The 144,179-nt window shown below is 34.3% G+C and overlaps 1 long non-coding RNA gene across 1 annotated transcript; it reads left to right on the forward strand.

Annotated features, from left to right (window-relative positions):
- The first annotated feature begins 26,246 nt into the window (after positions 1-26,246).
- Positions 26,247-102,105, forward strand: LOC145694032 (uncharacterized). Its single transcript, XR_014132894.1, has 3 exons — positions 26,247-26,372; positions 84,322-84,559; positions 100,804-102,105. It is a non-coding gene; the product is annotated as an uncharacterized LOC145694032 (long non-coding RNA).
- Positions 102,106-144,179: the final 42,074 nt, after the last annotated feature.

Genomic DNA, 144,179 nt, shown 5'->3' on the forward strand with positions numbered 1-144,179 from the left:
TTACTAATATCATTGAGATCGAACAAATGTTCGTTTGCTCTGCACTAAACTTAAACATACGATATTGCTGCATTCTAATTTCTATGTAGCCTATCTTATTATACGTTGTCAACAGTTACTTTAGCTAAGTTTACTAAACTTTCAGCGTGATATTTTCTGTCCTGATTTTGGAAATTCGCTAGATTTCCACATTCTTATTTAGAATTCACTTTTCTCCGAAAAGATTTTTTTAAATTCAGTATTATGCTTCTATGTACAGTACTATTGAACTCACATTCAATTAGATGCTAATGATATTAATATAATACGTAAATAGGTTACTTTACATATGGAAAATTATAATCGAATTCCGAATATATGCATCTATAATGATAATGTAAATGAGAAGTTTGGATAAATAAATCCTAATATGAATCAGTAATATTATGCAAATACAGGAACATTGACTTGTATTCTATTCAACATGTTGTTAATATCTAAGGCACGTGTCCAGTTGTGACATGTCCTTTATGCTCTTTTTAAGTGTATTAACAAAGCTTCAGATATATGAGCCCTGTTTTATGCTGAAAACTTTAATGATTAGATATGACTGATTTTGAGGCCATCCAAACCGTATTTGTTTAAAAGTCGTCATAAAAAAAAAAAAACAGTGTTGCATTGTACAGAAGGAGATGGAATTTGGTTTGAATTTCGATAAACCAAACTTCTTAACAAGCTAAATTCTATCAAATCTACTATTTTAAATCAAATTAAATGAACTATATTTTAAGATGAATTAATCTTTGAAAATATGAGGCACGGGGGTTACAACTTATTGGACGATTTCAGAAGGTTATATTTTCAATAATACTGAACAGAAATACATTATCTTATTGCCACTGAAAAAAAGGCAATTGAAGTTATGCACCGACTTTAAATACGTAATCGATGTGGGAGGAAAGAGTAAAAACCCCGAGAAAACACATGGAGACGATGTTGTACACCACCAAGTTACTTGGCCGGGGATCGAATCATGGACTCCACACACTACAGGTAAGCTCCCCAATCAACGAGTAAGATAAATTATACTTGACGACTTGATTGATTAATAGTGAGGGTACAGTTCGATTTCCCGTGCATTCAAATGATACGTTAAATTGTAATCCGGAGTTACAAAAAAATAACAACTGTGATGAAATATGGCTTTATACTCAACCAAGCAGAGTTTAAATTATGAATAATTGTCATATGACGTATATGGACAAAATGGAATTAGGTCAGACAGGAATTCATTATGTTTCACAGTTGGCATTATGTCACTTTAACTTATTGAGTGCGTGCAATTTGTTTGGCACTAAAATGCAATGATGACATTCTCTAAAGAACTTGTGCAATTCCGTTACCATGGAGACGGAACGATTTCCTTTTTCTTTTATTTCAACTTCAGTGGATTTTTATTACTCTTTTAGGAAGTGTGAAGACAAACGCTACACTTGACGATCACCATCTTTCTCTGTAGCAACTTCAGTTTAGAGCATCGACTAGAGAAACATCATTAAATTATTGATTCTGTGCTGTTGCACTATTACAGTATAACCTGTCTTCAACGGACCCTTTATTAAACGGAAAACTGTCTTAAACGGAAATATTTCACGGTCCCATGAATTTTGGAGAAGAAAACGTGTGAAACTCCCTTCATTAAGCGAAAACTGTGTTACGCGGACAACGGAAAGAAAAATAAACATTTAACGGAAAATTCTGAATTCCGGACTACAGCGTTTAGATGTTCTGTTTAGACATTCTGTGAGACATATACATTACACTGTCTGCGATAAAATGTTCGTTCTTTTGTTAAATATTTCTGGACAGTGTTGACCTTCCCCAACCACTACTCATATTCACCCCCACAAATTGTCCTTAATCCCCGCAACTTAATCAAGAATCATACAGAATGTCGGAAAAAAGAAAACGAGATAGAGGAAGAAGAGGAATACGATACCGAGTTCCAAGAAGAGTGTAGAATAAATACATATCAAGATTCTCTCAGAAGTTTAAAGGAACTGCAAAAATTTGCCTTACGAAAAAATGATTCTGATTCACTTAGTATAATTTCTCAGGTTAAAGTGTATGCGGAAAGTCAAGCAGCCAAGCAGCAATGTACACAGAAAACCCTGCTTGGCTATTAGAAAAATAAAGAAAACGTGTGCATAGCATATTTTGTATTCATTTAAAATTTTTTGTATTTATTCGTAGAAGAAAGAAGTACTGTAATCGAACAATGTACGTACAGCAATATATTTTCTCAGTATGCCCCTTTATAAGCATGTATTTTTTTTTTTTTTTAAAGGAAAGGTCTACCTCTACTAAGCGGAAACCTGACTTTAACGGAAATTTTTGCAAGTCCCGCTCGATTCCGCTAAAAACAGGTTTCACTGTATTAATTTTTACAATATTGTAATTTTAATTTAACCAATATTAAAATATCATAACTTCTTTAACATACGAGTATTATACTAATTACAGGAATGCAAAAAACCACTCTCCCAGAGCGAGTGGCTCATCGGTACGGGCAGGTATTTAATATCATAGCGAGAGTAAGTAAATTATTTCTTTGTGGGCTAGTAGCTTTTTTCTTGGGCGAGTAAAATTTTGTTGCTTATTTGCATCGCTGTACTAATAATACTATTAACGTTTCGAAATAATTGTTTCAATAAGAGATTTTGGGTTGTCAGATTTTTAGCTCGCTTATGTCCGTGGCCATGAGTTCAATTTCTGGAATTGGCCAAGATCGAGTGATGAGGACAAAGAAATGATGGCTTATGTATTGAGACACACAGTACTACTGCAATTGAAGAGCCGATATATTTACCGCATTACCCAATTGAATGTTCACATGTTGATCTACCATTACTCTTCACGGTTTATTATTATTATTATTATTATTATTATTATTATTATTATTATTATTATTATTATTATTATTATTATTATTATTATTATTATTATTATTATCAATGCTTTAATTAGATAATTTTCTGTTTGTTTGCATTCCATACAACCAGGGCTTTGAAATGTTGTATAGATACTCAAATCCTATGACAGTACAATATTTTCGCACATTTTAGTAGGGGAGATATGTATGTTTTGCCCCACTTTGCCCCCTCTACCCCCTAACTGCCCCCAAACATATATGAAGCCGCCACTGACCATTGAACTTTAACACAGAAGGATACCCCCAAGTGAGACTGAATATGCTTTTATGACATTTAAAATCATAAAAACTTACATCTAAAAACTTATAACTAAAACTACACTACATATAATTACATCTACTCCTCTTCTATCTTATAATGTCCCCAAGCTAGCGTATTTACGCCATCTCGCGCTATATATCTTTTATCGTCCGAGGAATCTAGTGCCAGCTTATGAACGGTTATGCTATATATATCGTGCTTATAACTTCTAATGAGGTTTATATCCTTATACGTTTTAACATTAAATAAGCTTTCTTTATAATCATCAAACTGCAACTCCTTGGCAACTACGCATTTAGTTACTCCTTTAGCTTTTTTCTTTTCTTTTTTTTCTACTCTATAAGCATACATCTTTGATCTCAATCCAATAAACTCTGTCATTATCTTACCTTTATTCTCATCTTTCATCTTACCTAATACTTTTTTGTTTATTAGTGGTAGTCCATATATGTTATTTTCCTTGTATTCACTCGTGTCAAACTGGTCAATTATTTCTGCTATATCTTTGTAAAAGTCTTCAGTCTCAATCTCATATATAAAGCTATCGGTGTCCATATAACATAAATCTATATTGTTTCCATATTTCGGCTTCATCGTGTTATAATGAAAATCATACATTAGCAGTTTTGATAGTTCTAATACACTCATACCAACATATATTGGCTTATTAAACGTTAATCACTCTTTTTTCATATGTATAGCACACAAATTCTCACTAAATATTGTTCTGTAATCAAAGTTAGGTTTAGCAATTAATGCTTCTACCCTCTTAGGATCACATTCTAATTGTATGGGCTGTCTCTTTCTAATATTTTCCATTGTTTTTCCGAATACCGAGTTATTCATGAGCTTATAAAAATCTTTTTCGAACTCATTTTTAGCTTGTGTTCTCATCTCGGTATTTAAATCAATGTATTTCTTTAGCCAGTTTGATTGTTTAAACTCTAATACCCTATGCACTTTGTTCAACCTCATTCCGAGTGACATATAAAGTTTTAAGTTTCTATAGATAGATAGATAGAATAGGGGGGTTAATGGGGACGTCAGCAACGAGAAAGTTTCTATAGTGAATTACATATCTTTCTTTATTGTAAAGCGTTGTTAATAATTTCGATTGTTTTGAGCCGGGTGGACACATGTTCTCTGGAGCTAATGGTAAATCAGAATGCTTGTTATGTAAATGCTTTGGATATTCTAAATCTACTTCTAATATGTAGCCAGTTTCTGAGTCATCTGGAATGTTCTTTATATCTATGTATGGTTTAACCCACTTAAAGTCTTTATAAGGCATGTATTGACTCATCGCCCATCCATATAAGTTGTTTGCGTCTAGATACGCTAGGTATGTTGAACACTCATCTTTATTATAATCTTGCATATATTTGTTGTTAGCTTTTACATATCTTTTACTACACTGTGAGATTCCTCCTCTTATACCCTTTTCTAACATTAGTATTTTATCATAATCAGTTAACAATTCCAAATTAATCTTAGTCATCTTTAACATTGCATCCCACGATAGACCTGGTGCTGTATAATACCAAGCAGGATCTAATCCATATGCCTTTAAACACACATCTCTAAAGTTTTCAAATATATCTGTTAATTGAAGGACATCTGTTTTGTTATAATGTTCAGTTAAGTCCTCCAATAACTCTAGATTGAATTCTTTACAAACTCGCACATGAAGCTTATGACGTTCAGGGCTCATTTTTTCTCCTGTTAATCTGTTTGTAAATTTGTCTGGAGATAATGGAACAGGTTCTTTCAATTTTTCAAATGAATCAACATAATCAAATGGATAATCGCCCTTTGTGGTAACTAGATCAAGCTTATCAATTGGAAAAAACTTTAATGTTTCTCGAAATTGTTCTGGCTTTAAATTCTTTGTTAGCTCTGCTAAACTCTTTGACATAAATCTAAATGAATCAACAAATCTTAAATTTATTCCATCTTTTTCTGATCCTGCTTTTACATATTTTTCATATGTTATGTACCTTTCCTCATTATTAGCGATCAGTTTAATTTTCTGTGTATCATAAGCTAACTCCTTAACAAACAAATGCGTATCATAGCCAGTTAAGTTGTGAAGAAATACAGGAACAAAGTTGGGATTTTTATAGTTTAAATTGCAATAACTGTGAGCTGCACCTCTAAACTTTCCAGTTAAATGATCATGATCTCTCACCTTAGCTTTGTTTTTAGTTATCTTATATAGACATTTTCTTAACTCATGCTTCCATTCTTCTACTTTTTCACTCATATCATCTTTATCCTTGTAGAACTGTATTTTCTTCTTCAATATATTTATTTTTTTCTCAACAGCTGGTGGTAAGTCATTCAAGTTTTTCTCACATATATGACAAGTATCCGAACTGTTATAAACTTCTATTTCCTCCTCACTAAGCGGGATCATATTAACTACCCTTTTATATATTTTCATAATTTCTATTGCTTCTTTTTGTAACATTTCAATAAATACTTTCGCAGCATCTGGACCTATATAACTAACAGGGGCTTTGTAGTCTCCATTTGAATACTTGACATAGTAACAAAAACTCATTGGTTTATGCTTTTGATATTTTACTGTTTTACTACAATTGTGCTCTATTTTTAACTTACATAAGATACATTCAAAGTCAGCAATTATCGTAAATGGAACTCTTAATGATCGATTATAGTTTTGAAACTTTATTTGATTGTCATATGGTTTAGGAAGTTCTATTCTAACAGCCTCATGCTCTTTACAATACAGCTCATGGTTTTGCAACTGCTTCTCATTTCGAAAGTGTCTTGTTAAACATCTATCACAAAAGTATAACTTCTCAGTATGTTTTGTCACTTGACTTCTTATTAATCGCGATAAGTCTTTTATCCAGCAAAAATGACTGTTCTTTTCATCTTTTACATATAATAAATTGATATGAGTTTCCTGCTTATTTTTTGTGATTTGAAGTGGATATACATTATAGTTCTTGTCATAGCCGTAAACATTGATGGAGATATTACTTCTTCTTTCAAATTTTGGAATATCTTTTAACTGTACAGGAAACTCAATACCATCACAATATTTCTTTTGTAGTTCATTAACAAGTTGTTTATAATGAGAGGATCTTTGAGGATTTTTTGAAACGGTTCTATCAATAGGTTTTAAATAACTTGCAATAGAATATAAGAAACATTTATTATCTTTATTTTGAATATTTATTACTGCTTTCTTATCTTTAATTTGCTTTGGAAGTTCTATATAGGAAGAAGCTCTTAATGGCACATACTTGTTTAATCTGATTTGTAAGTATTTAATTTGGTGTAATGTCCAACCTGATCCTCTACCTTCAAACTCTTCCATTTCTCTACGAAGTTTTTGTTTTGCATGATGTATATATTCACTTAAGTCAGTTGATTCTAATATTCTCTCGTTTGATGTTTTGAAATTGTGCTCTTGTATTTCTTTATCTTTAATATAGTCACAAATGAAAACAAGGTTAACTTTAACAGGGTGAAATTTTAATTCCTCTTTGATTTTGTTAATAGCAACTCTTCCACTTGTATCTAAAAATTTTATTGGGTCTTTATATCCGCCTGTGTTTTCGACTTTAATGGTTTGTAAACGCTTCTTGAGTGCTGTTTCTTCTAATTCAACTTTGATGGGTATACGTGCTGGCTTCGGCTCTTCAATTACTTCTTGTTTAAATGGGAATATATCTCTAATCTGCCTTCTGCTTTGTTCATCGTCATGTTGTTTAAGAAGGTCTATCAATTCTGCTTTTCTTAATCGGGAATATCTTCTGATTCCCCGCTCTTTACATTGTCGTCTTAACTCTATTACAGTAAACTTATTGTAATTACTCATCCTATTTATTATATAGAAAATGTTCGTTAGTACTCTTCACCGGGTTATTTCAGTTCATTTTCATTTGTCCTAGCACAACGCTTAACATTGTACACCCCTGCTATTGTCTACATATTACGCGTTGTATTAGAACACGGCTTTTATGGGATTAACCCATCAAAGTCACATATACACATTTAAAACTGAATCATTTTTGTAAGCTTACTCATCATCATCATCATCATAATCATCACTACCATATTTGTATTCATCATCACTACTCAAATCAGATGTTTTTTGTTGCATTACTAATAACTCTTTTTCCTTTAACAGTATTTGCTCCTCTAGTAGTGTTGCTAAGAGTTTAAGATCTTGATGAATTAGTTCAAGTCTATCATGTAATAAGTCAAAATGTGCTTCCATATTTGTTATATAGAAAACCAACAAAAATGAAATAATATTAAAAATCTAAGAATAAAAACAAACATGACTAGTGCTAAGGAAATATTATCCTACAAACCTGTATTTGATTGTGTATGTAAATATTTAGATATTGGTGGTTATAACGATGAAGACAAAATAAATTTTAGCGTGTCCATAGGTATGTTAGATCATTTGTTCAAGAAAGCCACTAAAGAAAACAACTCATTTCTTACACAAAACATTCTCTATGCGAACGTTATGAACTTGTCAGATGAAATATTAGATTCACTGACTGATGAACAATGGCTATCTATAGGCCATGATGATTATGAGGAGGAATATAACTATGATCACATTACAGAAGACTTCATACGCAAATATCAGGAGAAAGTTAATTTGATTGAAATATGTTTATGGAAAAATTTATCGGAAGAGTTTATAAGAGAATTAGCTGATAAAGTTGATTGGGAGATTATTTCAGGAAGCCAAGACTTATCAGAAGACTTTATAAGAGAATTTGCAGATAGAGTTGATTGGAAAGAAGTATCGTATCACCAAAAGCTATCTGAAGAATTTATTAATGAGTTTATAGATAAAGTTGATTTTGATGCTATATCTTACAAAAACGAACTCTCTGAAGCCTTTATACGAGAACATGCAGATAGAGTTAATTGGTGGTACATATCTGGAACTCGTCAATTATCAGAAAACTTTATAAGAGATTACGCTGACAAAGTAGATTGGGAAATGATTTCAATGTCTCAAAATTTAACAGAAGAATTTATTGCAGAGTTCGAAGGTAGAGTTCATTGGCGTAACATTTCAACTTATCAAGACCTATCTATAGACTTTATATATTCGTTTAGACATTACGTAGATTGGAGAGCTATAATAAGAAAATATCATAATAATCCCAATTTAGGTGATATGTTGAATTTAGCATTCGATGTTACAACAGATGGTTTGTTTAACGCTTGAAATTGTACTTTGATGGATTAAACCATAAAAGCAATAGCATATTTAGTTTCTCGCATTTTTTATACTTAAATGTCTCTTAACTGAATAAACTTGTCAACAAGATCTATATCACTTAAATCTGTGTTCATATGCGAACCGTGCCAAGTTATTCTATCATCATATCTTTCTTTAGCTCTGTTGTATAAGTTGACAGAGTTTGGATCGTCGACGTTAAGCAGAATACTCATACTTGGATACTTAAGTTTGAGTTGTTTAATCCTACTTTCGTAATTGCATGTTTGTACTCTTCCAACCCAATACTTATATCGTTCTATTCTTTCTTTTTGATCTCGTTCTTCTTCGTCATAGTAAAAAAGTATATTTTCAAGTTGTTCTTTAGTAAGGTTTTTCTTGATAATGAATAGCCTATGTATCTTTCCTGGATCTTCTGTATATGGTGCTGCAACTGTTTTAAGATAATCAACTTTGCTTTCTAGTTCTTGATTGTGCAAACGTAATTCATCTATTTGCTGTTCTATCTCTTCTACTCTTCTTTGCAACTCTTCTTGGTCTTCTTGAATCTGTGTAAAACTAGAGACGAAATAGTCTTCGATGATTACAGAACATTTTTCGTAAAAGTCATGTGATACCCAAAAAGCAATAGCTAGGAAAATTCTTTTGTATACATATGTGCCGGAAATTAATAAATCTTTCTCGTTTGTGCCTTTTGGTTCTATATAATACGTTACATTTAGCTTCCTACAAAGAGAGGAAGCTAATTTTTCATTGTAGTATTCCAACAATTCTTTAGAATCTTTATTTTTCAGCCAGTTATCAAACCTCTTACCACCACTCTGACACAGTTTAGTAGCATTGAAGTATCCTGTACTCTTATCTATAATCAACTTGAAATCACCAAAAATACCATACCAATAATTGTCTTTAATCTGTTCGTAGCAAATATCGTTTAAACTAAGAGAACTATCCATAGTACTCATATTTATTATATAGAAAATGTTGATTTTTAACTTCATTTTCGTTACCAGCTAGTTTTACTGTATAACATGAGTTTCTGAAGTTCCTAGCTTCGGAGGAATTTTGAAGTGGTCTATATCTAGACCGCTTATCTCGTTAATGAAGATTGTATGTTGTTGTGGATTAACGCGGGTCCCCGTTTCCAGGACCTTGATTTGTTTGTATGTAACTTTGTTTTGGAGCGACCCCTCGTATATGAGGAGTCCGTTATTTTTTGATAATTTCCACAGCTGGAATACGAGCGCTGGAAATATATGCTATGAGTTTTTCAAAGGGGTCCACCAGCACTGGCTCCCTTTCAAACATACAAACTAGATCAACCCAACGACATGTTATGGGGGTATCGTTTCGTTACCCCTATCTCATTCAAACCAACCTTTTATGGAATAATAACCATAAAACACAAACATCTATATTTACACTACAACATTACTCTTATCTATCCAACTATTATGCGAATCATCAAACCCTAGCCATTTAACATATACTTTGTCACCTTTCTTTCTCAACACCTTTTCTACCAAGTATTCATCTTTGTGTTTCGTCTTTAATAGTTCTGGTTCGTAAAATCTACCTTGCACATCCTCTTCTTCTAAATCTTTAATTCTATATGTAGGTGGATTAGATGGAATAACTTCACTAATAACAAATACTTCTGTTGACCAATTAGGTGTATATCCTTTCTCAAATAACCCTTTCGACTTACTTATACGAACATGATCACCTAACTTGTATTTGGGCTTAACACGTCTATATTCTTTCTCATACACTTTCTCCAATATTGTTCGCTCATTCTTCTTATTAACTTCTATAGGTTTTAAACCAATTGTTCTATGAATTTGATGATTATACTCTTTAACTAGTGTTGGTAATATCTCTATCCATTTGTAGTTCCCTTGTGTCGTGAACCTTTTCCACATGTTCTGTTTAAGTGTTCGATTAAGTCTCTCAACAACAGAAGCTTTCTTACCACTATAGGTTGAGTAGTGATTAATCTTATTTTCCTCCATCAACTTCTTGAACTCTTTATTGTAAAACTCTTTACCTTGATCTGTTTGTAAGTTACTAGGTTTTCTCGTTCTTAATATGGATTCGAATGCTTCTGTAACTTTCTTACCACTCTTATCTTTAACAGGAACAGCAAACGCATATTTCGAGAACACATCTATAATCGTTAGCAAATACTTATAACCTTTATTGATTTTGGAAACACCTTTTAATACTCCGCTATCCATTTCTACAAGATCAGCTTGCCAAAGATCATCGATACCTTTTATAACCACACTTAATCTCTCAAAGTTTTTTCTAGATGGTTTGTGAATTTCTTCTATAATGTCTTCTCTAACACTTTTACCTTCTTCTAGTCAATCAGGCTTTTTAACGAATTGGGTTTTAGTAACACCACATACAGAACAAATACCTTTCTTTAGATATCTTCCATTCTTTGTTTGTTCAATTCTAATAGTATCTTTCTTCGTATCTGTCGATTTCTTGCACTTAACACAATACATCCTGTTTATTATATAGAAAATCAATAACTATCGCTGTTTAATATTATGCTATCAACATTCCCACCATCATCATCACTATCTTCGTCTTCTCTTTCTACATGCATAAGAAGCAATAGTAATTTGCCATGTTTCAGATCAGAACCTTTGGATGGCCTAACTGCTAGATTATCATTTGTATTAAAGTATTGGGGAAAACTTTCAACTAGAGAACCATTTAAATAGATATCTATATAATACGTATTGTAAGATGACTCCATATGCATTATCCTACCTTTATAAAGAAATTTGTATGTGATAGATAGATTATGTATTAAAAAGAACGGAGTTTCAACATTTTCTGATATCAATCGACTATGAAGCTCTATAACAGGACTCCGTTTGATAAAGTTAAGCTCTTCTTTCAACATAGCAATATCTTTTCTCACAACTGTATTATCTAACTCTGATGTCATTTTAACATTACCAAAGATATCCATATTTATTATATAGCAAACGTCCTTAGGAAAGCTCTCTTTCTATGTACATTACAACAAACAATAATTGCCCTTCTTCCATAGCTGAATTTTTAGTTGGTTTAATTGTAATTATATCACTCTTGTTAAAGTTAAAAGGTAAATTTTCAATCAAAGTATCACCCAAATATATCTCTAGAAAGTATTTATCCAAACTTAACTCCATGTGCATTATTTTCCCATTATAGAGAAATTTGTAACCATTAGAGAGATTAAATATTCTAAAGATTGGCTCCTTAACGTTTTTAGCTCTCAATCGACATAATAGAGGTATGGTTTCTTTCTGCAAAATCAATTTAGTAGTATCCATCTTAACCTTTTGAAAATCTTCTTTCTTGATGTATGTGTCTTGTAACGTTTCTAATGCATCTTCAAATCGTTTTCTATCGTTCTCTAATTGGGCTTCTATTGACCTAAGTTGACTTACGCTAACAATATCATTTAAATTCTCCAACAATTTTAATTTTTCCTCACTAATATCAACATCACCTTTTCTATCTTTAACATTACCAAATATATCCATTCTCATTTATTATATAGAAAATGCCCATCCTAGTTTTTCAAAACATTTCTCTAACATCTCTATTTGTCTAGGCGAGTGTTTAAAATCAATATCAACATGAACATCATGCTTTTTCAACAGATGGTACAATACGCATTTTAGGTTAATAAACAATGCTCTTTCCGGATACAGCTCCCTAAAGACCTCGTGTAAGTTTTCGAAGTCGTTTATAAGTGTTTCTTCCATATGTTGTAATTTTAATGGTTTTTGATCGGTAAGGTGATAGTGTATTAAATAGACATCATCATAATATTTTGTGTATTTGTTTTTCTTTAGTACTTCTAGAACATCTTTTGTTGATATTAAATGTTTTGGCATATCTCCAAATTCATCATTTAACACCTTGAACACCTCTTCGGGAAAAATTCTATCCTGTAAAGCTTGCAAACGAGATAACTGTAACTTAAATCTTTTTATAGTATCATACCATGGTTTTCGTATGCAAGCAGCTTTCGTTTCTTCACAAGTACTGTAAACCCAGCCACTCTCTACAGAACAATCGCCACAAATGTAACTACTCATACCTTTTGTTAATGACTTACTACCACAATTACTGCACTCTAATGGTCTAGAGCTATAATTCGACAACAAGTCCTTTAACGTAATTATTGAACGTAACTTTTCCAACTCTTCTTCCGTGTACAAAAATTTTGGTATTAGCATTTTCCATAGATGAATAACATTATATATGTTGTTTTTATCTTTTAAGTCTATCTCACTAACTTGCTCAAAATACTGATAAAAATTATAACTAACTAGTGGATCTAGTTCATCCTCATGCTTCTCAAAATAATCTAAAAATCTATTGTGTATAGCTTCCATATTTATCTCAAAACAAAACTTTTATGGATACAAACCATAAAAGCACTTATTCATTTTTAATCATATACATAACGTCGCTAAAAGAATACCCTTGATTTAAAAGATTTAAAACCTTAACACAAAGATGACCACATATAACTGAGTTAAAGTCTTGTATTCGTTCGTCATTGTAAAAGAAGTTTTCGGTACCAAGATATTGTACCAGTTGTTTAGGAGGAACACCACCATAAGAATCGAACACGTACTTTATGTTGTTATCTTTCCAATAGCATATCCAATGAGTACCAATGTTTTCTGATTTATCAAGGTTAACTACGCCACACTCATGTACATGGGGTTTTTGTGGAAGTTCATCACTCATAAATACACCTCTAAATCGTTTTATCTTTAGTTCTTTAGCCAACCTCTCTATATCGAAGTTGGTCAATGGTTTTAGTTTTTTGACTTCTTTGGTTTACCTGCCCCCTGCTTTTCTTCCATGGCCATATTGTGTCTCTTTTGTTCTTCAAGTTCTTGTTTATTCTTCTTAGCATCCAGTACAGTTTTAGTAATCGCTGCTGCACCACCTGCTAATGAGCCAACTGCTCCTAAAGCTGCTAGAATGGCTGGAATTGTAAAGATAAAACCGCCAATATGCTCTTTCTTAATCTTTTTCATTTGTGCAGTAGTTAAAGTTAAATCCATTCCTTTACCTTCTTTAATTTTCTTAGCTTTATCGTTAAGTTGTTTCTTTGTTAATACATGATCAATATTTAGATCCTTTAGCTCGTTATAAGGAACACTAAACATACAACCTTTAATAGAACACATCTTCCTATTTATCTAAGAGAAAATCTTGGTTTGTAAAAGTACAGTTGTTGTAGCTCCACCAAAATCAATTAAGGAATCATTCTCATCTGTTATCCTTATCTCAAAATTGTCAACCTTGTCTTTGGATATAGGGAAAAATAATGGATAAGTGGGCTCGTAAATAATACTATGTTTGAACTCAGCATTTGTTTTGAATGATGCTATAATTCCTGTTTCTCTATGTGTGTATTCTGTATCTTTAACAAACATGCCATCTGCTATATTACAGTGAACATTTATAGTATCAAACGGATGAAACTTTGGCAACTTACTTCCAATATGTGTTTTGTTCTTTTCTAAAACTTCAAAAACATTAAACCCGAGGACAGTGCCTATACTCCCAATTGTAACATCATTACTATCAGTTTCAATTTTGACTCTATTTCTTAAATGATCTTCTGATAATGTTATGTTGATGGATTGAGATTTTAAATATTCATTAAGACTGTTTAAGCTGTATTGCCCTTCTGGTATAAAAACTTGTCTATCACCATATGAGAAACTGTTTTTTTCTGTTGTTATGTTTGGAGTTAGATATGTACTATAAAACCCAACTAGTCCTATACTTAAATAGTTGCTCTTGTTGTCTAATTCGTAATGGAGTTTCTTCTTTAAAACAGAAGTATCACTCGTTAGCTTAAATACCTTAGCCATTTATTATATAATAAATGAATGAGTTTGATTTACCTAGAGATATTCCAAGAGAGAAAGTAATCAAGTTAATAGAAGATGTCATTCGAAAGTTAGAATACAGTTTAAAGAAGAAAAAGAGAAAACTACGAATTGTTAAATATGCATACTACACTTTGATCACGTTGTCGGTTATTCTTTCTGCAACAACTGGGTTTATTAATATTTTTATACCTGTAACAATTTACTCAATATTAACAACATCTCTTGCAACTGGAAGTGCTATAATAACAGGTTTGTCTTCGAAGTTAAACATAAGCAAAAGAAAAGACGAATATAAAACCATTGTCACTTGTATTAACTCATTTAAAGAACAGTTAGAGATGATAATAACATTGAATGGTGAAATGGATGGTGAATATATAAAAGATACGTTGCTTAAGATTAGAGAACAACTTAAAGATATAAGATCATAAGATTTGCCCCGCTGTATTCGGAGGTCCAAAATGTTCTTAAAGGGTGAGCAAAACGCTCACCCTACAGTTCATCCTCAAACTGTTTGAAAGGGGGCCAGTGCTGGTGGCCCCCTGATTTTCTCTATAATAAATGAGTAAGAAAACTATTAATTGGGATGTAAAAGAGATGATAAAAGAAACAACAGCTAAGAAAAGAAATGGAGAGCTTATACCTGATGATGTTCGTTGTCTTATCGTGGGTCCGTCGGCGTCTGGTAAAACGTTTTTGCTATTTAACTTCTTATTACAGCCAGGTTGGTTAAACAATAATTACTTCTACATATATTCTAAAAGCATGAATCAGCCAAAGTATGAGCAGTTAAAAGATCGATTTGAAAAGGCAGAACTAAAGTTTAAGAAGCAAATAGCAACGTTCTTAAGCGGTAATGATTCTATTGTACCTATTGATGAATGTGAAAAATACTCTGTTGTTGTGTTTGACGATTACATTTTGGAGAATCAAGATACTGTTAGAAATTACTTTACAAGAGGTAGGCATAGACATTTAGACTGTTTCTATCTTGCACAAACATATTCAAAAGTACCTAAACAGCTTATAAGAGATAACGTCAACTTCCTATGCATATTCAGACAAGATGATACTAATCTTAAACATGTGTATAATGAGTTTGTTGGGGGAGATATGTCTTATGATAAATTTAAAGAGATATGTTCAAAATGTTGGCAAGAAGATTATGGTTTCATAGTAATTGATATGACAAGGAAGGTAAACAATGGTAAGTATAGGAACAAGATAAAACACTTCTTAAACGTTTGATGTTTATTGACGTTTTACGTTTTAACGTTTGACGTTCTTTGACGTTTATTGACGTTTATTGACGTTCTTTGACGTTCATTGACGTTTGTTCTTTGACGTTCATTGACGTTTGTTCGTTTGCTATACAATAAATGGATGAGAAAGAAATTGATAAGAATATTAAGCTGAAGGAGTTCTTGATAAAGGGCTTCAAATCTTGGAAGAAAGAAAGAGCAGGTATATACGATAAATTTAAGACACAAGAACAGCCTGTAATTGATGCTATTCAAAACTTGGGAAGTGAGATCAAAGAAGTAGCAGAACAAAATAAAAATCTAATAACTGAACTTGTTCCAGTTGTACATAAGACGGCTTCAATAGATCCTAGTCTACTAGAAACACCTAAAAAGATACCTTATGATAGTTCTCCAAGCAGTAGTGATACACCTATAACGGGAGAAATAAAACAAATGAGAAAACAAATTAAAGACAAAGTGGAAGGAGTAGAACCTTTAACAACAGCACAGTCATTTGGTAAGATTGCAACGAAATATTATAGTAAAAGAAATGATACTGTGTTTGGAATAAGAACTGTAGAAGAAGATGGAAAAATAATAAATAAGATAGGAAATTTGGAAGTTAAAGTGAATGGTGATGATTTGATAATTAATGGTAAAACTTATAAAGGAACAGAAGGTCTATGGGAATTGTTAACGACGAATACTAATAAAACCATTGAAGATTATGATGATGATGATTTTGAACAGTACAAGGAAATAATAATAGACTCAGATGCAGCCTTCCAAAAATATAATCGAGATAAAAAGGTAGCATCTAGTAGAGGTTCAAAGTACATTAATATTATCAAGCCTATTTGGGATAATTATATTAAACCAACTTTACCCCAACTCCTAAAAAGAACACGACGCCTAAAAGGAGTGGTGAAGGAATTAAACAATATACAGAGATACCTAAAGAATATGTATGGATGGATGATGTGAGAAAGTTAATTGATCGGTTAATAGTTATAGATGGAGAAGAAAGGGCTGGTAATCATAACTTTTACAATGAGAAAGTAGGTATAGTGAGTATGATTAATAATAAGCTTTCACAGTTTATTCCTAATGATCCAAAAGGTATAGGTTATTTGATTAAGATCTTAAATACGTTACCACCACGATTCTGGAATGATGAGAAGCTTGGAAAAGGACTAATGAATAAGATCTTAAACATGAAGGGGATACCAGAGTTACATATACCTGGCTTCAGATTTTGTGGGCCTTTTACGAAGCTTCAAGAAAGGTTAGAAAGAGGTGATGAAGGTATTAACCCATTAGATGAGGCCTGTAAAGAACACGATATATACTACAGAGACAATAAAGATACAGAGTCGAGACATATTGCAGATAAGGAACTGGAAACTAAAGCATGGAAAAGAGCATTTAGTAGTGATGCGCCAATTGGTGAACGATTAGCTGCTTTTGGGGTTGGTACTGCTATGAATGCTAAGGTTAAGTTGGGATGGGGGTTATAAGTTTCAGAAAATTTTTCCTCGGTCGACTTTACGACAATGCTAATATTTATATAGCTTGATGGTGTTTACCATAAAGCGCTGTTTCAAGATTTTCTTTATAATAAATGGATATTGAGAGTTATGAGTTACAGAGTTTTAAAGCTAACACAAGAACATTTAATAATTTGAATGAAGCTAACAAAGATATTGAGTTCGATTTCAACGTGGGGGATGGTTTTATACACCCACACAAAGCAGATTGTCATATGACTTTTGAAGTTGTTGGTGCATCAGCTGGAGGAACATTTGGTGCAAACGATACTATAAAACTTGTAGATAACTTCTTCCCATTCTTCTTTTCTCAAATTGAGGTTAGAAAGCATGGAGTTGTTATAGATAAAATCGAGCTACCTGGAATTACATCTACAGCTGTCGGAACATTAAAGATTTCCAAGCCAGAAGTTGAATATTTAAAACAAGCAGGATTTGAAACCGATGATAAACTTGGTCTAAGAAAGAACTTTAGTATTTTGTATCCATTGAGATTAATTCCAGGCTTCTTAAGTGATTATAAAGAGGTTATGTGGAAAGGCGGATTGAGAATAACATTTACAAAAGCTAACAACAATAACGATGTCTTGTACAAATGGACTGGATCGGGAGCAGCTCCTCACGATGGAAAAATAACAATAAAAAGTATGGAGATAAGAATGCCTATTGTTGAATATGAGTCTAATTACGAAAACAAGTTAAAATTGAATATTCTTAAAGAACCCAAAATCATGTTTTCATTCCATACTTATCAATGTGTTCAGAAGACTGTTGTAGGTTCTTTCTTGGAGTTTGATGTCACTACTCAATTTAATTCTGGACAATTTGATATGCCTGATTTCGTAGTTGTAATGTTCCAAACTGATAGAAGTGGCAAACAAACAGCAGATGCAAGTAAGTTTGATCATTGTAAGGTGAAGAATATCTATCTTAAGAATGGGAGGAATGAGGTATTTCCAAAAGAATCAAGAAACTTAAATATTGCTAACAAGGATTACTTTAAGATGTACGAAGATTATACTGCGTTTAAGAGAATAACGTGTGGCAACACTGAAATGTACTATGACCCTAAAGAGTTTATAGACAACAGACCAATGTGTGATTAATTGTAGTAAGAGGAAGAATGTATCAGTAAATGAAAGAACAAACATTAAGATTGTTGTAGACTTTGCTGAAGTTGTGGCTGCTAATACTATTTGTTATGCGATTTTAATTGGGCGAAAGAACTTTACATATGATCCTAAGAATGAGAAAGTAGTAGAAGAGTTTTAGTTAGTTAGCAAAATATCAACGGGCATAAGGGTATCGAAAAGATACCCTCAAACTGTTTTCATTAACGATTGTTTTATGGAAGTTTTTCCATCAAACCAAATTGACGAAAATGATTAAATATTTTTGATTTTCTATATAATAAATACGATGGCGAGTCACATTGAACTTTTAAACAAGCTTGGAAGTCTTGAGCAAAAACAAGTTATTGGATTAAGAGAATTAGAATTAAATACAGAATATAAGATTGTGAAAATAGAAAAGATTAAAACTAAGTTTGGGAAGAGCATTTTAGTTGAATGTGAAGAGTTTAAGATATTTCTTCCACCTAGATTTACAAAACACTTAACAGATAAAATGATTGATGAGATCGTTAAAGATGGAATAAAAATCAAATACACCGGTCTAAAAGAAAACTATCCAACTGTTGAGTTCTGTATGTAAATCCAAAAATGAATGAAAATGAACAAAAATATGTTGTCAGAACCAAAAAATGGTGTGATTAGAATGGATCCTCAAAAGAAGTTTATACTGACTAACAATTTCAATGTAATTGTGAAAAATGTGCAAACCGAAGTTCAAGTTGTTTTTGATATTAACGGTTGTCTATTCAGCTTGAATTACGATCAGTGGACAGAGTTTAAGAAGTCATTGTTTCCTATAGAGAACGAGATTAACAGAAGATTCCATTATCAGTATCCGAACTTGTAATTTTAAGTATGTTCTAAGTGTTTTATGGTTATAAAGCCATAAAACTGAAATCTTTAAACATACACAATGCATAAGGAGAAGCAGTACTTTTGAATGTCATTCGAATTTTAAAGATACATGTATAAATAAGAGATTTATTTGAGTTTTTCTAATTATATCCTTAGAGTTATGCAACTTATAAGACATTCGATAGATAGGAAATTTATTTGTCTACTGATTGTCGTTTGAATTTTGAAAATCGGTTAATAAACAACGGAGATATAACAAATTCAGAATAGTATCCTTAGAGGTATGCAACCCACAATACAGTCAAAAGATGGCAAATTTATTTCTCTGTCGAATGTCGTTTGAATTTTGAAAATCGGTTAACATTCGGTGAAGTTACAGAGAATTTTAGAAAAAATCAAAATTTCGGGAATTTTTTACGGGTTTATTTTTGAGTTTTCGGAAAAATGTTATTCTTTAAAAAAGTCTTAGAATTTTATGTAGATTATGCTAGTATTTTTTATTTTTCAAATTTATGAATTTTATTTTTTGCAGTGTATACCAACTCATTTTTTTTTCAGAAATTTGCCAACTTTTTTATTTGATGAGTTAGCACATTATAACTATGGGGACGTAAGACTACCCTATTAAAAATATTTTGGGTAAACACTATAATATTGGACAAGTGAGTTGGCAACACTGACATTTTTTTCTTTTTTTGAACATTGATGCTTTAGCTATATTTACTAGCTAGGTGGACATTTTAAGAAGTTACTCAGTTACTCAGTAGATAGTGCTGTATATCATGTAGTTTATCACTTTGCTAATAGATGGCGTTGCTTGTAGAAGTATTTGTTCATATATAAGGACTAATTTTCACTTGATTTCTTGAGCGTAGTGTTAGCCGAGCTCTCGCTTGCAGTCTGGCCAGCTGTAAGTAGTTATCGGCGTGGATGTCGCAGGTTCGAGTCGCCTCCAAGCCAGAAGAAGGATTTTCACTCTCTCATCTATAAGCAGCAAATCAGATTGAGTTGACGTGAATGGAGACTAGCGCTAGTCGGGAAAAGAAAACGAAGGCACAAGAGAAGCAGCAGCAGAAAGAGAAACGGAGGCACAACAGAAGCAGCAGCAGAAGCAGCAGCAGAAAGAGAAACAAACAGAAAAAGGAGCCTGAGAGGCAGCCAAAAGCAAACCAAACAAACAAATAAGAGAAAGGCGTAAGTCCTCTCAGGTCCACCTGTGCACAGGTTTTGCTGCTTTTTACTTTGAAAATTTATTTATGATTTTTAAATGTCATAAAAGCCTATGCGACATACTAAACTTTATCTTCTTATAATTCAGCTATTTCTGAACCGATTTCGATCAAACAAAAACTATTTTTTCAATCAAAGACAGCCCTATAAGTTATAAGTTTTTAGATGTAAGTTTTTATGATTTTAAATGTCATAAAAGCATATTCAGTCTCACTTGGGGGTATCCTTCTGTGTTAAAGTTCAATGGTCAGTGGCGGCTTCATATATGTTTGGGGGCAGTTAGGGGGTAGAGGGGGCAAAGTGGGGCAAAACATACATATCTCTCCTACTCATTTTCGTTCTTGGTTAGCGTTTTACTGTGAAGTTCATTGAGTTATAACAAATGTGTTTAGATTACGTATACCGATAGGCAATGTCAGTTAATTAAGTTGTTACTTCAGTACATAGCAAAGTGGTTCCGCACGGATTCAAGTTGAATTTTAGTTTAGCGTCTCTGTCAGCAATAAGGCTATATGAGAAGTGGACCTACAGCTTAACATGGAATCCAAAACACTTGAGCTCCCGCCGGATCAGTGTTGATTCGACAGTCTTTATATTTGGTGCTGCTAACGAAAAAATTGGACACTATTGCCTTTCAACTTCACAGTGAAATAAACCTCTACTCAAGTTCCCGGATAGATTTGATATGAGTAGGATATATTTAAAAAATGTTTAGTGTGAAATAAAAATTTAAACTATTGCCTCCTGGACCTATAGCTACTAAGGTTCTGCTGAAAGTAAGAAATTTTTATATTTCACATTTGAAGAATTTCGCTATTCATTTTTCATATTTTGCGTTTTGTAGCATTTACAATAAATAATTTATTTTTTCTGCCTTTTACAGAATTGACATTAATTTCTACTATTTGTTCCTAAAAAAATAAAAGATTGTCTTGTGGAGTAACGAACGGACGGATGTACTAATATTGCAATCTTATAAAGCCCACTTGTGTGATATTAATAAAAAAAGAATTATCTCGAATACAATGCTGACACAAAAATATGAATAGTATTTTACATAATAGGCGTGTTATTTAACATTTATTATGAAAATCATAAATCAGCTAATTCCAAAGACTTCTGAATCAATAAGCAATCTGGTTTGTTATGCATAAATACACAGAGAGAAATCCGTTCTCCGGACAGCGGTATACTGTACAAATATACGGTATCCTCTTGCTTACTATAGAAATCAGTACGGAGCATACGTTATCCGTGTGCTACATAGGCACTGCCCTTAGGTGTTACATCATGCCGTTGCAGGATGTCTGACATCTAATAGTTTTCCGTATATCACATGCATATACTTATGTTACCTTCGTCAGCTATATGTTATATACGTCCATTTGCATGTGAGATCCAGACCTACATTGTTTCATACGGAAAGTTCGTATAGATGGAACACTTATACAGAAAGTATTATAAAACATGCGTTTTCAGTTATACGTCTGCTGTACGTTAAGTCCAAAAACTACAGGATTTACGCATGTAACTTATCTTTTTTAAGTACGCCACCTACAATTTTTTTCTCAGTGTAGGCCTACTTATAAACTACTAAGCACTAACTAATTAATTTTATTGTCTATGGAATCCGAATGTTCAATGTGGCATTCACAAAAGCTCTCAATTGACTTCCGTCTGAAGCTTAATGAAGTTTCTACTTTGTATCCTTATTTCTGCGAGATTTATCTTAATATTGTCCTCCCATCTGCATCTAGAATTTCTTAATGATCTTTTGAGTTTTCAGTTACAATTTTTGAAAGCTTTCCACCTTTTCCGCTTTAGTTACATGATCTGTCCACCTGAACCTCGTTTAGACTTAATGACATATTGTTGGAAGTCCAAACTTTGGGGAGAGAGATCCAATACAAGCCACAAAATCTATATATTATTGATTGGGTATTGTTCTGCACCAAAAAACACGATAAGTAATTGTAAAATACTTCTACTTATATCTATTTTTAAAAAGTGAGAGAACTAGATTGTTTTTATAAGAGAAAGAGTACAGATGAAGTGTAAGATCAAATTTATATGCTATATCTATCATTTTCCTGTTAAACAATTGTAGTTTTGTTAAGAAAGTGTGCAAATGTATGTTGATTTAAGAAGTTTTGGAATCGGGACTCGTGGACCCTAATCCGCGTATGTGCGCCCCTGTAACAAACTAATGTTTATTGGGGAGCAGGTCTTGCAGCACTATTGTACTACTCTTTAAAATATTACTTTTTTTTTAATGTATCTTAACTGTCTAAAATTCTAATTGTATATGATAATTTATAAGTATCAGCAGGGCCGTATCCAGGATTGTCTAAGCAGGGGTGCACCAATAACTACCAAAAATAACCAATCATACTGAAACTCTTTAAAGTGACATGTGACAATATTCATTATCCCTGACAACACTAAAACGTAACACGGTGGGGGGGGGGGAGTATTTTAAAGAGGGTCGCAAGTGAAATGCAAGAAAAAAAATGTTCTTCGCTCCTCCTAGCTTCTGTTTTCTTCACTACTTGACAAATGTTATATAGTTTTGCTTGGTGAATCCTTTTCCTTTAACCTTCAGAAAATCAAAACTATTGCTTTTGCAAAGCTCTGCTTTCTTTTAAGCCCCAAACTGAAACATGATGGCAGAAAGTGTCAGAATGTGTTGCTATTTTCACTGCTAGCTTCTCATTTTAGATATGTATATTTAAAACGAAGGGGGGTGCACGTGCACCTTTGCACTCCCCCCCTAAATCCGGCCTGAGTATCAGCACGCCTACTGGATTCTCAGTATTATATTGGTGTTCCGCGTTCGAAATACGTACGAATGCTGTATTAGATGCTTTGTTAAAAATAAATAATAACTTTTAAATTTTATGAAGTAGGACACAGACTAGTTTTGTATTTTTTCTTTGTTAGTTTTTCTTTCTTTATTCTTTAACTGATCTGACATTGTTTCCAAGACAAAACATAAACATCTTTTACTTCGTTTTACATGTGTAGCTGCTATTTCCGTCTGTAAATGTGAAAGACACACACACACATATATACATCTATACAAATAGATTCAAATGGTTGGTGATGTATAGTAGTGGGGACAAAACTCGTGTTTCCCTTGTGCCCCCCCCCCACCATTCCCCCAACCTCCTGTTGTAGAGAATACAATATGCCTTTTCTGTAACACAGACTAAATAGACAAGGTGAAATGGTTTTACCTCAGCGATTTAGCTTCCGAAATAGCGAATTACTTGGTTACAGCCAATGCCGAACGAGGTCAGACAATCGCTGCCGACAAATATCTCCAAAGCAGGAACGTCAAACGAGGTCGTGTGATCAGGGTTGCTAGGATCACGAATTTTAAAAGAGAAATGTATTCAGAATATATTTATATGGTATACATATAGAGAGAAAGAATTTCAGTGAGTGACAGAGGTACCTTATAACTAACCTTCTTTAAAATTGTTTATTGAATTTTACAACGTAGTCTTATAATTCTGAAAATATTATTAATAACAATCAATACTATTAACACTACCAATAGTAATCAATACTAATGTTCCCACAAACTTGTTTGCTGCCAAAATTAGCTATAATTCAATAGTTATAATAACATATATATATACGAATTTTACAACACAATTTTTAAAAGGGCTTACAAATAGCGATAGCTGAAATAGCCACAATGAAATACCAATACTTTGGAACGAAATCGTTTTAGTACTTACAAACATCATCATCTAATGTAGTCACAAGCACAAAAGCATTAAATGTCCGAATAAAATACTATATCAAAGTTTCGCAACTTAAATTTCTAGTACTTACAAATAGAATAATCTAAAACGCTCACAACAATAGCAGATCACTATATTGAAAAATACCATATAAATAAAAAATGAAAGTCTTACAACAAAATATTTTTGCTGTTTACAAGTAGCAATATCAAATATATTCACAATATCAAATAGCAGAGTAAAATATAACTAACTAACGCTATGGCCTATGAAGCCCGAAGGTTCAATGCCGCCTTAACAAAAGCTCTCCATTGGCTTCTATGATTAGCCAACTGGATCCAATTTCTATTTTGTATTCCTATTTCTGCGAAATTCATCTTAATGTTGTCCTTCTATCTAAGCTTAGGTCTTTCTAATGGTCGTTTTCCGATTGGTCTTCCAGTTAACATTTTGAAAGCGTTCCTACCTTTTTTCCATCCTGGCCCCATGACCTGCCCACCTAAGCTTCCTAGACTTGATGACCCTAACAATGTTTGATAAACCATATAAATTATGTAGTTCCTCGTTATGAAGTTTCTTCCATTCCTCATTCCCGTCCCTCTTGGGTCCGAATATTCATCTCAGGATCTTGTTCTCAAATAATTTTAGTCTACATGTTTCCCTCAGAGCAAGCGATCATATTTTGTTACCATACAGGACATCAGGCATGGTTATTGTTTTAATTTATATATTTTAAGCTTCGAATTCTTCGACAGAATTTGCGACAACAAAAGATTTGAACATAATAATAACATGAGTAAAATATAATAATATCAAAATTTCACAACATCTTTGTAGCATTTACAAATAATTGGCTAATATCTAAAATAGCAACATTAGTATCACATAAGCATAATGAAATATTATAATACCTAGTATAGACATGTAACATAAACAACGAAGTCTTTCTACGATAAAGCATAGGAATGGTATCTAGAAGAGACGAGACAAAACTTCATACACTCTCGATCCTGTCTCAATTAACAAATTTTAATCTGAATCTCTCTCATCTCGTCTCATTCTTGGTTTTACTTCGATCAACAGATAGTCTCGATCTTGGGGGCCAGGTCTCGATCTTGTCTTGATTGTCTCGAAATAAATTGTGTGACTGAAATTGTAGTGTCATCTTACAAGCTGTTGTTTCATCTTTTTATTTTTTTTTCTCACTTCATTTTTGATTGGAAACTTACTATGAGCCGCTTAACCCTTCATAACTTAGTGGCTAACGTTCGTGCTTTCTATGTGTATGTTCACGGATTTGTCCACAGTGAATATATCAAGACTTGGATAAAACCAGACTAATCAAACACATCACACTTTAATCAATAGATCTTGTCTTATATAGCCTCAGTACTAAAGTTTATTTCCTCTCTGTTGAATCATTATTATTCAATTTCACATAACAGATATCGCAAAAGTTTGCAGCAAGAGTGCACTTAACTGAACCGAAATTCAAATTTTACGATTTTTCATTTATTACCCGTTAGAACCACAGAAAATCAACTCGTTATCTTTACAAATATTGGTAGATGACTATTGCAGTATGTTTTGTTTCAAATGGATGAAATGCTTTATTATCATTACATGTCTATGAGTTTAGTTGAGACTTTATAACACATCTTACTGCAAATGTATGGTCTAACAGCAACAGAATTCATCTTTACTATTCATGGTCTCGGGCTGGGTCCCAAATGAGTTAAATGCAAACTCCGGTGTCTCGCACAGTTCGGACAGCTTGACCCAGAATGGCCTTTTGTCAAATCTCCCACCACTCCCTCCTTCCACACATACACACACATATATAAAGGAAAACAAGATTCGCAGAGTGAAGCCAGTGACAGAAGTTTTATCATCCTTCTTATCACTCTTGAGCTAAATTGCATAACAAACATCATAAACATCCACAAAAAAAGTGAATATAGTATCGGAATTTCCTTACGAGTCCGCTAAGGTTATCATTTTTTTTTTTTTCAAGTAAGGGAGACTGCCGACCTTAGGCTATTGTGAATGAATAAAACATTATTTGATTTCAAACATTTTATTACACAGAACAGTTGCACAAGTAACTTAGATAGTATGATTGCAGAGTACTCAGAGATTGCAGAAAATCTCAAGGTGTTTTGATGTCTCTAAAAGAGAAATATCTACGTAGGAAAAGAAAGTAAGTAGCAGTATCATGTGTACATCACCTGAAGAAGTTTGGTTTCTTTATCGTAATATTTTTTAAAGATTAATTTTGGAACCAGAAGGATACTAGATATCTACCACTTCTTGTTTCAGTAGAGATATGAAAAGTGGAGAGGGACGCTTAATCGATTGCAGAAAAACCGGTTCACGTTATCTATTACCGCTTTTACTCTATAGTGACCAACGTGAAAACCGGAAATGATTGATTTCTACTACTTCCGGTGAATAGATCGCGCCCATCAACGAGGTCGGTTCTTAAGGCCTGACCCTGTACAAACTGGCCAAAATTGATGGGGCTATCAACTAATTTCTGAGTTTCTATCTCCCGAACGTGCAGATACATGGACGGATTAAATACATAAAATAGTTTTGGTAAACCAAACTCTTTAAAAAGCAACATAAATTTCAAGAATTGAGATTTACCTGCATTTAGTGGGTTGAATTTGGCATTTGCTGCCATTTTTGTTTGTTTGTTTGTTTCTTTAATACGGGGACATGGGATCCAAAATTAATTCACCTCAAGAGATAGGATAAAGTTTAAAAATTGTGTCAAATATGGAAATTTTCAAATAATTCAGGAAAACGGGCAAACGTACGAGTCACTAGAAAATTAATATTTTGTGACGCCCTGTATAGTCCTTCAACGACTCCTAGTGAGGATTGCTAATCATTATTTGGATAACAATTTATTTTTCATCATGAAGAAGGAGTGGAGGGCAGCGCGAAGCTCCGTTATCCTTCCAGGATTGCAGAAAAATTCAGCACAGTACTATTAGCTCAACGTCTGACAAGTGAAAAGTTTAAGATTGTAGTAGAATTTTTCTAACAATGTTTTATCCGGTAACTTTCGGGATACAGTGTAATTTCAATTATCTGAACTCCATTTGTCAAATATCTGGATCGATGACAGAAAATAAAAATGCCATTTTCAAACAAAAAGAAAAAAAAAAGTATTGAAATGTGAACTGTATCTATTCGTTTGTAAAAATATAATTTCTATTTAAACCAACGTTAAAATTTATATTTAATTGAAATTTTCTTTATTTTCTCTCTAACCTTTCACAGTAAAAGTGAACTTATTGTCCACTGAGACTATCTTTTTATTAAACAATCGGATTTTAGAGAATTTCAAATCTCAGAATATAACTCTTACTATCATTATTTACCTAATTATACGAATAACGCACATAATTCATTAATCCGAATAATTGAAGTTTCAATGTATTGCTCCAAATAACGGTGCTAACTTTCCAAAATTTATGTGGATGCATATCAATGGCGGGATGTGTTAGCCCATATATTTTCAGGAAAGTCTCGATATTTGATTGATTTATTTTTAGTTTAAATCTTTTATGAACACTGTCATAAAGGGCTGTACGATGATAAAGTAAAAATATGCCGGTACTATAAGGATAAGTTGGGGCCGCCGTAGCTCAGTCGGTAACTAGTTAACGGCTGACTTAAATGCAAGAGAAACGGGTTCAAAACCCTGGTCCAAACTAAAAATCTTGTGGGTGCGGCGCACCCGTAAGATTGTTTGTGTGGGTACTGGAGTCCCTGAACACCCACGTAGTCGGTGGGCATGGCTTAAAATTCTCTAAGTTATGATAATTTTGCACTGTTTAATCATCTGATGATAAGTTATCTTTTAGAACATACTTAATTGGTTCATATTATGTTTGCTATCCTAAATAACCTAAACTAGGAATACAAATTACTGAAGAAGGCAATGTTTATTTATTTATTTAAAAAATAATAACTTTGTAAGTTTCGCCCACTACGTGAACATATTGGCTTTATCAGACACTGTCTTATCAATGCCATTTCAACAGTGCTTATGAAGCCAATATGTTCAGATAGTTGGCGAAACTGTTACACAGTTATTATTTTTTAATAAATAAATAAATAAATAAACGTTGCCTTGTTCAGTGATTTGTATTTTTAGTTTAAGAACATACTTCTCTTGGTATTAAAGCCTGTGACAAACATCTTAGCATTTCAACTAAACGAATAAAACGCAAGCTCTGGCGCGACGTTGCCAACTGGTAAAGGGGTGTGGCTATAGCTAAGTAGACAAACTACAGCGCGATTAGGTGGCAGGAATCGACGTGGATGTGTACAACATAAACGTGGCAATACCGCTGGCCTCTCATTTGCTAGCAGCATTTAAAGGAAACATGGAGCGCCGCCCTCAAATGCCAAGATGTTTGTCACGCCGTTTAAGTCCTAGTCACAACTATTAATGACATGCGTATACTGTACTGTTATCGACATGCGAAATATGACGAAATTTTTATGCACGTTCATTAAAACAAAAAGGTAAGATAATCAGGTTGAAATAGTATAGTAAAACCTGTCCTTCGCGAAATCGAACGTGATCTGCTAAAATTCCGTTAAGGGTAGTAGAAATGTATATAGGTATGTGTATATATATTATAATTTCCGGTTAATAAAGGTAGACATATGCAAATAAATATACATACACATACCCATACCTCTATATATAAATACAGTGGCGGATCCAGGATATGAGGAAGGGAGGGGCTAAATCATAGTTTGCAGCTTTATCCAGTGTAAAGCAGGATTCAAGCTCATTTTATCCAGTGTATACCTGAGCGTCAAGGAGGGCTATAGCCCCCTAGGATCCGCCACTATATATATATATATACAGGGTGACCCAAAAGTAGGTATACAGTCACGTACGGATCAACTCATTGCTTTTTATTTCATTTCTTATTGCTATTCATAAGGTAGACTTAGTTTCTTTATTATTTGTTCTTAATATCTTGGTACTTATATCTTAAGCTCGGAACAGCCGAAACAAATAAACCTATAAGCTAGAATGTTATACTTGATCAATGCAGGGGTGTACCTACTTTTGGGCCACCCTGTATGCTCTAAGTGTCTTATTCAATTTACAATGTAATATTACTAGTATGAATTAATACACGCAAAACATACAATGAACAGGGAAAAAATAGTGTACACATGTTAACTTTATTTTATAATAATGAAGGAGAAGTTTCTACATGCATCTCTGCTTGGTTGCTCGACTTTTCATGAACAGTTTAGCCTAAGAAACCACACTAAGAACATCAATGTCATTTCAACGAAAGACAAATTGTTGCAGTTGCATCAAACTGTTGCCAGCATCCTAATAAGTCTTTAGCCTATACTCTTCTTTCAACTCAATGTCATTTTCCTCTTCTTCAGCGCTTTGTTTTCTCTTTTCAGATTTTCTTTACTGCTTTGCACATCATGTCTGTTTCGCTGACAACGTCGTGTATTGTATATCCCTGCTCTCTAATAGACCGTCTAAAAACTCTCCTTTCTGAAACTTGAAATTTTCCGTTAAAAGGATCATTATGATTTCCGTTGTCTGCATAACATTGTTTCCGTTTCATGAAGAGAATTTAGCGCGAGTTTCAACCCTAATTCCATGGGATCGAAAAATAATTTCATTTAAGGCAAATTTCCATTTAATAAGAGATCCGTTGAAGGTATGTTTCACTGTAGTATGTAGCACTTTGAGCAAGAAATTGATTTTTATTCTGGACAAATTTGTCTCTGAATTACGCATCTGAGCAGGAAAGACATTAGTAGTCTTTCGTAACTTCCGTTCTATATTGATGTAGTTATTAAATTACTTCTTCCAAATAAAAAAAAAGAAACTAGGTTCTTACAGTCCATAGCGAGTATATATAATATTTTCAAAGTCTTCCCTTTGTAAGATGAACGTACAAGTCGTGAACTTCATGAATTCATGTTGGCTTCATTAGTTATTTCCGTTCTTCCTAAACTGGACCTCTTGTCTCTTTGGAACCTCTTTATTTTGTTTCCTTTGAGAACTTTAGTGCAAAAATTCATAGTTTTAACTCCGTACATATAGTAGTCATTTCCGTTCTTATAATAGAAAGATTCAGTAAACAGATTCTCTGGGAATTGGTGAAAATGCGATAAAAATTTTGAGAGAAATGGAAGTTATAAGTAGTTACGATGCCATAATTTGGCTAGTTCCTGTGAAGGCGATGAGGTGTGTCTCTCTGTTCCTCGCTTTTTTTTATTGTGGATTTTCCCCTACTCATTTTCTTCTTTCTTAACCACTGAGCCGCACACCCAAAGAGAAAATGTCACTTCTCCAATCGAATGTGTATATCCCCCTTAATAGTTTCAACTCCCCATGTCAGGGATGTACTTGCAACGAAAGTGATGATTTTGTAAAAATTAGAACTGTTATCTAAAACTCTGTTAGTCCTATTTCCCTCTTTACGCTTCTTCTTCTTCTTCTTCTTCTTCTTCTTCTTCTTCAAACTATCATGTTATCGTTGTCCAGTTTCTAAACATCAGAATAACTTAACTGAAATTAAACACTTATAGGCACGTTGATTGAGCTTTTCGCAAATAGTCCTTGGAACTACTCCATTGAGCTTCAATTTTATTATTCTCAATACGTCGTCGGCAATTCAAAACCTGCTATGTGCATTTTTATAAATTTTTCAGGAGAAACGAAAAACAGTAGCCTGGTTAGATTTATCGCTTTATAAAAATAATGTTATCAGTAATATTAGATGCTGCACGTAACTTGATACCTTCTCAAGTAACAATAAATTAGAGAGTCTAAAAGAGTCTAAAAACTGCACCAGATAGTACTATTATCTCGAAATGATCAAAAATGTCACATAGTAGGTTTTGAATTGCCGACGACGAATAGTGAGTTATTCATACACTATCTTGGACTAAAGACTTCTTTTAGTCATCTTCAATAAAATGCATGACAGATGGCGCTGATACAGTAGTAGGCCCTTTTTCAGAAATTGTAGGCCCTTATCAGATTATTCCTATTATTTTTTTTCAAGTAAAGATGTGGAAAATGGTAGAGTCTTCTGAAAAAAACAAACCACCATATCACTTGTAGAAAGTTCACACGCTTGGATAAATTCCTAATTGCGTTTTGTGCTTTTTAAAACTAATTTGAGGATTCGGAACCCAATGAAAGTAATTTTTGAATATATCCGTCTACGTGGTCACGGGAAAAATGACTTCAAATTTGGAATATTTAAAGAACCGCTTATGTCAATGGCAAAAGATCCCAAACTTGAATACATTACTGATGCACTTTGTTTAATACTAATTTGAGACAGGAGCGGATCCAGGGGGGGATCAGGGCGATCGCCCCCCCCCAGAAGAGGAAGCTTTCTTATTTTATATATATAAATAAAACCGATCCCAAAGTTTGGAGCCCTTAAAAGTAGCAGTAAGACAATCCACCGTCCCCCAGAAGTCGGTCCTGGATCCGCCCCTGGAATCCATATGAACTATTTTAAAACGTTCGCGTTCATGGAGTGCCTAGAAAATGATCTTAAATTTGGGATAAATATCAATGTCAAAATGGTTAGATTGTAATTTTCTTGGTAATGATGACAGGCAAATAAGAACTCCAATGAATTTGCAGATAACACTACTTCATAAGTCCAGCGCCATTTGTATTAGTGGTGGGTACAAAAACGGCTTTTTAGAAGACTCTAAGCCTGTTTTTGAAAACCTTCGAAAAGCTGTTTTTTCGAAACCGGTTCCACTTTCTATCAAAAACTAGGTTCAGTTTTAAAACCGGTTAGATTTTCTAAAAAAACAAAGCGTTTTTTCTTTCTCGTTAACTTGTTTGAAAGTGAATAGAACAAGAACAACAGAAATTACCGGATTCGACGAAAATCACCGACAGTGGTTTCATAAAAAAAATATTGGAGATAAATGAAATCTGTTTCGGTGAAAAACTTGAAAGTTTCATTTATTATTATTATTATTATTATTATTATTATTATTATTATTATTATTATTATTATTATTATTATTATTATTATTATTATTATTATTATTATTATTGCTATTAAATAAAATCTTAGCCAGCTTCGGTAAAAGATCGAACCGATTTTGGAGACAACTGAAATTTCGTTTTTTCTAGAATCCAGTTTTCGGTTTTTATAAGACAGGTTTTGCCAATCGCGCATATTGTCAACACTTCTTTAGTCCATTCTCCACATCGTCTCCTTTCCTACTTTTCTCTGCATGTTTCTCTTTGCCGTTTCTTCTGTCATAGAAGGGTGCTCCAGCGTGACATATTTCTAGCTGGATATTACTGATATTGAATGTTGTTACTATGACGCGATTGTTTGATGACTTTACCAGTGGAAATGTGTTAGAAAACTTTGTTTTACATTATACGTAGTACATCTATCGCAGTTCTATCGTAGTTTCAATACCATATTATTACAAACAGCAGAAAAATATGTGCGTTTTGTTTTGGTATCACTGTTAAAAGAACACAAACCGTAATACATAGAATCTGTTATTTAACGGCGTAATTTTTGTAAGTATAGAACATAAATATATAAATAAATAATATTTTCCAAGGACTTAAAAATTATCCTTCACTATTGTTAATAACGACATAATTCTAAGGGTCATAAAAATATATTTTTTCTCGAAAATTATGGATGAGAATTTACCATGAAACATGTCCTTTAATTCAGCTTGATGTTTCTTATCGATTGGTATGTACCTAATTATTTTGGATGATATTATAATTAACCTTTTTAGGACGAATAGGGATTTCAAGAAAATCGTAGACCTTTACGTTGCCGGCCCTAGTACCCCTTCCAATTGTCACAGGGACAAGAACAGTACCTCGTTGTAAAGCTTATCGAACACAGGTTTTAACGAGCTAATGGGACCCCTGTCAAATGCGTAAAAGAAGAAAAAGAAGAATATTTTTAAAAATGAGATTTTTTTGTTTTCGGAAATTTGTGAGAGGTTGGCAACATTGTTACTTGACGTACGCAGGAAAAAATATTTTCACGAGTACGCCAGATATTGGGTACAATCATGTAAAAAGAAGAACGGCGAAAGTTCAATACCAAGTACCGAACGTGTTTCTTACGAGAATCATCCTGTACAAATTTTTCGAAATATATTTTGTCCTACTCTGACGTTGGCACCCCTAGCGACGCCCCTAATTGCCACAGAAATATGAACCATACCTCGTTGGAAATCTTATGGGGCATATATTCCAACGATGTAATTTTTGTACCCTCCGTGCCCAAGCCGTGCCGAACCGGTCTAAAAGAAGAAGAGGAAGAAAATCATTTTAAAAAAATACATTTTTTCGAAGTTTGTGGGACTATAACAACACTGTTATTTGTCGTACGCAAGAAAAAAGTGCTCACATATACGCCAGACATTGGTGACCATCGTACAAAAAATGAAGGGCGTCTTACGACGGACTAAAAAATTCGGAACATCGTACCTACGTGAACCATCCTGTATATAGGGTGACCAGATTTTTTTTAAATCCAAAAGAGTATATAAAAAAAATTGACTAAGTATGAAGACAAGATGAATTACAGTGTTTTATCCAATGCGCATGCAAATGAGTCAAATACTTAAAACAGTTTTACTCGCCATCATTCATACTTCTGCGACGATCTTGCTTTCTTGAGTAAGTAATGTCATACTTTATTGCCAGTCTAAACTCTTCGCAGGTCATGCTTACATTGAACTTCACTTTCATAACTTGTTCCAGTGTCGACACTATGAGTTGACTTTTTTCCTCGCTCCAGTAAGTGTTAATAGCACTGAAGAACTTCTCACAATCAACATTAGTGCCCGGTAAAGTAAACATGAATTGCACGAGTGGCACAATCACTTTTAAATTTGACCCAGCCCGCACTAAATCTTTGTACACTATTTTCAATTTGCCCATCATTGTCTCTTTTCTCTCCCCATTCTTCAAGGTGTTCTTTAACACATCTGGATATTGCACAGTAAGTGTCAAAAATATCATTATCATTGAATTCCAACGAACTGTCTACACGTTTTGCCTGCTAATAGAAATATGCAAACGACTCCTGAAATTCTTCATAGGTAACTGATGTGTCAAGTAGTAAATGTTTCATCTTGTTTACTTCTCCGAAGAAACATTGTGACCACGTCTCTAAGTATGTTATCACTTCAAACTAAAACCTTCTTGACACTGAGTAGGCATATTCCTCTTTTATATTCCCTTCTTTTACAAGCCTCGTAAGTACATTTCTAGCAGAAAACGGAAAAAAAGTTTTGTTCAATTCTATCTTTGCATTTCCTCAGAAGTTCAAAATATGCATCAGAAACTTCAGTCGCTGTTATATCCTCCCTCTCAATTTTTGTAATTGTTTCAGTGAACAAGATTAGCTGAGTATGCAGGAAATACAACCACAACTCACTTGTTTCGTCTCGAAAGAAATTGACTATTGGAGCATTTTAATCACTCAAAAAGTCCCCCGTAAGTGGTTCATACTGACGTATATTTTTTTCTACACACGGAAGCAGAGACAAGAATCTCGTCTTTGAGCGATACAAAAGACCCTCATAATAACAGCCAATGACTCACAAAAGTTTTTCAAATTTTTGTCCTTACAGTAAAAATACTGAAATGGTACTATATTTTAAAAACCAAATTCTCAATATCGATCGGTATTACTCTCGAACACGCCACAGAAATTCCATTGTGAGCCCCACACCCGATAGGCAAAACATTTTTCTTCAACCTGCACTCTAATTCGCTATGCACATTTCCTGTTGTTTTATTTTTTATACTTCCAAAATTTACTGGTGCATTATCAGCTACAAAACCGATTACCTTATTTTCCAAACAAAACTGACGTAATGTACCCATTAATACGTTCGACACAGTTTCCGAGATTTCATTTGATATGCTATGAATTTTTAGAAGACATGTTTTTACATTAAAGTATTGTCATCGTCCAAGTTTTTACAGGAAAACAAATGCGATTTTCAATGGGAAAATGCATTAAACGTTAAATGAAATTGAAAATAGCACAAAAGAGTATAATTCGATATTTTTGGGAAGAAAAAAGAGTATAGAGTATATGAACCTCGAAAAGAGTATAATACTCTTAAAAAGAGTATGTCTGGTCACCCTACTGTATATTTTTCGTTGGACTGTCGTCTACCCTGACATTGGCAGCCCTTGCGAAGCCCCTAATTGTCACAGAGATATGAGCCATACCTCATTGCAAAGCTCAAGTAACACATGTTCCAAGGTAACTTTTGTTCCCCCTTGCCTACGACAAATAACAGTGTTGCCATAGCCCCACAAACTTCGAAAAAGTTTATTTTTTCAACTTTTTTTGACTTTCTTCTTCTTCTTTTTATAGAAGTTGGGTACAAAGAGCACAAAAATTACCTCGTTGGAATCTGTGTCCCATAAGCTTTACAACGAGGTATGGCTTACGTCTCTGAAACAATTAGGGACAAGTTTTCCTCTCCCAAATGCTGAGGAGTCTATCTAATCAAGTGAAAAAAGAACTTCAGGCACTTTTGGATATTGATATTTGTAATTGTAATAATTACAATAGGGCTTATACTACTACTTGGCTTTCGAGACCTGTGAGTTTTTAGAGGAGCTAGCTACTGAAAAAAAAATACATTTTTGAATCGCTCTAATACGTATATAAAGTATTATATAAAAAAATTGAATGTGACTATGTGTGCCTGATCATTACGGTCAAATTGCAAAGTCAAATGAAATTACTTTTGGTATATAGTTAGGCCTTAATCCAAACTGGGATGTTATATTGCTTTCATTGTAATACATAATATCCTAAGGCGGTAGTAAGGATCCGAATTTTTGCGAAAAATAAAATGAGTATCTTGCAAGCCGTTAAACTTAAGGAGCTGAAATTCAGTGTATTAACTCTTTATTGACAATAAACAGAATGTGTCTAGCATTTTTTTTTAATTCTCCTTTATGGAGTGGGTCACTTTCTATATATGGAAAATTGTAGTGAGTTGGTTTGTAAAAATGATCGAAAACGATCGATATTAGTTAAGAAAAAAATCAGAAACAAAAAATACAGTGCTTTGCTTCATATATACATTGCTTTCTACTATAATAATTGCTGAAGCTTATGTTTATTATATGGTGCGCTTACAGCACAGGGCAATCAACCCATAAAGTTGTGAGAAAAATAGACATCAAATTTGTACTGTAAGCATAATTACACGGAAATTTTAAGTTTGGACCGTACGCATAATTATATGGAAAATTTTACTCTTATTTTTTCCCCTTTACGTTGGTCTACTTACCTTGATTTGGGACTTTCAAATTTCATCCCTTTTTCCACTAAAAAGTATCGATATTTCATCAAGGAAATAATTATATATGTTATATGCGAATATATTGTATATATAATATTATGATAATTTAATTGAAATTTATCGTAATTTGGCCCATAGCAAACAGCAGTGTGGTATTTGAAGGGGGAGAAGGAGAGAAATTTCCATTCACCTCTGAACACTTTCCAGGAACCTCGTTCCTTTCGCTTTCTATAGGGGGGGAGGAAACTTGGTAATGGGATCAAATCTTCATGTGTAATTACAAAAATTAAATTTATAAACAAATAAGAAATCATCAGTTTATCACTCTTTAATTGATAATTTATGCACAAGATTCCCTATCGAAGGTGTGGTAGATGAAGTTTATGTTCTCCATGAGTCGACATTGCCAACTAACATGGTCGATATGGAAAAGATGTATGGTGATAGAGAGATGATACTTCTTGCTGAGTATTTCAAAACTGACCGAGAAAAATCGTTATCAGACTTAAGTCTAACAAGCAGTTTGTCGATCGGGTAGAAGTGTTATGAATTTCTACGACAGAGTGCGAACGGGGATTTCCCCTTATGAATTTACAGATGACTGATATTAGAAATAGACTAAATGCTCAAACATTGTCTAACTTGTTGTTCATCAATGTTAATGGCCCACCGCTAGACAAGCTCAAAGTAGACGAGCTAGTTATTTCTTGGCTGAAGGATGGACATCATTCCGCTGCAGATGATTTACCACGAAAAAGTTCTGGAGGCTAACAGGAAATAAACCCGATTTCAGATTTGTTTTAAGGTGGAAAATTACGAGTTATGGAAGATGTATACTTGTATTACTAATGGCTTATTTGTGTTATTTAACTTTGTACCTAATTTTTTAATAAGTCTCTTCTTTGCGTTAGGTAAACTACTTTGAATAACTATTCATGATAATTGCAATAATGAATATTTGTAACTTAAATTTAACGTGGTGTTTTAGTGATTACACAAATTACAATTATGAGCATACTTTATGGAGATGCTCTTACAGAGGGTACTCGAGCACCTTTATACACTATGAAAAACTGATTTTTCAAGTCTTTTGTGAGAAAAATACAGTGAACTGAGAAACCATAACCTTTTCCATATTGTACAGGGGTATTTTCCTGTGAATAAAAGTTTCTTGTTGAATGCGTTCAGAAATTAACACTTGCAAGAATACTCTCTTGGTACAAATATATTTTAGGCACACACTAATTTCCCCCCACCTCGAAGTGCTTCAATTTCCTCACTGACAAACACTTTACCATTTGATATTGTAAAGGTCAGATCCACCGTTATTGCAACAGAGTGGCGCTTGAGCGATTGACTAGAAATTCAAACTCCGATCAGTGACAATTTGACAGTCTTGTTTTATTACAAGTGTAAACTCTTTAGTCAGTACAGAAGAGGCCATGGATCGTGTTCAGAGTTGATGACGATGGATTTTGGTGAGTCAGAGTAGGTCACAGTGGATGAGAGTGATTTATGGTGGGTGGTGGGTCACGGTGGGTCAGAGTGGGTCACGGTGGGTGGTGGGTCAGAGTGGGTCATGGTGGGTTGTGGGTCAAGTTTTCATTGACCCACGCCAACTCTGTGCGGGACCCCCGATGTGAATGAAATTCACATCGTTGGAAGTTCCGTCCTTCCTAAAGAGATAGACACCTAAATCATCTCTCTAGTGTAACACTGGGGGTTCCGGTATTGGAAGCCAAGTTTTGTAATGATAATGTTATTGTCTCGGGCGCTAAGTTTTGCAACGATTGAAAATAACTAATAATTAAAGGAAAATTTCTGCTCGGGCTGCCAAATAGAATTACTGCGTGATATTACGAATAAGCAGATCTTACGTATTTGGGCGACGAAGAATATGAAACGTATTGTTTTCGGAATTCGATTCCTTATCTCTAATTTGCATATTTAATCTGAACTAGAATGAATAATTAAGGCACTCACGGATGAGCCTAATATGCATCAGAGAAATGAATACCTGACCTTGTACTTGAAAAGTGAATGGTATTGATGAGCGACAACTCATCTGCCTATTACACAAATAAAAAAAATGAATGAGAGTTTGGAGAATTGAAGTTGACTCCACGGGGCTCGAACTTCAGTTCTCCAAGGTAAAGATACAGTTTTGCTAAGATGGTTTGGAATAAAAAAAAAATGATATATATAACGAAAGATGACCTAAGTCTAATCGATCCTGTTTTCCCCATAACGGTGTCTCCAAGGCGCTAGGAAAACAGGTGCGTAGTTAATAGTTAAGTGATTTAAACATGCGGAGCAAAAATCTCACAAGCTGCAAAGCTGAAAGAAAGATTTTTCGCTAATGGCTTGTTCAGTTGGCTACACTGACTATCACCCTGTCACCGAAGTGTGTGGAGATAGCAAAAATAGTTAAAAAAGCAACAAACAAGGAAAGTTCAATTTAAAGTTTTAAAAAAAATGAGTTAATTTAGATAAAAAATTCTGATGGTCAATGTAACCGTGCTTCAACTTTTTCAGTTCTTCTAGGTATGCTAATACCGGTTAAAGAAATAGGCATATCTTTGAAATAATAACCACATAAATGCTTTGGTTCTAACGTCAAATAGACTTTTAATAAATTTAACGAGGAATAAGGTGATATCTACAAAAATCAACAAGAAAATTAATTTGGATTTACAAAAAAAATGAATTAATTGACTTTACTGAAAATGAATCAGACTTTTGACTGTTTTGACCAAATAATATGATTTCTGTTAACACATTCTTCACTGTACAACGTAATATTCAAATTATTTTATCTTGACTGTAAAATTTAGCAACAATTTATTTCTACTCAACTAAACTGACGATATTCGATTCTTTATAATTACCATGACGTAGTTATACAAACAAAAATTTCTATTAAACTGAATATTAATTAGCAAAATGATTTATTGTTTTCCTCCCAGACATAAACGACTATTAAGTAATTCGCCCACAGTTACTACCTCTTTTTATTAATAAAAGAAATGGAAATAAGTTTAAGAATCGGATTGCGGAATGAAAGAATTAATGATTTAGGTTGCTTGCAAGACTTACTGGAGAAATAGTTTAGAAGCGATAGTATGCTTTTGAGAAAATTTAGTGCACTGTTTCTAATGAACGCTAATGAATTTTCAATATTAAAAGATTTGCATAAACAAAACATAGCTTTGTACACATACTATATCAGTTGGTAAATAATACAATTCACAATAAAAATCGTTACACAACACTAACTACACAAATATTTCATATTCAAGTACACTACACAGAAATATATATATATATATATATATATATATATATATATATATATATATATATATATATATATATATATATAGTACTACCATTATTATAGTTTGGCCAATTGATCAAAATAATTATATTGTCGACGCTTGCTGATTTTCTCTCTGATTCCTTATTTTGCGAATACACGTTTCTCCATAGCTATGGACCCTATCTGCGTTCGTTGCTCAGATAGGTACCTCCGAAGGGATTTACTCGAGTATCTTAAATTTGTTTACCTTATTTACGAGACTCTAACGATATTACGGGATAAGAATGTTTACACTTATTTGTCTGAAACTTACTCAACATAGCACGTCTTTGGAAGCTTTATATTGATTGTTTCTTTTAAGAATGAGTATAATAAAAATTGACAAGTTACAATAAAATCATATTAAGCCTGTTTACCGCTCTGACACATATTTCCCTAACACAACCTATACAACTGTTAAAATTTGAAAAACTAGACTTTGACGCTAAATCATAGTTTACTCAAAACAGAAATTACATTACATTCACACATCTTAAACGCGATTTATGTTTAAAAGAGAAATAATTCATACTTGATATAAATAAATACTGGATTGCATATAAATGATTATAATGACGGCTTCAAGGATCTAAATATTGACACATTACGATTACAAATAAATGCATGATTGAAGATCAAATCAATGTATACAAATTTCACTAGTAAAATAATCAAAAATTTTATGGTACTTATTCAAGAATGAAATTAACAGTTCCTATATCAGTGAATTAATTTTGGAAATGCAACCAAGGCATTAGGCTATATGTTTACTTCTTTTAAAAAGAATTTTAAAAAAATGCTCTAAATGTTTACGGACAGTTCCGTATGAATAAACAATGTCCCGAAGTTTCTAGAAAAAGGTGAGTATGGAGATCACGAATCACGGAAATATTGGCCATAGTCCTTCTTCAAAAGCGAAAATAACAGAATACTTTGTCCTACCTTAATAAGTCCTTTCGCTTATATTTCCACACTTCAGAAGAAAACTGCACTGTACTTAACTGACCGTCACAATGCTTCCTAATGTCCCTTCTCAGACCCCGCTTTCCTCTGGATTCAACTCCCGGAGAAGAGGTCCTCGTTTGTCTGAAGCGTCTGGGTCTTCCTGTGGGAAGGCATCTGTCTCGAGTATCGGGGATCGAACCCGTGTCTCCGTCCTTCATCTCCATGTTGTTGAAATGCAACGATGCGTCACTTATCAAATCCATCTGCACTTAAATTTCACTCGCACAGTTTATATATATATCCGCCATACATCGCACTACTTTTCCTGTCTTTGCACTTTATGCGGGAAATCAACGTATATAGAATCACAGACTCACTTCAACATCACCATTTATGTAGCGTTACCGTAAGATGATAAGAATTATGTCTATCTGTCGATGTTTTAAATATTTGTATAAATAATCTTGTAACGACGAAGTTGCTGTGGATAACGCGTGATTTAAGTAGCTGGCTGCTAACGGGTGTTTAGCTAGCCATTTTTCTGAAATTTAAACACTTAAATATATATATATATATATATATGTATATATGAGTTGACGTATGCTTATGAATCGCGTGTTGGTGATGTTTTCACGATGAAGTGTCGACTTAGAGTAACCTCTCTTCCGTGTGGGAGTTCTCCCAGCTTTCTTTATTTTTTTTAAAAAAAAATAGACGCTTCATTCTTCTCTTTGTGAATTTTTAATTTCGGATTCTGATTCGCCGCTTTAAGTTCGTGACACCATTTCCCAAAAATCGGTTGATAATTTGGCTTGGGTTTCTAGCGTCTCTTCTGGGCTAGTACGTGATGTTAAAGAGTTTCATAAGCACTTGCGAAGATTGTAGATAAAAAATTTTGGTTCCTGTGTGTCTGTGACGTGATATTTTCGATATCGAGGTACTTAGGTAGTGCGACAGTATGGCTGGAGTAACAATAGCAAATTCCATTACCGTTTACTGGCGAGGTAGAAAACTGGGTGGTCTATTAGTGCGGTTACCGTCTTATGTTTTTTTTTCTTTCTGAAAAGCAGAGAAACTTCTTTACCTGGGACAAATGAAAGAGGTTGCTTGGTTGCTAAATGAAACAAAATAAAATTTTCCATGACTTTTTAAAATAAATTGAATTTACATATAAATATGTTTTAATTTGAATATAAGAACAATTAATTGAGTGTGTGAGCGTAATTGTCACAATACCCCCCTCCCAAGATGTAGCAAGTGCTGCAACAGAGTGAAGCACGGCTGCATCTAAGGAGAAGTAACATTTGATAAATATAAAAGTTCAAATTCTGACAAAAAGTACAAATACATGAAAATCCTAACCCTAATCTATGTTGAAGAAAATTTATAAATTCACCAAAAATCCGAACTTTAATGGTAAAATTTCGTTCAAGCTGAGAGAGATAATCTCAATCTAGATGAGAGGTCTCAGGTATTGAGTTGGTGGTCAGTTCAAGCTGCTGGACACAAGCTTATGAGGCATGTTTTAAATAATATGACCTTATTCTTAATTGTCTCTTGGAGTTCTTTATTTTCTCTGCGCGGGATACGACTTCTTATATTTCTTCCAAAGTGCTGGCTGCCCTAGGTAACGAAACAACAAAACAACAATATTATATAATTCTCAGCGTCTTGTATCATCGGGAAAGAGAGCATTGGTTACAGAGGGTGGCATGGAGCTTCAATTCCTCCATGTGCGAGGGCAAGGCCACTGCTCGCACTTTTGCTTTTATTCTTCGGCCATGATTCATCTTCAGTACCATAACTTTAAAATATAAGGAGAGTAAAATGATTAAGGCAAAGTTCCAAGTCGCGAACATCCACTTGTGGGAACTTGCAAACATCTTGGTGGATTTGTCATCTGCTCGCAGCTCGTAGCTCACTATTCTTTGGCTCGGCGCGTTTTCGCAGGTATCATCACCAAGGCGAAGGGGTGCGTTGAGTCTCTGCTCTAAACGCAAAACTCCACTTCAGAGAGCTCAAATCGGGAATCCATCTCTACCGATTGCTCCGTATACAGGCACTTCTTCGTGCATAACAAAAATTACATCTCCTGGGCCGGTTTCAATGTGGGTTGCGCACATTGGTGAACATCTTTTTCCAATCTTCCTCTGTAATTTTGATTGCCTCACATCCGATATCTGAAATAAGGTTAAAACAAATGCTGGTAAACAAATTCATTTCTGGGCATTATGCTTCCATATAGTACATATTCTTATTCTTTATGTTTAACTTCTAGGGTTAGCCGCTTGGATAAGAGATGCAGGTACATTCAACTGAGCTATGCCATAAAGAAAATTCTCTTATATTTCTTTCATCAGTTTCCTGCTAAGTTTTCTTTCTTCGCGCTACTACTTTATTCTTGACTTATACTTTTCTTGTAGTATCTTCTTGCAATTTTTCTTTACTTCTTGCCTACAATCATTGTATTTCTGTGCTTCCATTAGTTTTCATGCCATTGTGTATCTTAGTCTGTTTTCCAGTAAGCTGTCACGTAACCTCGACTCGAACCTGGACCGTTGAAGTCAGTTTTTAGTTTTCCTGCTGCTGCTCTGCCTGCAGGACCAGTGGGTTGGTAGCATTGATGCTGTCTGGGGTACTGCTACCTCTCCCTCGTGACCCACGATTGTTTCCGCTGATGTGACCTCTTCGCTCCGAGCTGTTCCCTCGATGCGTGGTCACTTGTCGGACTTGTCTCTCTTCATTTCTTGACCTGTCTCCTCTGTTTCTTTGATTGCGGCGGAAACGGTGCTGTGTGTGACCTCTTGTCGGTGCTCCTGTACTTCTCTCGCTGCCGGAACTGTCTTCATCAGTCCGCTGTGATGGCTGGTGAGTGTTGCGCAATCGATTGTCCTCTCTTCGATAAGGATGGTACCGTTGTCTTCTATTTCTGGAGTCCCTACATACGGTTTCCTCCGTTGACTGCCTACGCACATTCTGTACTCTCCGTTGGCCTGTCGTACCACTGTTATTCCTTTGGGCATTTCGGTCTCTCTGGAAACTCTCTATCCTGTCCAGCTCCTCGCTGTCCCAGAGGATCATTGACAGTTGCTCCGTATCCTCCAGCTGAACTCCGATGAGCTGCCTTTGGATACGTAAAGGTAACATGTTCTTCACGTTTGAGAGAACTTCCGCTTCTGACATAGAAGGACTTAGTTCCCGGAACGCCTTGACTTGCTCCCAAAAGAATTCACGCAGGGACTTACGTGAATCAGCCCTATAGCGTGTGTTTCTGAGGCGAGTGAGCTTTCGCTGAATAATGGCTTCGCTTTGGAAATTCCTCAGAAAGGCACGACGGAAGTCTTCAAAAGTTCTGAACTGTTGGATGTGATTGTCTATCCACATCTTTGCTGCTCCACGTAGGATACGTGGAATTATGTGGAGAAGTTCTTCCTGCGCTATTCCGTATAGCCTGCAGTCATCCAACAACCGCTCAAGGAAGGTTGATGGCAGTCCCACATCCGTATCTGGGTCAAACGATGGCAATTCATCTATTTTAGGAGCTCGAAGAAAACTTCTGCAGCTAGCGTGAGAGTCCACAGATCTTCCACTCTCCTGATTCCCTTGACTGAGGTCTTCTAAAATTGGATTTGAAACCGGAGGCGTCGGAGTCCTTCGAGGTGGTTCCATTCCTGAGAAAGCGGGTTGAGGTATGTTTCTTACTGCTTCCCCAACTCTCCTTTCTACCAACTCGGACATCTTCTCCGTTAGGGATGCTGTCAGTTGGTCCACCGTCTGCTGAATAGCTCCTGCTTTCTCCCGTTCGACATCTTGGATTTGCCGGAGTTCCTCAATCCTGGTGCTCTGATTAGTGAGGCTCTCTATTAGCTCCTCTTGTCGTACAGTCATGGAATGTTCAATATTCTCCATCCTTGTCTGCAGCTCTATCCTTTGTGCTTGGGTCTGCGTCTCCAAGTCCATCCGCATGCGCTGCATATCTTCTAGGACCTGTTCCTGCCTTTCCTCCATTTGCCTGACCATCCTCTCTTCCATTTGGCCAGCTTGTGCCGTGAGACGTTCTTCTGTCTCCTGCAACTGCCTGTGCTGCCGCTCTCTCTGTTCCTCCAGACTTTGGGAGATGGTGCGCTTGAAGTCCTCCAGCGCTTCCTTGTTTGACTTCTCGTGTTCGTCCAGCCTCCTGGCTTGCTCCTGTAGTTTCCTCGAGAGGTCTTCTGCCAAATGGTCTTGTTTTTCCATGAGCTTGTCAAGTTTTCTCTCTTGTTCTTCTCGGTCTTGTGCCAAATGGTCTTGTTTTTCCATGAGCTTGTCAAGTTTTCTATCTTGTTCTTCTCTGAATTCTTCGATTTTCTTCCTCTGTTCTTCTCTTAATTCTTCGTTTTTCTTGTTTTCTTCTTTTTGTTGTCTCATGAACTCATGTAACGCTGATAGAAGAGATTCCTGAAAATCGCCATTAGTGCTGTTCGGCCTGTGATGCTGTTGAATGTTGTCTCTACTTCCTTGAGTGACATCATTTTCCATAACTGGACTTGTATTCCTCTGGTCACCACATTCAGGACAATTTTGAGCCTCATCCGTGGGATCCAAATCCTGTTCCCATAGGTCACGTCCACACGTGCGACAACGTTGTGCTTCTTCCATTGCAGACATCCTGTTTCTTGGTCGTTGCCTCAAGGTAGATGGCCTCAACTGTGGCATCTGCAAGTAGACTTAAATAACTGGATTGTCAGGATAATTCTTATTAAAATTTGTCTAAAATTAATTCTAATTATCTGACCTATGCTGTCAATCACTCTAAATTTCGTACTCTAAGTTCACCTTAATACGCAAAAATATTACTATTTCATCAATGTAGCATGCCAAGCTACTTTATCACCACACGTTTTCCACAACAACTTAGTTCATTCTTTTTTTTTTTTTTTTTTTTGTTCACATGTATATTTATGTGTGTGTACAAATAGTGTATTAATTAACAGATAACATGTCTAAAACACAATAATATGTAAGTAATAAAATGCATGTGTAAATAAAAGTATTATATCTAACCTATTCTAAACATATATCTATATATGACTATATAATTATATTAATACTAATGTTATTCACTAGAAACACACTTAGCTAAATTTATGCATCAATATGCCAAGAATTTGCATGTTCACTTATATTAGTCGCTTACCTGGTGCATTACCTTTTTGTTTTCTTCTTTCCTTCTTTTCTTCTCTTTTTTTTTTTTTAAACAAACAAAATGGTGTATCTCCTTTCTCTTCCAATCAAACAAACCAATAAACAAACATGAGGTAAGAACAATTATTATTATTTACGCATGTGCTGAAATGAAATAAAATTGGTTGCGAGGGGGAGTAGAACGCTTAATCGTTCCCTACGGGTAATCTCGAAATAATGATTCTTTGAATACAAAGTTACCTAATTTCCTATCACGCTTCCCATTCTTAATTTTAGTATTACGGAATAGACTTGATTACTGTTTTCGTTCGCTGTTCGAAATTTACTATGTATGCTTCTCCAAACTAGATTTCCTACTTTTTTTTTTTTAACGCTTACTACGCTTTTCGGTCCTGAAATAAAATTAACTACGCATGTTGGTCCTTCAAATAAGATTAACTACGCATTCGGGTTCCTGTTCGGGAAGCCATTTCTTGTAACACTGGGGGTTCCGGTATTGGAAGCCAAGTTTTGTAATGATAATGTTATTGTCTCGGGCGCTAAGTTTTGCAACGATTGAAAATAACTAATAATTAAAGGAAAATTTCTGCTCGGGCTGCCAAATAGAATTACTGCGTGATATTACGAATAAGCAGATCTTACGTATTTGGGCGACGAAGAATATGAAACGTATTGTTTTCGGAATTCGATTCCTTATCTCTAATTTGCATATTTAATCTGAACTAGAATGAATAATTAAGGCACTCACGGATGAGCCTAATATGCATCAGAGAAATGAATACCTGACCTTGTACTTGAAAAGTGAATGGTATTGATGAGCGACAACTCATCTGCCTATTACACAAATAAAAAAAATGAATGAGAGTTTGGAGAATTGAAGTTGACTCCACGGGGCTCGAACTTCAGTTCTCCAAGGTAAAGATACAGTTTTGCTAAGATGGTTTGGAATAAAAAAAATGATATATATAACGAAAGATGACCTAAGTCTAATCGATCCTGTTTTCCCCATAACGGTGTCTCCAAGGCGCTAGGAAAACAGGTGCGTAGTTAATAGTTAAGTGATTTAAACATGCGGAGCAAAAATCTCACAAGCTGCAAAGCTGAAAGAAAGATTTTTCGCTAATGGCTTGTTCAGTTGGCTACACTGACTATCACCCTGTCACCGAAGTGTGTGGAGATAGCAAAAATAGTTAAAAAAGCAACAAACAAGGAAAGTTCAATTTAAAGTTTTAAAAAAAATGAGTTAATTTAGATAAAAAATTCTGATGGTCAATGTAACCGTGCTTCAACTTTTTCAGTTCTTCTAGGTATGCTAATACCGGTTAAAGAAATAGGCATATCTTTGAAATAATAACCACATAAATGCTTTGGTTCTAACGTCAAATAGACTTTTAATAAATTTAACGAGGAATAAGGTGATATCTACAAAAATCAACAAGAAAATTAATTTGGATTTACAAAAAAAAAATGAATTAATTGACTTTACTGAAAATGAATCAGACTTTTGACTGTTTTGACCAAATAATATGATTTCTGTTAACACATTCTTCACTGTACAACGTAATATTCAAATTATTTTATCTTGACTGTAAAATTTAGCAACAATTTATTTCTACTCAACTAAACTGACGATATTCGATTCTTTATAATTACCATGACGTAGTTATACAAACAAAAATTTCTATTAAACTGAATATTAATTAGCAAAATGATTTATTGTTTTCCTCCCAGACATAAACGACTATTAAGTAATTCGCCCACAGTTACTACCTCTTTTTATTAATAAAAGAAATGGAAATAAGTTTAAGAATCGGATTGCGGAATGAAAGAATTAATGATTTAGGTTGCTTGCAAGACTTACTGGAGAAATAGTTTAGAAGCGATAGTATGCTTTTGAGAAAATTTAGTGCACTGTTTCTAATGAACGCTAATGAATTTTCAATATTAAAAGATTTGCATAAACAAAACATAGCTTTGTACACATACTATATCAGTTGGTAAATAATACAATTCACAATAAAAATCGTTACACAACACTAACTACACAAATATTTCATATTCAAGTACACTACACAGAAATATATATATATATATATATATATATATATATATATATATATATATATATATATATATATATATATAGTACTACCATTATTATAGTTTGGCCAATTGATCAAAATAATTATATTGTCGACGCTTGCTGATTTTCTCACTGATTCCTTATTTTGCGAATACACGTTTCTCCATAGCTATGGACCCTATCTGCGTTCGTTGCTCAGATAGGTACCTCCGAAGGGATTTACTCGAGTATCTTAAATTTGTTTACCTTATTTACGAGACTCTAACGATATTACGGGATAAGAATGTTTACACTTATTTGTCTGAAACTTACTCAACATAGCACGTCTTTGGAAGCTTTATATTGATTGTTTCTTTTAAGAATGAGTATAATAAAAATTGACAAGTTACAATAAAATCATATTAAGCCTGTTTACCGCTCTGACACATATTTCCCTAACACAACCTATACAACTGTTAAAATTTGAAAAACTAGACTTTGACGCTAAATCATAGTTTACTCAAAACAGAAATTACATTACATTCACACATCTTAAACGCGATTTATGTTTAAAAGAGAAATAATTCATACTTGATATAAATAAATACTGGATTGCATATAAATGATTATAATGACGGCTTCAAGGATCTAAATATTGACACATTACGATTACAAATAAATGCATGATTGAAGATCAAATCAATGTATACAAATTTCACTAGTAAAATAATCAAAAATTTTATGGTACTTATTCAAGAATGAAATTAACAGTTCCTATATCAGTGAATTAATTTTGGAAATGCAACCAAGGCATTAGGCTATATGTTTACTTCTTTTAAAAAGAATTTTAAAAAAATGCTCTAAATGTTTACGGACAGTTCCGTATGAATAAACAATGTCCCGAAGTTTCTAGAAAAAGGTGAGTATGGAGATCACGAATCACGGAAATATTGACCATAGTCCTTCTTCAATAACGAAAATAACAGAATACTTTGTCCTACCTTAATAAGTCCTTTCGCTTATATTTCCACACTTCAGAAGAAAACTGCACTGTACTTAACTGACCGTCACAATGCTTCCTAATGTCCCTTCTCAGACCCCGCTTTCCTCTGGATTCAACTCCCGGAGAAGAGGTCCTCGTTTGTCTGAAGCGTCTGGGTCTTCCTGTGGCAAGGCATCTGTCTCGAGTATCGGGGATCGAACCCGTGTCTCCGTCCTTCATCTCCATGTTGTTGAAATGCAACGATGCGTCACTTATCAAATCCATCTGCACTTAAATTTCACTCGCACAGTTTATATATATATCCGCCATACATCGCACTACTTTTCCTGTCTTTGCACTTTATGCGGGAAATCAACGTATATAGAATCACAGACTCACTTCAACATCACCATTTATGTAGCGTTACCGTAAGATGATAAGAATTATGTCTATCTGTCGATGTTTTAAATATTTGTATAAATAATCTTGTAACGACGAAGTTGCTGTGGATAACGCGTGATTTAAGTAGCTGGCTGCTAACGGGTGTTTAGCTAGCCATTTTTCTGAAATTTAAACACTTAAATATATATATATATATATATATATATATGTATATATGAGTTGACGTATGCTTATGAATCGCGTGTTGGTGATGTTTTCACGATGAAGTGTCGACTTAGAGTAACCTCTCTTACGTGTGGGAGTTCTCCCAGCTTTCTTTATTTTTTTTTAAAAAAAATAGACGCTTCATTCTTCTCTTTGTGAATTTTGAATTTCGGATTCTGATTCGCCGCTTTAAGTTCGTGACACCATTTCCCAAAAATCGGTTGATAATTTGGCTTGGGTTTCTAGCGTCTCTTCTGGGCTAGTACGTGATGTTAAAGAGTTTCATAAGCACTTGCGAAGATTGTAGATAAAAAATTTTGGTTCCTGTGTGTCTGTGACGTGATATTTTCGATATCGAGGTACTTAGGTAGTGCGACAGTATGGCTGGAGTAACAATAGCAAATTCCATTACCGTTTACTGGCGAGGTAGAAAACTGGGTGGTCTATTAGTGCGGTTACCGTCTTATGTTTTTTTTTTCTTTCTGAAAAGCAGAGAAACTTCTTTACCTGGGACAAATGAAAGAGGTTGCTTGGTTGCTAAATGAAACAAAATAAAATTTTCCTTGACTTTTTAAAATAAATTGAATTTACATATAAATATGTTTTAATTTGAATATAAGAACAATTAATTGAGTGTGTGAGCGTAATTGTCACACTAGGTTAATTAGAAGCCCAGCTATGTTAGTTTAAACTGCTGGCTCAACCCTTGAGCCGTTCGTCCTGAAAAGGTTAAGCAAAAATTAATGGTTTTTAGAGTCAATCATGATTTTGAGCTATAGTTCATGAACCACGCCATGAACTATCATCCTGCTAATACACGGGGACCTCGATAACTCGAAGCTGAAGGAAATAGACAAAAAATCGAATTCTCGAGTTTTGCGAGCAATCAAGGTTCGAATTATCAAGATGTCCACAACAAAAATTCGAGAACCGAGGTTCTGTGTTTCTCATGAAAAGTTATTTTATATTTTCTCTAACTCGAAGTTGTGTTAATTCAACCTCTATAACTTGAAGTAGTAACAATTCCTTAAATTAAATAAGATGACTAGAATAAATAACTAGTAAAAATACTAGACATGAGTAAAACACAATTGCAGTACACATCAGCAACAATGACAGGACTGGCAACAATGATAATTATGTAAAAGTATAGAGCTATAGCTTCGAATTATCGAGGTCACATGAAGAGAAATTCGACTTATAGAAGTAAATTTCGACTTGTAGAGGTTCGCAGATACGAAAGTTCGAGCTATCGAGATTTTTAAATATGATTATGAAACCCTTAAAATTCGACGTATCGAGATTGTAATTTTTAAACATTCAACTTACAGAGAGGTTATTTAAAAATTGAGTGTTATGGAGAGTTCAAGGGAACGTGAAAAAAGTTCGAGTTATCGATGTCTGACTGAAAAATAAAGAGGAACTTGATAAAGGTGTACTTCAGCGTCAATTTTATTTTAATGGTTGCTATGGGTTCTGTACAGCATCAACTTTTAAGTTTACAAAGAAATTAGGTTTTTTCGATAACTACGCATGAGAATTTATCCGTGCTATTTTGTTCAGCATTACGAGATCTATCGATTGGTATATATATATCGTCTTTGGATTTTCTTTTTCCGTTAAACTTTAAAAATATTGTAGAATTAACAATGGAACTGGATATATACTTTATTTTGTCACAGCAACAAACTGAATACTAATTATATTTAAAAGAACCTTATTTTCTCAACTGTGTTGTTCTTGTTGCTCTTAATGTAAGCGGATGCATTGTGCAAAACATCAACAAAAATAACAACAAAAGTGTGGTGGCCTTGTGGTGGTATTTTCTGGAAAGCATACAACAAGAAAGATCTATTTGGGGCAGAAGGGCAAACTCAGGATTTGGCAAAACTCGTAAACAAACTCTTGAAACTGCAACAAGTACACCATGATTTCTAAAAAAAAGAAAAAAAAAAAGCTGGAAATAAATTACGAAAAAAAAAAACTATTCCTGACACACTTAGTCATCACTATGTACAGTATTTAAAATCTTATTGATTCCTATTAGATTGCAGTTTTTCTTCTTTCTCTCGTCTTCATATCACTCGAACGTTATAAAGAGCCATCACGTGAAGTTGTGTGTATTTTTGAAGTCCTTGGAGATTTTAAGTGGAGTTCGGTTTTTAGCTTGGAAATAAACTAAACAAAATGATTATTCTGTGCCACTTATGGATGAATGAGCAAATCTGTGCCACTAATGGATGGATGAACAAATCACGGTGTACTTTCACCAATACTTCGAGTAGTTTACTTGTGATTAGTTCAAAAACAAACTGTACTACAAATGGAAGTTAACAATAGTTAAGTTTTGTGCTAGCTTCATTTTACAATATTATTAGCGCTTAAGAGTCTTAATCCCGGCGAAATTAAAATACTGCTAATTTTACAGTAATTATGTGATATCTTCAAATAGATAAAAGATAATTGAAATATGGAACAAGAGCGCCCTAGACAATATTATTTTGCGTGAGGTACCGTTATCACAAGTCACCTAGCGGCTTTCCGTTTTCAGCTGTTTAGAAACGCGAAAATAAATGCCGATTTTCAAAATTGCTCGAAATCGAAAGCAGATAAGTGAATCGTGATAAGGGTTTCTCATGTAAAATAATATTGTCTAGGGTGCTCTTGTTCCACATTTCGATTATCTTTTATCTATTTGAAGATATCACATAATTACTGTAAAATTAGCGGTATTTTAATTTCGCCGGGATGAAGACTCTTAACGCATAAACTTTGTTCAAACATGAGACATATACAGCGCCAGGGGCAAACCCACGGGGGGGGGGGAAGCCCACAGGATCCGGATCATAAAGAAACTTCCTAACTCAACACACATTTGCACAATTCTAAAATAAAACTATACTTGTTTAACAAGGAAATGATTGATGCAAAATGAAAATTTCATCTTACACATCATCTATACTATTTCTTTTATATTTTACCTGTTACTTATTGTCTTTTCGAGTGCAGAATAATTCCCGTTCAATTATACATAGACGTAGTGACTTTGTGGGCGCCGGCTCATTTAATTAAAAGTATTATGAAGTAATATCCGGAATTGAATCATCCGGGGACCAACAAGCCCTCACAACAAGTGAAAATTTCACGCGTTGCCGGCCAAGGCAGTAAAACAGCAGGAATGCGCTACTCGTTGCTTCCTCAGAAAAACGGATAAACTACATGTAAGGAGAGTTAGCAACTAATGATATGCGACTATACACTAAATGGATGATTCAAACAACTGAATTAAAAACACAGTATTTATTAGACTGAGGGCCCAATAGTCATTACACAATTTTGTAAAGTATATTACAGTATAAAAATGACTTTAGTAAATATTCGTCCACTGTTTTTACCAATAATGATATTTATGATTATCATAAGTTCCAGAAAAGCACTGGCTACACAAGCATTCAATAGGAAAAGAGGACTACTAACATCAAGAAATGTGTCGCTGGATGTTCGTAAACGATTTATAAAGACACTGATACGGAGCATGGCGCATTGAGAAAAGCTGAAATATCCCAGCTGGAAGCATTTGAAATGTGCTATTGGCGCAGAATGCTGCGCGTATCATGGATCGAAAGGAAAAGGAATGGAGATGTACTGAAGGAAGTTAATGAAAGACGACATATCATGAAGATAATAGGAAAAACAAGAAATAGCATGCTTGGCCATCTTATTCGACACTCCGATTGGATCACTGTGCTGATAGAGGGAAAGGCAGAAGGGAAACTAGGAAGAGGTAGACCAAGGATAGAGTATCTAGATGCATTATCAAAGTATAAAACAGCTCTCCTAAGCGAGAGAAAAGTTTTAAAATTTCCATGTTGCCTACCAATATATGGTTGAGGTGAACAAGAAGAAGATGATGATTATCATGCAGTGAAGCACATTTCTCCTTCTTCTTCTGTTGAAGCCCACTAGTTGCAGCTTGCCGTGGGAACTCACTCCTTGCTCTATGCAGCGCCGAGTTCAAAATGACCATATGGCTCTGTTTTCAAACAAACATCAAGTGCTTATGTTTACAAACAGCACAATGTGCGTCTTACTACGAACTGCTGCAGTGGCAGACAATAGGGACACCAGCGATACCACTAGTCATGTGACGAGGCAGGACCATTAGCGACACCGCCACACTGGAGCGGCTACAAAATGAGGAGAACTTCTACATTTTCTATCAGTCTTTGGCTGGTAACTTTCATTCCTTTAGCTTGCTTGGAGCTCTAGGAGCTACCTAACCCAAAGCCTTTAGCTTGCTCGGAGTTCTAGGCCTTTTTTTTCCTGCCCACATAGTTTGCTCGGAACTCTGTGGGGGTTCCCAACGTCAGCCATCCAGCTTGCGTAGAGTTCTGTGACTTTCAAATCATCCTCTGCTTGCATGGAGCATTGAGGATCGTATATCCACTCCACCTAGCTTGCTTGGAGCTCTGTCAAGATTCTTACCAAGGTTGATCGGGCCTTGAGATATCTATCTTTACCTAGTATTAGTGAAATATTTATAATAGAGGGATTTTATATTATATCATTTATAATAAAGTGATTATTAGAATAAAACTCGGTAGTGGAAGAATCGTCTCGTCTATAATTGCGAATTTTTATTCTGCAACAAAATAAATTTTCAATCGTAGATTTGTCACGTATTGGGTAAGTTTCGTTTACAAAATCAGTAAGTAATGTATATCATAATTGGTACAAGTATTATTCACAGGTAATTCCATCACATGTAATAAAGTTGGATACATATTACGTAAATCAGATACATATATCATTATCATTATCACTAATTAGCCTATCTAATAACACCTGTTCTTTTCCACATTGTAGCTTATTTCTATTGCACACAAAGGAACATCACATTCTGGGCAGCAATATGCCGTCTCCTTTCTTATCTTCTTGCTAGAACATACCACACAGCGAAGTCTAGAATGCTTTGTATATCTACTGTATTCCAAGAAGTGTCTTCCCGTAACACGTAAAAGTGTTTCAGCGCTTGGTCGTCCCATACTTTTTCTTGATATTGCACTATTAGAGAACTTTTCGGAAAGAGAAGTAACAAGACAGAGCCTAAAGTTCAGTTTCGACATGTTTTTGCCACACTTTTTGAATATAACTTAAGCGTTCAAGACGGTCTTGCACTTCCGAAGTCTAACCACTGAATTGGTAACGGAGCATCACTAATAGTACAATTATCATCAAACTCATTTTTGCTGTCACATTTACTGGAATCATATTTTTCAGATTTATCAGAGCTTTCACTTGTTGCAGTCAAATCGCTCAGCAAATTTGCTACATCCTCGTCACGAACACCTTTCTTTAAAATAGCACCCCTGGCACAACTTGTGCTGGCGGTCAACATAGTACGCAAACGGAACGCCAATTGTACAGTAAAGAAGTAGAAATGTTGTCAATAGGTGGCAGGTTATTTTCACCCAACTTAACGCGTGTAAGCCGTCTACACAAGGTGAAAAAGGAAAATGAGCTTCTAAATCGCTTAAAAGCGGTTTACCCAACAAATGTTATATCGGCCGTGACGCTTATATGTTATGAACTGTACATCTATTGCTATTCGTGTTCTAACAGTGCCACATTCACATCCTTTACAATGACTCATATTGTCTCCTTCGTGGCTAAGCTTTTAGCGTACGCACCTTTGACCGTGGAAGACCCGGGTTCAATTCCTAGCAGGAACTCATGTGGTTCGGATTCCACATTAATCTGTACGTCCACGTCTCATATAGCCTCGTTGCTGAAAGGGACACTAAACTAAAAACCAAATCAAATCAAACATACCACTTGTAAATATTACAGTGAGAGAGAGAGAGAATTGTTAATTTCCCAATAGGGGAAATTTCAAAAACGAAAAATAAGTAAATCAAAGATAAGGAAGATAAGTAACACATTTGTATGAAAATAAAATAAAAATGTGAAACATATATCATGCAGTGTTTACCCAGCAGCAGTGTTTTTTGCTACCGAAGTAAGCGACTTATAGAACATTGAACTTTCATTGACAGCGGAAGTATAAATAGTGGTGCCCACGATACGAGGAATTTTTTGTCTCGTCTCGAAAACGAGACGAGAGTCGACACATAAAATAACTTTTTAAATTTGATATGAGACGAGAAACATGATAATTCTTGTCTCATTTTCGAGATGAGAAATTTCATGAATGCCGTGAGCAACACTAATTTACCAGAGTCTTAGGTCTCAAACATTGTTTTAACGTTACAGATTCATAGTATAAAAGCTAAAAAAGAATTAGAGCGATTGTACAGTCAGAAACAATATTAACTATAAGTTGGAGGCATAAGAAATTATAGATCCAACCTATACTTAATATTGTTTCTGACTGTACGAATAAACGTTTCAAGATATGCAATATATTCTTATAATAAATAGTTTAAATGTTGTTATATCGCACTGTTCGTGGACTTCTCGTGACGTGCAAGGATTCTGGTGTGATAACTTCTTGAAGAAAATTTTAAAAAATCAGTTTACAAATTTTGTATATACATAAATTCACAAAAAATGACTTGCCGAGAAACGTTTTTTTCAAGATTCGAGAAAGAATTCGAGAATTAAGACGAGCCGAAACATCTACAAAAAAAAAAAAAAAAAAAAAAAAAGGACGAGGAAATAATGTTTCTGATCTCGTGGCCAACAGATTATAAGTAAACAATAATTGAATGTAAGCAACAATCTTTCTATTATCGTAAAGATAACTTTCTCACATACAAATCCTAATGGTTCAGATCACCTATAAACAATAGGACCTGTCTTATGTAGCCCTAGTGCTGATACAGAAACTTATCCTGCAATGGATCAGCCAGTCAATAATAAAGTCACTAACAATAGCACAACGAGAATTCTTTGTTTTACTCGTCACTATAGAAAAACCACATAGTGCTGATCTTGTGAGGAAGTGCTTTAGTGTTGCCGAATTTGCAACTCCATATATTTCCAAGAAACTCCATATATTTCCAAGAGAAGACACGAGTGGTTAGAATCAGACGGGAAATTAGTCCACCTTGACTATAAAATAAGTATTTTTTTTAAAGTGTATTTTCCTTAAAGAAAAAGAAGAAAAAGCTGGAATAATTTCATTCAAAATGGATTACTTGAAAAATAAAATTTGTCACTTGGTTTGATTTAGTTTCGAACTGAATTTGTCAAGTTTTTTCGTCTTTTTTTTTTCTCTCTCCTTGCTTTATTATATTTCTGTAAGAACCTCTTTCTTCCAATTATGAGTGATTTAGGTAACTTTTTTCCCCTTATTTTTTTAAATGAGCCACTTTTACAAATCCCAAAAGCTGTTCCTGATTCCTATTTATCTTACCTTATTTGTCACAAGATGACTTCCAAATCCACATAAATTGCTCTGCAACTGTTGACACTACGTTTTAGAGAAGGTAATAAAAATGAATTAAGACATTATATAATTTCTCTTATACGTGTGTTCCCCTTTTTTTGCTTCGTTCTACTTTAGATAAATAATTTGAAGAGGGTGAGAAAAGACAGACATGTTTATGCCACATTACTTAAAGAGAACAAAGAGGAACAGATTTTTTTTTCCTTTGAACTATTCGGGATTGGAAGAGGACAAGGAGAGTGGGTAGAGTTTCTCTGCTCATCAATTGGAGCAGCAATTTTTCATCCCAAGTGTTCTTTCTCTCTCTCTCTCTCTGTCTCTTTCGACGTCGTTTTCTTGACGCTTCATTCTATCTGTCGTCCCTTATCTATCTTCATTAATTCGACTTTTATTTTCCGTTCTCTGCTAAAATGAGGAAGAGGAGGGATATGGTTGACTCTTAAAGTTCTTTCTTTTGTTTTGTTTCAAGGTCATTTGAACATCATACAATTGTCTTTCGCTTTTTCGTTTTTTTTCCCCACGCTTTTCATTATGTGCAAAAGTTAATTACAAGCAAAAAAGAGAAAAAATCGATTGTCATTTGTCAAAGTAGCTTTTCTTTTTTTCTTTCTAATGTTCTTTGGCTTCACTGGAACGCGCGGGTGGCTCAATTTTTACGAACGGATCGGCACACACGTAGAAAAAAAAAAGTGGGAAGACAGGAACGAAAGACGAAGTTGGAAAGTATTCTGATGACGTCAAGGAAGTGTGATGACGCAAATGAGTTACTTATCCCTCATTTGACATTGCTTCCCATAAGAGATCAAATAGGAGGAAGGGGAAAAAGAGAGCGAAAAATATTTGAAATCCTAAGAAGACTATTAGAAAGTTCAGTCAAGTTCTTCATATGAATTATGTTTAAAATATTTGAGATAGAAGCAGGGGGCAGTTGTACAAAATGAGCAATATAAAAGTAATCATTAGCCCATAAAAAGTTGCTATCTTCTGATGTGTAGATTTCCTTTCTAAACGGTGAATATACACTTTCATAGTAAAAGTTAGACTTCTAGTAGTAATATAAAATAATTATGTGGGTAGCAGAGATGGTAATAGGACGCTGAAGGAAGTGCAAGTATATTTGAAATGTCTTGGGAACTGCACGTAAGCTATAAAGAATTTATACTATGTGCAGGTTAAGATCCAGGATTTTGTTACGGGGGGTGCAACAATAACTACCAGTACATCTGTGGTGTGAATGAAGAATACTGTTTTGTTTGGCGACTCCTTTCCCTTCAAACCTTCAGAAAATCGACTTAAACTGTTACGGTACTTTTGCAAAGCTTAGCTTTCTTTTAAAACCCAAACGGAAACATGATATCAGAAAGTTTCAGAAAGTGTTGCTATTTTCGCTGCTAGCGTCTTATTTTAAATAGTACATATTTACAACGAAGATAGGGGAAGGGGTGCACGTGCATCGGCGCAGCCACTAAATCTGGTCCTGTGATTTTCTTCTCACGATGTCTTGCCTGGTAATGACGCCTATATTGTTTATTTAGTCTTATTTTACATGGCAAAGTTAAGGCTAATCATGCCTCGTCTCCCACTTGACCATGCAATACAATAGTATCATGATTAGTAATACAATAATAATAATAAAATATGTATTAAATATATAAAACGCTCCCAATCATACGCACACACACACACACACACACACACACACGCACGCATTACATCACATGCACACATAGATTATTTAGATTACTACAAATAACCACATAATATAGTCAAATACATTTAGTGAACAAAAGAAATAAAAGGTAGGAAGTATAGAAAAACGGATTTTTTTTTTCAGATATTAGTAAGCCTCTGCTTAGTAGACTTATGGAGGATCTGCTCAACCGACTTCTTAAATAGGTTGATTGACTGTGATTGTCTTGTGGTGGATGGAAGGTCATTCCACGCACGGATAGTGGATGCAAAGAACGCATTCGAGTAGAATTTTGACGAATGTAGGGAAAGAGAAAGGAGTTTATTCACACCTGATCTTGTATTGTGATCGTGGTGAGCATTTAGTGGTTGCAATCGTTGAAATAAGTAAGAAGGCTGCTGAAAGCGCAAAGTCTTAAAGAGAAGTGTGAGTCGATGCAAATCATGTCTACCGGCAAGTTTCAAAAGGCCCAGTTTTCTGTAGTATGGAGTTAAATGATTTCATCGTTTCAGATTATAAGCAAACCGTAAATAGACATTTTGAATACGTTGCAAACGGTACGCTAATTCTTCATTTAAGTCTGATAGAGCTACATCACAATATTCAAGGTGAGGGAATATAGGAGACTTTACAAGTAGTAGCTTTGTTTCAGTGGGTAGAATTTTCTTTAGTCTAGTGAGTGAATGCAAAGACCAAAACGCTTTCTTTCATACAGCGTTAATGTGAGGTTTCCACTCAAGGAATTAATCTATTATTACACCAAGATTTGTAACAGTTTCAGAAAATGGAATAATTGTTCCATTTATCTCTACTGTTGGTATATTCGAACGGTGCATTTGTATAAGTCGTTTAGAGGAGACACAAATGCACTTCGATTTAAGTGGGTTTATGGTTAGCCCATTTTCATTTGACCACAAGTAAATGCGGTGCAAATCGTCATTCATTTGTTGAATTGAATTGTCCAAGTTTTCGGATTGACCTGAGATATAGATTTGAAAATTATCTGCGTATAGGTTATACTTACAGTATTGTAAGACAGAAGGAAGGTCGTTAAAGTACAGACAGAATAAGAGAGGGCCAAGGACACTTCCTTGAGGGACGCCGTGAGTGAGATTCCGCAGTGCAGAAGAAGTATCCTTCTCCCACTTTATTATTTTATTTAGAAGCATGGCGCCTGCATTAATAAATTCTTTAAATGTTAATTTTTCTTTATCTGTTTTAGGGAAAGGGAATTATACTGCATTTTACCTGAATATTTCTTCCCCAAAATACTCATCGTATTTTTAATCTGTGCTCAAATCTCAATTCAAACACTCTGTATTGAGAATTGAAATCAAATAAAGGGTTCTGATAAAACATGATACGACAATACATTCGATATCTGATATTAAAATATTATCGTATAAAGTTTATTGAAATCTTCTTCGCGTTATACTTGCCCTGGTTTAAATCTACGTAATAATCCACCACATATATAAATCGAAGAGATGAAATGAAATCTTTGAGTTTTACGTCCCACGATTATGCCGGTGAGGCTAAAGGAGACGGTGATGACAAGAAATGAAATGGTGGAATGAAGAAATTGGGAGGAAACGGGAGAACCCCGAGGAAACCCACGCACACCGTGTTTGTCCACCATTAAGTTCACTTGGCTAGAGAAAGGTTTGAACCCGGGACCCCATGCACCAGAGTTGAACGCTCTACCACTGAGCCACCAAGTATAAATCAGGAACTACCTGCACTTGTAAATATACTTATTCTTCCTGACAAATAGCACATAACAAGATGTTTGTTTAAAATTAAATGAAATTTCTGGTTTAATATCTCACACGATTATGACCTTTCGGATGCTAAATACTTGGTGGAATGAGAATGTGGTAGAATCTCGAGGAAACCTAATACTGTAAAGGATCGGGAGAAAACCGGAAATTTAAAACGATCTGTTATCGTTTTTGCAAAGGCCAGACTGGGAAAAAAAGAAAAATCTAGTTTTTGTTATTATTATTATTATTATTATTATTATTATTATTATTATTATTATTATTATTATTATTATTATTATTATTATTATTATTATTATTATTATTATTGGCCGTTCTTTCTTACACAATCGTTGCTGTTGAACTTGAGACAGGAAGTATTAAATATTAAAGTTCGCTAATGATAATGTATATTGAGAGAAATGCCATACAAATAAAATGTTCATTTCTCAAATTTCCTATATTTCCGTGGATAAAAATAGGAAGAAACTTTTTTTCCGATAGTTAGAAATTTTCGAAATTTTAGAACACTAACTCCAACCATCACAAATTCACCTGGTCTGACCAGAAATGAGTATTAAAAAAAAAAAAAAAGTTCGTTTCATTTATAGTAATCGAGTAGCCCGACTGAATATAATGGTAAGCGCCAGTTCCGATTAAATTGAGTTATTAGGTGGAATGGGCTGGGATTGAACCACAGAACAGCATGTATTTAGTTTAATTTCGAAAATGTAGCTGCAGATGGCAGGGGAAGCGTGTTTGTAATGTGTCATTTCATTGAATTACGTGGGAATAGTCAACCTTCTTTTTCCAGTTTTCTCGAATGATAGAAAATGTGACATGTTTCCCCAAACCGCTCAATTATATTGATTCTCTTTATATTAGTATTTCTTTACAGTTTGCTTATAATTATATATTCTCCGGGCAACCAAAGAAAAACATAACGTTAAAGAATATTACATTTGTGGTCAATGAATATGATCTAAATGTGACTTATAATGATCGTTGCATAAATTGCCAACAGCATTTGTTATTGTTGTAGTCACTGATGTAAATGCCAGGGGATGAGGGAGATATGTCCCCCCCCCCCAATAATCCGATTTGAAATGTGTTTTTTTTGGGAAGAAATGTGATAATTTGTGTCCTACTGCCACAAAGGAAAGTAAGATGAAATTGATGTCCCTTCCTGTACAGTATACAACAGGTTCACCTCAGAAATCAGATGCATCTACCATAATTGAGTCTTTTCTCCCCCTTCCCTTCCCGAATAAGCCTCAAATCTGCCCTCCTCCCAATATTGAAGACAACTCTGCTCCCCTGGTACTCCACAGTATTGTTTTTCAACTTCATAAATATTCTTAACATCGCTTTAAAAAAAAAAGAAGAAAGAAAGAAAGAAAAGAAAAAAGAAACAGTCTTACCCGTCGCCCTCAATGTTGAAGACAAATTTACGACGATGGTTGTATCAGAAACTATAGTATACAGTATATGCGTACATACTGTTCAATTCAGCTCAATAAATACTGTGGATTTCATCTTTTGTTGATAATTGGAGCGGAGAGGTTTGTGAGGAATTAAGATATTCTAAAAGAACCTTGCGACGTCACTAATCTGCGCTCACTGTGTAGGCAATGACAATTAGATGATACAGCAGTTACAGTACATACATTAGTACTGCACATTTCTGACAGAAATAGCTTGCTTCCATATTAGAAACATCTAGGTTTATTTATTTTTATTATTGCTCTTGTAAAAGGCACTAATGAGGCTGTTGTTCTAAGGAAAAGTATTGGTTGTAAAATCAATCTACATTTTATTACCTTATTGTTGGTGTATCTAAAGGTTATCTTGCCTAATATCTGACATTTAAATCTTAAAAAAAAAAAAAGACTATATACAAATAAACAATACATACCATGACCATGGTTTTATTGCTGAGCAAATGTAATCATGTAGATGGTGTTTACAAAGCACATATGCTGAAGGTACTGTTGATCAAATCAAATGCGATAACCATATAGCTTGTAGGACATTATGTCTCTAAGAAAGTTAACCTGTTTGTAAAAATATATGCATGTATGTTCCAACATAACTCTAGAACGCCTGGAGCAATTCTAATCAAACTCTGTACACACATTATTTACAATCTGGAAAAGAATACTCTGGGAATAAATACACCTAACAAAGCTAGGAGAAGTGGAAGGGGGTGACAAAATTGACCGAAAACGACCAATATTAGTGTCGAATTCATAGTTTTAGGGATCACTAAAGTAAATTATGACACTTACGATGCTGTTTAAAACCAAATTCACCCCCCAATTAGCATGTCTGCGGGAAAAGGGTGATATGTAAAATACGTAATAATTTTAAAAAGACCGATATTAGTGTCAAATCAAAAGTTTTCCGGCCGCTAAGTTAATTGGTGGCATTCTCTATGCAGCTTAAGTTCAATTTCAGTCCCCAACCGGGATAAGACCCTCCTACCTACCCCTAGCGGTGTGTATGGGAAATACAGAACGTGTAAAAATAAAAAGAGATCGATATTAGTGTCAAATCCATTATTTTCAGGGTCGCTGAGATGAACAGTGACACTCTTGATACCATTTTAAGTCAACGTATGGCCGCCATTAGCACTCCTAGAAGGCGGAAAGGTGTGATATACACAAATAATCGAAAACGACGATAGGGTATATTAGTGTCGAATTCATAGTTTTCGGTGTCAATGTAAGAAGTCATATATAGAAGAAACTGAGTTAGCGAGTGGCTGACTGATCAAGCCAAACCGCTTAAGGCGGCAGACTACTAAATATTTTTCAAAAGCTAACAATTTTTCTTTTACCCGTTTTTCGTAAGTGAAAAGAGATAATGAAATGTAACTTAACACAATAATAGATCATGTTATTCTATACCCCAAAATATGAATCGGAAGAATTTTCAGTGTTGCCATCCATAGAAATTACAACGTGACTAGAATTTGAATTACCCAAAAATCTAGGTTAAGGCAGCGACTAGAGAAATGAACTCAACGGTAATTGATGACTTATCATGCTGTCTTTGTTCTTTGTTATCTATTTTTTAAATAATATTTGTCTTTATTTTGTAACAACTTACACAAGTTATTATAAAGTAAATAAGTTATTACAAATGAATTAGGGAGCTTGTCTTTGCATTAATAACAAGAAACATGGATTCCGTATTTTAATCCCGAAACGAAAATACATCCCAAAGGGTGGTGCAAAGCAAATGGACCTTCAGTCGCAGCGCATTTTGTATCTTCAGTTTATAACATAATGAATTACTAAAGTATTCTGCGATTGTGATGGAATAATTTCGGTGAATTGCTTACCAAAGTTAGCCACATTTGACGCAGATTACTATTCGAATCGTCTTTCCGCTTCATTGTGACCAGTGTTACTTTTATGTAGTATTAAAACCGTTATTCTGCATCCGAGAAGACGATAAGTAATTGTTAATTACTGTCACTATCAGATTATTTTCAGAAAATCTGACAGAACTAGAACTACATTACTTTTTGTAAGGAAACGAAGGTGTAAAATCAAATGCTTAGGCTACATCAGTCCCCTCTCTGTTAAACTAGTAGAGCAGCATTTCCCAACCGGTGTGCCGCGAATGGACCGCTGGTGTGCCTCGAGGAAATCGAAACAAAATTATTAATTCTATAGCAACCAATTTGCAAGACATAGGAAAAAATGTACATTTTTGTATTTCACATTACTGTGAATTTCTACCATGGAAATAATTACTGTAATTGTAATATATTATTCTACAACTATTACTGTGTAGCAGACAGTATTTCGGCTCGTACACATTTCCACGGTTAGCTGCTATGTTACTCTTCAATTGAGAGTCATACTAACACCGAAAAATGGAAGCATTTGTATGGCACGAGACAAATGAACGTTCGTAGAACACTCATTCGCACGTGAATGACAGAACAAGACTTTGTTCAAAAGCTGTGTTTTGACTTCGACGCATCGCAAACTGTATGATTGCAATAATATGTACCGGTTTTGGTTAAAACAGCAAAGTTAAAAGTACAAGACATTTGTTTGTTCTTTCGTTATTTAGTGATCTTCGTTCTTAGTGAAAGGTTATATACAGTTTTCGAAAAAGTAAGCGTATTTTTAAAAATCTGAGTCCTATATTTCGTTGCAATTGTTTTCTACTTTAAAATTAAAATAAAAAATAAGTATAATGAATTAGCATGGGGAGAAACCAGTGATCGAGCTTTCATCTCTGTGAGAAGGAGATCAGTAATCACAGAAAAATGTACAATGGTATTTTATATTTGCAAATAATAATAATATCTATAAGTGTGCCGCGAGAATTCAGGTTACACCAGTAGTGTGCCGCAAGTTGAAAAAGCTTGGGAAACGCTGTAGTAGAGTAATGTTTAAAAAAAGTGTACAAATGCTAGTCGAGTTATAATATTTAGGGGGAGTCTGGGTTCCCCCATGGATGCTCCTTAGTTATGATGTTGTGACAAGTACGTACTAAATACCGACCTGGAAAGTTTCATTACTATAATGTTATAATCCAAGAGTAGATGATGTTCAGTAGATGATGTTTTATAAGAGCTGTGCACGACATAGACGAAGGTTAATGATACTAAATTTTCTTTTTTAAAAAATATGAAAACTGTGGGCCGGATCCAGTGAAGTGGTTCTTTTAAGGTTAGTCTAAAGGGATGAAATAGTGTCGTCAGAAAGAAGTACAATTTTACGTTCGCAGGGGGCATAGCTTTCAGTTTTACGAAACTTACAAAAATAGATGGCAGTGTTGTCGAACCCAATTTGGAAGATTGGGTTAGAAGTTTACCTCCCCTTCTTTATTTTTTTCTTCGCGAAGGATGGGGCAGAGGGTGTGGGATGTCGTTTGTCTGCGACCTTCGTAGGAATTTTCTTTTTCGATATTTCCATCCCTCTAAGTAACCTGACACCACTGACCACTGTCTAGTAATCTGCAGCTAGTACGGAAGAGGAGTTTGAAGCTAATCGTTCCATTTCTGGTAAAGAACGCTGAATAGCGAAAATGCGGATTGCTGAGAACACTTTTTTTTTTTTTTTTTTTTTTTTTTTTTTTTTTTTTTGGTATTTGCAGTATATTGCTTGTCTTTTTTTCACGTGATACTGGACTTGCAATGAAATACATTTGCTCAGCACAGATTTAATCAAAGATGTCATGACAACTCAAATTGAACACAAGAACCTCCAGTGGCGTACACACAACGTTATAAAGAGGAGTTCAGGCACACAAGTTCATATCGTATACCATTGATCTGTACAATATATTAACGGGTAAAGTACAAAAATTTGAATTCTTTATCCAGCATAGGAGTTTTGAAATGCGTTACTCCTTTAATCCTTCATGTACTATCGGTGTGGAGTCATAACGCTATTTAGCGATGAAGACAATATAAGAAAAAGAGAGAGAAATGGAAAATAATTTTAACGACAAGATTAGCAAGAGAGAGTAGTGTTGTATTTACGAAGATACAATAATTATTATCAAATATTTGGAATTAATGAAAGAAGTGGCTGAATTATTAGTCCATTTTAGAGTGGCATCTCATTTACGAAATATCAATATATAAATTATAGCAAATCACTTCGTAGATAAATATTTTATTAGCTTCCCCACAATATTACGTTATTTTCCATGGAAAGGAGTAGTATACACTTTGGGGTGAGTTTTCTTCTGACGTATTAATAGTTTTCCGAAAACGTTTATTATGATTTTGTTCATATTTTGTACGTAATATTCCAGTATTAAATGCAGCATGTCCTTATTTAATTTTAAAAATCGATTTGGGTTTGAAGTTTTGTGTTTTTCGTTCTTATGCAACAATGCAACTTAGAAATTATAAAGGACGGAACCAACTATTAATTCCAAACCACAAGCGGGGCTTGAGTGCTGCGTACGCACTACTAGTGCAGTAGTTCTCAAAGTGGGGTCCACGGACCTCTGGGGGTCAGTGGGATCTAGCCAGGGGGTCCGCGACGCCTAAAAATTGAAACGTGTTGTAATAAAATGGAACTCACACCTGTTGGGCAAGAAGTATTTTTTTCATTCACTAAAACAGTTACTAAAAAGAAAGCAATTAGAAATTATACCTACGTGTGTAAGTTTAAATGTTTTCCTACTTTACTAAATTTCTGCCCTGAGGCTGGTCAACGGTTATATAGGACTACTTCAAGTGGGAGAAATTTCTTCTTTGTTAGGGCACTTTTTCAAGAGCAGTTGTACATTAACTGTACGATGCTTCGGAATTTCATGGATTTCATCTTCAAGTGGCGGAAGGTTCGCAGCACTACCACCAATTCCAGATTTTTTTTTTTAAAAAAAGTAAATGTTAGTCATTTCTATGCTTATAAACATCAATCCTCCCCCAATTCAGGTATTAAAAAAAAACTACGAGAAACCTCTCCCAAAATATGTTCCTACATCCGCCACTGCGAGTAACTTTTGACTCACATTGGTTTGTGTGTGCGCTGTCAGTATGAAGAGTTGTCTGAAAAGGCATTGCAACATTTGATGCCTTTCCCTAACACTTGATTCCCGGTGGGAGCTCATATGGTTTGGATTCCACTTAAGCCGTAGATTAACGCCCCCTTTAAAAAACTATGAGAAACCTTTCCCTAAATATGTACCTACATCCGCCACTGCGAGTAACTTTTGACTCAAGCATCGGTATACATCATACGATTCACCTAGTTGCGTAAAATGGAGTAATTTTTCATTTTACTCGCAATTTTGAATATATGTATGCACAGAGTGATAATGCTGTTGCACGACTGTATAAAAATAAATGCATCAAAAACAATATATCGGTATTTTGATATGTGTATGGAGCCTCTCCCTTTTTAAATTTCGATTCAAAACCAAAATCAATTCTTTGTTATTGACAGCTTTGAAAAAAAAATAGTTCGTTTCGAAACAACTCAATATATATTTACAAAATTAATTTGGCCAACTTCACACTGATCCCTCTTTTAGACTTCCAAACTATGCTGTGCATAAGACACGCTGTCGGTCCCTTGACAAGCATCAGAGCAAAAACGGCAAGAGATATCGTGATGCGAATTTTTGCAATCGATTCAGAATACCAAGGATAGTTGCCATCTCCTCCGTTAACTCTCTATTCAATCCGAAAGTGGTTGAAATAAACGATTTTTAGTTTCAACCTTTATCGACATAGAATAAAAACTATAAGTGACAGCGACTAATGGATTTTTGATATGAATTCAGCGTCCGAGTAACAGGTTCTATCTTTGATCTTATTACTCTATTGCAACAAGTACTTACAGGTGCACTACTTCATGTTTGAGTATTCAATTCACATAGTTTGGAAGTCTTAGTTCCACACTGTGAAACGATATTCACTTATTTTCAAAATTTCGATTCAAGGCCCAAGCATATCTTTATATATATAATGTGTGTTTGTGTGTCTGTATAAATTATCTATATACACATGTATTATGTAAAAATTTATTTATATATTTTTCAAACAAACGATGGCTTTAGATTTTGAATTCGCCGAGTCGAGACAGCATTTTCTTCATACGAGTAGAGACAGACTTAAATTTCGACTCGTATTGTGCGCGTTCCTAATTTTGAATCAAATTTTGAAAATTGAGGATAGGGTGAAGTATGAACTTTATATTTTAAATATTTTGTTTTTGTTTGTGAAATAAATTATTATTTCTTCAAAAGAATCAATCACAAATAGAATACAAATGATTGATTTTGGCTTTGAATCGAAATTTAGAAGGGGACAATTTCACACATGTGCATCTGACGTATTTCTAATTGTTTTGAGTGATTTAACATATTTTAATGTATTATAAAATTTGGTAGGGATGCGCACGAGACAAGATTTCTCTCTGTCTCGTCTCGAAAATGTGCTGTAAAAGTGATGTTTCGACTCGAAAAATGTATATTTTTCTATTGAAAGAGTCGTGTCTCGACTCGTTTCGTGTGCATCCCTAAAATTTGCACTGCCTATTGACTTTTGTCAGTCACCAACCGTTGCCAAACTACTTCTGTTAACTACCGAAAGTTAGTTTCGACAATGCTGTATAACAGCGTTTCCCAACCTTTTTCAACTTGCGGCACACTACGGGTCTAACTTGAATTCTCGCGGCACACTCATAGGTATTATTATTATTATTATTATTATTATTATTATTATTATTATTATTATTATTATTATTATTATTATTATTATTATTATTATTATTATTATTTGTAAATAGAAAATACCGTCGTATTTGTTTTCTTTCATTACTGACCTCCTTCTCACAAAGAAGAAAGCTCGATCACTGGTTTTCCTCATCGTAAATCATTATACTTATTTTTCATTCAAATTAAAAAATAGAAAACAATTCCAATGAAATATAGAACTCAGTCTTTCAAAAAACTACACTTTCTTTTTCGAAGAATGTATCCAACCTTTCACAAGGAAGATAACTAAATTACGAACGAACAAACAAATCTCTTGTACTTTTAAAACATAATTGCGGTAATTTGTATGAGTGTTTGCTTTGTCGGAAGGATAGAATGAGATTTTAAAATTTCAAATTACGAAATAATCTGTAACAATAAAGAAACAGTCATAACAATGATAATTAATACTTTTTTCAACATTAAAAATGAACAGATAAGTAACACAGTGTGAAACTTATAATTTATTAACATGGTCACAATTTTAAATATTAATAACATTCTGTTTTCGAAATACAATCTATGTAGTAGTAATGTATGTACAATAATATATTACAATTACAGTATTTTTTCATTGTAGAGGTTCATAGTAATGTGAAATTTAAATACACATATTTTTTGTCTTGCAATTAGGTTCCTAATAATTAATAATTTTGTTTTCATTTCCTCGTGGCACACCAGCGGCCCATTCGCGGCACACCAGCGTGCCGCGGCACACCGGTTGGGAAACGCTGCTGTATAATATGGCCAGTTTCTACAATGCTGTTGTATAATCATTATTTCAAAATGATGAATCAACATACTTGAAGCAGCATATGATATGAAGAAGTGCCATAATTTTAGTAAGGCCGGCAACATATAACGCACCCTAATTTTTCAGAATTGAAATGGTAACAAAATGTTCGGCTTATATTACGGCCAATACGGTATTTGGTATATCATAATGCGAGCTTGAGTTGTATATGATGAAAAAGCGAAGATCAGGTAGAGAACGTCACTTGTTTTCCATATTTAATAACAAAGGTAATTATTGACAGCACGCAAATTTGATTATTGCGGGTTCAGAAACCACAATAATTCTGTGGTAGAAATTCTACTTTGAAGACCAAGCCAAATAACGAGTTTGATACCAGACAGTGTATTTAAACATAGTTTGTTTCGAGAATGTGAGAACGAGTCTATATGAGACGTGTGGCTACATGCTTATCTGCATCCTAACTAGGACTGTGCGATATTTCGATATATTGATCCATCCATAAGATATTTTCGAATATCTAAACATCAATACCGAAATATTTACGAATCGATGTTTTCGGTATTTCATATTTTCAATATTCAATGTTTTCGATTTTTTATATATATATATATATATTTCAATATCTTTCCATATTTCTGTTTTTCGTTTTTCTTATAACATGTTTGATGCTGCCATATAGATAGTCCACCACTGATGGAATAGGTCACGAATTTCGTGTAACATGACTCGGAAGACACACTGCAATCAGACCCAGAAAGATCCATGACTGAGAAACCACGACCAATCATCCGGAATGACCCGATGATTCGATAGAACCCAGAGATGGAACGTTGTCATATACATGAGAAGTGTGTGTGAGGCTACTAATGCAGTTCTAACAAACCTGATTCTCTCCTCTCTCATCGCCTTTTCACTAAATATAATTTTATTTTTCGCTTGTTTGCTTCCTTGTATCAAGCGTTGCACTGAAAGATAACTACAACGCTTATAAGGGTACCAACATTCAAAATTGCAAAGAAAAGATAAGTCACATGTTTCTCTTATGAGAGATCGTTATTGTTTAATCGACCTGTAAAGCTTCTTGTTTAGAACATAAAAAATACCGCTGAGGTTAATCAGTTTTTGTTAATTCTTTTTTGTATAGGCTATAATCAAAAACCACATGCTTGAAGACGAATAAACATGAAATTATATTTGAAATATTCAAAACATGGTATATTGATTAAAAAATGACACATCAAGAATCGGGCAAATGAATGTTCTAGCCCAAGCAGTGAACATCATTAATGAAGTATAAATAAAATTTTTGCAGTGATTCTGCAGAGCTATTTCGGTTGATTCTCAGTCACCAGGTGTATCCGAGTTTCCGGATATGATTGGGTCTCCGGGTTCGTTCAGTCACCGAATCAGACCGAGTCTGAGAAGCGAAGCCGGACCCGGATGACTCAGACAAAAGTCGAGACCCAAGTGGTCCATGTCCCATTCCATCACTGCTATATGCATAATCGAATAGTCCGATTTCTCAGTAATGCTTTAATTCAACGTTTGGTTGCTTTCTGGATAATTTTTACTTTCCAGTAACGATAAGAGAAGAAACCATGGTGACTGTAATGGAAGTGAATGATCATGATAGAATTGGCGAAATGAGAATGCTTTTGGAAATGGAAAAACCCCGAGAAAAATGCGGCTACAGTGTTTTCCACCACAAATTTGCGTTGGCGGGATCAAACCAGGGATGCCTGACACTAGAGGTGAGCGCTCTACCAGTGACCCATCGTATCGTCCTCCAAGCGACAAAGATTGATTGAAATTCAAAGTGATTACTTATCTTATTAAAATCTTATGATCTCAGTCTCTAAGCGTCTATATAGTTGGGAAAGTGTACAGATTCTTATATGAACAATACTCGAACAAAGAAAGGGCTTGGAAATTCAAAAGTGGAGAAGAGTAAAACATTTATTTTAGTTTGTCTTTTGATAGTAAATGCACAAATTTGACATGTGTCCTCAAACGAGCACATACAGCGCACAAAGGGACTACGATAAAAAGAACCGATTAAAAAAAAGTTGATGAGGCTAAGTACACTTCGAGAAATAAATGCATTTCATTCATTGTCAATTGCGAGTAATCTTGGGAAGATTAATAAATTAACTGATGATGCTTTTGAATACAAATAATCGTGTTTGAGGAAATTTCAGAAATATAATTAACTTTTTTAATTAAAGATAACAAGCAAGTGTAAACAATCCTTGGTTTAGTTTTATGTATTTATTTAGTTAAATAATTTTACATAATTTCATAAGATCAGTATAGTGGTGTAAAGACAAAATAACTCGAAGGTTTTTTTGCTGTCAGCGGTGAGCGTTTTATCCAATCTAATCCAGTCCATTTACATGAGTTTTATGGATGCAGTAATAAGACATTGAAACAATATTGTTTCTCCTCAACAACACGCGGCGAGTTGTCATAGCATGTAGCTGCATTTGCTCGCTTGAAAACCGTATTGATTGTATTTATCAAATTTGAAACCAAAATTTTCTAATCGCAGTTTCAGAGTTACATAATTATTCTAAATTGTTCATAAATGTTCCTGAGAAACCTTTGAGTGGTTGGTATTTGTTTCCACATATAATGTGTAACAGAAAGGTGCGTGTGAATGTATAGTTAGTTATATTGTGTGTGTGTGTGTGTGTGTGTGTTTGGTGTTTAGAGAGAAACTCACAAGACGGTCGTGTCCAGTGTCTTCAGAAGGATGTTATCCCTCCCCTCAAGGACACTGAAACGAATTGGAGGGAGAAACGAAATTGGACACTTGGAAAGAAAACAGATGTGAAAGAAAGCAGGGGAAAACTGTGGGTTCGGTTAAACTGAATATGTCCATTATTATAATACCCAGAATAACCAAAACATTTTGCATAAATTAAGTTGGTTCACAACAATGGTTGGTTTACAAACTTACAACAATGGAAAGAATAAATTGTAGTAAAATTTTCATCTAAAAACTCATAGATCACTTGGTCCTGTACTAAATGACAGAATTTCAGAGACCTAGAACAAGCGATGACGCGAGAGGTATCTAATTCCTCTACAACAATTAAAAGCTTACAACAATGGAAAGAACAAAATATCGAAAAATGATTACCTTATGAATCATACACTACATTACGGTAAACCAAATGCCGAAATTTCAGAATCTTAGAATAAACGATAACGGGAAAAGCATTGGATTCCTTCAACAATCAAAAGCTTACAACAATGGAAAGAACAAAATGCTGTAAAATTTTCGCCTTGAGGTTCATATATTACTTCATTGTGTTCTCAGTGACAGAATTTCATTGTCCTTGTGCAAACAATAACGGGAAAGGGATCAGATTTCTCCACAACAATTAAAAGGTTACAACAATGGGAACGAAAATACATAATAAAATTTTCGCCTTTATGTTCATATATTACTACATTCTTTGCTAAATGCCAGAATTTCAAAGTCATAGAACAAGCAGTAACTCGAGAAGCATTGGATTACTCTCCAACAATTAGAAGCTTACAACAATGGAAAGAACAAAATTTTTAAAAAATGTTAACTTGTGATTCATACATTACATCACGCTATACTAAATGCCAGAATTTCAGTGTCCTAGAACAAATGGTAACGGGAGAAATATAGGATTTCTCTGCAACAATTAAAAGCTTGCAACAATGGAAAGAACAAAATGTCGAAAAATTGTCACCTTGGAACCTATAGACTACATCATGCTGTACTAAATACCAAAAGTCCAGAGTCCTAGAACAAATGGTAAGGGAAGAGGCATTGAATTCCTCTGCAACAATTAGTTGAACTCAACAATGAACAAGTCAACAATTCGAAAATCTGCACGGAACAATTGCTGCGTATAGTCATTATCTTCAAACAGACTGACAGTGAAGAACATAGTTCAGTATTTGTAAAAGTTATTAGACATTTTTGTGAATATTAATTAACATTGAAAAGATAGGGCGATAGCAACGCCATCTCTTATCACAGAAACAAACTTTTTGTGGCTTTAGACCATCCTTAATCCACATCTTTTGGACGGGAGGCAGTGTTGTGGTGCAACAGCCTATACTGTGAAGGTTGGTTTTGAATAACGGTCTGTGCACCCGCCAACTACACCGGGTTCAAATCTTGGTAACAATTTAGAGTAAACGTTAACAGTAGATCCCATTCGTTATAACCTCGGTGCTGCATAAGGCGCAAACACACACAAAAAACTTTGTGAACATTCCTCATACATATGAAGTTTATGTTTCTTCGATTACATTAACCTGGAATATTTTTGCCTTAAATTTTAGTTGTCAATTCCTGTTAGCAACGTCAAACTTAAGTTATCCATACTCCCAATTCTACAGTATTTATATTATATCTTCAAATAGATAAAAGGTAATAGAAATGTGGAACATGAGCGCGCTAGACAATTATGTTGCATGAGATACCGTTATCCCGACTCACTTATCTGCTTTCGATTTCCAGCCATTTAGAAAATCGGTGTTTATTTTCGCGTTTCTAAATGGCTGCAAACGGAATGCTACTATGTGACTCGTGATAATGGTACCTGATGCAAAATAATATTACCTAGCGCGCTCATGTTTCACATTTCTATTATATTTTATCTATTTGAAGATATCACATAATTACTGTAAAATTAGCGGTATTTTAATTTCGCTGTGATTAGGACTCTTAAGGTGAGTGTAAAAGCTATCTCCGATAGGTGGCAGCTCATTATCAAATTCTTTTCCAACGTATTTTTGACAATATTCAAAATATTTCAATCAAATTCAAGAGATTATTGTTTAAACTTTGTCCAAAAAACAAGTTCAACCATTAATCACGGAATAACCCATACAGCTTTTAATTAATTTTTATTCATTGTTGAAAGTACTTAATTTTACTCATCAAGAACATACTTCTGATAATAAAACTCTCACAACAAAAGAAAGAAACAAAATATCAAAATATTTCATGGATTATTCTCTAATTAATGATTAGAAGTATTTTGAATATTGCCTCTCCATACCAAATATCTTGAAAAGATAGAGAAAGCGTGCTGCCATCTATAGGTTAATAATATTTCTTTAAACTCACTTAAGAATCTTCGCTAACTTCATTCTCACTTCTTTCAATTGCAGTGAATAACTCATAGATAACTAATAACTACAAACATTTAGAAGAGAAGTCAGGTGGTGTTTGCAAATGCTACTTCATGAACTAATATTTCAAGACCTTTCGTATAAAGTATGCCCAGTATGACGTCATAGAGTGCGCAGCGAAATTTCTGGCTTATAAGAGAACGCAACGTCAAGTTTGAAAGTCATTTAGTTTCATTTTACCTTTACATGACACGGACACGTTAGTATATTGTATCCTGAGCATTATACTAACTCTCAAATTTCATCAGTATTGCTGGTAGTCTATCAAGCCAGGATAATATCCATAATTACTCCTATAGAAATACATGGAAAATCAATTTTTGATCGTCCATATCTTGGGATAAATTGGATAGATCTCCTCCATCAACGAACTCAAATTCTTCTAACTTTTGACACTCTTACTTCCTAGCCAATACATCAAGTGATAGAGAGTTTATTTTGAGTATATTTATTATTTTGAGATTTTGTGTCTCCCGGACGAGCACACAAACAGAGTAAATAAATAAAAGAGTTAGAATTTTTGGAATTTTAGAATTTATTCATATATAAATGTTGACAAAACAGTTACTTAACAATCTTTATAAAAGATTCAGGGAGAGGCTGAGCTTCTGCTGTTTGTGGTTCTACCTTTCAGAGATATTTTACATATTATGGGATGGTGGATAAATGCTTAATATATGTAGATAAAACAAAATTGCATGAGGTTATAAATATTTAAAAAGTTAATAATAATAATAATAATAATAATAATAATAATAATAATAATAATAATAATAATAATAATAATAATAATAATAATAATAATATAATAATACACTAACATGGTAATCTATCAATTTTCAAATACTCTTTCAGTTGTTTTTTCTTAAATTTGCTAAAAAAAAAATAATTTTCCGGTACTGTACTCAGAAGGAGACTTACGGAAGTATCATTCACCGATTTGAATGAAACTTTGCACACTTGTAGAACATCATCAAAAAATAATCGACACGTTTTTTTTTTGTTTGTTTGTTTTGTTGTTGTTGTTTCGGTAATGGTGAAGATTTAAGGGTGGAAACCGCCTTTTGAACGTTCGGAATGATCTCTAAGAATAGACCGAAAACAACCATTTAATTTAGAAGAAAACGTACTGCCAGGGAGGTTTCTAGGACAACTGATTCAGAATATGACGTCAAAATTACAAAATTCAAAATGGCGGATCCAATATAGTGATTACAATTACAAAATGTCTTCTGGTTTGAAATTCTCTGCACTTAGCCAAGAGCAATTATAGTTGGCAGGAATTACTACAAGAAGGTTTCAAATTACCCTTTCTAGTGATTTGAAACCCCTTTATTTTAACGAAATGTTTGATTAAAGTGAGTCTCTGCACTTCTCCCTATTCGGGGTGCTTATGTATAGTGAGTCCCTTCGCCTCCCACTATGTCAGAACTACATATCCTCGATTGTTATAATTATGAATTTATTGAGAAAACGCTTCACAGTAATGATATATATATATATATATATATATATATATATATATATATATATATATATATATATATATATATATATATATTAAAGTGTGTGATGCATAAACATTGTTTACACCAAGCTCACCTTATTACAGCAATAACTGTGACAATTAGCAAAATGCAGCACAATGTTCTTCCAAATAACTGTTTTTGTATCACGCATATCTAATAAGATTTGCAAATCTGAGAGAAGGAGACTGATTATGAATCAGTGATTTGGATCTAAATTATATTATTACGGAAATGTAAATTTATGTTATAGTTGTAGAGGATAATATCAGTAAAATGTCTCAAGAAGTTTTTCCACGGCCTAAAGACGAACACATCAAGAGGCTGAATCATACCAGTTGTTAGTGCCGAATGGTTTGTATTTTGAGGTACTCTTTTGTTGATTGTTAAAATAGGTTGAAAAGTTGATTGTGTTGGAAAGTTGACCACTCCACGAATCTAATAACAAAATGAACTTTGTATTAGGCGCTGGGAGAGAAACCTCTTGAAACCATGATCTCTCTCAAGACCTGATGTTAATTTTCCCGAATTTGATGCTTTCACAAGGACATTTAAAGATTAAAAGAAGTTGTTTTGGACTATAGGACCAAATGTTCCATTATTTTCCTGCAAAATAATTAACAACGGTGAACACCATTTTCAGAAATTAAAGGCTGTAGCTGTGAGTCATAGATTTATTGACTGTACTACATTTTCTGCTGTTTGTGTCTCTGTAAACGCTATAGTGAGAGGTGCAGAGACTCACTTTAATCAAGCATGCCATTAAAATTAGTACAGAAAAGAGTTTCAAATTGGTCTGCAACCTCCTCGCAGTAATCTCTGCCAACTATAATTGTTCTTGACTAAGTGCAGAGAATTTCAAACCAGAAGACATTTTGTAATTGTAATCACTATATTGGATCCGCTATTTTGAATTTTGTAACTTTGACCTCATATTCTGAATCAGCTGTCCTACCCCCTCTGGCAGTATGTTTCCTTCTAAATTAAATGGTTATTTTCGGTTTATTCTTAGAGACCACCCCTAACGTTCAAAGGGCGGTTTCCACCCTTAAATCTTCACCATTGCCGAAACAAAAAATACGTGTCGATTATTTTTTGATGTTCTACAAGTGTGCAAAGTTTCATTCAAATCGGTGAGTGACACTTCCGTAAGTCTCCTTGTCAGTGATAGGGCGCTCCGAACATTGATACCTGATATTTTGATACCATAATTTAACTGTAGATTTGTTTTTTCAAGTTCTTTGTTTATCTTCGCATGTGTACTAACTGAGTACTTTATTTCGAAAAATTGTGGTGAAAATATATTTGCATCTTTCTTGAGGATTCTGTACATTAGGCAATTTATCCTATAAAAATAAAGTTTATCTAATGTTAATATGTTCAATTTGTGAAATAGCGGTTCTGTATGCGCAAGGAAATATTCATTTTTTATTATGTTTATTACTTTCTTCTGAAGAACGAGGAGCTTATACTTAAGCTGGACACTTAAGTTTCCATACCAGGTTTCGATTCCAGGTATGAAAGCTTTGGTTATGATTAGAGACCGGGTGGTTAGGGAATAGGCATTAAAAACCTTGTAAAAGAGGCAGGCAAATAGGCACTTAAAATTTAAAAAGTAGGCACTAAAATTGGCACTAAAATGTAACTTGAAATAATGAAGATAATACAATTAAAAAACAAATTCAAGTCATAGATTATGTTCAAATAATATAGAAACATACCTGTTTGTTAATATCTTCTTTTATTGTATATACGAAAACGAAGCTTGACATGTATTTCATGTATATTTGGTAAATACATTCTATACAGTTTCATCACCACACATAACCGTCCAAATTTTATACAGTTATCAGTACCAGTGATGTAAATTTTCCGAAAAATTTTCCAGAAAATTTTCCGATTCATAAAAAATATACTCCACTTATTCCTACATCGTTGTTTAGCCGTAAAATTTATTTGTAATAAATATTGTCTGAAAGAAGTTTCATGAGGTGAACATCTTACGATTCTTCATTTCTACAAAAATGTTTCAAAAACTTTAATAATTCTTCCCTCAAAATTCACCTTTGATCTTTCAAAATCATATTTCGTTAATTTAATACGCGTAAGACGACATTTTCTCATAGCTTTAAACACAATAAAATCAAAACATTTCTTCTTATTTTCTGTTACAAATAATCTTCATAAGGAACTGGAACTTTTATGTAGTTATTTCATGACATAGGCAGGCGTATATGTGAAGAAACTATGGAATTTTCTGTTTTTGAAATAACTGATAAATTCACAAAGGTTTCTTTTCGCTTTCTTGTTACATTTTAAACAATGTGATGGGATATTTGCACTCTATGAACTCGAATTGTTCCTTGTACTTTACACACACATACACACACACGGAGAGAGAAGGAGAGAGAGAAGAGAAACATTATGTAAGTTTTCACTTGATAACTCGAAATGTTAGAAAATTTTCCGGTTCCCCAAAGTTAATTGGAAAATTATAATTTGTTGCTGTCTAACTTTCCTCTACAGGAATTCAATTTTATAGCTCAATGTGCAGTAAAATGTAGTGGAAAATTTTCCACCTAACATTACGATATATAATATTCAAAATTGTCCAGATTATGAAAAGTTTTTCCACTTGTTTCTACATCATAATGAAAATTTTACGATCCATGAAAGTTCCTTTCACTTGTCTCTACAGAAAAATAAAATTTTCCGATTCATAAAAAGTTGTTTTTATACCTTTTTGCTTCAAAATGATAAAAATTTTCCTACTTATAAAAAGTTTTTCAATTTTTCCATGCACGGCAGAAAAGTTTTCGATTCTTGAAAAATTGTTTCACTTGTTCCTACATAGTACCGCAAATTTTCTGAGCCATGAAAATTTTCAAATTCTTTAAACGATCTTCCACTTTTTGACATTTCTGTGCATGAAGTCAATCAATTTTATGGTTAATGAGCAATAGTTACTTGATCGCTGGTATTTGTTTAGAACGGAAAATTTTCCGGAAAAATATAGGGTAAAATTTTCTGAAATGTAAAATTTTCCGCGGAAAATTTTCCACCTCACATCACTAATCAATGCACACAGCAGTCCAAAGTTTTGGAGCACTTTGTCAGTACACAGCAATCCAAAGTTTTACGAAATTTTATCACTACAAAGAACATTTATATTTCTCGGAAAAGGCAAAATCCTTCCTTGAAATACTAAATTATATATTTTTCAGCAAGAAAGTCTTATTTTGAAAAAAATGCATAGAATAGGCAATATAGGCACTAAAGGAATTATTTAGGCACGTATGGGTTAAATAGGCAAAATAAGCAAAAGAAAATTGGCTTAAATTAACCCCTTTCTACATGATTTTTTCTTTTAGCGAAAAAAATCAGTATTGGAAATCCTCATATGTGAAGTTGAAAAATGAATTCAATCTTGAATTTGAGATTTTTCACTTAATTCCGACGAGAAATAAGTAAGTGCCATATATGACACACTTACAACTCACAAAGAACATGCCAGATGACACCAAAATCTCTTATTCATACACGTCAATATCTCATACAGCAGACAAAACGGTCATTTGATGCCTTTGATAAATCACAAAAAAGCTAAAGTGAAAAAAGGGTATGTGACATATATGGTACGGCATGCGGTAAGGGTTTAAAACTATAGCCCCCATATAAACTTTAAAACGTTATTTTTGATCATATTTTTAATATTAAAAAATAGGCATTTTGCCTAACATCCGGATTCTAGTTATGATAGACCAAACTACTTAAAAAAGTAGGAATAGATTGAACGAAGAGCGTTAAATATATTAATTTTATATCATATCCTACCAGTTCAACAGGATAGGAACTTATTTAGTATAGTTATCAAATTCTGTCAACATTGATGTGTTTTATTTCTCAATTTAGTTTTACAGAAATGGAACCGTCTGAATTTGAGTAAGAAATATATGTGTTTGTTCAAAAGTGCATTACGAACAACATGTATCACGAAAACTAATAAACTAACTTCTACAATAACTAATTTTCATAGAAAGTTTAGTAACTATACAAGTTTCTCTTCCGACTCAAGATATAATTTGTTTTTCGTATTCATATTTCTGGAGTGGACAATGAAGAATTGTAACGTTCTTTGCAGTAAAGGAAAGACGCATATTTCTCTCGCGTCTCATCTTAATCTCTCTCTCTTTCTTTCTCTCTCTCTCTCTCTTTCTTTCTTTCTTGCCTTGCTTTCTTTGTTTCTCTCTCTTGTACTTTTGGCCTGACGCCAGATCTTTCTTCCGAGGTTAGTCCTTTTAGCATTCTGGATGACGTCCAATGACGTCACGTATACGTCACGACGCGGCGCTAGTATCGATCCGGAAGTATTCGTCGAGTGCACCCTCTGTACCCTGTGCCTACTCTCTCTCTCTCCTTTTTTTGGAGTACGGTACTCAATAGAAAAAGAAAAAAAGTTGTCTCAGTGTTGCTAGCTACACAAAAACTTCAGTAGCTATCTCTAATACTTTTCAGTTTTTGTTATAACTTTAAAATAATTTTCAAAATATACGTGTGCACTATTCTACAATCTACAGAATGTTATATCCTCGTACTAAATTATGAGAGAGTTAAACATATAAATATAAAGAATATACACATGTTAACATGTAAAACACATAAGTAGTTTTGAGAATATCTTTAAAATCAAACATACCTTGAAAATAATTATGGTTAATTTTTTAACATTATATTACTTTTTTTGATGTTTTTAAAATTCAAAATGATATATGTTCTTCCAATGTTGGAAGAAACTTTATATTTTTTTATGAATAAATTATTTAAAATTGTAAATTTGTTATCGTTTGACGATTACGTAAAATAGTTACGTTTTACTTTCATATTTTAAGCTTATGAATCTCGGTTGAGCAAATGGAAATAATTACATTTCGTACTATTTAAAAAAATAACTACTGCTGGCAGCTGTAATTTTCTGAAGTAGAAGCCATAGGTACCGATTTAGGAAATGAGAGCGAAGGAAGTCGGGTTCTCTTGAAGTGTGTTTCGGCCCCTGTATTCACAATAAAATTCTCGTTGATGTGTTGTTAGAGGATATCTCTCACGAACTTGAATGCTATCCTCCCCCCACAAAAAAGTTATACACAAATCGCTCCTTTGGTGTAAGGTAGTTCTTTTAGTTACAAAAGTCAAAAGTTTTTGAAAGCGGAGGGAGTCCAAATTCGATATGAAAATAAATTATATCAAAATTTGTAAAATCATCCCTAAAATTAGACTAAATTTACAGAGAAGTGGGAACCTCTTTTTGGGGAAAAGTGTTCGGAGCTCTAGGACCCATCTCTTGCGTACGCCCTTATTACAAACAATTAACTTCTGTTGAGAAGTGAGATTAATCAGCGAGTAGTCGAAAAAGAAAAAATAACAATAATTATTTTCCGATGCTAAAAGAAGTATTCTACTGCATTTGTTAAGCAGTTAAGATTATAACAAATAGTTTGTACGAGTGTGTGCTTTACTATTACGAACATGTGCTTTACTGTGTGTTACTATTACACATATGTGCCTTACAGTGTGTTACTGTTACAGACGTGTGCTTTATTGTGTGTTACTGCTACAAACATGTACTTTATTGTGTGTTATGTTACCAACATGTGTTTTATTGTGTGTTGCTGTTACGGACAGGTGTTTTACTGTGTGTTACTGTTACGGACATGTGCTTTATTGTGTGTTACTGTTACGGACATGTTCTTTACTGTGTGTTACTATTACACATATGTGCCTTACTGTGTGTTACTGTTATAGACGTGTGCTTTATTGTGTGTTACTGTCACGAACATGTACTTTATTGTGTGTTACTATTACCGACATGTGTTTTATTGTGTGTTGATGTTACGGACAGGTGTTTTATTGTGTGTTACTGTTACGGACATGTGCTTTATTGTGTCTTGCTGTTACAGACAGGTGCTTCACTGTGGGGATAAAGCTTAAAACAATAAATATAACCTGCCAGTTAGTTTTATGTTTTCATTCTCACAGTATATATATAAATAAATAAATAATCTGTTTCAGCAAAATTAAAACCATCAATTATCATCCTCAAAGAAACATACGTTTTAACGCCATACAAATTTTACTTTCTTCAATTTTCTCGAAACCTATTCCCGAATTTTTTCGAAAAAATTCATCCTTAAACATGACATTTTGTTCAGTTGGATGTTGTCTACGGATTAGTATCTAATTTTATCTTCTCACAATAATACAGTTAAACAAAAATTAGTCATAATTTTGTTCTTTATCTATTAATCACATGCTGTACATCATCTTTTTTATTCTTTTGGAAATCTGCGCATGAAAATTTATATCCACTCGTTTTATTTTATTTAACTCAATGAGATCTAAGTAACTCTATGACCTATAACCCCGAAGGTTCAATACCACATTCACAATACTCTCCACTGACTTCTGTCCTTAGCCAACTGGATCTAGTTTGTAATTTGCATTCCTATTTCTGCAAAACGTATCTTAATATTGTTCTCCCATCTGTGCCTAGGTTTTCCTAATGATAGTTTTCCGATTGAGTTTAAAGTTATAATTTTGGAAACGTTCCTACTTTCTTGCATTGTCGCTACATAACCTATCCACTTGAGGCACCAAAATCATGCAGTTCCTCGTTATGAAGCTTACGCTATACTTCATTCCCGTTTCTCTTCGGTTCAAATATTCACCTTAGAATTTTATTTTCAAATACTTTCAGTCTGCGTTCTTTTCTGGAAGTAAGCGACAATATATTGCAATGATACAGCAGAACAGGCAAAAATGATCGTTTTATGTATTTGAAGCTTCAAATTCTTCGACAGAATTCGCGAAGACTTTAAAAGAGTTTGGAGTCCAGTTAAACTTTGGACTGAATAGTAATACAAATTCCTTGCTTTTCTTGCTTTCAGTAAATTTTGCGTTGATATGATTTTGATCTATTAATGTTGATCCTAGATGTTTTTAAAATATCCACTTTGTTTGAAAGTGTTACTTGATATTTTAACGTATACAAAATTTACAATATTACCGTCACGCTAAATTTCCATGTGTTTAGTTTATTCCTGGATTTACTACTAAACCCGCATACTTGCAGGCATTTTATACGTAAATTTTCTGTAATTCTTTCTGTTGTCCTAATGAGATTAGTATATGTGTTACCTTTGCACATATTTTTCCTTTTTCGTAATACGCTAATAGTCTTGTATAACAAAATTTTAGAGTTAACCTTTATTATATGACCTTGTTGTCTCGAAGAATTGCCTGTGGCAGTTCTCTATGTGCTTATCGTTGTGATGTAACGATTGTTGTTTTGATATATTTCCTGTACGTGAGAAGTAATGATTATAGTCAGGGCCGTAGCGAGACACTGGCAAATGGAAGACCACCAGAAACAATGAATGTTTTAAGTGAGTCCAAAATGTTTACTTGTTCCGCAGAGTTTTCCCTAATTCAATGTAAGTGACCCCTGGAATTTTGTACCAATTTATTTGATGGTTTGTACCATGAATGCCCGCTTTCCCATAGTCCACAATTAGAAAAAATATTTTTTAGTCTAGAAAATCCGCAGAGCAAAATTTAACAGGGTTCCGTTGTACACACAAAATTTTCTGAACCAGGTTACGAACAGGTTTGTTGCTTAGTCAGGACCAATCTGTACAATCGCAAATAGACCAAAATCACTTGAATCCTCCCTATGCACTTCCAGGATACAGAGAATAATGGCTATATGTTTTAATGAACATTGTCAGGTTGTGTACGGTACAGTAAAGGAGTATAGTGGATATCCTTTTTGTAACAATCTAATCATTCAATTGTAAACATTTAATAGAATTGAGTTCGATACTTAACACAGATGTAAACTTAATTACTTAACAGATAATTTGTATACTTACTCAACAGTAAAGTAATTACAACTGAATTAAACAACAGAAAGAAGCTGAATATTTAAATAATGCAAATTTGTCTGTGACTTTAGAGATTCTTCAAAATACAAATAGATAGTTTAAATTTTCACTTTATCTATTTGCAGATGCTGTTAGTTCACCAAGCAATGGCCCTTTTTCTGAGTTCAAATTTCTACCCAGGTGATAGTTTTCCAGAGACTTTTCCATTGTCAATCGAAGGTTTTAAGACTCGATGCATGGAGATTGAGTGAAGAATGGTTTACCAAATCTTAGAAAAGTCCAAATGACAATTTCTAAAAAATATTGTCACTATCCTAATGACGAAAAGAGAAATAAGAAGTACTTTTGGATTCAAAGTATTTGGTATCAATTTTTCATAATTTTTACTGAAATGTTAATTAGTTATATCTACTGAGAAACACACGGCTTTATCAGTCGTGGACGAGTTTCTGCTCAATACAGCTTACATGTAATTTTTCCCAAAATTTACCCACTTTTAGCTTCATTGTATCAAAATCAGAAAATCAACTATATAAGATATATAATTACTACATTTCTTCAGCTCAATATTCACACTATGCTTCGTCATTTATACACTTTTGGTTTATTATTCAATATGCATACTGTTTAGAAGGATGAACCCGTCCAGGACTAGGTTATAAAGAGGAGCACGATAAGCCTTCATAAGTGCCATTTTATCCAGTGAAAATTTGCAGCTTAAGGGTGGCGACTATAGGATAAGTGCCCGAACTCATGAGATCAGTGCTCGTAAGTTGGAAACTCACGCTTACTCGACCTCAGTTCATGAAGTTAACGAGTTTGAAAAAAGCGAATTTCAAATCATAAAATGAGAATGAGTTCGAGGGTGATCGTCATGTCGAGTAGATGCTGGTAAAGTTATGTAAAAGTGATATCGTATAGTGAGTTATGTAAAGTACAAGCAATGTAAGCATTACATTAAGTAAAGTGATACTGAGTTGATGATGTGAGCGTAGTGTCGAAACGATGCGATCATGAGATTAAGTTAGCGTGATGTCAACATAAGGTCGAGTAAATATAATGTTCGGTTGATAATACGAGCATGTAGTTGAGTGAGATTAGCTTCAAATATTGTAGGCACATCTGGACTTACATGGATCCTCTTTCAACCTTTGTCTAGTTAGAAAGTTTCCTATAAAAGGTATAAAACACATCGTTAACACAGGAAGAGAAGAGAAGAGACTTGATACACAAACTTAGTAGTAGTGGTGCATAGTAACAGATTTTTCGGTTATATATATATACAGGGTGAGTCAAAATAAGTGTTACAAGCCAATATCTCGCGAACTATACATCAAATATGAAAAATATTAAGAGACAATGTACAATACAGAGGGGCCTCAGAAATGAGTCAAACATTAGGTTTCCCCCGCCCCCCCCCCATGTTGGGGGGAGGGGGGTGAACGTGAAATTTTTAAATGGGAACATAGGTCGAGTGATACCTCGTTCGAAAGAGCTTGAAAAATTGAACAATTTTTGTAGGAAACAATTTTTTATATGGGGCACCGTTTTCAAGATGGGCCCCAAATATGGTCCTGTATCCGATAAAATTTCCAGTACTTATAAATAAGTGTTACAAGCTAATATATCGCGAACTATACATCATATAAGAAAAATATTAAGAGACAATGTACAATACAGAGGGGCCTCAGAAATGAGTCAAACATTAGGTTTACCCCGCCCCCCATGTTTGGGGGAGGGGGTGAACGTGAAATTTTTAAATGGGAACATAGGTCGAGTGATACCTCGTTCGAAAGAGCTTGAAAAATTGAACAATTTTTGTAGGAAACAATTTTTTATATGGGGCACCGTTTTCAAGATGGGCCCCAAAAATGGTCTTGTATCCGATAAAATTTCCTGTACTTATAAATAAGTGTTACAAGCCAATATATCGCGAACTATACATCATATAAGAAAAATATTAAGAGACAATGTACAATACAGAGGGGCCTCAGAAATGAGTCAAACATTAGGTTTCCCCCCCATTTTGGGGGGAGGAAGGTGAACGTGAAATTTTTAAATGGGAACATAGGTCGAGTGATACCTCGTTCGAAAGAGCTTGAAATATTGAACAATTTTTGTAGGAAACAATTTTTTATATGGGGCACCGTTTTCAGGTGATTCAAGAGTTATTAAGTCACATACATAGTCATTTTAATTTTTATATACATTTTCAAGTACTCATTCCTCTTTGAGGTAAAATCCTATAGTTAAGCCTAGATTTGGTAAAATTCGTTTTCTTGAGTTTGGTTAACCGAAAACCAAATCAAACTCCATTGCGTGGGATACAATGCGACACTACTACTTTTTTCTTTATTTTTTTGTTTTTCAAATGCAGAAACTTGCATTGCTTCATTATCTATATATTATGCACCTTCTTCCGCTAAGAGCATTAAAACAAGCGTTAGTAAAAGAGACATTGTCTTCTTTACCTGTAAATAATCCTCTACCTAATTTGATTTTATCACAATGGAATTGGGTTGCCGCTTCATTAGAGCCGAGTGTATTATTATTCTCGGAGACAACCACCACATTTCCAGCGTACTGGGACAAGATATGGTTAGTGATGCCAAGACCAGAAGCAAAACTAATTAACGGTGAACTCAATTACATAATATTCAAGCACATCTCAAGCACTCCATCCACAGGACAAGAAGGGTGTCTAATTTCGTAGCAGTAGCTCACTTTTCTACCATCTACATGGCATATCAACTAAGTCCTAAAACACAATGGTTTAAAAGCTAACTCTATAGCTGATGTAATTGAAGATTCAATGCCAAATGTATAAGTTCTCCATTGACTTTTATCCGTAGCCAACTGATTTCGTATGTCTGCCAAATCCATCTTAATATTGTCCTTCTATCCATGCCTATTTCTTCCTAATGGTCTTTTTCCAACTAGGTTTACAGTTAAAAATTTTAAAGCATTCTTATTCTCTTCCATTATGGCTACATAATCTGTCCTCCTAGACTTAATGACCCTAACAATGTTAAGTAGACGATATAAATTATGCAGGTCGTCATTATGAAGTTTCCGCCTCAGCATTTTATTTACAAATATTTTCAGTGTGTGTTTCTCCCATAAAGTAAGCAATCATATTTAGCGATCATACAGCAGAACAGGCAAAATTGTCGTTTTATATTATATACTTTAAGCTTCAAATGCTTCGACAGAAGAGTCGAAGACGAAACAATTTGGTCTGAATAATAACACGAATTCCCTGCTTTGGGTAAACAATTCTTAGCGGATATGGTTTTATCTGTTACTGTTGATCCTACATGTTTGAAAGTGTCTACTTTGCCGACAATGTTACTTGATATTTTAACATTTCCATAATTTCCACGGATTGGTTTTCTATCAAACTGATTTTCTTTTTACAAAACCGATCGGCTTTCTATCAACAACGTTTTTCTTCTTTGTTGTTTAGAAATGAGTACTTGAGGAACAATAAAGAAAATCATGCTGATTTCACTAAAAACCTAAAACTGTTTTGAACGAAACGGAAAACGGTTTCGGTTTTTGAGAAAACCAAACTGTTGGTTTCTGGTTTTCCGGTTTTCATAAATAGTCAGTTTTTTCATTCCTAAACTTAGACGTACGTCTTATAGCATCGTTACATATATAATCAATGATATTGTAATGTTTCACCTATACATTTTTAACAATTCGTTTAAATTTCACTAAACGCAGTAAGTCTTTAAGATCAGTTACTACAGGATATCAAAATTACTTATTTGATTTTTTTCTTTACTTACTCTTTTCACTAACAGCAGATAATGATATAAAACTTCATGGGCCAAAATCAGGATATTCTCTTCAATAAAATTAGTAGATAATTGAGGACCTGAATTGAATAACACCCTAAGTACATTTTATTTGTATTTTCTGTCTTTTCTGTTCGTTGGCATCTATGTCCCAAGGGCTATTCACTTGCATATTAGTTTAGTCAAAGTCTAACTCAAAATTTATTTTTAATACAATATAATTTCAGCACAATATATATAATTAGTATATACTGTATACGCCGGATTTGTGAAAGTTAACTGCAGGAATTTATCACGCATTTGGTACTTTCATAATTGCGCAATTTTTCACTCAAATATTTAGTTAGGAGTTTGTAAGATGAATTTCTTAAATATACTTCTGTATATCTTCAAATAAACCCTGAAATGGAAAACACATGTGTATATTTGTATTAAATTACGGTCTTCTTCTGTTTTCTACTGGCTCTTAACAATTTAATTTACTGCAATTCCGAATATATTGATTTAATGAGGTTTTAACAAATAAAAAAAGGTTCAAAAATGAAATGAAATTCTTAGCTCAGTTTTATGATTCATGGTTATGCCGGCTAGGCTAAAGGAGACGGTGATGACGAGAAATAAATGAAATGGTGGAATGTAAAAAGTGGGAGAATACAACAGAACCCCGAGAAAACCCAAGGACACGGTGTTTGTCTACCACAAAGCTCATTTTGCGTGAGCCAAATAAAGTTCAAATTGAGTGTAAGAGATGAACATGCATTTGTATGTTATACATCTAAGAAAATCTTACATTCTAATATATTATAAGCCGCGTCACCCGAATTGGAGTATCGCATCAGCCAATAAGTTCGCATTGCCCTGTTACTAAACCTTCAGGGAGAAATCTAATTATTCATAATTGTCCACAAATACGAACAAAATTAATTATGAATGATTAGATTCCTTCCTGAAAGTTTAGTAACAGGACACTGCGAGCTTATTGGCTGATGCCACACGCCAGTTCGGGTGACGCGGCATATATAGCTAGAATACGTACATATAATGACAATCTATCTAGCATTTATACACTACATTTTTTATTTAAAAAAATAAAATTTAGAGAAATGTGTTAAGTTGAAAGAAGTTTGAACACAAGGTTCACAAATTTATTTAAAGGAGTTCGCTTGCCTTTCCAGTTATTGGTTATGCGTTTTCTTTTAATCATAGCTAAACATTGTTTTCCAACATTTGGGCACGAACATAGCGGTGTATGTAAATTCTCTCTTTCAAGCACTTTCGTCTTGTTTTTGTCTTTGTTTGTGAACTAAAGTTAGAAACACAATTACAAATCACATGCGTATCTTTTTTTTTTGGTACACCTTTAAATTTCAATGCACCTTCCTATACTTGCGGTACAAGTCACTTGAGCAACCCCATTATGTGCTGAAAATATTGTTTGTTTAAACATTATTGAAAATCAGTACTACTGCAATACACTCGCCTTCCTGATCTTTTAAATTTCGCTCGCAAAGAGGAAGAAATTATGTTATTTTTCACCCATTGTGCAATCATTAAAAAATTGCATATTTTCACGAACTATGCTTCGATTTTCATGATTCAAATGCCAAAGTGTGCGATTTCGTTCATTTTTGTTTTTGAAAATGTCTAAAAAAAAGTCCAAAAACTTCTTTTCTATATGTATTTAGGCCACAATCACTTTTGTACCATATTCTACACGTGGCCTTAAACTTTTTGTTAAGGACACTGTTTGGTTGCTCATTTTACGTAATTTTAATATCTTAGAAAACTATCTCTATATACGAGGGTAAGTCATAAATTATCCACAATTTTGACATAACTCTCCTTACATTATTCATATTGAACTCTGTCCTCGTTTATTTTATTGTTATACTGTTGTGGTCATGCTAAGTAAGTTTGATATTAATTTCTCCATTTGTCTTACTTTTGTTGCAGATCAATCATGGCCGCTCAATTAAAAGCTTGCACCAAAGAGGAACAAAGAGCAGTGATCCGGTTTTTGTGGTCGGAAAGTGTATTCGAGCCGGAATCCGTCAGAGACTTCCGGCACAATATGGAAATAGTGTCTTGCCACAACGGAGTGTCTACGAATGGATTGAAAAATTCAAAAAATGGTCGCAAAGTGTTATGCATGAGGAAGGAGCCGAACGACCATCTAAGGCCACAAATGATGACTAGGGATGTGCACGAGACAAGATTTGTGGCTGTCTTGTCTCGAAAAATGTGCTGTAAAAGTGATGTCTCGACTCGAAAGATGTATATTTCTCTATTGGAGGAGCCGTGTCAGGAAAATCGAATTTTGTCAGGAAAATCCTGTCTCGACTCGTCTCGTGCGCATCCCTAATGATGACAACATTGAGCGTGCACATGACATGTTCTGTTAGACAGACGAATGACTATTGATGAAGTGGCACATCATCTGGAAATTCGTCATGGTCCCTGATACACCTTCCGACCACAAAAACCGGATCATTGCTCGTTGTTCCTCTTTGGTGCAAACTTTTAATGGAGCGGCCATGATCTATCTGCAACAAAAGGAAGACAAATTGAGGAATTAACATCAAACTTTCGTAGCATGACCACAATAGCATAACAACAAAATAAACGAGGACAGAGTTCAGTATGGACAATGTAAAAAGAGTTATGTCAAAATTGTCAAGATAATTTTTGACTTACCTGGTATAACCTTTAAAATCACAGGTGAGAAAGAAATCACCGAGAGAATCAGAGCGCTACGTTACTCATAATTTGCTATTATTGCGGTTTTACCTAGCTATACTGAGTAAATGATATAGAGCCCACCATCGAGTAGAATATTCAGACAGGTAGATAATATTGTATTTATAGCTGCCAGAGCTGAGATTAATGATTTCTTTCTCTAAACCGGTCTTTTATAAAAACAATACTGGGCGAAGCGTTTAAAAAGAGACTAAATAATAATAATAATAATAAAAGCAGAGGCAGCCTAATTTGTCTTTAGAAAAACCGCAATTGAAAACATACTATCAAAGAAAATAGACGCCTGTCTTTGTGCGTTTATATCCATATTCAAAGAGGGATGGAGGAGGTAAGAGTAATTCTGATACTACATAGAATAGGAAGGAGTGAAAAGGGGGAAAAGGGAAATCTGTCGACCTCCTATGTTTGAATAGCGGCGTTTAATCAACGCCGAGTACATCCCTCTCTCTATACGCTCTTGTTTCAATGTCTCTGAATGTTTGTCATACTACCGCGCTCTTTTTCTCTACCACATAGTTATACACACACACACACACACACACATTAAAACAAGATCAAAAGACAATCCAAAAGCGGCGGTCTTCTTTGTTATTTTTATTTTTTATTTTTTTTTTAATTCAGCTGGAAGGGAGAGTGCGAGTGATTTGTTTCGATTTGAGATTTAAAAACAAAAAAATCGAAAGTTTGGTAGTCATGACAACCCTGATTAGATAAAATAAACACTGTAGCCAAATTAGGTATGACAAACACTGTAGCCAACCCCCCCCCCCCAAATAAGTGAGTGTTGCTTGCTTTTTGAATGATTATTCCTCTCGAAAGATTTGAGTTGATTTTGAGTTTAACGTCCCGTTCAGTGAGGCTATATAAGACGGGACCTACTGACTAACGTGAAATCCGAACCACATGAACTCCCGCCGGGAATCGAACCTGGGTTTCCCACGCCAAATGTGCGTAAGCTAACCGCTTAGTCACGAAGGAGCTCTCCTATCAAAAGAATAATTACATACTTTTTTTTCATTATAAAATACTACAACATTGTCATTTTTCTATATATTCATTAGCAGTAGTGGTCCTAGAAGGTAAAAACTGGGGGGCAGCCAGAACACAGACTATGATAGGTACGGAAATCATTTTAATTTAAAATCCGTTTACGCACTTCGTTAAGAGGAATTAGCAATATCTAATATTTCAAAAAAAATCCATTAAAAACTAAAAGTAAACGCTTACTATAAATTTTCAAAAATATATAAACAATACTTCAATTAGCTATCATTGTCACTCAAAAAATTGAGTAGGGGGCTAGGCCCACCTGGCACCCGGCTAGATTCGCCACTCTTCATTAGGACATATTATTGCATATTCTTCTACAAATGAGCTGGTAATTACAGCACTAATCAATACTAGGAGGTTTTTGTTTTCTATTGGTATTTTTTAGTTGTTGTGCACGTTAGATATCTAATCCTAACATAAGTCCCACATCTCTAACTTTCGGATACGGTATCTTTGTAGTTAATTCTACGACCAGTCTCCAGTAATGTGCTTTGTAGTCCGTAGTAGATTGTTTTCGAGAGAATATTCATCACGGAACTTTAATTCTATGTAACATCGAAAGAGAAGCGCTTTGTCATGAATGCTAAGCTGGTAAGCTGTTTTCTTTTGCAAATATAGCTCATTTTAGTAGTAAATTATGATTATAGATGTATCGCATTTTACGACCCAATGAGTCATTTTCTTCTCATTTCTCTTGTTTTGTGTAGCAAATTGTGATGCGATATTGCTGAAGTTAATTGCTTACATAGTGGCCTCCTGGAACGCAGTCTCTGGGATGATGAGCAGGTCTGTTGTTGCACTGTCCTGAATCTCCTTTATGGTTTGGAAACGACATACTTCCAAAGTGGTTTTAAGTTTGATCACAGGAAAAGTCTGCTAGGGCTAAGTTCTTAGAATAAGATGGGTTGGGTAAAGTGGGAGCCTGATGTTTTGCCATATAATTGCAAACGAATTTTGCACTGACACAACATCTGAAATTTTTCAGTCAAAATTTGATGGTATGATCCTATGCTGAAGTTTATCTTGTTAGTAACTTCTTCAACAGCTAAAAGATGGTTTCCACAAATCACATCACGAACTCTTTCAACATAGTCATGAACTGTTGATGTAGAAGTCCCTGGCCCTGGGATTCTCACCGACTGACTTTCTTGCTCTTTCCAAAGCGCTTAAACCACTCATAGCACTGCGTTTGACTCATACAGTCCTCCCCGTATATTTTGTTAACCAATTGAAATGTCTTTGTAAAAAAATTTTTTCCAAGTTTGTAGTGAAATTCCACACAAACAAGTTGTTTTTCAAGCTCTCTCATTGTCACTTTTTCACTAATCCGATGAACAGTGCTCACGTCAACGGTTGTAACTAGACGACTAACGATCATAGTGAAACGAGACAAATGAAAGATTTTTAGTCTAATCCTAACATTCGTCCCAGATCTCTAATTTCCCGTTTTCTGTACACTCTTCGCAACCATGAAAAAGGAGCCCAAGAAAATTAATATTGTTCGCTAATCAAGTTTGCTCGATTAGTGCAAACGTAAGTGTTTTACAACATAGTACAGTTTTTCAAATACCTGAAAAGAAGAAAATGTAACTCTATCCATTACAACTCTGGAACTTATTGCATAAATAATTATTTTCTGACCAGAGCAATACACTTATTTATTAAAACTTAAAAAAAAAATACAATTTCATCTTAGCGTTGTCTTTCTCAGATCTTGGAATGCAGAATGGATTGCAAAAACCGTTTCTTGACATCTTTTACCGTTTCTGGTCTATAGAAATCAGCTTTGAAACCGGAAATAGTAATTACTAAATTCAACCACTTACGGTTTTGGCAGGGTGTTGCAGACCGTAACGATACTTCTCCTTGTTGAGACGTTGAAACAATTGCAAAAAAGATCTTGTCACTATTATCATTTTTGTTCTTCTTCGAAAAAAGTTGAAACTGGAAATGATTAATTTCAACCACTTTCGGTTTGAGTAACAAGTCAACAGAGGAGATGGAACCTCTTCTTAGAATGCTGAGTTCATTGAAAAAAATTCTTAGCGTTTTTGGTCTGATATCTGTTGACAGACAGACAGATTGTAAAAGCATTTTTTCTTAAAATTGTAGAGTCCACTACGGGAAAACAAAGGTGGCACCTGAATAAGGAAGTCATAAAAAGCATTAAAAAAACTAAAATAATTTTTAATTTTTCGCCCAAACACCGGCTTTTTATGGAAGAAAACCTCCATCCCAAAACCCCTTTTTTTCACCTCTAGTCTTGTGTCTCATAAGTACATTGGGACACTTTTGTTTACAGATGGTATGAGCTGCCTAACTAGATACTGTATTTTTGTAGTCAATTCTACGACCAGTCTCCAGTAATGTGCTTTGTAGTCCGTAGTTGATTGTTTTCGAGAGAACATTCATCACTGGATTTTAATTCTATGTGAGATCGAATGAGAAACGCTTTGTCATGAATGAACGATAATGGTAAGCTGTTTTCTTCTTGCAAATATAGCTCATTTTAGTAGTAAATTATGATGTATCGCATTTTACGATCCACTGAGTCGTTTTCTTCTTATTTCTCCTATTTTGTGTAGCAAATTGCGATGCGATATACCTCAAATTAATTAATTAATTTAAGAATCACTAGGATAGCTCAGAGGCCATTTTATACTGGATATCTAACAACAACAATAACAATGGAAAGGATTTGGGAAGGTATCGGCCAAGGCCTGTTTACTAGGTACCATTCTGACATTTGCCTGGTAGGACTGAGGAAAACCCTTGAAAACTCCAGTCAGGATGGTCGGCAACGAACTCACGACCTCCCGAATGCGAAACCAACGTTCTACCACTTGAGCTTGATTGCTTACATGTAGGCCTATAGAAGAGGAGGTGATGGAAATATCATGTTTAAGGGCCAATTCTTATGCGTAGTTTTCGGGATTTTTTTATAACGCTAAGAAGTGTGTAATACCAATTGATACTTCATATTCTGCTGAATCACATTGCTTACTTATTTACGTAATGCATAGTTCTACGTAAAGTCAATATATTATTAAGTAGCATTGTTGTATATATTATTTTTATCTTTCTTTTCCTAGTGGTGGCATAATACTCCTAACAGTGACACAATGCTCCAAGTAGTGATATAATACTCCAAGCAGTTAAGCACATACTACTTCTAAGACAATTATGAAGTTTAGTGGCTTGTAGGAAAAACATTAATTACAAAGTAGCAAAAATGCTTCTCTTTATTACTCTTCCTGTCAAATACATTGTATAAATGCGAAGAAAACATGAAGAAATTTATTTAAATAATATGGAAGTGGAAAGAATCACATGCGTCTAATTTTCAAAACGTCATTGGAGAGTAATTAAACTATATAGCTACTTCGAGAACCTAATTTTATTGGGTTTCATATAATCAATCCTTAAACATAGGGACAAGCATGAGACAAGATTAGAGGTTGTCTCATCTCGAAAATGTGCTCTAAAAATGATGTTTCAACTCGAAAAATGTATATTTCTCTATTGGAAGAGCTGTGTTTCGACTCGAATTTTCTCAGGAAAATTTTGTCTCGTCTCGTCTCGTCCGCACCCTTATTTATTAGTTAAAAACCATAAACTGTAATGATTTTCTTCACAATTTACGTGTTGACTAGACACGCTGATTTACGCAGTAATATCAGTTTCAAGAAATATCTGATCTAATGTGGTTTCTGCTTTCAACGATTCATATAAGTTATTGGTCAATAATTCCCATACCAAACTCTCGTATGTCCTTGTACACTGAGATCATTTTGTATATGTATATATATATATATATATATATATATATATATATATATATATATATATATATATATATATATATATATATATATTAAAACTACTCCAACCAACCTCCTGCTCAGCTCGGTGTCCCTCAGGGAAGCACATTATTTCCACTTGTGCACGATCCATATATTATCTCTCTTTCAGTTCATTGAACGTGTAAAGTGCCAAACATTTGCAAGACGGCACACCATTGTTAGCTTAAAAATAGAAGAGAACTACACGAAAACGACTCTTTTCTTATCGCCTCTAAAACTGAGAAGCAAAATGGTATCTGTAACGTTAATCCTGACAAGAATCAAAATATCTTCACTAAACCATTTATACTTTGACTGATGGTTATGTTTGGGTTAGTAATACATACATTGGCATACTACATTTGCTCACAACTCAAATTTATGTGTGTATCCTTGTCTCCAACGGTCTTCTCTAAAACTAGACACAAGAGTATATATTTATCTTCTGCCATGTAACATATATTTTATGGTTTGGAAGGATTTTTGCACTATACACCATTCATCTATGCAATGTTCCCGAAGAGCAAAACACAGCTCAGAAAATCTAACCCGGGAATCAATCAATCAAGCACAAATAATAAATAAGAAACTGGCATTTTTCAACATTTGGTACGCATTTATTTCCTGTATCCAGTAAGCTTTTGTCTTGTGTTTTAGAGCAAGAAGATTAACATGTAATCAATATGATTAATCAGTATGTAATGTAGTTAATTAATGAATTTCTCATCCAAGTTTTTTTTTTATTTGTAACATTTTTCTATGCATTCCTTTCAACTCAATTTGCGCCTTTTCTGCAATGTACATTTCCCTCACTTTGTTCACTAAGCCAGATTCTTGCACTTTTTACATTGTACGTTTGCCAACCAAAGAACAAATCTGGGCAAACATAAGAAATACCTTATTTTGAAAAGTATGGGAGCTACAACATTTCTGTTGCAATGACATGACATGTTAATTTCATCCACACTGATGTCATAGAAAGAAAGGAAATTGCGAAAGTTATACTGTGCTATAAACATTGTTCATTGAAAAGTAGGCTATATAACGAAAACAGAAGCTTAAATATTTTCCTCACTTCCTTATAGTTTTCTCATAAATTTTATTTATTTTTTCATTTCATTATATTTATTATTTATACATATTGTCACTTCCTTTGGATTTCTGTTGTCTTAACTTCTTGAAGTTATTGTACTCCACTTTATTATTTTGTATTTTGCGTTATCTTCTTTTCTTCTATTTCTACTCTCAAGTTCTCAGGGTTTCATGTTCTGTATGGATTGCTTTCTTCGTCAATCGCAACAATCTTGCATCTTTTACACAATTTCATTAACCTGGTTTCTCTCGCGTTTCTTCTTCCTTGTCCGAAATTACCAAAGACAATGCCAGCCTCTCCATTGCTCACGATTACATTTTACTCTCCCTGGTATAGATCCTAATTTCTTTCTTCATGTCATTTAAATAACACTTCTTTTATCTGTTCATATATTTATGTGCCTTTTCATCTTCGCAACTTGAAGTCGGCATTCCTTATTAATTATCCATCCGTATTGTAACATGTTGAAATTTGTTAAAAAGATGGTTCCCCCTTTCCTTCAACTTCACGGAGCAATAGTTCTCTCTCGATAACAATTGAATCGCTGATTTGTGAAACGTCATAAGTCATGCAAACTATATTTTACAAGAGAGCCGAGAAATGTTACACAGAGTTATCTTTATCTAAAGGGACTGCGCTCACGTCCGCGCATAACGGCCATGTACGCCAACTATTGCTGCTGTTGAAAGTTGTTAGATCGAGAAATAAATGTACAAAAAATATTCAATATATTTGACTTAAGACATTTCTCAACCCAACACGAGGATCAGGAAAATATTAGCATATGGGTTTGGTTACGTTAGGATAGAATAAGTTAGGTTAGGTTCAAATTTTCGACACATTATTGCTATGAAAGAGAAAGCTATGGTATATTTCACGAGTATTGTACAAAAGACCACACGTACATGTACTAAATATTATATTAAAGCATCTCTATGGTATGGTGCAATGTAGCAGATTAGTTATTATCTCAAAAACATACGCGTTCAGCCGTCTGCAACAAGAACAAAGAGATCAACAAGACATGATCGCTTAAAGTAATGTGGCCACCATGCCTTGAATTTGAGAATACTGACCGTTTCAACCATCTACGCAGTAAATTTCTTTTCTAGCTCAAAAATCAAACGAACAATCTCTAGTGATACATAAAGCCGATCGTGACGTTGTAGGGTCTGTTTAATTACACCGAAATCCCTATCGCTAGACAGAAAGGAATGGCCTGGAATGGGAAAATAATGATGAATTTCGTGAAAACGTTTACTGGAAGCTAGAAATAAACACATTGTAATGAGAGTATGATTGCTGTTTAGTCCACCACATGCGTCACTAAACAAGTAGAGCTCTGTGATTGTCTGTGGTATCTTGTTCTGAATGTACTCAGTGAGGAAAGTGCATACTTCGTATGGCGATTTCTTGTCTATGCCTTCGTGATAGAGATAAATCTTGGAGGAATTTCTCGTAAATTATGAAAACAGAAAATATTCACCTCTAACTTCTGCCAATAAAACATGTCCTGTACAGGAATTTTTGGCAGGTTGATCACCTGCATAAAGTCAAACGCTATGCTCAGTACGTTCTCATGATTTCAACATCTGTCTTTGATTTCAGCCGTATTAATTTTGTTCCTAACGGATTGATCTGGGACATCCATTGAGTTGAGAAATGTCATAAGTCAATGAATGACTTGTGACTTTTCTCAATTCGCAAACAATTGTTGCAGGTCGATACTGCACGAACTACTAGTGCGACTTCAGTCGATTCACAACCCAACGGTGTAGCTATCCTTTAAAATTCAAAGGTGCATGTAAACTCATTTTCGGTCATTGGGTGACATATGACGTTTCTCAAATCAGCGATTCAATTATTTTCATCCTCAGAAACGTAGTAATAGAAGTTCCAATAAGTCTTCTGTTACAACATATTTGATCTAGCTCCTACGCTGAGGTCTTCCCAGTATGTGTAACCCTTTTGATAACCACGTTTAATTAGACACATAAGTTCCTGCCTGGCACCATGATTCCTTTTCATAAAGTAACGTTTCGCTGAGAAGGATCACTGGATATTATTATTATTATTATTATTATTATTATTATTATTATTATTAGTAGTAGTAGTAGTAGTAGTAGTAGTAGTAGTAGTAGTAGTAGTAGTAGTAAATATTCTGCCTTTTGACAGGTCCTAAGACTAATGAGGTTTTTTTTTTTTAAAAAAAAAATTTAGATTTGGGCCTGGAAATCTTTTTTCTACGTTTCTCGATCTTCAGCTTCCTCTTTTAACTCCCATTCAAATCATCGATCAATTGTGTTCTTCCTCTTTCTATTCTTCGCTTTCCTTCCATCTTTCTTTCTATGGCAATATGAAGAAGACAATTTATTCGCAAGATGTGTCCAATTCAATTGACTTTCCTACGAAGGTTGCTGGCTAGAAGCGTTCTCTTCTCTGCTATCTGCTTTAAAACATCTTCGTTTGTTACTTTCTCCGTCCACTTATTTTTCTCCATTTTCCTCGAATACCAAATTTCGAAATTCTCAAATATTTCTTCTCTAACTTCCGTAATGTCAAAGTTTCTGAACCATACAGTCCAATGCTCCATATATAGCACTTGACCAACTTCTTGTATTAAGCCTGCTGGTGAGGAGTAATCTTTTCTTGTCGAATGCTTCTTTAGCTATGGCTATTCTTGACCTGATCTCTTTGGTGTAGTAAGTATCTCTCGTTAAAATACTTCCCAGATACTTGAAATGATCGACATCTTAAAGTTCTTTTTGTAAGGCGTCTGTGTGTCTATCTGCCCACATCTTTCGTTTAAAAAAGGAAAAAAAAATCCGATTTCGAATGAACATAGCATGTATTTCCTTTGAGGCTTAAAAGTGATTCTAATTGCCTGGAAATGAAGAATTGGTCGATCAAGGAAAAAGAAGTGAATATAAAGTAACTTTGAACATAATGAAATATCGACCAAATTGGTTCATTGTGATGAAACTTTAGTCGAATTTACTATACCATATAATATACTACAGGAATAGAACATGAAACCTAAGCTTATGATACATACTATATGAATTTCCCGCTTCAACTGTAAACGGCTTTGCTAATATGGTCAGTAGAACACAGTACCTTTGTTTCTTATGAGCAACTGGAAGAGTTTTATTACCTTGAGAAAATATTACTTGCGTTTGCTGAAGACTCTCAGACATCTGTACCCTACCATTAAAAAAAGAAATATATTGACAAATTGTTTTAGATAGAAAAACAATAAATTTAAATTTAATTATTCTTCTTTTATAAAACTTTCTTTAAATAAAGTAATAGTATTGATTTGAAAAAAAAACTTTAATACAGCTTTTCTTTTCTTTTCTCACTTTTTTTTTAAAAAAAAAGAAAAGTCAGTATCTCATTGTCTTTATATTTTATATCTTACTTCTTTCTGTTTACTTTTCTTTCATCCCTTTCATCTTAGAACGGTGTTTTTCCTTTTGTTATAGTATTGTATATCACTTTTATTTTTGCATCATTTAACAAAAGAGAAAGCTGGTACAAAACGATCCAAAAGATTTCTGTTTTTTGTTCTTTTTTATTTTCTTTAAAAGATATATATATATATATATATATATATATATATATATATATATATATATATATATATATATATATAAAAGAAAAACTTTTTTTTATATAAAAAACAGTTGTTTGAAAAATTCAAAAGATTTTTTATACGTTTTTCTTTTTCTCGATTATTTGACTTCCTTTCTTTTCTTCTTTTCCATCTCAGGCATTTCTATTTCTTCTTAAAAATTTGAAAAGTAAAAAAGTAAATAAAAAAGAACATTCTATCTTCTTGTAACATAGAAGTTACTCTTTCTCTTGAAAAAGTTAAAAAAAAAAGTAGTAAACTAAATTATTCAAAGCAAAAAAGGAATTCAAAATTTTATGGTGTTTGAACTAAAAGTAAGGAGAAGTTATGTTCAATTGTGAAGTTTATTCGTGAAAGAAATGTGCACTGTAATAATTCACAGAGTTATATCCTATAGATTATATCTTTTTTTCTTTCTTTCTTTCCAGAAACGTAACCAAATATGAAGTCTCTTTATCGCTAAATGGCATTCTTGATTATGGCGAGGGAAATCTGGATTCGATTTTCAATGGGAGGACATGGTTCATATTAATATGTATAAAACGTTACATACAGTATCCATACCATTAGGTTTAAAATAACTAACAAATGAAACTATATATCATGTAGGGTAAATAATAATAATTTTAAAATTTATGGTAACTGAGAAGTTATAAACAGAGATACACAACAAAACAGAGAGAATTGAAAATGAAATGAAATCTGATTTTAACGTCCTACAATTATGCCTTTAGGCTAAAGAAGTTGATGATTAAAGCAAGTGAATAATGATAGAAGAATTGGTGGAATGAGAAATTGGGAGGAAACAGGAATACTATGAGAAAACCTATGGGCACCACAAACTTACTTGGCCGAGGATTGAACCATGGATTCCACATACCAGAGGTAAACTCTCTACCACTGGGTTACCATGTCCATCTACAGAGTGAATTCTGTCCAAAATGAGGAAGAAGAGGGTAACCTTTCTATGGACATTTTAAAAGAAGATAGATGCCAAAAGAATAGCCAAATAGATTTTCAATTATCTTAGCCAAAACCATTAAACACAAATGAATTGGTTCAAAGAAGCCAACGCGCACGTAAGATAAATAGGGATAAATGTAGCAAAAAAAAAAAAAAAATAAAATAAAATAAAATAAATAAATAAATAAAAATAAAATAAAAGGAAAAGTTACAAGGAGATAGTTTAAAACGTTAAAGATTTGAAGGAGAGCGCTGGTTCCCTTAAGAAGCGTAGGTTCCCTTAAGAAAATTTCCCTCGACTGGCAAAGATTTTCCCTTATCAAATTTCCCCTAGTTTCTTGAATGTCAAATGACAAAATGACAGTCTATGTGATAAGACTAATTTAGCTATTTCAAGGAAGTGTCACTCACATTTACTTTTTGCTTTTTCCTTCACTTTTTGTCACAAAAATACACACAAATGCACCCAGTTAGCAACAGGTACAAATTATTACTTTGAACACACATACATACACACTATTCCTATTGTATTGGTTTATTTCTGAAGAACAAAGACAAATTTAAGGATTTATATTAGTCAATCTGTCAGGACGAGAATTTCCCTGGTTTTTCATATTTTATCGAAAAAAATCCTTATTCTCTTTTTGCTAAATTTACCTACGAAATTTCCCTATAGTAGGGAAATTTCCCCAAACTACAAACAGTGGTGCGATGTAGGCAGAAGACACAAGATAAACATAGGCAAAGAATGAAACAATTTGGAAGGAGAAAGGAAGGATTTCATGAGTTAATTCACGTGATGCTTGGCTGGCTAAAATCGAGAAATAATAATAATACAGGGTGTGCACATGAAACCTCCCTGATTACAAATATTAATTGCATGGAAACTATTAATGCCAGAGAATAACGGTTTCCTGTATCTCGAAGAACAACTCAGGTTTCTTTTTCTTTCTTTTCTTTTTTGGCTATATATGCATCTCTATATGGGCCACGTTAGTTGCCCTCAGAATGTCCAGTCGATATTCGATCTCCCGTTTGTGCTGCGTAGCATGTCCGGTGTGATCGAGTTCATAGCTTCTTCAATTTTGTGACAAAACGCAGAAATATCACGTACAGGTGTGGCGTAGACTCTATCTATGACATAGCCCCATATGAAGAAATACATAGGGGTTATCGGGAGATCGCGGTGGCCAGAGAGTGGGTCCATCGCGTCCAATCCATCGCTGTGGAAACGTTCGGTCTAAAGCTCTACAAAATCTAAACACCAGTGCGGTGGGGCACCATTTGTTGGGATATCACGTTTGGTTGCAAAGGAAGGAAATAGCTGTGGAAAAGCAAAGTGTTCAAACATGTCCAGATAAACGGGACCAGTTATTCTGTGCTCCATGAAGAAAAATACTCGTTCTTTGCCCGAGCCAGGCTGTCGGCTGACACTCCACGTGGCTGAAAGCTTATCAAACCATGTTTTAATGGTCTTGACGTCTGGTTGGTCCCGTTGGTACTTTCGTCTGAAGTCCTCTTGCACGGTAATTAGTGATTTAGTCTCAGCCAATCACACCCCTTGCACTCTCTTTTGTGCGGTTGTCATGTTCATTCATGAACATCTGCAACAAATAACAAAAATTCATATAAACTTTGTTACTGAACACCTGCAACAAACAACAATTAACAATCAACAACAAAAGACTGTTTGAGTTGCTCTTCAAGGTGCTACAAACCGTTATTCTCTGGCACTAATAGTTTCCATGCAATTAATATTTGTAATTATGGGGGTTTCATCTGGGCACCCTATAAAAATTTTGCTTAATACATAAAAATTGTAATCAGCCATAATCCTAAACTACAAAGTGTGATTGATAGAAATGTGTTACACGGTTATAGCTTTTAAATGAGAGAACATCGCTCGCTCATAAAAGGGGCTAAGGGAGCTCAGTCCAAGTGAGTTTGTGACGAACAACATAGTATCCATAGAATTTTCAGGGATCTCTAGTTTCCTCCCACATTCTCATTTCGCAAGATATTTACAGCAATAATCATTCACTTTCATTAATCATTTGTGTCTAGTATTGCCTACAAGGCTAGACGAGAAATAACATTTTCTCGTCTCGATTCGTACATTTTTCTAAAAGTCTATCTCTTCTGGATTCATGTAGAATTCTTTTGCGTTTTGTCTCTATTCTCGGAAAACTTTTCAGTCTTGTTTTGTAAATTTTTATTCTAATTTTACTCCTTATTATTTCTTATTTTCACTTAGAAGTTATCATAATCCTTCGGCGTAGAGTGTGGCATAACATTTCAAACCATATTTATTATTTGAATATATTGTGTAATCACTTGCTCTCAGAACTCCAGGCAAGCTAAGAGAGGAGAGTTGACTAGCCGAAACTGATGTCGATTGAGGAGATGTAAAGAGTTTTATATCATCTTCTGAGCGGTGGTGGCGCTGATGTCCCTTCTACCACATGACCAAGTGATGACGATTATTCCTGTCGTCTGCTTCTTGTAGTAACTCGTAGTAGAAGAACATGCTGTTTTGTTTATAAATAAAAAGCACATGTTGATGTTCACAAATATAAAACAAGTGCAAAATATTACAGTATCCTTAACACAATTGAATGCTATACATTGTGTTCGTACAATCATTACGTATTAAATATTTTGTACTATGAATCGTGTAACACTAAAACAGTGTTTGAGGTCTAAAATTTGGATGAACTAGTGTTGTCCATGACGCTCTGCAAATTTCTCGTATCGTCTTAAAAAAGAGATAAGAATGGTCATGTTTCTAGTCTCGTCTCGAATTTGAAAATGTACTTCTCGACTTGACCCTTGTCTGATTTTCGAGACTAGAGTCGAGAAGAGACGAGACATTTCTCGTCTCTGGTAGGCAACACTATTTGTATATTTTACTCTAGAAAGTGTATACATGTTAAATTAAAGAGTTATTTCTTTTCATCACTCATCGAGCTTCAGATTGTCTTGTTTCGTTTCTTCTTGTAACAAAATTGTTAGTACTGTTGTCATCTGTCATGTATGAAATCATGATGCGTACTCTATATTAACAAGTACGGTTCGGTTATATGTTCGTTTAAGTTGTAAGTTCATGTCTCATATTGCCTCGGTATTACTAAGGGACTGTAAATATCAAACAAACAGAACTAGACAGTGAAACACTTGAAAGTGTTTTAGTATCTTTTTCCTAGAAAATATTTTTTTAAAAAATTACAACTGTAAATATACCAATGGATTTGCTTTGGAAAGTTCTAGCTGTGTTTTACGATACGTTCATCATGACGGCCTCGTTTATTTATAAGAAATCGGAATTTAAGATTGCTTCCACCATTATGACCGTCTTTGTGTCGCACAAAGATATTTACTCTTAAATATACAATATACGAGTAGTTGCAATATGTTCGATCTATGGTTGACAGAGAGGTCTGTATAGAAGGGTCAGGAATCTAAACGATGTCATTCAAATTTTGGGGCTGTAAGGGCGAGAAAATAGTAGAAACATTTTAAGAGGCAACTAAGTTTGTATAAAAAGGTGGATAAACTTTAATAATAATAATAAAAGAACGTGTATGAGTGCACGTGCGTCTATCTCAGTTTTCATGTAGAAAGGTGTTACTTAAAGCCCCATATTTTGTACATAAAAAGATTTTCTCAAATCTAATTGCATTTAAAGTGTTTTTTCACTTTCTACTAGGGATTTATGTATGTATGTTTCTAGCTGTTTCTTAAAAAAAAAAAAAGTCTGTACATATTTGCATATTAGCAACGAACATTACATATTTGTTATGCGGGCTTACATAACAACAAAATATAAATATCGAGGCAATGCAATTGTTATGGCTTGTGGGTATATATATCTTGAAGAACATCCTCTTTCTTTCTCCTTTTATCTAGGTTCTGAAACAAAACTTGCCAACGATCGGTACTTACATCTCGTTAGCGAATAATAACACGTTTGAATCAAGGCCGCAGGGACGTACGGAGGGGGGGGGACACGGGGGTCCGGACCCCCCCTCCGAAATTTCGACTTTTTAAAAATTTAGCCTAATTTTAGGGGCAATTTTAGCAATTTTAATATAAAATAGCTTCATATTTAGTTTGGACCCCCCCCCGAAATAAATTCCTGGGTACGCTACTGCAAGGCCGTACTCGGATTGGGGGCTATTGGAAATAAGAGAATTGTAGAGTACGCTTAAAAGTAGATATTGCTTTCCTTCTTGGGGAGAGACAGTGTGGAAAGGTATATAAAGATAAATTAGGCGGCTGAGTCATTGACATCACACTTGGACATTGTGATTTTTGACTTTACGTTAATAATGGATGTAGGTTCACGTTTCGCAGTCTTCTGGGAGTATGCCTGTGCGATATCCAGATTTCGGTATTGATATAAATATTGAAATTTATCGATCTATCAAAACATAAAAGTATCGAAATATCGATAATATTGAATACCAAAGCATTAGACATATCGAAATATTGGATATCAAAACAATGAAAATGATCTATATATCGAATATAAATATATATATTGAAAGGTAAAATATCGTGATATTGGAAAGAATTAAAATATTGAAATATCGAAATATAACAAATATAGAAACATTGAAAATTGTCGAATGTCAAAAAATTCGAAGTATTCAAAATATAGATAGTGTCTCATGGGTGTCTTCTCGTTTGACCTTTTCCCGTTTTGCCTTATGCCTGTTTTCATGACTTCAAGCTATGATGCTAAGATAGCGTAAGTTAATTTGATTGTAAAGCGAAACGGGAATTCCGTTTGGCGTTTTCCCGTTTCGTCTTACACCAGAGAAGGGAATTTTCAGATTATAATAGGGAAATTTAGTGTCATTTTGCCAAACATTTGTATGGCTAGTAATACTCATGTTTGAACGAATAAAACACCGTATAATCAAAGAAAGAATTCAGAGTAACGTATTATTTCCATCACTGTTAAAAAAAAGTTTAATTCAACCTTAATTAAAAGCGAGTGAGAGATATACTTATGTTATGACTATGTTGGCCAATAGCTTAGCAAAGACTTTTAATAAAATGTTAGCTGAACAAATACACAGAAATAAACATAAGAATAAATATATTGTGTAATATTTCTATTAATGTTTCGATGGAATACCTGCGCCTTCTACAAACATACCATATTTTACGCACCAAGGCAATTGCTTTTGCAGCCATGTATAAAGGTAACCAAGAAAGTTCTGTCGCTTTTTGCGAAGGTCTGCGTTCAATTGGCATAAGCAAATGGACATAAGCTGAAGGTCAGTTGTTGGTGTGGGAATATCCAACATACTACTTAGTTCTGGCAGTTCATTTACACCGTGAACTTGCGTAAGGACAGAGTGAACATGGGACCTCTACAGAGCGTCATAAGAGCGTGTGTGCTGAATGAGTTAAACTGGGGTCAAACGCCGCTGTAGCAGACCGGAAGATATGCCAGGCCTTTAGTGAAGGTGTCGTGGCTACGAGAACAGTGCAGCGGTGATTTAACAAGTTTAAGGACGGTGACGAAACACTCAAAGACGCACAACGTGCCGGAAGACAAATACATGTACAAAATGTAGATCTTCAGGCAGCAATTGAGGTGGACAGTGGCCAGACATGTGAGGAACTGGGATTACAATTCAGTGTGAGTGGGGAAACCGTTCGGCAGCACCTTCATCAACTTGGGAAGCACTACAAGTTAAGTCGATGGGTCAACACATGATTTGACTCCGGGCCACAATTCAAAGCGAGCAGACACCTGTCCTTCTTCTATGTCTCTTCTAAGGAAGGAGCCATTTCTGAACAGGCTATTGACATGTGACGAGAAGTGGGTCCTGTACAAAGCTCCACGGCACCGTCATCATTCACTAGCATCCAAAGCAGCTGAAACCAGCAGTGCCCCAAAAGAAGGTCCTCCTGTGTGTTTAATGGGCTACTCGGTGCATCGTGCATGGGGAACTGCTACCAGCTGGCCAGAGCATCAATACAACTGTGTACTTTCAGCAGTTAGACCGTGTTAAAAAAAAAAAAAAAAAACTCAAAACTCTTGAACCAGCACTTCTGAATCAGAAAGGGGTCCTCCTGTTACAGGGCAACGCTAAGTCCCACTTGGCTAGGATGACTCGGGACACCATTCTACGCCCTGGATGGGAAACATTATTGCATCTGCCATACTCTCCGGGCATTGCGCCGTCCGATTATCACCTGTTCGATTCGTTGGGCAATCATCTTAGAGGATGCCAGTTCAAATCCCTAATAGAGGTGCAAAGTGGACTTGATATCTTCTTCGCTTCACGGTCCACCAAGTTCTACCGGGATGCAATGCATGGCCTTCCAGAACGTTGGCAGAAGGTCGTCGATGCTGATGGGGACTATTTTTGATCTTACAGGTACGTCTTAGGTGACACATCAATGTTCGAAGGTGTTGGGTGAAAAAACTACAGAGCTTTCTTGATTATCTTTATATTTGTACCTCAAATAAGACATAAGAAATGATAATGAGATAAGAAATGTACCTTGATCAAGTAGAATAGCATTTTAAATTATACGTTATGTTTTTATTGTTATTTATGTATTTAATTCTACGTGGTTAATACTTTAATACTTGCTTATTTTAGACTTAAGAAGAGTGAAATTGATGTAATTTCATATGTTGATGCTGTTTCACATTATACCCACATAGAAACTTGATATACTATTTTGGGTGTGATAGTAAAATTTATGTTCTTGTAAAATATTTCAGTTTAATTTGTCTGAAATAGAAGGAAGGTTGTAGTTCAGAATAAAATAAATTCCTCTTTGTTACAGATACGGAGTGATAATTCCCTTGTATGTTATAAGGCGAAACGGGAAAAGGCCAAACGGGAATTCCCGTTCCGCTTTAAGATAACATCCTTATCGGTTGTTTGTCAAAATAAGTTTTGAGGGGAGCTCCTTCGCGGCTAAGCGGTTAGCGTACGCGCCTTTGGCGTGGGAGGCCCGGGTTCGATTCCCGGCGGGAGCTCATGTGGTTCGCATTCCACGTTATTCAGTAGGTCCACGTCTCATATAGCCTCGCTGCTAAACGGGACGTTAAACTCAATATCAACTCAGCTAAGTTTTGAGGGCATAAGGCGAAACGGGAAAAGGCCAAAGAGTCATAAATCGTCTGTTGAAGTCAGTTGGAGAAACTGTTACACGTTAATATATATATATATATATATATATATATATATATATATATATATATATATATATATATTCAATAAACGTATTGCTTTGGTCAGAGAGTAGTTAAAATCAGAAGCAAAGCTTGTGTAATGGAAAATATCAAAATATCAATATATGTCGGTCAGTCAACTTTTTATATCGGTATTTGTAAATACTGATTTATTGATATAGAAATATAGCACAGACCCACTTCGCAGCTGACGTCGAAAACGTCAATAAACAACAAACGAATATGGTATCTGCATTACTGTGTATTATATACTTACGTCCATCCGATATGAACACGAATCTTTGTAATTTGAAAAATCAAAGCAACGTACAGTGACTACCTAGGTACATGTAAAGGCTAAATAGTGGAGCCTGTTGTTATTTCGTTGGGCTCTGAGGTTACAGAAATTTACCACGAAAAGCTAGTTGAATTTATAAAAGTATATCCCCTTTCTTTCCAAAGCTTGTTTACCTTTCGACTTACGTATAATAAATCCATTATATGGGGATTTCAAAGTGTCCAGTGTTGAAACAAGGAAAAAATCTTCTCCAATATTTTTTTCTCTTTACTTTTTAACCTTTAGCCTACTTTTCCGTTTCGCTTTTTGTGTGCATAGAGGTACCAAATTTGTGCAAGACATTGACGTAATGAGGCACAGCACAAAATTCCCCCTCACAACTCCTTCCCCCCCTGTCTCATCTCTTGCTCTCTTCTCTTGACAAATTGTAAGCTTCCTCATGACGTCAAACAGTAGTCGTGTTATGTGTTGTGTGTTGGAATCCTTATAATGCCAGTACAAAGAGAAACTCACTGGAATGGGTGGTAGTGGTAGCTTGCAATCCTTTGCGTCGAAGCAAGCAAAGGTTTTTGAAATATTGAAATTCAAATCACGAAATATCCTGGGATTTGCATCTTTGAAGAAATCTTCTTCTCCTCCTTCTTCCCTCTTCCGTTTCAGCTAACTTCTTTCTCTATTTTTTCTCTCTCTCTCTTGGTTACACCCTTCTTCCCCTTCTAGCCCCGCCGTCCGAAAATCAGTGCTAGAATCAGTGTTGCTAAATGCGTTCTTGAAATGGACAGTATCATGAAGAATAACATAAGAATGTTTCGTGATTTTTTTTTCTAAAATGTCCAAGAAATGTGAAAAAAAAATGTCCAAAGATGAAGCCAATCAATAAATGTCATTAAGTTAAACAAAATGAAGTGTCAATTCGCATGCGTAGTTTTCGAGATAATCGACTAAAAGTACTTATTGCAACTATTTTCGTTTCCTGCTTTCTTTCTTTTCTGTTCCCTTTAAAAAAACTATATTCTTTTCTTTGTTTTGGATCATTTTCTTGTTTAGGTAAGGATCTTTAAAATATTAATCCTCAACATGTGCAATAAAGGCACATAAGTAAATTAATCCATTGAAATTTCGAATTCAATTATTTTTTTCCACCATCACGGCACTTTCTTGCTTGTATTGTTACTCGAAAATAAAATTCAATCGTACAGTGTCTATAACTTGTGGAAAAACTCATGAGTCACCAATCAGATAATTACAAGTTGACGCACGAAAAAAAGTACCCCTTGTATCATATTAAGAAATGTGCAAAGGGTCTTATTTTATGATCACATCACGGTAAAATGACTAAACAGTTTAAAATGAAGTTTCGAAAATAGTTACTGCGTACCTTGAACTGGGATTTTGTGGTATCACATCGATTAAATGCGTATTCTAAGGGGCAGATGGGTTAAAAATTTATGCTAAAAATATAATTTATCAGGAGCCCCTCAAGTTAGGAGGATGAAACTTGGAATATAAATTGTGTTTTTTTTTTCCATGATAAATAGATAAGACAAACATCCATTTCAGTGTAGTTAGAAATAATGGAAATTGCTCCCTTCCCTCCTTAAAAGCGAAAACGTTCCGATACGTATCTACACTTGGGGCCACAGTGGCTCAGTAGTGGACCCCTTATCTCTAGTGCGTGCGATCCCTAGTTTAATTCCCGGTCAAGTAAATTTTTCATGGACAACATCATGTTCGTGTGTTTTCTCAAGGTACTCCCGTTTTCTCCCACTTTCTCATTCCACTAATTCTTCCATCATTATTTACTTGCCTTAATCATTATCTCCCTTAGGTTAAAGTTTCAGGGGTGCCCACAGAGGGGGGTTATGACGCAAACTGCGTCATTGAAATATTGGGGGGGTTAAAATCTATATAAATATGAGGGGTGTAAAAATTAATCGAAAAGAAGATTTTTTCATGGAAGAACACCTACGGATAAACAATTGGGGGGGTGCGTCATGGACATAAGGCGGGGGGGGCACCACTGGCTAAAGGACATAATAATGGAACGTTAAAACTGAAATACTTCATTTTATTTTCATTTACGTATCCACACTTTTAATGAGGGGTGTACATTTCTAACTTGGGCAACACTTAAATCTTCTATTTTGAACAGAAATTCTGAACCCCCTCTCTTCCTTTAGGATACCCATTTTAATCGAAATGGTATGACAATAGTAGTAGTCCCCCCCGTATGCGCGAATGACTCATCCTCACTCTCTTTCATGACCAGGGTGAAAGGTCAATGACCTGGCCCGGGGTCAATGACCTAGGGGTACCTAGGACCACCCCCTCTAAATTTTGGCAGGGGTACCTTGGCCCACCCCCTAAAATTTGGCAGGGGTACATAGGACCACCCCCCTTAAATTTTGGAAATTGCCAAATCTAAAAATTGGGTGTGGTAGCCTAGGACCAGGGTATGTACCTCTATTAGTATTGGGTGTCTATGTCGTTCCCTTTCATGGGTAAAAAATTGCCAAAAATTGAAATTTCGGGGGTTTTTGACCTAATTTATCCCCTTTGATGAGGTGTTATTACCTTATATAGTTATATGGGCGTATACAGGGGTTCATTACCTTTCATAAGACATGGGTATATTAATGCACCCCTTGAAAAATTTGGGAGGGGGTACGTTGGCCCACCCCTTAAATTTTGGAAATTGCCCAATTTAAACATTTGGTATTATAGTACAGGACCCTAATATGTATTATGATAAATTTGGGTGGTCCACCTCGTTTCCTTTTAGGGGTACCAAATTGCCAAAATATAAACGTAAGCAATACGTTATACCACGTGTTTGGTTTTGGCTCAATTTATCCCCTTTGATGAGGTGTTATTATCTTATATGGTTATATGGTCATGTATAGGGGTCCATTACCTTTCATAAGACATGGGTATATTAATGCACCCCTTGAAAAATTTGGGAGGGGTACCATGGCCCACCCCTTAAATTTTGGAAATTGACCAATTTCAACATTGGGTATTATAGTATTGGACCCTAACATGTATTATGATAAATTTGGGTGGTCCACCTCATTTCCTTTTAGGGGTACAAAATTGCCAAAATATAAACGTAAGCAATACGTTGTACCACGTGTTTGGTTTTCGACCTAATTTATCTCCTTGGATGTGGTCCTATTACCTTATATGATTATATGGTCATGTATAGGGGTCCATTCCTTTCATAAGACATAGGTACATTTGTGCACCCCTTTAAATTTTTGGATGGTCCACCCCCTAAATTTTGGCAGGGGTACATAGGACCACCACCCTTAAATTTTGGAAATTGCCAAATCTAAAAATTTGGTATGGTAGCCTAGGACCATAGTATGTACCTCTATTAGTATTGGGGGTCTATGTCGTTCCCTTTCATGGGTAAAAAATTGCCAAAAAGTCAAATTTCGGGGTTTTTTGACCTAATTTATCCCCTTTGATGAGGTGTTATTACCCTATATAGTTATATGGGCGTATACAGGGGTCCATTCCCTTTCATAAGACATGGGTATATTTGTGCACTCCTTTAAAAATTTGGAAGGGGTACCTTGGCCCACCACTTAAATTTTGGAAATTGACCAATTTCAACATTGGGTATTATAGCACAGGACCCTAATATGTATCGTGATAAATTTGGGTGGTCCACCTCATTCCCTTCTAGGGGTACAAAATTGCCAAAAATATAAACGTAAGCAATACGTTATACCACGTGTTTGGTTTTTGGCTCAATTTATCCCCTTTGATGAGGTGTTATTATCCTATATGGTCATGTATAGGGGTCCATTACCTTTCATAAGATATGGGTATATTTGTGCACTCCTTTAAAAATTTGGGAGGGGTACTTTGGCCCACCCCCTTAAATTTTGGAAATTACCCAATTTAAACATTTGGTATTATAGTACCGGATCCTAACATGTAGTATGATAAATTTGGATGGTCCACCTCGTTCCCTTTTAGGGGTACAAAATTGTCAAAATATAAACGTAAGCAATACGTTGTACCACGTGTTTGGTCTTTTGGCCCAATTTATCCTCTTGGATGAGGTTCTATTACCTTATATGGTTATATGGTTATGTATAGGGGTCTATTCCCTATCATAAGACATAGGTACATTTGTGCACTCCTTTAAAAATTTGGGAGGGGTACTTTGGCCCACCCCTTAAATTTTAGAAATTGCTCATTTTATATATTTGGTATTATAGTACTGGACCCTAACATGTATTATGATAAATTTGGGTGGTCCACCTCGTTCCCTTTTAGGGGTACAAATTGCCAAATTTTAGTACAACCACGTGTTTGGTTTGACCTAAGTTATCCCCTTGGATGAGGTTCTATTACCTTATATGGTTATATGGTTATGTATAGGGGTCTATTCCCTATCATAAGACATAGGTACATTTGTGCACTCCTTTTAAATTTTTGGTAGGGGTACATTGGACCACCCCTTAAATTTTGGAAATTGCTCAATTTAAGCATTCGGTATCATAGTACATGACCTCAACATGTATCATGATAAATTTGGGTGGTCCATCTTGTTCCCTTTCATGGGTAAAAATTACTAAAATATAAACATAAGCAATATGTTGTACCATGTGTTTGGTTTTTGGCCCAATTTCTTCCCTTTGATGGGGTTCTATTACCTTATATGGTTATATGGTCATGTATATGGGTTCATTTTCTATCATAAGACATGGGTACATTGACGCACCCCTTGAAAAATTTGGGAGGGGTATCTTGGCTCATCCACTCGGTTTTAGAAATTGTTTTAATATAAGCATTTGGTATCATAGTACAGGACTTCAATATGTACCACTATAAATTTGGATGGTCCACATCGTTCCCTTTCATGGGTAAAGAACTACCAAAAATCGAATTTCGGAGGTTATTGACACCTATTTAGCACGTTATATGGTTTATTACCTTTATATGTTTATGTTCCCTTTTAAATTTGGGAATTATCAAATAACAAAATTCAGTAAACGTTTTCTAGGACCCATTGGTGTTCCTCTTATGGCCAAATATTCAAAATTTAAATGTTATTGACCGGCTTTATTATTGAATAAGTACAGGATTTATTACTTTTTTTCATAAGACACAGGTGTATTTGTGTACCAATCTTAAATTTTGGGAGGGGGTACATTTCTTATTGTCATATCAATAATTGGTAAATGTTCTTTGGGTAAATCATTGTGATCACGTGATCAGTTATTGACCTATGATGGGATTAGGAGTCCAGGACATTGGTACATTGAAACTTTGTAGGATAATTTGAGAATGCGTCATTGGTATTGATTATTACAGCCAAATATAAACGTAAGCAAGACGTTGTACCACGTGATTGACCTTGAGTTTTAGAAATCTGATAGCTAACCTTATTGAATCTTATGACTCATAGTCTTAAGGGAATACATGCTACAACACTGGCAAAGTTATTGTTGATGCAATTTGATTGGTTGATCACTATCTTTCGTGCAATCTGATTGGCTGATCACTATCTTTCGTGCAATCTGATTGGTTGATGAGTTTTAAATCTTTGCTGCATTCAGTTTTTAAGTTTTGTTTTACATTTAAAAATCTTGTTTTCGTTCAACATTTTGCACTCAATGATAAATATGATCAAAACCGTTTATTTGTTAATCGAATAGTTAAAAACCGGATAAAGTTTGACGGTTAACCGTGAAACGTAAAATTTTTTTAGTTTGAAATTTTTTGTTTTAATTTTTTTGTTTCAGAATTTTGTTTGAAATTTGTTTCAAAATTTTTTGTTTGAAAATTTTTTTGTTTGAAATTTTTGTTGCAAAATTTTGTTTGAAATTTTTTTGTTTAAAATTTTTTGTTCGAAATTTTTGTTTTGAAATTTTTCGTTTCAGAATTTTGTTTGAAAATTTTTTTTGTAAATCTTTTGTTTAAAATTTTTTTTTGTTTGAAATTTTTTTCGTTTCAAATTTTTGTTTAAAATTTTTGTTTGAAATTTTTCGTTTCCAAATTTTGTTTGAAATTTTTTGTTTCAAAATTTTGTTTGAAATTTTTTTGTTTCAAAATTTTGTTTGAATTTCTTTCGTTTGAAATTTTTTTGTTTGAATGTTTTTCGTTTCAAAATTTTGTTTCAAAGATTTTTGTTTGAAATTTTTTGTTTCAAAGTTTGGTTTGACATTTTTAAAGTTTGTGCACTCATTAGTAAAGAACCGGAACTGTTTAGAACTAAAACCTCTGGCAACATTGTGGTGCAATAGTACACGTTAGAACATGATGCAATAGTACACGTCAGAATATGGGGTTGTACTTGAAATAAAAAAACACAATTCATTGAAATGGATCATTTTATTACATTCCACATACATCCATACCAGATAGTGGTTCTGGATATTGTCGATACAATGTATTTTTAACTTCTTGCACTAGTTTGTCTTTAGCGTATAATTTTAATTCCAATTGAAGTCTTTTAAGGTCTATTGCAATATCAATTGGTGGAAACTCAATGTTCATTTGATCACAAATAAACTGTTTATCAATACAGGTATGCACCCACGAACGATGTTGACAACCATTACAATATCTAGATACATGTTGTACAATATGCATAACACATTTTTCAAAATAGTACTTTTTCAGGAATATACTTGTTTTGTTGCACACTTCCACTGCATGTTTCGCGCACTGAAATACGCTGATGAATTTGTTCCATTCAGTTTGTGTTAGATACACCATGTTGCGAGGGACATGAAATGTACTCTTTTTACGTAACAGCACCATCTTCTCTTTGAGCACCACTTCATGATTTGAGCCTAATGATTTGACTATGGTCACATTTAGCTCATCGTTCATTTGGTCGATTTGTGCCATTCTTCACAGGTCAGTTGTACACCAAATTGTTCTGCTTTGCCCAATCGAATCACTGGTTCAAATGTTCTAGCACTGATACCAATCATCACATGTTTTGTTTATTGGATAATAGCTTGCGAAGATGAATTCTTTATCGTTAGAAGTACACATCTTTCCTCCCGAAAAGCACTTGCTCAAATGATTTCACGGTATTGGTTGATTTATAGAACTACGGCTGACGTCATGTGCTGACGTTTGAATTCATGATTTCATCACAGTTGCTGACGTCATGCTGACCAACCACATTCATACAACTACGGCTGACGTCATTGGAAAGAAATGTGCTGATTCATGATTTCATCACAATTGCTGTGTACTAAATTCAAACTGATGACTTCGACCCAAGAGTCTTTTATAGCATAAAGATACAGATCCAGTATTTAAGAAACGCAGTAGTTCTTCTTGTTTTGATGCTTCCATGGGTAAATATCTTGCTGGTAAAATTATATTCTTATCATTTTCAAGCTTCACTACGATTCTTAATCCAAACTCTGTAGGGATCATTTGGCTAGCTAAGATTCTATAAGGTACATTCTGTTGTAAATCAGTAATCTTGGTAAATGATTTCATCACATCACGTGTGTTTAGAAACTGCAGACAAGTAGCCATGATGATGTTATCATGAATACTAACGCGAACGATACTTATATATGATGCAAAACTGATGACGTTGCATTATCATGTTCTGACATGTACTATTGCACCACATGTTGCCAGAGGTTTTTGCTCTAAACAGTTCTGGTTCTTTACTAATGAGTGCACAAACTTTTAAAAATGTCAAACCAAACTTTGAAACAAAAATTTAGAACAAAAAATCTTTGAAACAAAATTTTGAAACGAAAAAAATTCAAACGAAAAAAATTCAAACAAAATTTTGAAGCGAAAAAAATTTCAAACAAAATTTTGAAACAAAAAATTTCAAACAAAAAATTTGGAAACGAAAAATTTCAAACAAAAAATTTTAAACAAAATTTTCGAACAAAAATTTTCAAACAAAAAATTTCAAACGAAAAATTTTGAAACAAAAAATTTGGAAACGAAAAATGTCAAACCAAATTTTGAAACAAAAAAAATCAAACAAAAATTTGAAAGCAAGAATTTTTAAACAAAAAGTTTCAAGCAAAAAATTTTACGTTTCACGGTTAACCGTCAAACTTTAACCGGTTTTTAACTATTCGATTAACAAATAAACGGTTTTGATCATATTTATCAGTGAGTGCAAATGATGAACGAAACCAAGATTTTTAAATGTTAAACTTAAAACTGAATACAGCAAAGATTTGAAAATCATCAACCAATCAGATTGCACGAAAGATAGTGATCAACCAATCAGATTGCAGGAAAGATAGTGATCATCCAATCAAATTGCATACACAATAACTTTGCTAGTGTCAGATTACATCACCTTATGATTAAATTTTAAACTGTTGTAGCATGTATTGCCTTTCGTCTATGAGTCATAAGATTCAATAAGGTTAGCTATCAGATTTCAAATCAATCACCACCAATGATCTTAAACTATGAGCTGTGACTAAAGTTCAATGTATTGTTTCAAATTTCGCACCTCATGTTAAAATTCTGTTTATCACCATTCCCAAATTTAAAGAATACTTCTCTTGATATACCTAAGTCTTAGAGTTAATCATATCATTATATGTTCAATAAGGTCAATAATGTCCGTCAATTGTTTACCTGAGTAGAACCAACTGTTTTCTAGAAGTGTGTGTGTACTCAAACTTAAGAAGTACCACAACAAAGGAAATGAATCCCTGTACACTACCTCATCAAGGACAATCACGTGGTACAACGTCTTGCTTACGTTTATATTTGGTGGGAATAATCAAAACCAATGACGCATTCTCAAATTATCCTACAAAGTTTCAATGTACCAATGTCCTGGACTCCTAATCCCATCATAGGTCAATAACCGATCACGTGATCGTAATGATTTACCCAATGAACAATTACCAATTATTGATACGACAATAAGAAATGTACCCCTTCCAAAATTTAAGATTGGTACACAAATACACCTGTGTCTTATGAAAAAAGTAATAAATCCTGTACTTATTCAATAATAAAGCCGGTCAATAATATTTACATTTTGAATATTTGGCCATAAGAGGAACATCAACATCTACAATGGGGTCTTAGAAAACGTTTACCGAATTTTGTTATTTGATAATTCCCAAATTTAAAAGGGAACATAAACATATAAAGGTAATAAACCATATAACATGCTAAATAGGGGTCAATAACCTCCGAAATTTGATTTTTGGTAGTTCTTTACCTATGAAAAGGGAACGATGTGGACCATCCAAATTTATAGTGGTACATATTGGAGACCTGTACTATGATACCAAATGCTTATATTAAACAATTTCTAAAACCGAGTGGATGAGCCAAGATACCCCTCCCAAATTTTTAAAGGATGCATCAATGTACCCATATCTTATGATAGGAAATGAACCTATATACATGACCATATAACCATATAAGGTAATAAAACCTCATCAAAGGGAAGAAATTGGGCCAAAAAACCAAACACATGGTACAACATATTGCTTATGTTTATATTTTAGCAATTTTTACCCATGAAAGGGAACAAGATGGACCACCCAAATTTATCATGATACATATTGAGGTCATGTACTATGATAGCGAGGACCCATATACATGACCATATAACCATATAAGGTAATAGGACCTCATCCAAAGGAATAAATTAGGTCAAAAACCAAACACGTGGTACAACGTAATGCTTACGTTTATATTTTGTCAATTTTGTACCCCTAAAAGGGAACGAGGTGGACCACCCAAATTTATAGTGATCCATATTAGGGTCTTATACTGTAATACCAAATGTTTAATTGAGCAATTTCCAAATTAAAGGGGTGGGCCATTGTACCCCTCCCGGGGTGCATCAATGTACCTATGTCTTATGATAGGGAATGGACCCCTATATGACCATATAACTATATGATGTAATAGGACCTCATCAAGGAGATAAATTAGGTCAAAAATCAAACACGTGGTATAACGTATTGCTTACGTTTATATTTTGGCAATTTGGTACCCCTAAAAGGGAACGAGGTGGACCACCCAAATTTATCATGATACATATTAGTATCCAGTACTATGACACCACATGTTGAAATTAAGCAATTTCCAAAATTAAAGGGTTGGGCCAAGGTACCCCTCCCAAAATTTAAAGGGGTGCATCAATATACCCATGTCTTATGAAAGGTAATAGACTCCTGTATACGCTCATGTAAACATATAAGGTAATAACACCTCATCAAAGGGAATAAAATCGACCAAAAACCAAACACGTGGTATAACGTATTGCTTACGTTTATATTTTTGGCAATTTTGTACCCCTAGAAGGGAACGAGGTGGACCACCCAAATTTATCATAATACATATTAGGGTCTTGTACTATAATACCAAATGTTTAAATTGGTCAATTTCCAAAATTTAAGGGGTGGACCATTGTACCCCTCCCGGGGGTGCACAAATGTACCTATGTCTTATGATAGGTAATAAACCCCTATACATGATCATATAACTATATAAGGTAATAGGACCTCATCCAAGCACATAAATTAGGCCGAAAACCAAACACGTGATATAACGTATTGCTTACGTTTATATTTTGGCAATTTTGTACCCCTAGAAGGGAATGAGGTGGACCACCCAAATTTATCATAATGCATATTAGGGTCCTATACTATAATACCCAATGTTGAAATTGGTCAATTTCCAAAATTTAAGGGGTGGGCCAAAGTACCCCTCCCAAATTTTTCAAGGGGTGCATTAATATACCCATGTCTTATGATAGGTAATGGACCCCTATACATGACCATATAACCATATAAGGTAATAGGACCTCATCCAAGAGGACAAATTGGGCCAAAAGACCAAACACGTGGTACAACGTATTGCTTACGTTTATATTTTGGCAATTTTGTACCCCTAGAAGGGAATGAGGTGGACCACCCAAATTTATCATGATACATATTAGGGTCCTGTACTATAATACCCAATGTTGAAATTGGGCAATTTCCAAAATTTAAGGGGTGGGCCAACGTACCCCTCCCAAATTTTTCAAGGGGTGCATTAATATACCCATATGTTATGAAAGGTAATGGACCCCTGTATACGCCCATATAACTATATAGGATAATAATACCTCATCAAAGGGGATAAATTAGGTCAAAAAACCCCGAAATTTGAATTTTTGGCAATTTTTTACCCATAAAAGGGAACGACATAGACACCCAATACTGATAGAGGTACATACTATGGTCCTAGGCTACCATACCAAATTTTTAGATTTGGCAATTTCCAAAATTTAAGGGGGGTGGTCCTATGTACCCCTGCCAAAATTTAGGGGGTGGGCCAAGGTACCCCTGCCAAAATTTAGAGGGGGTGGTCCTAGGTACCCCTAGGTCATTGACCCCGGGCCAGGTCATTGACCTTTCACCCCGGTCATAAAAGAGAGTGAGGATGAGTCATTCGCGCATACGGGGACCACTACTACTACAATAATCCAGTTCGACGTAAGTGTTAACTACATTCAGAAATTCATTTCAAATGGTTTAGCTGTTTTACCCATGGTGACCAGACGTCCCGTTTTAGAAGGGACCGTCCCTTTTTTAGGTGTCCCGTTTTTTTCTGATTCTCAAACGGGACTCTTAAATGTCCCGTTCTTAAGCAAAAATGACCTAGGTGTTCGTTAATTATTATTCAAAATATAAATGGTCAATGCAAATTCTACATTCTTCCGTACCAACACTCATTAGGAAAGATCAGCCGGAACTGCTGAATGTTCAAACGGAAATTGAGTGTTCTGTGGTTGAAGTGGGAACTGAGTAGGAATTCTGAGTGTTCAAGTAGTTAAAAGTATTGTTGGGTAGTACTTAAGTTAGAACCGCTGTGTTATCACTCTTATTTGTGTGTTTTGTAAATTAAAACACTGCTGAGTCCCAAAATGCAATCTGGAAGTCAGGTATTTAGTTCCCTCCCCTGATTCGTATGCGTCCCGTTTTTGCAAGTAAAAATTCTGGTCACTTTGGTTTTACCCTGATGAGAACACAAATAAAATTACTTTCGCTTTTATTTATAAGACATACCGTTTACTTTTTTCGGGCAACACCCGGTAGTTTGGACTATAGGGAACTTAGAAAAGTCTTCATTGGAAGATATATTGACTTTTGTACGACATAGTGCAGTTCTTGGATTGATTTTTTTGTGTTCTTGTGATGTTGATAAAATAAATAGAGTAAACAGTATTATTCTTAACAATCCTCCACGTTGCTCTCTCACAGTTCAAAATATCAACGTCGCTTACCAACGATAATATTAAGATGAGTAGCTTTCATTGAATCTTATTGCTTGATCTGAGTGGTTCTTCTTTTTTTATTATTATTATTAGTTAAATTGTAATGGTGGACATACGCTAAACCTACACTTACCAGTGGTATACTTACCTACTACACTTACCACGACATCTGAAGATTTTCACTCAAAATTTGTTGGCACGATCCTATGTTGATCCTGACTTCATTAGTAACTTTTCGAACAGCTAAACGACGATTCCCAAGAATCATATCACAAACTCTTTCGACCTGGTCCTCATCTGTTGATGTGGAACATCGTCCAACCCTGGGATCCTCACCGACTGATAATCTCCACTTTTCAAAATGCTTAAAGCATTTGTAGCGTTTGACTCATACAGTCCTTCCCGTATACTTAGTTAACCGATTGAAATGTCTCTGTAAAATTTTTGCTAAGTTTGTAGCAAAATTTCACACAAACAGGTTGTTCTTCAAGCTTTTTCATTGCCATTTTGTCACTAATCCGACGAACAGCGTTGTGCATGTGCTCACTTCAGTGGTTGTAAATCGAGGACTAACGGTCATAGCGAAACTAGGCAAATGGCAGTTTGTAGTCTAAACCTTGTGCTAGTTGGGCTCAGTAACCCCAGAGGGCTCCCTGTGTCGGTTAATGAACTTTTCAAAAGGCCAGTCTTTTTTTTCGAACACACCTCGTATGAATAAAGAATATGTCTCACAGTTAATAAAATACAACCAATAATCTGCTAATTAACAGTGCACTTTACTGCATATAACAGTATATAAACAAATAATAATTCCTTATTGGCAAAGAAATTACACACGTATTTCTCGGAAATTACCCATGTAAATCTACCCTCAACTATGTTGTTTTGTTCTACTCGATGTAAATTTATCGACTGATATCTTCTTCTTCTTCTTCTTCCTTTAAGCCTTTTTTTGTTCAGTTAGCTGACGTCGGCTGTTTGGATCGCTGTCCTCCACCTTTTTTTTTTTAAATCTTGTGACGTACCTGCTGTGATTAGTGATAGACAGTGGGGATATTCCCGGTGGGAAGGAATTTAAGAAAATGGGAATATTCCGGGTTTTTTCCCTGGGCTATAAATTCCCGGGAAGGAATTTATTTCCATTTGTTTACTTTATTTTCCAAATTATAAGAACCATATTACTAATTACTTTATTTTAATATATTATGATTTACTTCTAGGTTTTAAAGAATTTGGAGGTTAAAAAATTTAAAATTCTTTGACTGTACTTTATATAACTAATAATATGATTTTTTAGAGTCCATTTCCATTTGCACTAAAAAGTAAGGTAATTGTTTAGTATTGGGGGGGGGGGAACTAGCAAAAGTAGGATGATTTACGGAAGAAATTAGTTGATAGTCGTGTTCAAGTAGTCAAGAAAGTATCGAACGCATTTTTTTTTAGGGCAGTAGGGGATTTGTACAAACCGTAAAGGTAAGTGGAAGTGATTTAGGTGAGAAGAGAAAGTTAATTGGTGGTAACGAAGATAGAAAACAACGTGCTATGCGGTGCTCTAACCCGCCTTCTCTCGCTACCGCTCGCTCTGCAATGCTGTCTGAATTTGATGTTGGTAACGTAATTTAACGTATGAAACCATAAAACAACCGCATCGGAATAGAATATCGCAAAAAAGTAGGTGCAAAAGCTTCCCCCCCCCCCAATGCTAAACAATAGCCAAAATTAGCAAAGTACTAATTTACAAATGATGAAAAGGAACCATTTTGTAAAGTAATGTAGAATTATGTAGAAATAAAGATGAAGTATTATTAATAAACCCTGAACCACCGTTAGTAATAGACGTCGGTCTGTCTCCTCTCTCCGACTTGAATTTCTGAAGAGGTACTCGGACTCCTTTCACATGTGAATTACCGCATGAAATTTCGAGAAATGGGCAGGAAGAAAGGTCGTGTGTGGCAATGTTACATGCAAAATTATAAAGATAAGAAAGTATCTTGCAAATATTGTGAACGTACACATTTATGCGCAAATGTTGACAAAATTGTTTATAACATTTAAAAATGTAGTATGTTTATAATATCAGTAGTAGAGTAAAGTTTAGAAAATCCACTTACATGTAAATTTAAACTTTTTAGCGGTTTAAAAGTATGTGGGCGTACTATACCATTTTTGAAACATATTTACTTTCATAGGACATATTGTAAATAAATATCCATTTATGCGTACTCTCTAAATATAATAGAATATTAATAAAATAACATAACATCGTTCAGAATATACATTTTAAAGACTCCTCTGGGGACAACAATAATAACATACTGTGATATAAAAACGAATTTATCTTTGAAATCATAATATAGTAATAGAATGCAATTTTCCTGGTGATTGTAAATAAATTCCCGGAAAGTTCCCATTTTTGGGAATCTTCCCGGGAATCTTCCCAGGGAATATTCCCGAAAAATATCTTCCCGGGAATTTACCCATCACTAGCTGTGACACCACACTGCATCATGTCATTCTTAACACAGCCTCCACACAGAAATGTTTTAGTATGGAAACATGATCAAAGTCATTCTGTCTGACAAAACTATAATTAACCACTACGGGTCTAACGAGAAGCAACGAACGTGAAGGAAGATTGCAAAACTTCTCCAGGAACTATCATGTACAAACTTTAGTTAGGTGAAAGGAACTTGGTATTGTGGGGAGCAGATGACCAGTCAATGGATTGGGCAACGAAGACGAATCATTGTTAATGCGGATGCCCAATAATGTTTCAACATCCTGGTTTGGTATCTAAACATTACGGACATTATCTTCCAGCAAGATAATTAATGATGAGCACACTGAATAGCAATTTCATTTACTGAAGTGAACACCATTGTCCAATAATCTCAACCCAAATGAACAACGTTTGGTTGAGAATAAAGGAGGTGAATGTATGATTCTAGATGAACTTTGGACTTGCATAGAAACCTGCCTAGAATTCTGTTCCCTTACGAAATTGGTGCTTCTAAGAATTCAGGTAGTCATCCGTGCCAAGGGTGGCCACATAAAATATTAATAAGAAAGTGAATCTAGTGTTAATAATAGAAGAAAAGAATATTTTCTGTTTTTGAGCATACTACGTTAATATTTTGAAACTACACTAGTAAATATAGTTTGTTGTAAATAAAACGTCTTTCAAGTATTGTGTTTTTAATGAAGAAATCTTCAAACCTTATCTCTACAACAGCAACAAAACACTTTTCAATCCCTAGAGATATCGTAAGAAGTAGAAGAAAAGCATTTCTCTTAACATGCAAATATCCATTACGTAATAAGAAAAATAGTAGTGTGTGTGATGTTCAAATAAAACCTTCAATATGGAAGATAGAATACATTATTCAATGATATTACACCATAGATTCGATTGCAGACGCACTCAAAAAGAACAAATCGTTTCCGAAGTGCAATCATTACGAAAGAGTATGAGCTTAAATAAGCGCTTTTAGTATTTACTCAATGATTGCTATTACGAAAGGTATATAATGAACAAATATATATATATATATATATATATATATATATATATATATATATATATATATATATATATATATATATATATATATATATATATATATATAGTTAGGGAAGTCACGCAATATTCGTGTTTTTCCTGACAAAAGCCTATAATCAAATAGCATAGCAATACGACGCCATTTCGTTACAATAGAACAATGATTCTACAGTACATTTCTATGCATGTACGTATGAGAAAAAAAAGAGAACTTTTTCAAGGTCAAATTGCATAGTGCACACGTACGTATAGAGCCAGTATTGTAATTAAATTGTCTATACAAATGTACGTACTTCTATGTATGGAAAGAAAAGCACAAAATCGATCAGCGATGCATAACCTTAGATTGTGACCTTATTGTGTTTCAGTTCCAGGAACATCGAAATTCTCCCATATCAATTATACATGGATTTCATGCAAAGGAAATAATAAAAATAAAAATAAAAGAGTGTGTGACTAAAATAAGAAATTGTGAGCTTCACTGCAACTATAATAATAATACAAGGTGATATTTCACTTAGAAAATACAGAATACAGCGTTTGAGAACAACGACACAGCAATCTGCGTAAAATCAATAAAAGAAGCATTATAGCATATCTTAAGAAACATTAAATTCAATATTTCTTAATATGTGTCAAAAGATATGTTTTGCTGCAGTTTTGATTTGATGCAGTTGAAGTTATAAATTTGATATAATCATGCAGAGACATGCATTGTCAATTAACGCCTAATAATTTCAGGGCCGCCAACTATTGTTAACTTATTAATAATGAAACTCGAGTTACCAATAGCCTTAAAGGTAACTTTTCTATACAGGGTGTTCGCAAAATGCCGTTTACAACGCTTGGAAGAAGAATCTACGCATGAAAACAAACAAAAAAAGTTTATTTGACATTTTGTTAAATTCGGCGTCATCTCCGAGTTACAAGCTATCGCAAATGGCACCAAACCGACGTGTGGCACCTAATTACGGAGAAAGGAAAGGTGCAACAGCAAGCGGTTCCAAACAGTTAAGAGAAAGTAATGCTTGAATGACACAATGATGTCAAAAGCAGGGCAGTAGGGACGTGGCACAAGGAATTTCGTCTGCATCGATTTTCCGCATGTCAATCTGTCCACATCAGTCCTTCCCTTTGAGAAATTTCTTGCGCCGCATTAATACCGCCCTGCTTCTGACACCATTGTGTCATTCATGCATTACTTTCTCTAAACTATTTGGGACCGTTTGCTCTTGCACCTTTCCTCTGTCCGCAATGTGTCACACGTCGTTTCGCCCCCCGCCCCCATTTGCGACAGCTTGGAACTCGGAAATGACGCCGAATTTAACAAAATGTCACATAAACTTTTTTTTGTTTGTTTTCATTCTTCTCCAAAGCGTTGTAAACGGAATTTCGCACCACCCTGTATATCCTCACCACATCTCATAAAATATGATAATTTTCTACGTGCACACAAAAAGTTGACAATCATGTACTGTCCTCTGAAACAATTATGGGACACGAACTATTGAAAACAGGATTGAAATAATATTTCAGTTGCCACAAATTATGGTCAAATTGCTTTTCTTTTTCGCGCAATCATAAATTTTCAACATTGTTCGTATAAAAAGATGCATCATTTGGAACAACAAAATTCTGCTGACGAATGATGACATGAAGATAATACTTCATTATGGATTTGCGAAATATTGTCTTAAGCAGGGTATTCATCAGAAATTATATGGTTTCCTGCAAGCATACGATCTAACATAATTTCTTCCAAAGTCTCTCTTCTTCTGTCCGGAAATTCAACAAGGAAACATTTCCCACTACCTACCTGAATTTCTCTGAAAATCCAATGACCTTCTCGCCATAATCACATTTGATTTTGTTTGTTTATTTGTTTGTTTGTTTGTCTCTCTGTGGGAGAACTTATTTGTACTTTAACCCAAGTTCAACGAGAGTAGTATATCATTTGAAGTTACAATTTCCGTTGGTAACTCGTATCTGCTTGTTACTTGGTCGCAATACTTGAAAGCCCTGAAATTACTACTTTGTAACTGACGACGCTTGTCTGCAGAATTACCAAAATTTGATTATGATAATTGTTGCAATCCTTCCTGCTGGTCTAGTGCAGTGGTTCTCAACCGTTGTGTCACGACACACTGATGAGTCGCGTACTCCCATAAACTGTATCGTGAAATCAATTCAGAGACTAACTACAACAGTCAGCGCCTGCAACGGCTGTAACAATGCTCACTACTATATACAGTCACTACTTTTTAGAAACTTAATAGTTTTACACTATTATCAGTGGCGTACACCACAAGGGGGGTTTCGGGATTTTAACCCTTTTGAGCAAGATATTATGGGAAAAGGAATATTTACTATATTAAGATATACATAAATCATGCATGTCCTGAAGGGAAATGAGATTGAATGCTAGACACCCGCTTGATGAAACTCTGCGTACTTCACTTACGTACTAGGGATGGCCACAAAGTTCCGGTTCCGGCGGAACCGGTTCTCGGAGATCTGGTTTTCAGAACCGGTTCTATAACCGGTTCCGGACCTGCATACGAAAACCCGGTTCCAGAACCGGATCTTAGGAACCGGTTCCAGACCTGGATCCGAAAACCCGGTTCCAGAACCGGATCTTCTAGAATCGGATCCGTTCAGACCCGAAAACCGGTTCCACCAGGAACCGGTTCTGGCCATCCCTATTACGTACTACTTATATAATTTTAATACAGAAAACAAGTGTGTCGCGATGTCGTAGGTACAGTAAAGTGTGTCGCCAATTTAGAAAGGTCAAGAATCACTGGTCTAGTGACTACTGCATTTGTCTTTGGTGCATGATGTGGTCCTGGATTCCAATCCTAGTGGGACAACTCAAAAATTTATTTTTAGCAATAATTCACTTTCATTAATTATCCGTTGCCTTTAGCCTAAAAGACAACCGTGGGACTTTCAACTAGAAATGTCATCTAATTGTTTCATGGAGTACCTCATAACAGCCCATTTGGTAAAGACTCCTTTGTGTATGGAAAATTATAACAATATTCATATATGAAATTCACAAATATGTATTTCAGGCAAGATAAACTAAAACCATTCACTGTTCATATCATTTACAAGAAGATGTAACAAATTCGTGTTGTATAGGATTGAACACACTTTACCTTTATCTGCTTAGATGTAACAAAGAATAGGAATTTTACTAGAGTATGTAGGAAATGGAAAAGTATCGCTGGTAGTATGCAAAAAGTAAAATAAAAAGTAAAAAAATAAATTCCTCGAATCTACAATGTAGATGGTGTAGCCATCTGGTATTACAATCTGTAATGTTGGCAATTCTTAACAAATGTTGAGTGTTATTGATCTGCTTTTGTTTATAAGCTAATAAAGAAGGTCATTTCTGATTGGTTGCAATGGGTACGCATGTAAAATGTGACGAGTATTTTACGAGAATACGAAATGTTCTCTTTTTTCTTCTTTCTTTTTGAATTTTGTAAAACAAAACAAAGAACAATCAATCAGTCTCTTGTTTTAATTGATTCTCAAGCTTTTTTTAAAAATAATTTTTGCCTCAGAAATACTTCAATATTATTGACGTATATCAATATATTATCCAAATATCAAACATACAACAATTTATAGATCTCACCGAGCTGAACATAACAATATAGGTAAGTGTAAATTCTCATGCACAGTTTTCGAGATTTTTTTTTAAAAAAAAACTATGATTTTGTGAAGCAAAAAATTGATTCTGTACATTATGAGCCTGACATACTAAAAAAAAAAAAATACAATTTTTCTTTTGCTTATTTATTCATAAGTGAAAGGTGATAATGAAATGCAACTTACCACAATCGTAGATAATGTTATTGCACAACAGAAAATATGAACCTGAAGAATTTTCAGTGTTGCCATCCATAGAAATTACAGTGTTGTCAGAATAACAATTTCTTAAAAATCTAAGTTAAGGCAGCATCTAGAGAAACGAACTCAACTGTATTTGATTATATATATATGTTGTTTTGGTATTCTGTGAACTACTTTTTAAATAATAGTTGTATTTAGTTTGTAATTAACAAAATAGTTTTAACAAACAGTTATTAAAATTAAATAATAATGTTATTTAAAAAGTAGTCCTCGGGATACCAAAACAACATTATACATAATCAAATGCAGTTATGTTCGTTCCGCTAGGCGCTGCCTTAACTTATATTTTGGGGTAATTGTTATTATGGCAACACTGTGATTTTTGTTGATGGGACACTGAAAATTCTTCAGGTTCATATTTTCTGCTGTAGAATAACATTATCTATGACTGTGGTAAGTTGTATTTCATTACCTCCATTCACTTATGAATAAACAAATCAAAGAAAAATTGTGAATTTTGTATTATTTTTAGTAAGCCAGATTATTAATCACCATTATTAAGATGACACTATACTGAAGTACGAGTACACTTTACAAAGTTCTTCATTGTGGCACAAACAAGTCAACAGTACACAATATGATAATGGAGATATCAGATTGTATGAAAACAAAGCATTCAGCATTTGGAAGTCAACTTTGATACTACATTTATAGCGATTTGAAAATACCAATATGAAACCAAATATGCATTCATTTATTCGATAGCCTTTTAACCCGCTTTACCGGTCAACACAAAATTTCTTCGCTATAGAATTTATGTGGCTTCTGGTTAAAAAAAAAAAAAAAAAAAAATGCCATCAGCATTTCACAGGTTTCTTTTGAAACTAACTTACAGCATTCAAAGAGTTCTTCAGAGACCGAAACATATGATAGTCTGACGCAGGCCCGCAACCAGAGGGGGGCTAGAGGGAGCCTGCTTTTCTAAACTTTTCGTGGCCCCTCCAGACCTCATTACAAAAAAACAATTAAGATATTTGTAAGAGAATTTTTAATGACTTGCCCCCTAACATATTCGTGCCCCCCCCAAACCTCTGTGGGTGGTTTCGGGCCTGGTCTGACGGTGCCAGGTCTGAGCTATACAGAACATGCATTAAAACCTTGCAGCCAAGTCATTTCAATTTCTGATTATATATATGCGTTCTTCAGCAAAGGAGACCTGCAGCAAAAAGTACTTGAGATTTAGGCCAGTAACGACATATCGTGCGCAAAAGGCTCAACACTTTTAGACCAATGTCATGTCGTGCACAAGAGGCTAAACAATTTTTAGACTGATGTCATGTTATACATCAAAAGCTGAACACTTTTTAGACTAACGTCATGTCGTGCACAAAAGGCTCAAAACTATTTAGACTAACGCCATGTCGTGCACAAAAGGTTCAACATTTTTTAGACTAACTGATATAATCCAAAATCGTGATTAATATTCGTGTAACTTTAATATTGTCCAAAAATAAGACACACATCAATCGATAGACCGCATTAATCTGAACAAAATGAGGCATAGTTGAGGATAAATGTTGATAAGTGGTTTTCGAGAAAATTTGAGAAAAAGGTATTTTATGGCGCTAAAATGTATATTATATGTCACCAATCTGCTGTTGGTGATAGTTTTTATTCAGTTAGAATATATAATTTATTTATTTATATGTTGCATATGAAGAATATAAAGTGTTAAGCAGCAGATTGTACCCATTGTTGTTTGATTACTCCTAACAATGACACTATATTCCTAACAGCATCGCGTGTACTATTTGTAAAATCAGGACTATATAGGGTATAATACTCTCATATATACAAGGGTTTACGTGAAATATTAACTCACTCCTAAGTTGAATTTACTCACTATATATATATATATATATATATATATATATATATATATATATATATATATATATATATATATATATATGTGTGTGTGTGTGTGTGTGTGTGTGACAGATTTTCACCAGATCTAATCCTGTACGAAGCCTGTTTATCGATATTCGACTCGGAGGCTGTATTAACAGGGGTGAAAATGTTTACGAAAACATGCACGTTTCTATCGGTTTCTACGAACACCCTGTCTGTATGCAACCCACTTTACACCATGGTTGAATGGGCTCTTAATCCAAGTTCTGAATTAAGATGCGACAGTGACGGGTCCTTACTGCTAGTTAGAGATGCAAGGGCTCGGAAAAAAACCGGCTTTTTTGGAAAAAAAACTCGGTTTTTTCTGCTTTGCTTTTTTGCTTGGGAAATTTTGGGCTTTTTTCAAAATTCTGCTTTAAATCGATAAAGCAGACTTTGTTTCGCTTCTCTATAACACAGAAAGTCATTTAATTAGTGGTTGATGCCGATAATAATATAAAACCTCGAAAGTAAACCATGAATTTCGAAAAGATATTTTAAACAATTTTACTTCAACATTTTTACATTATGAATTCCAAAGGATTAACTAATGTATATAATAAACACATTTTAACCTCCTATATACAAAAGTAAGCAGAGTTGGCAAGAACCATGGTTGTTTCTGAAAATGCCAAAAACCCGTTTTGGGGGGGCAGTTTAAACCAGGCTTTTTTGGGGTTTAAACCAGGCGTTTTTGATTTAGATATTTTGCTTTATGTATTTGTATTACAAATTCACAGAAATAAGTTTGTTTCACCTTGGTGTTATTATTCAACAACGGGGTTATGCTGGAAGAGGTCCCATAAGCTTAAAGAAGTCCGGTCAGTAAATTTCTTAAATTGAGAAACTCCCGCCCTAGCCATCGGGAAAATCCCGTCATTCTTTTAAATGTAAAACAATAACGGGAAAATCCTGTAAAATTTAATTTGCATGTAAAATTTAAAGGTCAACGTATTATAATCAGTACGCTAAAACTGAGTGACACACAATCATAGTCAACGTCTTGCGAATAAAATCAGAAAAATAAACACACTGCTGAACAAGACTGCACTTATTTAATATAAAAACACATTTGCACGTGACGTTTCGATCTTCTATCCAAGATCCTCATCAGACGTGAGTGTACGTCTGATGAGGATCTTGGATAGAAGATCGAAACGTCACGTGTAAATGTGTTTTGATATTAAATAAGTGCAGTCTTGTTCAGCAGTGTGTTTATTTTTCTAAAACTGAGGTATTAAATTACAAATTTAGTATGTAGGTATCATTGAAAGTCCAATCCAAGCTAATGTTGGAAGCTAAGTAGCCAATCGATAAATTTTACCAATTTTAATCAATATATTTAAGCAACCTTCGCTTCTTTATAAAACAACAGGCATGCAGAAATATATAATTTGGTTTCGTTTTGTATGTTTAGGCATAACATCCTTACGTAATACCGAGGTTATCAAGGAGAAGACTTTCGCTTAAAGTGACATCCGAAAGAGTACTTGGTTTACACCTGAAAGAAGGGTTGTTGTTCGACCGAGAATTGAACATGGGACACCTTGATTAAAAGGTGAAAAGGAAATAAGACTAATGCAGATGGTTTGACATGTGAAACGTCACCATGAAGTTCACACGATTCGCATTTTTGTTCTTTTAATTTTTTTAGTTTAAACCAGTTATTTTAAAAAAAAACAGCTGGTGTAAACGAGCCAACCCTAAGAGTAAAAACTTCTTTCAAAAAATACACAAATAACTAGCAAAATTGTATGTAGTATTTTTACTTCAAAATATTCCATACCCTCTTTTTGAAACAAAATAAAATTAAAATAAAACATAAGAGAAATACTTAGATTTGTATGATACAATTAAAGGCTGCACATGGTTCTGTATATTCTTGAAATTCTACAGTCAAGTTTTTTATAACCACCATCAAGGGCACCCATCAGGGGGGTTAAGGGGGCGCTTGCCCCCCCTAGAGGAAAATGTACTTCAGAATATTGAAAATCCAATAGGATTTTTACATTAGTTACAGTAAAATTTGAAACTATTTTTGAAACATCGCTTATACTTCCCCTCCTTGGAAACCACAACATGGGCGCCCTTGACCACCATCACGGTTTACCCAGTCCTCAAGTTTTCTGAATTTTTAACAAGAGAGATTCAACATATCATTACGGAACAAAAAAAAAAAAAAAAAAAAAAAAAAGACTACGGAATATATTTAAGTTAAGCTAAATACAACTGCACAACAAACGTGACTGAGTGGTTGGCTTTTGCGCTTCTATCGGGAAGTCCGGGATTCAACCCAGCATTCGACCATTCTGACAAAGCCTTCCTTCATTCCATCTGAGAATGTAGAAATAGTGCGTGTACTGGCCGACTAGGAGTGTAGGAGTTGGCCGACTTCCTTTCTTATTGTTTTTAAATCGTTATTATTACTAATTACCAGCAGTGACGGTTTTGCGAAGGTTAGAGGATCGGTCTTTCGGACTGAAGCCTGTTCTCCAAAGTTGTGGAATGTCTAAAACGAACGAAATATCTATTAGTTATGCCTTTACTCATAAACTTTAAGCTCCCGTCAAGTAAAAATTACGAATGTTTAGAAAAACTAAACATTAGTAGTAAGAAAACCCCTCCCAAAACACTTTTTTAAATTCGCCACTGATTCTCAGTATAAAATGATCTTCAAGGTTGTATCCGGAAGATTATTGCTAAACATATAAACGAAACGAAATATTAGTTATGCCTGTACTCATAAACTTCAAGCACCTCCCAAATAAAATTAGGACTTTTTAGAAAACGAAACAATCAGAGAAACCCCTCCCAAAGTACCTTTCTAAATCCGCTATTGATTATTTGTATAAATTGGTATTCAAGGTTGTATCTGGAAAATTAATGCTAAATCATTACACAACTACCGTATAACAGAAATGTGCAAATACGGTTTGACGGACATATTGAAAAACGTATGCTTTGACGGATATATAGGAAAACGTAATTTTAACTTTCGTGCTAGAAGCTGGAGTACTAAGCTCTTAGAAATGAAACACGGATGACAAACTAAAATGATCTAGAGAAGGAAAAAAATGTCGATAACTCAAAAGTTAAAATAAAGTTAAATAACCTGTAAAATTGCCCTCAAATACTACATTCTTCATGTTAGCTTTAATTCGTAAAATATGTGCTCCATCCATCTTGATGGTGAATTACAGAGCTAAATATGGCATTCAGGTCGTGGAAATCTTATCTAACTATAGAATATACTATAAGAAAGCTATTTGGATAGAAAAATCATGAAAATGAAAAAAGCCAAAATTTCCAAAATTCTCGGTTTTTTTCCAAAAAAGCCGGCTTTTTATGTGAAAAAAAATATCGATTCAAAAAAGCCGGCTTTTTTGCATCTCTACTGCTAGTATTAAATAATTTTTATCCATCATTTGGATTCCTCTCTAAAGAATACTATAAGGACCATACATATGGTACGCGATCGATGAAACCCATCCCATCCTAACCAAACTAGGCACGATGATAAATCTTAACGAGCTTAGGAACATATATAAAATATTATGGCGTGCTTGCCTTTGGTTCCCGAGTTAGACGCCATCAAAATTAAAATTTAAACGTGATGCAACTTTTTTTAAAAAAACATTTCTCTAATTGATATTTAGAGCAAAGACACGTAACCAGGACTTGGTCAAACTTGACATGAGGATAGAACTTGACGATGTTCGTAAGAAAGGTCTTTGGTTCCTGAGTTTTGAACCATCAAATTTGGGTTTTCTCCTTATAATTGCTTTTAGGGAGAGAACCCAGATATAAAAACACATAAAAATATTTCCAAAAGTTTCTGTTCTGGGAGCTAAATATTGCGTCACTCGTAATAAGCCATCCATTGTATATAGTGCTAGCTATGAAAGAAATAATATTTCAGTTTCAACTGCCTAGCTGCGTCGGACAAAGCATTTACTTAATTTTGTTCGGTAAGAGTATGTTAAATTGGTAAAATTTTGGTAAATTTTAACAAACATGAATTATGAGATAACAGATTTTGGTTTCCTATTCATGATTTATTTTACTGAATTCGTGTTGCTTCAGAAACAAATTTATTGCTTTCATTTCCAAATCCAAAACATTTCATGACTGTCATGTACTTCTTCTGTTTAGAAAACTGCGAATATGTGATAAACAATACATTTGATTATTTTCTTTGTTCGAACATAAGCATTCTATTTCAACACCGAGCTTATATGAAATATGGACCTACACCTTAAGGTGGGCACAAAACCTAATATTATTCAACCTGATCCAAACCAGACTTCCAGCACCAAACTGAAAAACCTCTATACCATTAGCTATTTTCTTAAAAAAAAAATCGTTGATTCTTAACAACTAAATTAAATTCTACAAGTTTCCTTTCCATTATGCTTGAACCAAATAATACATTAACCAGAATTTTTATTGTTAATTTTTGATTATTGTAAACCAAACGTTTCTACAGCAAAATATGGAAGATGTTAACAATCCTTGCAAACGATTTCTGGAAACATATTTTGACATCCTGTAAATCCATATCAAATTTCTAAGGGTAGCCAAGAAAGTTCAGTCGCTTTTTCACCCACCACCTTCCAACATCGATATGTCACCAAAGACGCAGACCCTACCTGGAAGATCAAAAATAGTCCTCATCAGCATTGACGACCTTCTGCCAACGTTCTGGAAGACCATTGATTCCATCGCGGTAGAACATGGTGGGCCGTGAAGCAAAGAAGGTATCAAGGGCATTTGGCACCTCTACCAGGGATTTGAACTGGCGTCTTCTAAGGTGATTGTCCAAAGAATGGAACAGGTAATAATCTGACGGTGCAATGTCCGTGGAGTATGGCTGGTGCAATAATGTTTCCCATCTGAGGCGTAAATGGTGTCCCGGGTCATCCTAGCCACGTGGGGCCTAGCGTCGTCCTGTAATAGGAGTACCCCTTTGCGATTCAGAAGTACTGGTTCAAGAATTTTGAGTTTTTCTTGAAGATCACTCAACTGCTGACAGTACACAGTTGCACTGATGTTCTGACCAGCTGGTAGTACTTCCCGATGCACGATGCCGTCCACCAATCACACAGAAGGACCTTTTTCTGGTGCAGTGCTGGTTTCGGTTGCCTTGGAAGCCGTTCATGGGATGTAACCTATGATGACGGCGCTGTGGAGCTTCGTACATTACCCACTTCTTATCACATGTTAACACTCTGTCCAGAAATGGCTCCTTCCTCAGACGAGACAGCAAAGAAACACAGGTGTCTGCTTGAGTTGCCTTCTGGCCCGGAGTCAAATCATGTGGGACCCATCAACCCAACTCGTAGTACTTCTCAAGTTGATGGAAGTACTACTGAATGGTTTCTCCACTCACCAGACTCACCAGAATTGTAATCCCAGTTCCTCACATGTCTGGCCACTGTTCGCCTCAATTGCTGCCTGAAGATCTTCAATTTGTATGTGTGTTGTTTTTCCGGTTAGTGGTGCGTCTTCGGTGTTTCGTCACCGTCCTTAAACTTATTAAACCACCGCTGCACTGTCCGCGTAGTCACGACACCCTCACCAAAGGCCTGGCATATATTCTGCCCCACTGCAGCGGCATTTGACCCCAGTTTGAACAGCATACACGCTCTGTGGAGGTCCCATGTTTACTCAATACTAGTGTAAAATGATCGATCTGGGCCATATCAGAACATACTAGACCAATCCAGGTTCCGCCTGATAGCAAGTACTCAATATTCCACTGTCGCAAGACCCGTGATGCCACACGTATCGCCCAGCTATGGAAAATTGAACACCCCGAAAACTCGTTCTCTTTTACGACCCCTGAAATTTGAAAATATATATAATTCTAAATTTATTAACAAACCAATTTCTATTAATATATACTGCATTGATTATGAGAAAGAAACAATTTTTCCTTTATATGCCAGCGAAAACAGATCTGTAAGTAAATATATTGATTTGTTATATTTAAAGGAAGATTGAAACTCCCATTATTGTCTAATTACGAATTTAAATAGTTTAGTTAGACATCAGAGTCATCAAACCTTTATTTGTAGACGGTGTTTATTATATTTTATAATAAATCAAAATTAGAGGAGAATGGTGAATTATGTAGAGAACATGAGCCAACCAAACTTATTATGCCAAAGGAAGGTGACACAATCAATTTTTTTTAAAAAAAAACTAAAATTATTATTAGAAACCGATGTTGCAATAGTTGCAGATTTCGAATGCATTATAAAACCAGTAAATGAAAAATCAGGAGCTGGTACAATTAAAATACAAGAACATGAAGCATGTAGTTTTGGTTATATCATATGTTGGGCAAACCAATACATCAAATAAACTTTAAACATTTATTGTGAGGAAAATGTGGCAAGTAATTTTCTATCTGTCAACTAGAAAAAATTATAAAGAACTAGAAAAAATTATAAATATATTAGATGAACGAAAACCTATGATCCCATTAACAAATTCTCAATTACAGAAACATATGGAATCTTTAGAATGTCCTGTTTGTAATAATAGATATACTATTCAAAATTACAAAGTTCAGCATCACAACCACTTAACAGGACATTACATTGTCACTATATGCAATAATTGCAATTTGCAGATTAAGAGACAGAGTAATTTTATCCCCATATTTTGTCACAATTTATCTGGCTATGATGCGCACTTATTTATAGAAGAGTTTGGGTGTATGCCAGGCAAAATTATTGTTATCCCTCAGAGTGAAGAAAAATATATTTCGTTGTCCAAAAAGTTTGATTTCAATGGTCGCAAAATTGAATTGTGATTTATATCTCTATAGATTTTTGCCTTATAGCTTGGAGACATTAGTGTCAAAATTAAAGCCAAATCAGTTTGTCTATACCTCACAATATGTTGATGAAAGTAAACTACCATTATTGATTCGAAAAGGCGTATACCCATATGAGTACAATACCGCTTGAGATAAATTTAATGAATCACAACTGCCGGCAAAAGAGGCATTTAATAGCACTTTAAATGGATCAGAAATTAAAGATGAAGATTATGAGTATGCTAAAAGTATTTGGGAAATATCTAAACGTAAAACATTAGGGGACTATCATGATTTGTATCTTAAATCTGACGTGCTTTTGACAGCAGATGTGTTAGAAACTTTTCGAAAAACATGTATAAATGCCTATCAAATCGATACAATTAGTTGTTATAGTGCGCCTGGTCTATATTGGCAGGCAATGCTATAACAAACTAATATTTAACTTGAACTATTTTCTGATACGAACATGTATATGTTTATTCAGAAATGAACTCGTGGTGGAATTACACAAGCTACATTGAGATATACCAAATCCAATAATCTGCATTTAGAAGATAATAATCCTGAAAAAGTGGGGTCTTACTTGCTCTATATAGATCAAAATAGTTTGAACGGGCTCTCAATGATTGACTATTTGCCATTTTAAGGATTTCATTTTGAGGAAAATATCGATAATTGGCAAGATAAAGATAAAATTCTAAATTGGCCCATAGATAATGATTTGGGTTTTTTGCCGAAGTTGATTTAGAATATCCTGAAGAGTTGCATGAAAAAGCACTAGATTTTCCTTTTTCTCCAAGTAATGAAATACCTCCAAATGCCAAACAGCCAAAATTGCTACTAACAGTAGAGTCGGAAAAAATATGTGGCGCATTACAGAAAATTACAGTTTTTTAAAAAACATGGTTTAGTGTTTTAAAAGTAAACAAAATTTTGTTTTACACAATCGAAACGGATGGCTTCATATAACAATAAAAATAATTTAGGTCGTGCAAATGCCACCACTAAATTTGAAAACGGATTTTATAAAGACGGAAATAATTTTGTCTACGGGAAAACTATGGAAGTCGTCATTATTATTAAATTGGTAAATAACGAAGAACAATGTAAAATATTAGTGAAGCAACAACAATTTAAAAATTGGATAAAATTAAACGACAGTTTGGCTATATTTTAGATGAGTAAAAAAAACTTTAAAATTGGATAAACCCATTTATGTGGGTGCAACGGTTTTAGATCTCTCTAAATTGGTCATGTATCAATTTCATTATAATGCAATGAAACCCCGATATGGAGATAAGATTTGTATTGCTTACATGGACACTGACTCTTTCATTTACCACATTAAAACCGAGGATATTTATAAAGATATAAAATACATGATTGAGTATATTGATACCTCAAAATATTGTCAACCTAATCCGTATGATATTCCATCGAAAAATAAAAATGTTTTAGGGACCATGAAAGACGAAATGAAAGAAGTTCCGATCTCTGAAGTGATTTGTAAGAGCAAAAAATTACGCAATAAAACTGCCAATTCAAAGGAAGCAAAAAATGTAAGAGTGTGAAAACAAATGTAAAAATGAAATCACTTTTAAAGATTACAAAGTTTGTCTATTTGAAAATGATATCATTGAAAGAACTCAATATCAATTTCAGTCGAAGCAACATAACTAATCGAATAACTAAAGTAGCATTAGACTCGTAAGATGATAAGCGATATATACTCGACTGTAATATTCATACATGACCATGGGGTCACTATAAGCTAGTAAACAATAATAATCATTGTGACATATGTAAATAATTGTTATTTATATATTAAATAGAAAGGTAGGGATGTCAAGAAAAGAGTGTAAAAGAATTACCCAAACCTGCAAGATGGCATTATCCCAGAATTCCTGTAATCACCAAAGGTCTCCATGATCTTTAGCAAGCCGATCTAGTAGAAATAAATTCTGGCAATTTAAAAGAGTAAGGAAAAATTAATAAAGGTTATAATTATATGTTAACTATTATAGATACTTTTAGAAAAAAGCATGGGCTGTGCCCGTGAAACAAAAAAACAGAGGAAAATGTTGCTAAAGCTTTTGACTCTGTATTAAAGCAGACCCAGATATGTCCTAAATATCTATAGACAGATCGAGGCAAGGAATTTTATAACACTCACTTCACTCAATTAATGAAAAAGTATGCTATTAAACATTATTCCACATACACTGAAATAAAAGCTAGTATCTTCGAAAGATTCAACAAAACCTTACGTAACCTTATGTGGCAGCGCTTTACTTTACAAGGTAATTATAAATGGGTGTCAATACTGCCAGAATTACTAAAACAATATAATAATACCATTCATAGTACGATTAAAATGAAACCTGCAGATGTCACCAAAAACATGAGCAATATTTATTATCGACAGTGTATTGTAAAATATTTTCACCATCTGAAAAGAAACCAAAATTTAATGTTAACGAGTATGTTCGAATAAGCAAGGTGATAAAAACAATTCCAATGAGGATTTACTACAGAAATCTTTCAAATAGCTAAAATATTCCCAATAAGTCAAATAACCTACCCCTTGAAAGATAGCAAACGACAACATGTACAGGGACGTTTTTATGAGCAGGAATTGATGAAAACTCAATATCCTGATACATATCTTATTGAAAAAGTTTTGCGAAAGAAAAATAATAAAGCCTATGTCAAATGGTTAGATTTACCACCAAGCGAAAATTCATGGATTAATCTTTCCTCAATAGTGTAATGATATTATTTTTAAACAAGTCTATAATAGAGAGAGAAAAAATGGAATGGAAAATTTCATTTACATGTATGGTGGCAGGACCTACAAGCTGTGGAAAATCCTATTTTGTTAAAACGTTTCTTGAACATTATAATAATTTATTTAAAAATATTTTGTGGTGTTATGGTGAACGGCAGCCCTTGTATGATATTCTGTCATGCTGCACTTTTAAAGAAGGTTTACCTCAATATGATGAATTTCAAGCATCAGAGGGTCCACATCTTGTAACTACTGATGATTTAATGCGTAAATGTGATAATCGAGTTGTAGATAATATTACTAAAGGTAGTCATCACAGAAATATAAGTGTAATTTCTAAAACACAGAATGTTTTTCATCAACAAAAGGAAATGCTGGATATTTCGTTAAATTTTCATTATATAGTATGTTTTAAAAATCCTAGAGACCAGGCTTAAATTAGTTATCTGGCACGATAATTGTATCCAGGTAATACAAAATTTATTCAAGAAGCATATCAAGATGCAACTCGAATTGCCCATGGTTATTTACTTATTGATTTAAAACAAAGTACTCCTGATGAGTAGCGTGTTCGAACAAATATTTTCCCTCCGATTCTTTTAATTATGTTTATGTGCCTGCAAAAATAATTAATTGCAATTATGTTTATATTTTAACAACTATTTGTGCTATAATAATCGTAAAAATGATTAATAAAGAAAATGCACGTTTACTAAAACTTTTAGCAAAGTCAAGACCTAAAGCACGTAAGGCAATATTACAAAATGCACATCCTGATTTAATTCGATCGATCTGCGAATGTTCATATAACGTATTACAAGAAAATGTTCCATTAAATAAAAAAGAGAAAAATAGATTTAAAAATATAAAAAGGAACTTAGGTATTTTGTGAAAAAGGTCCGTCATTAAAACAAACGAAAAACGAATAATTGTACAAAAAGGTGGTTTTCTTACTGCATTACTTGTGCGTATTTTAGGAGGAATACTATCAAGTTTAATTAAATAAAAAGTATGCAAAAAGCACAAAAACTTATTTTAAACTCACCGGAAAAATTACATCATTACCAAACGATATCTAATCTTGATGATGAAATGAAAGAAATATTAAATAATAAAAGTCTGAATGCAGAAGAAAAATGGGTACAATATAGAGAGGTATTATAAAAATATTTAAATATAATTCAAAAACCGGCAACAGTTACAACAGCAACAACAGCTACTAGTGTTGATAAAGAGGAGGAGGAAGAAGAAGAAGAAGAGGAAGAAGATGAAGAGGATGGTGAAACAATATCTACTCTCCCCAAAATTTGTAAACGTAAAGCAAGACCTTTATTACGTAAATTGAAACAAAATCCTAATATTCAATGGGATGATAATGGTAATGTAAATATTGATAATAAATCAATTCCAGGTGCCAATATAGTAGATTTAGTATCCGATATTGTTAGATGTCGTAAGAAAAATATTTCAGTTGGAAACTCTTTGCTATATTATTAGCAAAAGTCAAGATACCCTTAGAGTACATCGGTAACCATCAACGAATAGAATATATTAGAAAACTCACAGAAGTAGAAGGGGAAGAGGAGGAGGATGAAGAGGAGGGTCGTCCACCCCGTAAACATAAAGCTATCAACAAATGGTGTACTTGTAAGCAATAAAATGGTTTTACATAGTACTAATATAGTATTATAAAATATTGATATATTTGAGTATATAGAAAGAAAGAAAAAAATGAATGATCCTTATTTACAATATTACAGTCATCAAGCTGGTAGTGGATATAATACATATAGAGGTACACCATACCAAAAAGGTTATGGCATTGGTAGTTTTCTAGGAGGTTTATTCCGTAGTGTATTTCCATTATTAAAACAAGGTGTAAAAACTGTTGGTAAAGAGTTGATACGTACAGGAATTAATGTAGCCGGAGACGTACTAGATAATAATAGACCTATTGAAGAGGCTTTTCAAAATCGGTGGCAAGAAGCTAAAACAAATTTATAAAATAAAGCTCAAAATAAATTAAATCAAGTATTGGTAGGATCGAGAAGAAAAAGAAAACTTAATTTTGCATCTACAGGTTGTGGTGTGAAGCGGATAAAAAATCCAGAGATTTTATTAGATTAATTATGGAGCAAAGTGATAGTTTTTACCCCACTTACTAGCAACAGTTCTATGGAATATTTTCCTCAAAATACTCTTGCTTGTTATATTACTAAATGATTCCATCCTATTGTAGTGGAGAAGGGAGTGTGGGAAGCAGCTGTTGAAGTACAAGTTCATTTCAGAATGTTTCCAAATATACTAATAATATTTATTACCGTGTCATGGATACAGAAAGCTGGAACATAACTAAAATCTTACGAGGACACTATTATCATGTTGACGATATTCTATCTCAAATTAATCATAGAAGTGATATATTAAATTTACAATTAAAAGTTAAAGTATCGATAAAACGAATTGAGGTGAGTAGAGTAAGAAAAGATCAGGAGAGGCATATGAAAGTACGCCTATCTCCCGAATTAGCCAGAATACTAAGTTTTGATCATATACAGCAAGAAGATATTGCAGTTGTGCATCATGCTCGTTATCCACCAGATTTACAAAAATCGCTACCCACACTTATGTATATTTGTAGTGATATTGTAGAACCACAACTGCTAGGTGATACCATAGCTCCATTGTTAGGTATTATAAATATAAGTATTAAGGAGTATGTTATTAATAATGTACATATTTTTGAAAATCCTCATTATGTCCCGGTGCAACGTAAACAGTTTGATCAAATTATTATTGATTTAAGAGATAGTACAGGTAATCCACTACCTTTCCAATATGGAAGTGTATGTGTAAAATTACATTTTTGCAAACTTAATACGCTATTGTAAATTTAACTTGTGTGAATATTAATAGTAAGCTTTACCCACTCAAACAAGTATTATACGTAATAAAATAGTTCCATATAAACCTATAGCTTCAATATCTGATAATGCACCAATATAATTTGTAGTCCCTGGCAAGGGCGCCCATCAGGGGTGAAAGGTGGGGCGCTCGCCCCCAAGAGAAAATCATACTTGGGAATATCGAAAACCCAATAGAATTTCTACATTAGTTATAGCAAAATTTGAAACTATATTTGAAACCTCGCTTATATTTGCCCCCTTGGAAACCACAACATGGGCGCCCTTGGTCCCTGGTCATGGGGACGACTATATGATTTACCTCATACAATGTTACATATTAAAGGTAAAATTACTAAAACAGATTGTTCTAATTTAACTTCTGCCGATAAGAAAATTGGTTCAGCAAATAATTTTCTCAATCCCTGTCCAGTGAGGTGCAAATATATTTGAATAATCAACTTATTTCCTACTCCTCACATACATATCCATATCGATCGTATATTGAAAAACTACTAAATTATAATGCTAATGCTAAATCAATGCATCTTCAAACATCAATGTGGTTTAAAGATACTGCAGATCATATGGACAGTGTGGCCGATAGTGATTTAGGATTTAAACAACGTTTTCTTCTCACTATTTTAAGTCAGTCATTTGAATTATTGGGTTATATTCATGCTGATATTTTCAATCAGGAGAAATTTCTACTGAATGGTGTACAACTGAGTATTAAACTAATTCCAGATAACCTGCATTTTGTCTAATGGGTGAAGCAGATACTGATGGAAAAGTTGTAATTACAAATGCAACATTGCTTGTGAAAAAAGTTGATATATCACCCGCGGTTAAAATAGCACAAAATAAAGTATTACAAAATCCAAAGTTTAGAATAAAATATCCTATAACAAAAGTGCAGGTGAAGACAGAAACTTTACCACAAGGAATTATGGATAGTACACTTCCAGATCTGTTTTCTGGCATAGTGCCCAAACGTATTACTGTATTATTGGCTTTGTTACTAACACTGCTTTCAATGGTACTTATCAGACAAATTCTTTTCATTTTCAACATTTTAATATGTCATTCTTTACATTGTATGTTGATGGAACGCCTATACCATCCAAATATACTACAACCAGATTTTGATAATAAGCTATATATTATTTATAATAAAGAAGCACATT

This window comes from Thermobia domestica, chromosome 9 (genome assembly GCF_964235325.1).
Source record: "Thermobia domestica chromosome 9, izTheDome1.hap1.1, whole genome shotgun sequence".
Lineage (NCBI taxonomy): Eukaryota > Metazoa > Arthropoda > Insecta > Zygentoma > Lepismatidae > Thermobia > Thermobia domestica.